The following is a 121896-nucleotide window of genomic DNA, read 5'->3' as shown; positions in this document are numbered from 1 at the left end:
AAATTAGCACCTGACTCTTTGGTGAGGAATTGAAAGTACATGTTTCAAACACATGCAGGTCCCAAAAATGCCGCGGCTCATATCCTTTCCTCTACACAGAAGCTGACATTCAGGTTTCATCTATACTGATAAATATAGGTTTGATCATTAGCACTCAAACTTGTTTAAGTTATTGAATTTTTAATATCATGGTGTTTACATAGGTTTACTATGAGAACTGTATTAGTACCGTGAGTCCTATATGCAATAGCTTATAAATCTGGCCAGTAGTACAGGGAGGTAACTATTTGAACTGAAAGTAATCTCTAAAGAGTGATACTCCCTGGTAAGTTCGTCCTTTAACGAAAGGTTACACGCATGATTACTGTAATATATTTCCGGTTATACCAATCTCTTTTGTATTCTTTGGTTGTAATTATTTGAGATACTTATAAAATAATTTTCTAAACAGAAAGAGCGATATGGCTACATATTATAAAAGTTGCATATTGTGAAATATGAATTTGGTCACCTGTTTTCGATGTGTACCAAAAGCAATCGGGGCTATAGTGACAAAAATACCTTAGATTACCCCCATGACCCGTTCTGATATAGCACCCTCTCTATCATACTATATAAGAGAGAAAACCTATTTTTGCATATACCACTGTTCTGTAATTAAAGAAGGGAGGTATCATAAAGTCGCAAACATGGTATATGTAGCTCTTTTCACCGTTTGTTACATGAGCGCGGCGTTGTCCCGGAAGGCAAACTTCGGGAAAATCGCATGTTTCGGAGCCCATAACTTCAGTTTTGTACAATGCAGAATAGTCAAGATGGCTTGATGAATAGAAAAATATCTCAGGAGCAAAACAAACCATAGAGTATGGTTGTGTGTCTTTAAAGACAGAAATATCAAAAGGAAATCGAGGGTGATGGTAGTCCTACAATCAAAGACATAGCACATATTGTTTTTGTTTTAGCGCTTGACACCCACAACATAAATATCAGCGTCGAGGTCTTACATGTAGGACTAGGGTGATGGGTGGAACCAAGTATTTGGAAGTTTTGTACCTTCTCTCTTATATAGTATGGTAGAAAGGGTTCTATGTCAGAACGGGTCATGGGGGTAATCTAAAGTTATTTTATCACTCCATAAGATTTTTTTTACTTCAGATTATTGTTTTTGTTCCCCACAACATCAAGCTTGCGTTGAGCACCTGTGTACTAGTATAGGTGTTTTATCAAGAACAAAAAATTGCAAGTGATGTAAGTATTGCGAAAAAATCGTGCTATAAGAGTGATTTTACATGTATTCCGAAATGGTAGGGTGAACAAATAATATTAAAAAAACATCAACCAAATTAACTGCTAAATAATAATAAGAAGAAGAATAAATAATAATTGTTTCAAGAGGGTAACACACAGCGTGATCGAAACACTAATTAAACACTATCACGTATCCTGCAAAATAAAAAAATAAAATAGAACAGACTTTTTATTAAAACTCATCCACATTCCATAAATTCATCAGTTGATTTTAATCTCTTCTCACCCAACCACTTCACCTCCATTTCTTTGTGTGTGATGCATTAAACTCATGCCTGTCAACTCTCGTGCGGGGAGAAAAAATCTCCAGAATTTTGGGCTCGTTCCACGCCTACCTCCCAGTCATATACAGTAATATCTCCCAATTTTTGGTAGAGAACTCTAGATGTATGCAATTCACAGAAGCTATGTTCTTTATATCACCTATGAATATTATTTAAATGAAATAATTAATATCACACTACAAATTTGTTTTTCTTCACCAAGTAGAATGTTAAGTTTAAACATTATTCATGTAAATTTCAGACATTTTTTAAACCCTACAACAATACCATAGTCAAAAAATAAACCACAACAATAAAATTGTCACCAATTAGTTTAAATCAGATGAATGGTCACTGTGAATGCTGTGTATTTTTCTCTACAATCAAAATAGTATTTCCATTCCAACCAAAGAAACAAAGAAACTTGTACCAGTCAATACCTGTTATACCTGTACATACATACATATATATATATATATATATATATATATATATATATATATATATATATATATATATATATAGGTATTTGGGTTACCATGGTTAAATTAAAAGGAATGAAAATAAATATACCACACACTATTTGTTTCCCAAAAGTACTAATTTAGATTAAATATTTTATTTAGTAAACAGTATTATATGCCTTATGAGTTGACCCTAAGAAAATAAGGTGGGATGTAAAATGTGGGAATAACAGTTGCCACATGTTCGGTAACTTGTGACTGCAGATTTGAACTGTTAAAAAATGAAGTCGTAGGCATTGCAAGTTACAACAAAATAGGGCATAATTTATTTACCAATCAATTTTGATGCATACATACACCCACATTGTAGAACATGGTTTCTCTGCAGTATGTTGGAGGGACAGTCCTTCTCACAAGATAAATGCAATAATAAGAATTAATTGTTAATTAGTCACACTGGCTTTATTGCCTGTGCACTTAAGTCTGACCTGCAGCTATTGTGCAGTTTAGCCACAGCTGACCATAATATGAAAACTGGGCACATCCTGGGGGAAAATAAGGCGCGTCACAAGGAGAAAGGTCCATGCCATTTCACCTTTAAACAGGATTAGGCCAACATCCTTAAAATTTAATGGCTGACTACTATATATTCCCCACCCCCCTGCCCCCTGGAAAAGTTTATGCAGGTGCCCCTGTTGCCTCATTAGAGAATTTCATGCATATTGTGTCTGGAAGATCAGTCAGTAATTATTGAAACTGGCACTTAAAAAATGCTACGTAAAGACCTCTCAATTTTAATTCCCAAATCCTTTTTTTATTCTGTCAACCGGGGCCCTGAGTGGCCGAGTGGTCTAAAGCGCTTTCCGTTACGGATCACTTTCATCTCACCTCTGGCTGCTTGGGTTCGAGTCACGGATTCGGACAATGTGGGTATGTGAGAAAGCTTGCCAGTAGCTTCTCATGGGTCGGTGGTTCTTTCCGGGGTTTTCCCGGGTTCTTCCTGCACCATTAATACTGGCCGCCATGTATAGCCTATCGCATGCTGAAAAATGGCATTAAACCCCACAACAACAACAACAACAACAATTCTGTCAACCTACTTGGCTTTTGAAAAGTTTACAGGTATGCACTAGACCAACAAGTAGATCTCTGCTTTTGTTTTAGGTTACTGGTAGCTACCAGTTATCTCGGGGGGGAAAAACCCGAAGATCTACTTGTTGGTCTAACGCAAACAGATGAACTTCGAACTGTTGTTCAAAAAGGAATTTTTTCAACCATCCTTAAGCTCTTCATTATTTCTTTAAAAAATTAGGCGAATTTCATAATAACACTCCTGGAAACTGGAGATTTTGTTTGAAAAGTCAAATTCTGGGTGAAAAGTATCATTAGTTGCCACTGAGCTTAAATTACAATAAAGGGAGTCCATAATCATTGTTAAGTTTATTCAGACATGATACAAGTTGTGTGTCGATTTGAACACATAAGTTTGTGGTAGGTGATTGATTTTTGGACACTGAACCAGTTTAATTCTTTAAACAGCTGTGGGAATGTTGCTGTTGTTGTTGTTTTAGGGTTTAATGCCATTTTTCAGCACAAGATAGGCTATACATGGCAGCCAGTATAACTGGTGGAGGAAGAACCCTGGAAAACCCAGGGAAGAACCACCAACCCACGAGAAGCTACTGGCAGGCTTTCCCAATTACCCATGCTAGCCGAGCCTTGGACTCAAACCCACGCAGACAGAGGTGAGATGGCAGTGATCCATAACTGTGAGTGCTTTAGACCACTCGGCCACTCGGGGCCCCGGGATGTTGCACTGGTAATCTAGAATCATACATTTGCAGTTTTTGTTATTGCCTGCATTGTCCCAAATAGTACATAAGCATAGTCACAGCTCCAGTGTCCTAGTGGTTAGGGCATCTGCTTCAGATTCATGAGGTTGTGGGTTTGAACCCTGGCCAAGTCATACCTGAGACTTATAAAAATGGTAATAGCAGCTGCCTCGCTAGGCACTCAGCATTAAGAAGTTAGCGTTAGGACTGCATGACCTGGTATCAGGATAATGTGACTGGGTGGAACATTATGCTACATGTCTGCATCATGATGCCCCAGTACTCGATATCACTATAAACTGCCACACTGCAGACATTGTAGCAATATGACTGAAAAATTGTTAAAGCTATGTTAAAAATCCAAATCACACATACACACATAAGTATAGTCATTAACCATGCATATCAGTTGTAGAATAATTATCATGCTTTTAGAGGAAGGTAGGCAAGACAGGATAAATACTACAACATACATTTTGCATATGAATGGACCAGAACAAAGGTTGATCCTCATTAAATCCTAAAATGTTTTTATTGCTTTCATAATCCTTATTAACCTAACTGTTAACTGACACCTTAAGTGTGTCAGCATTATTGATTTATTTCACTGAACCAATTAAAATTATTTTTGATTTATTCAGGTTGATTCTCATATACATTATACACCAATTATTCCTATTCCTCAAGTCATCTTTTAGAGTTGTATTGGTGTTCCTCCAACATACTTCAGAGAAGCCATGTTCTACAATGCATTGTGTAATCTGAATGCATATCAGTTGTGACGTTATTTATTATTTAACAATAACTCCAGAAGGCAATCAATACTATTTATTAATTACAAGACATCAATACAGATGTGAAGCAGAGACAAGACTGCCTCGAGAGTATTTTTCCCCTAGATATTCAACCCTAGTAAAGGCATAACATAAACCAGCTTTTATCATATGTCATTTAGTTTAGTCAGGGATGGACCTGTTTCATAGAAGGGGTTAATCCTGGCTACTTTCAGAATGTCACTGAAAATGTGTTTAGGCTACAGTTAGTTACATGAGTAAGATATTGTGTGATGACATAGCAATTCTTACACCATCAGGAGCAGTAGAGTGCATCCAATTAGATCATTTGGGATTTTATTGACAGTTTTGTAATGGAAACCAAGGAATAACCACCATGCAGTTTGTGTTCAAGCATATTAGACATTATTAAAATCCATAAGTTAGGAAAGTTTTTGTCAGAAGTTTACCAGCAACAGATGAAAAATGATCATTACAGTTGTCAGTGGTGTCATATAAATCAGTGAACTCTTAATCATTGACAAGTCTTGAGATTTTAATGTATAAGGATTTATACTTCTGAGATGATTCCACAGTTCTTAAGTCCTATTACTGTTTTAATGGCATTCATAAAAAATTCCTATTTTTATTTTTTCACTTAGGCTATTGACATAGTTTTTCCATTTCTTATAGTTATGTGATTTTTTTTTATGAATGGAATTCCTATTTTTAATGTTTAATTCCATTTTACATAACGATGCAAATTCAAGATGGTTGATGCTTCTTTTTGATGCATTTATTTATAATATGGACATGATTATTCAGAACCTTCAAAGAACACTTCATAGCATGAAGTGTTTTACTGGGATTATAATACTTGTATTATGCATCAACAAATTGTTCACAAAGTCTTGTTAATCGAAATACTTAGATTTAGACCATATGACACTAACTGAATAGTGATCACTTATTGCATGTGAAGGTACAACAGCTTCCATAAGAAATTCAGGGTAAGTAGTATATGCATGATCAGAAAGTGAGATACTGGAAGCTGCTACACATTTCAGCTGATGAACCATTTGAGGAAGACTACATGCAGTAATCAAGCCAACCACTTGCTTGGTAAACAGTTCAGGCTATCCAAGTAAAGATCACCCAATAACATTGTATCATTGTTATACATCATGGCATCATATATTTACCTGAAGCTATTTAACAAGACACACTATGCATAAAGGATGTTAGTTAATTGTTGTTATGGGTTTAATGCCATTTTTCAGCACATTATATGCTTTACATGGTGGCCAGTTACTTGGTGGAGGAAGAACCCAGAAAAGCCCTTTGGAGAACCATTGACCAATGGCAGCTACTGGCAAGTTTTCTCACATACCTATGTTGGATGGGTCCATGCAGACAGAGGTGAGATGTTGGCGATATGTAAAGGCAAGCACCTTGGAAGCACTTGGGCCCCCAGGGCCCCTAAAGGATATTAGATGAAGGGTTTTCACATGTTAAGGATGAATTGCAAGCCAGACAGATTAAACATTATTAGTCTCAAATTCATATTTTCTAACATAATGAACATTTTCTGATATGTAGGTAACCCATCCTCCACAACAGGTGTTTGGAAATCTAGCACAGATATAAGACTGCAAGTGTTATCACAGTATTTTGACTTGAGGAAGGTTTCACACAAGCTGATATCAGGTCTGTCTTTTTTTATATGGACTAAATTTTATTTCATTAGTTTTTGGAAGTAAATGCTGGATACAAAGATAATTTGTATTTATACCATATTTACCTATTGAATGACCATACATATTTATTATTTCTTCATCAGAATTGTTGTAAAATTCATGCACCCTCAGGATTAAAATCTATGTTGGGCACTTGAACATAGTATATTATCAGTAAGATTGTTAGAGATATCAGTAAGAAAGGATATATCAGTTACATGTAAATAGCTTTCAAACCTGAGATCAAATGATGGGCTTCGAAGGAAGATAATCCCATTACACTTTGTATTATCAACATTATCATGTGATAAACTATTTACATCACATGAGAATACAAACTTGTCATTTTCCCATGACCTAAATAGGAGAGTTCAGCACTTTATAATAATTGTGGGAAAATAAGCTGACACTTCTTCGCCTGACCATAAATAGTAATAATCCTGAGAATGGTATTCAGTTTCAGAGTTATCATGGATGATTTTTAAAGTCACATTGAGACACATTCTTGTGACCTAGATCACCACAAGATATTCTAGTCTAAACTCATGTCTACATCTGCACTAAGTACCATGGTTAGTCTCTCCACACCTGTAGCATGGGCCATATATAGAGTGAAACCTTCTGCAGCCGTCAGCTATGGTCCTTCAACAGCAGTTGTTGTTTGTGGCAGTACTATAGCCTGTATCCATTAAATTTTCGCTCAGAATGGTGTGGATTCACACCCTTGTTGGATGGGGAACTGGACAAAGCATTTTTGTTGACTGGTTGTCCTGTTGGATTGATCTCAAATTAGAATTGCTTCAACATTATTCCAGTTATTGTTGAAATTTGTGCCTTTCTTAATCAGTTCAGCAGTAACAATTATTATGAGTCAATCACAAAACTGATAACTTTTAAGCTTAAACATAAAGTAATTATAAGCATATTCAACACCTTTGTGATGATGGCAGATCCTTCTTTTCCATTGTAATGCTGTGTATTGAATTATTGATATGCTGCTGCATTGTAACATTATACGGACATTTATGCATCGATTCCTACCATATATACTCACCTATAAGTGAAGTCAAACTGCAAACAATAAATATCCTAATCTGCCGTAGCATAATGCGCCTGCAGATCAGGGTCTGTGTTGTTTGGTTTACTCATTATTCCTAACAAACTGCATGGACCCAGATCTGTAAGCACGTTATGTTATGGCAGATCTGGGTCTGTGCAGTTTGCATTTGGACTTGTCTTATAAGCGAGTACATATGGTAGTTTGGACTCGTTTTGTTTCCATCCTCCCTTTCTTTCTTTCTTTCTTTCTTTATTTCCTTCTTACTCATATTTATTTCCTCCATCTATTAATCATCTAAATGTTAACTTTTGATAGCTGTTTCTTACTGGACATTTCACTTTTATGACTGAGGAAGAAAGCTCTCAGAGAACAGAAATTTGTCCTGTATTTTGATTCACATCAGTGATTCATTTTGTTCAGAAATTTGTTGTTCCTGTGCATTTGAAATTAAACTTTAAGATTAATGATTAAAAGGAACTAAGATTAAGATTAATGGAATTAAGATTTAGATACCCAATATATTAATCTGAGGGTTCACACAATTCATTGTTGTGAGTAATGATAATTATTTCTTATTTTTAAAATATTTACCTTTAGAAACTTTTTCTTCTTAAAAAATATAATTGTAAATTTATGATTAAATCCATTGAAATTATACATATTCCTTATTTTTCCATTTTGGTACCATGGCTGTGGTGGATAATGGATTTCTATGCACGTATTTTCCCTGGTGCAACACTATTTCGTCTAAGAATCATACATTTGTGCTCTCTTTTTATTTCAGGTAGTCAGTCTAAATGCCAATATTATGATGGTTTTAGGGACCTGAGATAATGGCTGGTAGAAGTTACCAAATTTTGAGGTTATTCAATATTCCTGCATTCAAAGAAAATCAAGTTTTCCTTAGAAAACTTTCTCAAATAGGTAATATATACCTGCAAACATTTAAATATTTATTTATTACATCACTGAAAGAGGCTGGCACATATCTCATGATCTGGCTTATATAGATTATGATTTACTAACCAAGGACTTGCCAACCCAAATGGTTCGACTGCAAGTTTTACTAAAATTACCATTAAATTACAGGCTTGCAGATTAATAACAAAAATATGGAAATATTTAGGTTTATTTCTTCTTCGATGTATAAAGTTTTATACTCATAAGGGGTGGATTTATCAACTTCTCAGATAGAAGGAATTGTAACTCATTTTCCAAAAGGCATTATGGATAAATTATTACCTTAGAATTGGAGGCCTACGTCTTTGCTAGATACAACATGTACCTATAAACTTACCTCCACAACTATTGTGAGCAGATCTAAGAGATTCGTACCAAACCTGATACACCCAGGTCAGATGGGATTCATTTCTGGTTGTTGGAGAAAAGATAAGAATTATTTATGATATAATGCAATATGCAGAAGAGAAGAATATCTGTTCTCCTCCTTGTTGTTTTAAAAAGGCTTTCATGGAAATTTACAGATACATGGTTCTTAATTTTTTTAATTTGGCAAAGTGGTGAAAAAATTAATAGAAATGTTTAATGGGATATAAAATTTTATGTCAATGTGATCAGTCTCATTCACAGTGGTTTCGTATTGAATGTGGCTGCAGGCACAGTGATCCCAAATTGCCATATATTTTCATTTTATATGCCAAGATTCTAGGACATATGTTTATACTAAATCCCATGATCAAAATTATTTTAAAAAATTGATAATGTAGAATGTTTTATCTCAATATGCAGATGATGCCTCTGTTATTTTAGGCGCCATTGAAATGTCGTTGAGACTTGCTCTAGATTCTTCTACGTGTTATGCAAATACCTCTGGCCTTAGCGTTAACATTAAAAAGATTTGAGCTGTTTGGTTTGGAAAAAATAAAAATAAGCTTTGCCAAATTTTTTTATTTAATTGGGTAGCATGTTCACACTGCACAGCTCTAAATTCACATCCAGTTTAAGAGAAATTATAAATTTAATTTATCAAGACAAAATTGAATAAATAAATCTTTTTATTATCTCAGAATGCTCCAAGAGAATTTTGACACTTTTAGAAAAATTACTGTCACAAAAAGTCTTGCTGTGTCCAAGATGAATCACTTGATTTGCATTATGAACAAATGTAATCAAATATTTTTAAATTTCTTATGAGTCAGATTGAATGATAAGATAAAAAGACATGTCTGTACTAAAGATTATTCTGAATGAGGATTTAAAATGATTACAATTAAAATGGTGGCATAAACATTATAAACAACCTTGATGCATAGACTTATTTAGGGTAGAGCTAAGTGGAAAGACTTGTTAATTCAAACACCTCCAAAAATATTAGATATTTTTGTTTTCAGAATTTGCATACAAAAGATTTCTAGTGGTTTGAAGAATGATTTTTATAACGATGTTTTAATCAGTTGATTTAAGCTTAAAGAATTAAACAAGCCTGAAGCCAGGCAGTAGTTTCTAGCTGAGCCAGTATGATTCATTTCTAATACTAAAGTCCGAGATTATTTCATTTTCTTTAAACATCTGTATGGTTGTTAAGAATATATACTATGGTATTTCACATACAATATTGATTTTTATTTATTTTAATTCTTTTTTTAAACAATTTATCCATGTGGAATAAACTTTTTTTTTTGCAACATGAGGGTATTTTAGTGGCTGTCAAAGAATATTTGAGATTATGAGAATTAGAAGCTTAGTTATTTTCTTTGATGAACAATGTTCTTTCTGCTACCATTACTCAGCAAAAGAAAGATTGTCTTTATAAATTTGTATTAAAATAATATATATCCAAAGGCACAAGACAAATGTAGATGTGCTGTAGATGAGTATTTTGACTGAAAAATCAAGTATTTATTGGTACATAAATACACAAAAGATACTTGTTTGAAATGGTTTCAATAGAAATTCCATCTACAAATGTTCTGTTTCACAAAATGAGAATTAGACAAGACAGGTTGTGTTCTTTTTATAGAGGAAGAGAGGAATCATTGTTTTTTTTAAATTCTATGATTGTGCTATCGTTTCTTTTTTTATATAAAAAAATGGATATGATTATTCAGGTGGCTGAAAGACACTTTAATCTGCCAAAGTTTTTCATGCAAAAGGCCCGCATGATTAAGTGTTTATTTAGAAGTGTCATCTAACAAAAGAAAACATGCTGAGGGCAGATGGAATAATCAGCCTCTTACAACGTTTAAACAGCCAGTGCAGAAGTACAAAAAAGCAATATTCAGATTATTTGGGAAAAGCAGAAAAGGCAGCAGTGCATGTTTATTGGACATCATCTAGTAATTGAGTATTATGTCAACTTGAGAGATCTAGCAAGAAGCCATTGCCCTCCTTGGAATTTGTAACTGCAGTTTCTGCAACTGAACTGGAATTCACTATGGTCTATGCATACTTTACAATGTTTTTAATAAGACATTTTGTTGCCATCACTGCATCAGAGCACACTTCTGAACTACAATATATGATATTTTGTTATACAATAGTAGTACATGATATTTCATTATATAATAGTATTACATATTATTTCATTATACAATAGTAGTTCATGATGTTTTATTATACAACAGTAGTAACATTTATTTCATTATATAATAGTGTTACCTGATATTTCATTATACAATACTAGTTCATGATGTTTTATTATACAATAGTAATACATTTTATTTCATTATAAAGTAGTACATGATATTTTGTTATATGATTGTGTTACATGATATTTCATTATACAACAGTATTACATGTTATTTTGTTACACAACAGTATTACATTAATTTGTACATTTTATTTCATTATGTAGTAGTAGTACATGATATTTAGTTATACACCTTACTGAAAATTGGACTAACCTAACAGAGAAATATATAAACTCCCCTATTTTGAAGGTCTTTCTTTGAGGTGGCAGGTCTGTATAAAATATTTTCAGTAAAATACCAGTACAATGAGTGTGAATTTTTGCTCTTAGCTAGTCATTATACTCTCAATTTATTAAAAACAATTTTTCAGTCAAGGATGCAGTTAACACTGCTACAAGCAGTAAGTCAAATGAAGTAGAGACAGTGTACAAGTCCATCATGAGGATTGTACCCCAGCCTGGTAAATGCTATCTCTTTATCTCTGCCTTCCACCTACACATGCACATACTGTATGCATACACATATTGTACACATACACATATTGTATGCATACACATATTGTACACATACACATACTGTCTGCATACACATGCTATACTAATTTACATACTGTACATATACACATACATATAATGTACACATACACATGCTGTACACATACACAAACTGTACACATACATGTACTGTACACATACTTTACCTTTGTAGAGGGGGCCCGAGTGGGCAGAATAGTCTAAAGCACAGTGTGTTACAGATCACTGCCATCTCACCTCTGTCTCGGATTCGGCCATTGTGGGTATGTGAGAAAGCTTGCCAATAGCTTCTCAAGGGTCGGTGGTTCTTTCCGGGGATTTCCTGGGTTCTTCCTCCACCATTAATACTGGTTGCCATGTATAGCCTGTCATGTGCTGAAAAAAGGCGTTAGACCCTACAACAACAACAACAACAACAACCTTTGTAGAGTCATGTCTTGATACAGTTTAGACCTGGCATATCTTACGGTCTGGTAACAATTGTTACAATTATAAAAGTAGCATATAATAATATACAATCTAGTTGATTTAATTCAACCTCTGATGAACCTATTAAAAGTTTAAATGGTGAAATATTATGAAACTGCACTCTTATTTTATACTTGAAACTACAATTTAAATGGCAGTTTCCTGGTTTGACTCTGATGTCTTTGGAATCTTTGAAATATGCATGTATTAATTTATTAACCCTTTACTCCCCAGGTACACTTTTCTATGTCTTTACCTCCCCCCCCCCATCACGCATAGCTATGCTTTTAGCTCTGCCCCCCCCCCCCCCCCATCTACACATTTCTATGCTTGACAGTGCATACTATGAATAGGTAATATCTTCCAGTTAAATGTTGATTCACTGCATGATAACCAAACATAGGTCAAAGCTAATAAATCATCTTTACTAATATACTAATATCCGGTTTTAATGATGTATTTCCTAATATTCGACCATATAAATCTAAATTTAACCAACAAATTATGCTCAGAGTGGTTTTCCAAGGCCACATCTAAAATAGCAATGTTAGCCAATGGTAATTCTTCAGTTCCTTGGGACTATTATAGCCTTTTCACAGATGTAAGTTACTTATAAGTTTAATGTTTTCCTAATATGATGCTGAAGTTTACATTAATAGTATTAGTTCATAATGCCATTGTTATTTATGTTAAAAGTCACATTTTTAGAATGCACAGGAAATATGGCAAGTCTTCTTCCTTACATTGTTATATATAATGGAGTTTTGTGGTGTTTAAAACATGAAATCAGCCATAATTATAGGCATATAAAATAAAAATACCAGATTACGAATATGTGTTGTCAGTTTCTTCCATTTATTTCAATATGCAAAGATTCAATCAAAATCATATCACATATGATACTGGAAGTCACATTTTTTATTTACGAAGGGAATTCCCAAATTTCATCATGGTGATTTTGTCCTTGTCTGTTGATTACAGTGATTTGTCTGGAAGTGAAAATGATTTTTCTGGATTCAGTTCTGATGAAATACCAGATTTTATAGATAATGATGCCATTTAAGATGATGGATCTGAATTTTTTTGGGTCATATATCTGCATGGAATGTCATCAGACTCGAGAGACACTGACGATGATCAGCCAAATTAGTTTGCAGACGTGCAAGATAACAAGTCCGTTTACTCAGCAGTCATGACCATGACATAATTTACTTGAAACGGCTTTAGAACTGTACCATTTCCATTTATATTTTCCAGTTGGAAATTTTTTAAAGATCGTAACTGAGACAAATAAATTTTCAGCTGAGCAACAGGTGGATTGTGAAACCAGTGATCCAAACTGGACAGACACCAGTTTGCATGAGATGTCTGCCTTTCTAGACATGGTGATCTTTCAAATACTGTTTCATCAAATCATGTTCATTGTAGAGATGTAACAATAATGCACTCCAATACAATTATAGAAAGTTTTTGTTATTGTCATGTTTGGGTATTTTTCCTCAACACAAAAGTTGGAAAACAAGAGATTTCCTAAATAGTTGATATTTATATTTGAGATTGACTCTTCAATGAAATGAAATATCATTAGGCTTTTTTTCTTCTTATATACAAATGTATGACTAGATAGATTTATGTGAGTGTGTGTGATTTGGATTTTTAACATAGCTTTAACAATTTTTCAGTCATATCGCTATGATATCTGCATTGTGGCAGTTTATAGTGATGTCTAGCACTGGGGCATCATGCCGCAGACATGTAGCATGATGTCCCACCCAGTCACATTATCCTGACACGATGTCGACCAGTCCTAACACTAAACTCTTAATGCTGAGAGCCTAGCGAGGCAGCTGTTAATACCATTTTTTAAATAAGTCTTTGGTATAACTCTGCTGGGGTTCGAACCCGCGACCTCCTGCATCTGGATAGATTTATCTATCTGTAACTACTTCATTAATGACAAATGACAAGAACACACTTTAAATGGTTTGTAATAACCTTTAATATGCCCAAGTATGGAAAACAGGCCAAAGAAAAATGTTTTTGTGAAAGCGATTTAATTGCACATGAAGAATCTATAATTAATAACACATAAAGTATGAATATTTTCAGGCTCCAAATATATAGTAACCTCAAAACTTTGATGTTTAATTTAATTGTTGCCGACAAAACATTACTGTAGCTATTCTTTGACAATGAATTGAAGCATTACAGACCTTCCTTGAATGAAACAGGTCCCCATTTCCAATGAATCACACTTCAACCAAGAGTGAAATGGTGCCACGCATGCCATGTGAGTGCATCTATTTTTAGAAACAGGGATTTTTTAAAAATCCAACCATGCATGTTTTAATTTTGTTAAAAAAATGATTGCAAATTATAGGTTTTAGTAATTAGTATGTACTTGTGATGTTGTTGTTTATTGGTTAGAAATGATTTGCTTTATTTTGTTAATACAAAATAAGCGATGTAAGAAAACAACCTTGACCTTATATAGCACATTGAATTCTCCAGCTTTGCATTGTCCAGTATAATTTGGACCATAATTTTTTAAAATAGCTAAATTATCAATCACAGAAGGTTTATAATATGTTTCTTATATATTCAATATTATCCTTGGTGTATGTGCCCAATGAATTCTGAATATGGCCAATCTAATGAAGAGGTACTACCTAGATAACGTGATGTTCGCCATTATTACCTATCTGCTAGTTGACTGATTAGCTTTGGCTTCAGACTAATTTTACAAAGAATATAACACAAGCACAGCAGTGAAGATTTTCACTAAAATATTGTAAAGAATACTTTCACCAAGCATGCTCATTAAGTACATATTGGTACTTACATATTGATGGTTTAAGTTTTGAAGCACAAGTTGCTAGGTTTAAAACATAGCAACTTGTGCTTTGAAACCTATTTTCATCACATAATGTTGACAAATAATAACTTGTGGAAATCTAGCAATGAAAACAAATGCTAATTTGCTGTGGAAATTAATAGTTTTTATTTTGTGGCTCTTCCAGCAATGCAAGAATATAATTTCCTCAAAATGATGTTGCCTTACAGTTTATGTTTTCTTTTATGGGAAGCAAAGGGTTAATCCAATACTACTCTGAAATTATTGTAGAGAGAATCTTTGAGTTTTGAGGGAATATGGTTTGTATAAAAACTTATGGTCCTATGTTTTATGGATTTTACATGCATTGCCTTTATCTTTTATTATATACTTTTTGAAGAATTGTAACATATTTAACCTTTATATTCTCTCTTGTTGCACTTCATGTTTTTTGTTTATTTGGAAGATTTATCTTCCAAGAAGATTTGTATTTAATATCGATTTTTATCTTCCAAGAGTTTTAGTGGAATTATTATTGTAAAGGTATAATTAGTGTTACTCTAATCTTAACACTAATATTCATGGTTTTTATTGTGTCTCATGGTTGTACTAGTTACACATATGGTAAAAATGGATATTAAATACAAAGACTTTAAATGCAACTTATTTAAATTCAGCAGACATTGCTGATTGGTAACATGGATGGGTCAGCAGATTGATCCTGGTTGTCTATTACTGCCACTTAGAGATGAGCAAATTGGCTGATACAAATAAAAATACCAATACTTGAGGTTTAGGAACCACCTACAATACAATAAAACAATAACATTAAACCAGTCATATTTAGTTCAATTTTTTACCCAACATTTTTCTCAGGACATCACTAATAATTTGTTTCAGTTGTAGAATGTCATTATATTTACACTACTTTGTTTCAGTGGTTGTGGTTACAACAGGGTATTATGATGAGGACAGAAAAGTGTGGAACAAGAGAGGAATGACTTGTACATCATTCACCAATGTCTCCTTCCAGCCACCCATTGTTTCAATGTGCCTGAAAATACCAAGGTTAGATAACTCTTCCAAAAAGGTCATATGTAATGCTTCACATCAAGGCTGAATAAAAAACAGAAGTCAGGCAGGTACTACAAGTGATTGTCAGGGTACAATAGAATATTCATTATTCAAGCTCCTTATGCATGGTTTCAATAAAGTGGAGTTAGGGATATCTAGTCTGTATGCATATTTTGTAGGGAAAATGATGTGTTTTGTTGAGATTTTTTTGTTGTTGAATATATTAAGTTTCAGCTTGAGAAAAAGGAAGGAAAGAAAAAATATGAGTGTTCATTTGCTGCTGATATTTGATTTATATTACATATCCATATAAAGAGCCATCTTCTGCTTCTTACTACTATGTCAGTTCTGGAAGAAATTTTACAAGTAATTATAAATTGGTTTCCATCTTGCAGCCAAATGAATGACCTCCTGTCAAGGACACAGCATTTTGCAGTACATGTTCTAGCCAACCACCAGGTAGTATCATCCTTGTACTTTTAATTTAGTGCTCCTAAGAGCCATTCATCCATAGGTCATTTAAATAAAAAAAATTTAAACAATCATGTTCATTTTACTTTGTATCTATTGGAGTTGAGTTGGGGTATTGAAATTTAAATAATAAACTCCACATTACTTGAATTCTTCAGGAAAATTAATGTATTAGTTGATATCTAACTCAACATTGTGGTAACTACTTCAACCTGAGGTTTGACTTGTCTAAATTCCCTTTAAGTCAGAACGTTTTTTGACAGGGTCTGTTCTAGAACTGAAAAATATGGGGGGTTATATCCCTTCTCAGTTGGCAAAAAAGGGGAAATTTTCTGAATATTAGCAGGGATCAAAGGCCCCCAAAAATGTGTTTCCTATTGCACTGGCTTTAAAATTAGGGTAGGTAGGTAGGTTTTGTTTTACATTATATATATATTATAATGATCATTATATATAATGTACTTGATGCTTCAAGTACTTGTCTAAACCGGCTCAATTAGATGAGCAAATCAACTTTTGGGAATTTTTATTAAAAAATTTAAGCATCATATATGTTATAATGATTAGTATATATAATGTACTTAGCAGTTCAGGTACTTGATAAAACCAGTTCAGTTAGATGCAGAAATCAGTTTTTGAATTATTTTTTAAAAATTTAATTTTTAAAAAAAGATGCTAGGGTTTGCACGGTAAAACAGAGATGGTCAGCTGACTGGAAACACACATTATTTTTTTTGGGTGTAATATAGAAATAAAGGTAGGGGCTTGAAATAGTTGTATTAATCATCCCCCAGACCTGTATTGATATTACCAGTGTATTTTTACTGGTTGATTTATCAGACTGCTTTAGCATATAATTCTTGATTTGTGTGCATTCAGTGGGATTTTTTTTGTATGAAGCTTTAGAAATTAGTGTTAATTCCATAATTGCAAATTCAAAAATAGATCCTATTTTAAATATGTAAATATTGTAAAAATTCACTATTTATAACAAATAATAATTTAATGAAGTTTGTATTTTAATAGTAAAATCTATTACATCCTTTCAGAAATATACCACAGTTGTGAAGGGTCCACAATGAACTAATATTTTGGGGCAAAGTGACTTATCTCACCAACCAGAATGGTTCAGAGTGGTAGGAATATAGGGAGAAGTGTTTAGATAGGCCAGATTTAGAATGTTTAAAAAAAGAAGTTTCAAACAGAACTTTTGCTGATTCTTTGACAATATGTTATAAAATCAAAAGAAATTCTTATTGAAGTTTATGAAAATTTTAATATTTTCTTAGTTTGCTTGTGCAAAACTGGAGTATTACTCTTTTGGTCAGAGACATTTACTAAACAATAGTTTACTATCAGAAATGGTTTACAGATATCATGGTTCAAAGTCTTGAGAAGAAACATGAAATAAACTTATTTTCCTTTACTAGTAACCAGCCTATAAACCTCAACAAGTAATAACCTGCTGATGATTGAGCTTCACATGCAAGGAATTTCATTCTGTTTGTCATTGTCTACAAATTTTCAGCTGGCATCTTATAGTTTGAAACATAATTGCCGACATAATTACTACATAAATTGAATCACAAGGTGATCAAAATTCATGAAAAATACTGTTTACAGTGCTCTTTTGAAGTTGATGTTTTCAAATTGAAAAAGCTGTCATTCACAAAATAATAGGGGTGAGATGATGTCAGCTTGAGACATAGTAAAGTCTACTTCTCTTTCTCTGTGTATCAGGGTGAAAAGAGTCACTGAGGCAACTATTTCACCTGAATTCTGATTTCCCCACCCACCCACACTGACATGGACTCTTATTGTGACATCACAATTCTCCCAACATTATAATGCCACGGATAATTATATTCTGTATTTTTGACAAAATTTCCCTAGTGTTAGAATGGGGATAACAGTGAGAGGATATTAATCAAAATTTTACTGTTTGCAAGTGTCAGTTTTGCTGGTTTTTCTAACACATGACAGGTAAAATTCAATTTGTTACAGTAAAAATGCCATTAGTGACTTAAGATAAATTGTGATCACAAAAATATAGTCTGGAAGCAGATTTTAGACATGTTTAATTTTTTCAAATCAAATTATAGTTTAGAAGCAGTGTTTTAAAATGTTTAATTCTGTCTCAGAGTATTCTAAATCAGAATCAAAGTAAAATGTACAGCTTTTTTATATAATGCTTCTTACTGTTCTTGTTTGTTTATAACACAAGTGAAACAACAAACTGCACAGATCCAGATCTGCCATCTCATAATGTGCCATCGGATCTGGGCTTGTGCAGTTTGTTAGGAGTAATCAGTACAACAAACAACATAAAATCTGATCTTCTTTTGCGTGTGTGTAACATCCAGTCAGGGTCTGTGTTGTTTGAAGTTGACTTATATGTGAGTATATATGGTACTTTAAATTTTATTTCCAATCACATCAGTTACTGTAATTGCATCAACACCTTTTTCTCTGAAACGGTGAAATCCTTAAAAAATAAATCATCTGAATGAGATTTTTTACTTTGTAGGCTAGTTTTGGAATGACCTTTGCCCAACATCCATCCCATGAAGTATGCCCTTTTGAATCTATACCACATATAGAAGGAAAACAGGTATGAATACCATCTCTTTCATATGTAACAATGTAGTTTGTACTTGATACCTGAGTAACAACTTTGATTGCTATTATGACCAAGCTTGCTGTGTACACATTGAAAAGTCTGATCAATCATAGTGAGAATGTCTATATTTAGATTTCTGTGATTATATTTTGAAATAAAGCATTGTAGGTACAGTGGTCCCCCTCTTGAACAGCCCCCCTGACCAGCGGCCACCTGCTCCTTACGGCCAGAATCCGTTGGCACCGATGAGTTTGTGTTCAAAAGTACCCCTCGTGAAAGGCCATCCGGCTAACGCGACCAGTGGCCAGCATATTAGTGCAATAATATAAAATTTACCCCTCACAAGCAGCTGCATTTTATTTGAATATGTATCCAGAACCAGTATTTTATTCATAATGTGTGTTAAGTAATCTGATTTCTGTTTCCTGATGTCAGGTTTTCGTTACTGAAAGAAGTGTTGAGTAAAGTACATGTACCACTAAGGTTAATATTATATCATTTACGCCTCATGAGAAGCCAAATTTATTCCATAAAAACCGAGAAATACTCAAATTTTAATCCATACAAACAGGTAAGTACATGTAATCCAGTTAGCCTTACTGCTGTGTTATCATAAGATGTCCGGTTTAGTCACTCAGATAATTGTTAAGATTACGATTATTGAACAGTATTAACAGCTGAGAAGTGGCAGTATCGATGTACAATACCCAAGTCAGCAGGAAAATGGTTTGATAGCCTTTATGGCTTTCCTTAGTAAGATGTTGAGCTTGTTCACTTTGATAATTAGGGGCTATTACTACTGACAATAATTGTCAAAATTACGAATCCTAACGGCCACGAGGTCAATCTGCGTGATGTTAAGTAACGGATGGTTGCACAGATTTCAAGTGCGACACAATATTAAGTGTTCTGTCCTTAGTGGAGAATCAGCTGATGTTAACAATGAAGTGGTTGAAGATTGGAACATTTGTCATCCCAAATGTGAATAGTAAATACATATGAAGAAAGTCACAAATACATTTAATTCTAAAACATATAATATTTTCATTAAAAAATCACATGCATGTTGTGAAATAAATGTAAAACAAACTGTGTCATCATTTTCAAAAGAATGCTATGAATAACCATTGATATAGTTTTAAAACTGTCTTTATAATTATGTTACAGATGACATCATCTGTCACTTTGTTGGTAACAGTCTAAAACACAAACCAGTCTCTTCACAATTAAAAATATCCTTGCTGTCATATTCCCTGCATATATCGTTTAGTCTTTTGTTCTAATCTTCGACAACTTCATTATTAACATCTGCTGATTCTCCACTAAGGACAGAACACTTAATATTGTGTCGCACTTGAAATCTGTGCAACCATCCGTTACTTGCGGTAAAGTTGTCATATCCCAATTCAACTGACAAAATTTTTGCTTTTTCTTGTCATTCAAATCAGGATACAGACGTCTCCTAGCTCAAACAATCTTCCTTTCTCCGTCCATTTCACCTTCCCACTTCTGCAGAATTGTTTAATTATCTTTCACGATATTGTTCATCTGAGTCTTTTCGACATCAGTTTTCTGCAAGGATCCTTGACCCCCCCCCCTTTCAGTCAGGTGAATTAATTTCACTTTCTCTTCTAAACTGAGAATTTTTCTTTTCCTCGATGACATGTTGATCTTTTTGTAGTAAGTTATTCATGTTGCCAACTACAATACTGATAAAACAATTTTGTATGCATCTAAACAAATTGCCATGTGTTTTTAAAGGAAGTGATCTTGTTACGTGATTCGTTAGTTGCAGTCTGGTACCCTATTGTTTTTATACATTTCTTTACACTGAGTGAGAGAAGCCGAAACGGCTTCGATATGTACCCATTAACATCACGCAGATTTGACCTCGTGGCTGTTAGGATTCGTAATTTTGACAATTATTGTCAGTAGTAATAGCCACTAATTATCAAAGTGAACAAGCTCAGCATCTTACTAAGGGAAGCCATAAAGGCTATCAAACCATTTTCCTGCTGACTTGGGTATTGTACATTGATACTGCCACTTCTCAGCTGTTACTACTGTTCAATAATTGTAATCTTAACAATTATCAGAGTGATTAAACCGGACATCTTATGATAACACAGCAGTGAGGCTAATTGGATTACATGTACTTACCTGTTTGTATGGATTAAAATTTGAGTCTTTCTTGGTTTTTATGGAATAAATTTGGCTTCTCGTGAGGCGTAAATGATATAATATTAACCTTAGTGGTACATGTACTTAAATCAACACTTCTTTCAGTAACAAAAACCTGACATCGGGAAACAGAAATCAGATTACTTAACACACGTTATGAGTAAAATACTGGTTCTGGATACATATTCAAATAAAATGCGGCTGCTTATGAGGGGTAAATTTTATATTATTGCACTAATATGCTGGCTGCTGGTTGCATTAGCCGGGTGGCCTTTCGCGAGGGGTACTTTTGAACACAAACTTGTCGGTGCCAACGGATTCTGGCCGTAAGGAGCAGGTGGCCACTGGTCAGGGGGGCCCGTTCAAGAGGGGGACCATTGTATGTGATGTAAATGCTCCCACACAGGAGGGTTATTCTTTTGAGATTAGGGGTGTCTCTTGTCCCTACCTTCCCTCGCTGAAATCTCCAGCATACCCAAAATTATTATTGAACAGATTTTTTCCATTATTTTTTCTTTACATTTTTTGTTTCAGTTTAGTATATTTACGGTAATACTGACTGTGAACTGACTTAAGCAAGGCAAGACAATGTAGTTTTTAATTTCACCTATTAAACATGAAAGCTGTGTCAACTGGCTTCATTGTTTTAAGTTTGTCATGGTGGATTTTAAGTTTGTCATGGTGGATTATACTATGAATTACTGAAGAACTCACTCAGCATAAAACAATAAACATTACTTTGATTCTCGTCACAGGGTGTTATTTTGCTTTGGTTCTTAAAGGCGTCTCTACCATGAATGATCAAAAGTAATTTGAACAAGATTATCTGCCATTGCCAAAGCACCAAAATCCAAGCAGCTCAGTTATGTCACATATAACTGAATGATAGATGGAAATGGGAATTGTCATGGTGGCAGTCAAGTTCAGGGGAAATGAATATGTATTCTGCTCTTCTGTAAAGCTGATTTTAAAATCTTTTATGGTGTCAAAAATGACATCATGTGGAAATTCTACCTCATAAAAGCAAATTAATGACAACAACAAATGTCATCACTGAAATCCATGTTCTTGGATTTTGAATCAGATGTAGATTAAGTTGCGAAGACACTATTTCCCAGCTTTTTAGCCAGACATAATCTCATGTTTCCGATTGTTTTTAAGATCTTGTCAAAATAATGTTCATGGACTTGGAAATCAAGCAAAAGTTCTCATACAAGTGGACAAAAACTAAAATATATAGTGACTGTTTAAAAAAAATCATTATGATAGTTGTGTAATAATATGGTAATGATAAAGATGATGATGATGATGATTATGAATAATATATAAAGTCAGTGCCATGAGTGGTGATATGCCAAACTGGTCACCATGATGTTTGGGCAAAATAGTTGTTTGATACTATAGTGTGACCCCGCTATAACATGGTAGTTGGGAGCCATAAAATCCGATCACGTTATATACCGAACCATGTTATATGCAACCAAGTCAGTTAGCTGAAGAAAATGTACCCTCCCAAAAAACATTGTGTGTGGGTGGGTGGGGGTCATAAATGCGGATGGTAAAATACATGCTTCGTTGGCACAGTTACCATCTTAAATTGATGCATATTAAATCAGAAATACACCTGTAGTGAAAACAGAGAAAACATAATATAATAGTTTACTTTATTTAGAGAACCATGAATTGGTACAGATACGTAAATCCTGTTTATATATAAATGTCTAATGTATAGCATGACTAGAGTATCAACACCATGCACTCACCTGCGAACCTCATCATATACATTGAATCCACAATACAAGTGATTGCACTGAAAATGTGCACACACACAGCTTTAAAATATTCATTAATTTTGTAACAGGTCATATTGGTCTGAATTCAGCGGGAAAACATAACACAATCACGTAACGAATGACAAAACACATTTACTTTAAAGTACGTTCCAAGTTGGTAAAAGTTAGTTTGCATTTTAAGCCGCCGTTGGTAGTGTTCGTGAACATAAACTTTTCCCTACAAAAAGGAAACTTTCAAAGCACAGTTAATGTGTTTCAGTCACGTTGGAAAATGCAAAAATCCATCAGATTCCATCACTTTTATTTAAGTTTGGTACTGACTTTCTTTGAAGAAAAGTTCTTTGCTGTTGTTGAAAGATTGTAGTCGGCTTTCTTTGATAAAGGGTGCATGCGATATTGAAGTCACCGCTAAAGGACAGCTTTGGAGAACCAAACGAATGCCCATTTCTTATTGTGGCGGCAACATCAAATAATTATATTGCATGATTGAGACTGGTATTTTTTTCCATTTGCAGAGCACGTTTTCATAACAGTCGGTGCTTCAAAGGTAGTCTGTTTCCTTTGAAATTTCAGCAAACTATTTGATCTGGGTACATTTTTAAACAGGAATTGGCCGTCGTTTAGACTATTCTAGTTACTGTCCCTCCATGCCTACTGAATAAACCAATAAGGAAGTTGTATTTTTTTTTTTTACATTTGTGGTAGCAGCGTGATGCTGCCTTCCCTGCATGCGTCTGAAAATTAACAAAGGGTCAACAGATGATAGAGACACAGGTGTTCTGATGACAGGGAATATTACAGAAAACGTGAGTTTTCTGAAGATTTAATTCTGAGTGAAAAGAAGAAGAATTTTACTTACCATCCATATACAAATGTCAGTCTTTGTAAATATATTAATTACTAGTGAGCGGTCGAAAATCCAATGGAAGATAGATTACGAGACAATGCCTCATCTGGTTGATCTCCATTACCAGAAATGTCAACAACAAAAATGTGGATCTTTCAGAACATATAGAACTCATGCTAGATGTCAAGATAAGCGGATTATGATATAACAATGCACTGTTTAGATGGTTTGTCAGTATGGACAAAGAATGTGTTTATGTGACAATAGATAAATTTCAGTGCATTTTATATCCAGTTTGCGGCTTCCTTTCATGGGGCCTCTGAATTTCTGCACTCCAAACCAATGGTTGCATAAAAAATTTAAACAGCCAACAATGTCGCCAATAAATAAAAAAGCCACATCGTATGTTTTGCAGCCAGTAAGGAAAAACAATCCAAGTTTGCGACATTGGCGAAGACCTACACGATCCCAGAATAAATTTTGTATGCGGTTTTTTTCTTCTTCTTACTTTTAAGAAGAAAAAAATACTTTTTCGTGTACAAGAAAAATGCATATAAAATTTCATGAGCCAAGCCATGATTGTATTGTATTATTCATATGCGATCTCTTCCCCAAAATGATAAGCAACTTTTTATGTTTTTTTTCGTACTTATTAAAAAAAATTTTTGTGCACAAGAAAAATACATGTATATGAAATTTTGGGAGCCATGCCACGACCGCGTTATATCCAAATTCCCATTCTAATGGAGTGCACTATAGTGGGGTCACACTGTATTATGAATGACTGAATCACAAAAACTGATAAAAATGCCACTGATTTAATTCTAACTCGGCTAAAGTACATGTCACCAACTGTCATTGTAATATGTAATGTCTAGCATGAATGAGGTCATTGTCTTCATCTATAATACTAGCAAATGACAATCATTTTTGGGATTTGATTATCATCATTAAAGAATGTTGATCATGTTGATAATTATGACAACAATGGTGTGTACAGATTAGGCTTAAAGTCACAAGGGTTTGATAGTTTAATGTACGAGTTTGTGGAGAGTCTTAACTGCATTGAAATAACATTAGTCCCAGATCGTACCAATCTTGAGCAAAATAAAGAGCTCGCTTTCACATGTATAGACCATTGTGGGCAAGCGAGTTTCAGAGAATTCTTGAACTGGAACTTAGAGATAGTCTCACGGATGATAAGAAGTTTCAGTATTAATTCCAATGAAATCACTACATCAATATTGTACTAATTGAGTAATACAGAAATTGATTTTCAACGTAGAAGATTGTCTCACGAAATAAATGTTGCATGTTTTTGAAGAAAAGGTATCTTGTTTCTTGGTTTAGCAACAGTTAGTCTAGTTCCCTGCTCTGCTGAGTCACGATTTGGCAGGATAATATTAAAAACCAGTACGAGAACCAGACTCATAAAGAAAACAAAAAGCAGTGATGTATTACACAGATTTTTTCGTGTACATGTGATGGTTGTTGAAACCAGTTGGAACGATTTTTCATTTGTTGGAATTTTAAAAATAAATGTTATTTGAACAGAATAACAATCAACTTCATTAGAAAAAGCGCGTTATTAAAAATTATTATCGACATGATTGTAAAATGAGGAGTCAGTCAATAAACAGGCCAGTTCCCTAATGCCACCCCACCCCCACCCCACGGTTTTATTGATGTCCAAGCCATTTTTAATTTTTTTTTGAGGTACCTTGGTAACTTGCGCCTCGCTTATAGTGCAGTCTATGTTTATGGACCCCGTTGTGCATGAGTTATCGAGGGAGAGGTGTATGAGAGAACATCTGCATAAAGACTCATTAAAATGGTACTAGCAGCTGCCGAAGTCCCAAGTGGTCTAAAGCGCTCTCCGTTATGGATCACTGCCATCTCACCTCTGTTTGCATGGGTTCAAGTCTTGGATTCAGCCAATGTGGGTATGTGAGAAATCTTGCCAGTCGTTTCTCATGGGTTGGTGGTTCTTTCTGGGGTTTTCCTGGGTTCTTCTCCACCATTAATACTGGCCGCCATGGATAGTCTATCATGTGCTGAAAAATGGCATTAAACCACACAACACAAAACACAAAAACAAAACTAGCAGCTGCCTCACTTGGTGCTCAGCATTAAAAGGTTAGTGTTAGGACTGGTCTACCCGGTGTCAGGATTATGTGACTGGGTGGGTCATCATGTCACATGTCTGTGGCATGATGCCCCAGTGCTGGACTATAAACTGCAAACATCATTGTGATATGACTCAAATAGTTAAAGCTACATTAAAAATCCAGATCACACACACACACACAATGGTTCAAACTCATAATTCATAAAGTTCCTATGATAAATTCCATCACTAACACAAGATGGGCATATAATATACCACTGATGGTACTGTTGTTACAAATGAATTCTATGTGATGATACCTTTTTCAAGAAAAATTAAATGACTGAAATATATTGATTTGCCATCAAACACAAGCAACCAGTCAGGGATAGCCTTTATTTTTACTTTTTTGTGTATTTGTTATAGAAGATGCGCACAAAGTCTATTTTGATTAGACATTCATTTAAACTGCTTGATAAATACTTCCCTTTGCAATACTTATATAGGGTGTGCCTGTAATCCTAGGATCCTGTGCAGTGCTCCAATGTAAGGCCCACTCCATGCACACTGTGGGAGACCATAATGTCTGGTATGGCTTTATTGAGGAAGCTGAAATGTCTTACACTGTCAAGAATCCCCTGCTATACTACACAAGGTAACTTTATCAGCAATTTTAATTTTTTTAACCTTTGTAATCACAGGTACATGTTTCCCTGAAAACAATGGATGCTGCAATCAACTTTGCCTAATTATAAAACTTACATATACCTGACCTATATTTGTTGAGAAATGCAAGTTTGTTTGAACATGGGTATTGATTAGTACTATATGCTATGATGAAAAATATAGGTTAGTGTGACTATTATTCCTCACTTGTGGGTCAACAACTTAGTTTTTCTTCTTTGAATACATTACATTGCAATGGCTGTTTGTTAAGCTCTTTCCATCATTTCTCCACAAGAGAAATAGAGTCAAGTACAGTAGAAATTGCCAGTAGCATTGGGTCTGGAGAAGGTGACTTGGGTGACGGGGCAGTGTTCTGATCTTGTTGTTTTCCGGTGTTTTGTGGCTAAATGAAGAGAAGTTGAGTTGTCCCCCTTTTCCTCCAAACATTCCTGTACGTATGAAAGGTATGTTTGTAGACTGATGATGTCATCATCTTTTGAATTCTGTGCTTTGCCCATAATTCAAACCTGTAAGTGTAACAACCAGTAAAAATAAACATGGGGGGCCTGGCCCCGTCACCTTGTAGGTACTAACAGTGCGAGCTAAAGCTTGGCATTGGCCCAGTAACAGGCAGTCTAATGTCAGTGAACTGTATAGAGAGTATAATGCTAAAAAATATACCACAATATGCCTGCACCTGTCTTGTTTGGCTATCGATATGGCGCAGAGCTGATCAAAAGAAAATTACCTGGAAAAATATGTGCTAGCAGACGAATTTGAGCCAAAACTACCTGTCAGAGGTCGACATCATGGTCAGGTATAATCATTGAAGCATGATAGCTGGACACATTGGCTGCTAAGGTTAAAGCAGACAAATCAATAAAGGTTCTATATATATATCAAAGTATAAATAATTACAATATATAGATAATACTATTTGTTGGGAGGCTCGGAGTCAGCCTATACAAGTGCAAGTATACAACTAGCTCATGGAAGCATGGTGCCAGCATGCTAAAAATGCAGTGCAAAGAACGCCCATCTGTTTGTACCAGAAAAAAAGGTTTTAAACAGACAAAAATCCTGGTTCGGAAAGTATCAGAGACTTGCACACCTAATTAATGCAGCCCAGACCTATCCAGTGGGGATATAATGGCCGCCTGTGCAAGTGATGAACAGCTCTAAAATAAAAATATATATACATATGCCAGATATGAGCAAATGTCAGTGAAAGTGAGAGAGAAAAGTTGGAAATAGAGATGGAGTATACTTTCATTGAAGTGAAAAGACTTTTCCAATTGAAATAGGTATGCTTCCAGTATGAAAATGGATGGTGAGGTCTCTTGTGAAAAGAGCGTGCTGTGTTGCACTAGCGGAAGTAATAACTGGTATATCCTTACTCCTTGCCACCAAGTCTTATAGGATAGGTATGGGGAGATCACTCTGCTCAACCACCACATGGTCTGACAGACAACGTTTAGCTCCGTTTAGCTGAAAGTAGTGTCTTGGAGGGCTGGATTTGCGTGGTAGGTGTAGTACTCAGAAAGTATTATGATTGGGTTAGTATTTTTGAAGAAACATAAGTTACTTGAAAAAATTGGTTGGAAGAGTGGTTGCAACTTTAATTACAATCAAAGTACAATAGATTTATTAACAAAATTAATAGCTGTCAATGTTAGTGATGCAAGCTACCATATATGCTCACATTTAAATTTGATTCAACTACAAACTGCTCAGTCTCAGATCTGCTGTTTCATAATACATCAGCAGATAAGGGTCTATGCAATTTGTTAGGATTAATAGGTAGAACAAATAACATAGACCCTGATTTGCAGTGCCATTATTTGACAGCAGGTCAGATCTATATTGTTTGCTATTGAACTTAAATTATTGGATAATATTTATACTTTTTTTAATATACATTCTACCCAGTCGATGTAAAAATAAAAATTAATGTATATGTCAGCAGAAGCCCTATATCCAAACTTTATTTTTTAATCAACAAACTGCCATTTTTGATCCCTTCTTTTTTCTTCGTCTATTTGATGTTGTTGCCAGGCTTTATTATTGCCATCACATAAGTAAACAGGTATTTGTTTAGTCCTCCAGTGTTGGCCTCTATATGGCAACTTAAAATATTGCATGCACCCTTCATCAAAGCAAGCAGGCTACAATCTTCAATTAAAGCAATGTACCCATCATTGAAGAAAGTCTTTATTCTGGAATGTTTGAGTGTTTCACAAGTTCTGCTTGTGCTTAATTTATATTTATTTTAAAAATGTAATTAAATGTTTTACGATCATTTGTGATTAATATTTTTACTACTGTTTTAAGATAATCCATTACTTGTTGACAGGCTTTCATTTTCTTATGAATAGCCTCATCTCCTATGTTGTTGTTGTTGATGTAGGGTTTAACACCATTTTTCAGCACAAGATAGGCTATACATGGTGGCCAGTATTAATGGTGGAGGAAGAACCCTGGAAAACCCCGGAAACAACCACCAACCCACGAGAAGCTACTGGCAAGCTTTCTCACATATGCACATTAGCCGAATCCGAGACTCGACATCTCCTATGTAGACTCAGTAATATGATTGTTGGTTACCTCAGTATGACTAAGTTCGAGGCCAATAATTCACATACAAATAACGACTATACAGCCTCAGGCTACTGGCAACAATATCGTCATGAATTGCTTAGTCACATATGTTGGTTGACAGTATGATGTAGATGAAATAAGGACTTCCATTTTTATACATTTGTGAGAAATACATTAATTTTCTAATATGTGGCATATTCTCAAATTCATGGATTTTTCATGTACTTAACACATTATGGATTTTATTTAAAAAAAGGTAACACTATGTTACAGCTTGGTCTTATGGTCAGGGAAGCTAAAATACACTACATAATTTTGCACAAAGCTGGATTCATAATACAAAAGAAGCTGTGCAAAATTATGTAGTGTATTTTAGCTCACCAGCCCTTAAGACTAACTTGTGTAAAATTATGTAATGTATTTTAGCTTACCTCACCATAAGTCTAATGTGAGGTGTGGCCCTGTGTCTGCTGGTTATCATCCTTCATCTGTTGTGCATCCATCAACATTTGCTGGTTTCAACCTCTTCACAAAAACCTACTTAAGCAATATTTTGAGTATTTTGGCATGATAATCTTTCATTTTGTATGTGAATGGAGACTCTTTTATTTTGTATATGAATGGAGAATCTTTCATTTTGTATATGGAGAATCATTCATTTTGTATATGGAGAATCTTTCATTTTGTATATGGATGGAGAACCTTTCATTTTGTAATATGGATGTAGAATCTCTCATTTTGTATATGGAGAATCATTCATTTTGTATATGGAGAATCATTCATTTTGAATGTGAATGGAGAATCTTTCATTTTGTATATGAATGGAGAATCTTTCATTTTGTATATAGAGAATCATCCATTTTGTATATGGAGAATCTTTCATTTTGTATATGGATGGAGAACCTTTCATTTTGTAATATGGATGGAGAATCTCTCATTTTGTACATGGATGGAGAACCTTTCATTTTGTAATTTGGAGAATCTTTCATTTTGTATATGGATGCAGAACCTTTCATTTTGTAATATCGATGGAGAATCTTTCATTTTGTATATGAATGGAGAATGTTTCATTTTGTATATGGATGATGCCAGTTCATTATTCAATAATGCTGTTGTTACTAAAAGTACAAAAAATAAAAATGACATCTTAAAAAGTATTAAAATAATTTGACCTAATTTGACAAAAAGCATCCAGGCATGAGGGCCTTTCAGATTAAAAAATTATTCCAAGTTCCTATAAAATAAAACCACCTTTACTATTAGTGAAAAAAAACATTAAACAAATTACATCTTAAAAATCACTAAAGAGAATATGACCAGATTTTACAGTAAGCATCCTGACATTAAGTCCTTTGAATTTATACATCTCACCTCTGTCTGCGTGAGTTTGAGTCTCAGGCTCAACTAACGTTGGTACATGAGAAAGCCTGCCAGTAGCTTCTCGTGGGTCGGTGGTTCTTCCCGGGGTTTTCCTGGGTTCTTCCTCCACCAATTATACTGGCCGCCATGTATAGCCTATCTTGTGCTGAAAAATGGCGTTAAACCCAACAACAACAACAACAACAACTTTGAATTTATACAAACGATATCACTATACTATCAAATATGGCTACTATTACTAATAATGTACAAAACATTCATAAGTTTCTTAACAAAATGACCAGAAGAAAATTTTATCAACATAACAGAAAGCATCCCAGATTGAAGGACTCTGAAATTTATATGATGATGCCCATTTGCCATATTTCACTATTATTGCAAGTGGATAAAACGTTAACTTTTTTAAAAACTCGCTGAATTATTTGTGAACAGATTTGTCAGAAAACATCCTGACAGCCTTTACATTGTGCACAGATGCTGTCAATATGCTATCCAATATAGCCACTCTTACTTAAGTAGAAAAAAACAACTCTAAATGACTTTTCCCCCTCAAAAAAACACCCAAACATTATACCAGAGTTTGATTAAATTTACATGAAGGCAACCTGTTGAGAAGGTTTTTCAAGATTATATAAATAATTCTAATCTGCTATCACATCCATTAAAAAGTTAAATTTCTTTTTTTTTCTCAAACACTACCAAACAGAATTTTAACAAGTTTGACAGAAAATAAATGTTTCATACAAATTATGCTGATCCACTTTTCAATATGGCCTTGCTTACTAAAAATAGAAAATCATTTACTTGCATATTTTAAAACAAAAATCAAAAGAAGTTGACATAATTTGAAGTTTGCACAATTTATGCAAATTCAACATCCAGTATGGTTGCTATTTCTAAACAATTGAAGAATAACATTTGAAATCTCAGAAAGCATCATACCAAATGAGATTTCATGATCAACTATCTTTGCCTTTTAGGAAGATATCAACCAGGTGAGGAATCTCAGCTTCACTTGGACTTCTTGTAAATGTCATACCTAATGAATACTCAGACAGGATCCTTTTTTGATTTAACTTCATGATTATAGATCTTTCCGGTCAGTGGGAGATGAAATTTTCCTGCAGGCTTTTGAAGATGCCACACTTCCCTTTGAGGACTGGACCCATAAATCTCACCTGAGAATGGCCTGGAATTATATACATGAACTGGGCTTGGAAGCAGCAGAGCCTAGAATAAAGTATGATTCTGTTTAAACAGCCTCTCTAGATTCACTTTCATCTCTCTTACCTGCAATAGACTTTTATCTCAGAATTTTATCCTTGGGTTGATTAACATCACTTTGATTGTGTCTGTGTGGATATAGGTCTGGACATGCAGGGAGGGTTATTTTTCTAATATATTTCCAATTACAGCTTTATGTTTGACTATAGGAGGAAAAGTAACCATTGATGGGTCTTTTGGTTCATAGATAAGAAGAGCTTATTAGGGAAAACCACTTGCACTATTCACTGTCAGGGAGTAAATATTCCTTGCATAGTAAACTTAACATCTGGCACAAGCCAGTCCTGAACATCTTGTTGAAGCATTAAGCCAAGGGGTTTGAAGTTGTTTTTTTATTTGATTATCATTTATAAATCTTTTTTTTAAATAAAATATAATCATCAATAGCCAATAACTTCCATTAGGTGGCACTAATTGGAATTACTGTTGACTCTGCTAAGTAGTTATTAGATCACCTGGCACTAACATATTCCGGCAGATTTGTAGACAGCTCATATAATTGATGTTGCATCATAGTAATTAACTTAGAGCTGTTCCATTTAAATATACATGATACCCAGGGAAGGCAGTTTAAAAAAACATGTATGCCAGGTTACTTTGATTTCACACTATTCATATTAAAATGATAAGAAAATTCTAAATTACATCTATGGGTGAGTACCCCACTTTAAAAGTTCCTTTTCTGGGTCCCATGTATGTTTTAATGGAACAGCTCTTTTCATAAACTATAGTCATCAAACTTGGGTAAACTGACTGAGCTGTAACTTTGGAACACTGTTTTTTTTTGTACCAAAACTTAGTTATCATAGGCTACTAGTCGGTGGATTTTTCAACCCCTGCCATAGTACTGAGAGTACCTGCAGCAGACAAAGTGTCACATTGTAATGATTTTGGCATGACTTAATTAACCAGTTAAAAATTTTTTTATCAATTAGGGTTCAAATTTTTACTATAATTTATACACATGTACATAGGATACAATTATGCTGTTTAATTGTGCTGATCAGAAACTAAAGTATTTACTCAATCTTCACATTGTGCTGACATATGACAGCTAATTATATGTAATTTACTCAGTCTTCACATTGTGCTGACATATGACAGCTAATTATATGTAATTTACTCAGTCTTCACATTGTGCTGACATATGACAGCTAATTATATGTAATTTACTCAGTCTTCACATTGTGCTGACATATGACAGCTAATTATATGTAATTTACTCAATCTTCACATTGTGCTGACATGTGATGGCTAATTACACTGGTCAACAGTGAAATCATTACTGACTTGAAAAGGCCCTAATCTGTAGTATTTTGGTGTGCCGAACACGAATATAACCGTGAAAAATTTGTATTGGCTCTCGTTTTGAAGATATTCATATACCTCATTTTCTATGTTTCACTGTGTAAATTTCTCCAGTAGGACTGCAGCAACATCCGGAATAATGATGTAACATTGCATAATACCATCATGCTCACATCATCCACAGTTGATTGCATCATTTTCTGATGCAATGCAATACTAATGCCATGCGGCTGCTGAAGTAAGTTGACGTCAGCAGTGTACTATACATGTGTAGGCCTATTATACTAATGCCAGGCGGCTGCTGAAGCTGACGTAAGCAGTGTACTATATAAAGCCCAATCAGATAGGTTCAGCATTTAAAATATTTTAGACGTTGTGCGAGACAGTTCAAGCTACTGTTACATAAAACTTATTATTTTATCCATTTACGTACAATAAAGAACAGTAATGCCTCGAAAGTGTGTTAATACCGCGGACAATTTTTGCTATATTTGTGGGGAAGTGACATTTGCCAACCAGAAGAAAAGTATCAATTCTCAAGTGAAGAAGGCATATCATCTTTACTTCGGATGCAAGGTTGGTGACCAAGACAAGCCTTGGGCTCCGCATATATGCTGTGCTACATGTACAACACAACTTTCACAGTGGTTGAATTGCAAAAGGTCATCAATGCCGTTTGCAGTCCCAATGGTGTGGAGAGAGCCAAGCAACCACCTAAATGACTGTTACTTCTGCTTGGTTCCTCCTCTTTCCGGCGGAATAACGAAGCGAAAGAAGTCGAGAATAGTCTACCCAAACATTCCGTCTGCATTGAGACCAGTTCCACATGGTGAGGGACTTCCTATTCCAGAACCTCCAGCAGAATATTCTCTTGATTCATCTGACGAAGACAAAGGTGAGTCGACCTGTTCTTCTCCTGGTCCATCAGCATGCAGTGATCCAGATTTTCACTGTGGTGCATCATCAACCCCACACAGAATAACACAGGAAGAACTAAATGACCTGATTCGTGATTTGGACTTATCAAAGAACAAGGCAGAATTGCTAGGATCAAGACTCCAACAATGGAATCTTCTAGAAGAAGATGTCACAATTACTGCATATCGAAAGCGCCACCAGCAATTGGAGCCTTTCTTCAGAAAGGAAAGTAATCTGATATTCTGTTCCGATATTGAGGGCCTCATGAATGCTTTAAAAATCACTCATGACCCACAAGAATGGAGACTATTTGTGGACTCTTCGAAACTGAGTCTCAAGGCTGTGCTTTTGCACAATGGAAACATTCTTCCATCTATTCCAGTAGCGTATGCTGTCCACATGAAAGAGACATACGATAACTTAAGGCAGCTACTGAATTCCATTGAGTATAACAAGTACAGCTGGCACCTCTGTGGTGATTTGAAGGTAGTTGCCCTTTTAATGGGACTGCAGTAAGGATATACAAAATACATGTGTTTCTTATGCGAGTGGGATAGCCGAGCAAGGGAAATGCACTACATGAGGAAGGAATGGACTCACAGGCAGAATGTAGCCATTGGAGAGAAGAACATCCAACACCCAGCTCTGGTTGAGGCTCAGAAAATCTTGCTACCACCCCTTCACATCAAACTAGGTTTGATGAAGAACTTCGTGAAAGCCATTGACCGGACTTTGCCAGCATTCCGATACCTGCATGAAAAATTCCCTCGACTCAGCGAAGCAAAGATTAAAGAGGGAGTTTTTGTGGGTCCTCAGATTCGAGAGCTTTTCAAAGATGACCGGTTCAACAACTTGCTGGAAGGTGACGCGAAACAAGCATGGAATGCTTTTCGCCTAGTTTCTACAAACTTCCTCGGAAATGTTAGGGCAGAAAACTATAAGGAACTAGTAGAAGACATGTTGATGAAGTATAAGAAACTTGGCTGCAATATGTCTCTAAAGATTCACTTCCTTCATTCCCATTTGGATTTCTTTCCTAGCAACTGTGGTATTGTTAGTGATGAACACGGCGAACGTTTTCATCAAGATATCGCAACAATGGAACAAAGATACCAGGGAAAATGGTCCACTACAATGCTGGCTGACTACTGCTGGACACTCCTCAGAGATGCTCCCGAACAGCTGTACAAGAGACAGGCGAAGAAATCTAAGATGTAGTCAATGACTTGATTTTTTATAGGTAGGCTATTACAGTTGACCTTTTACTATTGGAATGCATTTCGTTATGTAAACATTAATTTCTTGCAGATTACAAAAAAACTAGAGCCAATTTTGCAATTTGACTGTCATATTCGTGTTCAGCACATAAAAATTGATAAGAATTGACTAATTTTATTTCAGTAACATGACTTTTGTAAAAATTTGTTGTCCAGTGTTATATGTAATTTACTCAATCTTCACATTGTGCTGACATATGACAGCTAATTATATGTAATTTACTCAGTCTTCACATTGTGCTGACATATGACAGCTAATTATATGTAATTTACTCAATCTTCACATTGTGCTGACATGTGATGGCTAATTATATGTAATTTACTCAATCTTCACATTGTGCTGACATATGACAGCTAATTATATGTAATTTACTCAGTCTTCACATTGTGCTGACATATGACAGCTAATTATATGTAATTTACTCAATCTTCACATTGTGATGACATGTGATGGCTAATTATATGTAAGTCATTGATATATAGTTTGGTCTCATCTTTGTCCAGGTGGAAAAAAGTTCTTGTGGTGAAGAGTTAAGAAAATCCATTAGTATTATTTGGAATCGCGAAGGCTTTTTAAAGCTTCTTGGAGTTACACTGTGCCTTAGTTCACTTTGATAAATGACATAAATTAATAGCAATTAGAAAACTGAGCAAATTGGTCATTTATAATAGGGATAAAATCTTCAGCTTTGCCCATGCTTCTTTATTGTTTCACAGTAATATCTGACCTTCCCAATAATCTGATTCATTACTTTGAGGGTATTCTTCTTAGTTTTCCTTTGGAGTGGAAAGGGTGGTAAAGTGAAGTAATACATTCTTGTAAATGGTTATCATATGTGGGTTAAAATAACATATTTCTCTCTAGTACTCAAATTCTCATGGATTACAGATTGACTGACCCTCTCAATTATACTCTCTGGAAATCTCATATTCCCTGTTTGTGTATTGTATAAGTTATCCACCATTTTTAGCAAGGGATTACCTCCCCATGGTAGATATTTTACTGTACAGTATATTGCTGAATGAGCACTTTTATGAATTTAAAGTGACTAAAGAAATAATTTTCAATGAATTCATTTAAAATCACGTCTTTATACAAAATAGAAACATAAAGTGCTTTTTTTTTTCCTCAAAATTTACTAACATAACTATTATCAGCTAAAGTTAACAATAATGTGTTATGTTTTTATTATGCATAATTATCAAATGCACCACTCCCTCTATAACTCGCGCCATGATAACTTGCAACCCGCTTATAACCTGGGGTCAGACATGGATCCCATTTTTTTAAACCAGAAAATACCAACAAAATTTATCCCTACTTGTTGAAGTTGAAGAAAATCGTGATCAAAATCGGTAATGGAAACTTTGATATATCACTTGTTTTATCATCAAAAACGGTAGAAAGGACCTTGACCTTTGTATGAACATTATGAAATATCAACTTTTAATAAGAAGTCATATGATTTGTAACATTTTCTTTCCAAATGACATTCTTAGTTCACTGTAATTAATGATATTCAAGGAAATTTTGATCAATGAAAATGTCATTTACACCTAGTGGAAGCAGAACTTTAATAAATATATACCAATTAAATATTTTTTTTTATCAATTAAAATTTGTTTTATTGTTCTATATTTTAGTTCTGTTTAAGTGTAATTATCATAAATGCAATGTGTCCTCCTTTAATTAAACGTAAGATGTGTCAATCTACTGTAACAGCTATGTCTGCGAGCATTTCTCAGAGAACCTAATTGAGTGCCGACCGTATTTTGATATTGGACTAGTGGAAGCATTTGTTGTATTGTTGCACTAAATAAAAGCTGGCTTCGTTTTCTATTATCATGTTTATTACGTTTTTTGAATCAAATAAAGGAGGTTGAATTATAAAATGTTACCTCATTTCAGCTGATCAATTGAACCCTGTTATAAATGTTATTGTGTACATAATCTAATTAAACTACCTTAAAATAACCGACTCATTTGTAATTGTGATCAAAGAAAGCAAGGCAACCAAGCAAAATGAGAACTTTGTAAAAATAAAGAACTTTGTTTCAAATAAGGACCATTGTGGGAAAAACGAGTTTCAGATAAGGATGATAAGAAGTTTCACTATTACTTGCATTGAAATCACGACATCATATTTTAGTAATTGAACAATACAAAAATTGAGTTTCGATATATATGATTGTCTCACAAAATAAATGTTGCGTGTTTTTGATAAAAAGGAATCTTGTTTGGTAGTGTATCAACAGTTAGTTTGGTTCCCTGCTTAGTAGACTCCTTGTTTTGCAAGAATAAATTACACACCACTCTGGGACCCAGACTATTGAACAAAGCAAAAAGCCTTGATGTAATACACTTTATTGGAAATTATTTTCTATGCGATAATAAAACAAGGATTCAGTCATTGAACAGCCCAACCCCCCTCTTCGTCAACCGCTTAGTTCTCTGGATGTCTAGCAGATTTTTTGGGAGGGGGGTCCTTGGTAACTTGCGCCCTTGCTTATAGTGCGGTCTATGTTTTTGGACCCTGATGTACGCGAGTTATCGAGGGAGAGGTGTACCTACTAGGAGGGTAACTCCTTGAAAGGGAAACAACCAGTCTGATGCTAAAAGAGCCAGTTATCTTCTTTCTAAAGAAACAAGTAGTATCCCATGAATTTACAGTGTTTTGGCAGAAATGTTTCCTATTACATGGTCTGAACCCCAGAAAACAGCTTATCCATGCAATAGTGGTACAACATGTATTATTACAAGGAAAAGTGCAAATGTATTTTGTAAAAATTGATGTAGTATCATAGTTAGTGCCAATGGTTACTTTGTCAGTTATGGTATGTTTTTATCTTTTATGAAATGCTACGGCATTCTTGATGCTATATGATGGACTTTTACCCATTTGCTCGTACACGAGTGAAATAACCAGTGAAAAATAATGTTTCTAACACAACTAGGCATTATGCTAATTGGAAATTTCTTGGAAGTCGATGTATTATGATGTATTCAGAAATAGCCTCCAAAATGTGTTACCTACTCGCATTTCAGGCAAAAATGACAAAAACCTACAGGGGTTAATGAGTTAACTTGTTGTTTCTGCAGGTGAACACAAATATGCACCTGTTTTTGGAAGACTGTGAATGAAGTTTTAAGTTTACTTGCTAAATAAACTTTGAATCCTTTCTTTGCTATTTTTATACAAGTAAAACTTTTAAGTTAACATATTCTTCATCTGAAATTAATTTGTTTTTTTTTATTTGTCTTTTCATTACAGATCAGGAATAAAGAAATATAACCAGCAAAACAAAGATAAGGTATGCTGTAGGTGATTCTAATAATTTTCCCACCATGTTGTATAACTTTAGAAAAGTGCTCTGAAGATTCTTTATCATACAGTTTCAAGAAAGATGTTTGAAGTTCCGCACTAAGGAAAACAAGACATACACTATAGAGAAAAACTATGCATTGAGGTAAAAAAGGTGTATACTATACAGAAAACAATATACACTAAGGTAAACAAGGTGTACCATAATGACTATAAGTCTTGGAACACCCATAATTATTTTCAGAAGTAATTTTTTTATGACTTATCAATGTTGGGACACAAAATTATGACAATTTATTATGTAGTTTAAATCTTGAGATACCTTCGACATTTTTTCTACTAATCAATTGATGTGTTTTATCGATTGTAATAACACCAAAAGAAAAGTCTTCTTGCTTGTTAAGGGACTTTTATCATGACTTATTACATTGAAACGTTTCAAAGTTAATATGATTTGTTTGAAAAGTCAATTTATTTAATTTCCTCAATTTTCTTATTTCCATCTAATTCAGATATGTATAATTTGATCAGACAATGGGAAGAATTGGGCATTAGCAGGTGTCTGTATGCACTAATAACAGTAACATCTCCCTTTTGACTGGTTTATTATTGCTTGTTTATGCATTATTATATTAAAATTTGTTATCAATACATGTTATTACATTTTTATATTGGTTAGGTGTAAACATCAAACTAATTAAATGTGATCCCAGCATGATAACAATGAAAAACAATAATGTTTGGTTCAACACTTGCATTTAGTTAGCATATTTATATAATGTCATTGCCACATCTACACTGAAGGTTTTAACTTTCACTGAATTAAGTCAATCTGCAGCATTTGAATCATAGACACCACTACACTAAATGTAAATAATATCTTCAAAAATACGATAATGAAATTTCAGAAATAATGCTAGGAAAATAATTGGAATACAATAAAAACTACATTGTAGTTTGCTTTGATGTGAGCGTCCTTAAATAAGTACACATTTACACAGATACAGTAATTGATGCAAGTTGAAACCATATGAGAGTATTTTTCCTTTCCTTGACAGAAGATCAGTTTCTGGCTTATAATATGCTGTTGGTGGCACTCTACAGTTTCTTATTTGGCGTAGGGTTAGATTTTAAAGATAACAGAATTTCCCAGGTTTTCCACACTGGTTATACTGGTTATAAAAAAACAGACCTTATATATCTTAGGTATTGTTCAAAGACCTTTTAATTCCTGTTATTTTGGTTTATAGTTGATGTGTGTAATAAGGGTTATGGAATATACAGCTTGGCCTTACTTAAGATATGCACTTTTTTTTAAAATGGCTAGCTCCACTTGGTCATTTTCACTTCCTGGACTTCAGAGGTAAATTGTATAAAAAAAAGGAGCCTATAACCTTTTGTCGCATTTTATATATTTGGTAATTCATTCATTGCACTTTAAGAAGCTGGTATTTTCTAGTCTGGCAAAATTTGATTCCCTATTTTAATAAGTGTCCCTAATTTTTCAACAGAATCATAAATTTTTTTCCCTCTTTTCCCTCATTGGCAATTGGCATCTCTTCATATGATACAGAAAAACAATTTGCAATAAGGTAAACAAGGTGTATACTATACAGAAAAACAATTTGCAATAAGGTAAACAAGGTGTATACTATACAGAAAAACAATATGCATTAAAGTAAACAAGCTTTCTACAATACAGTATGCATTAAGGTAAACAAGCTTTCTACAATACAGTATGCATTAAGGTAAACAAGCTTTCTACAATACAGTATGCATTAAGGTAAACAATGTGTATACTATACAGAAAAACAATATGCATTAAGGTAAACAAGCTTTCTACAATACAGTATGCATTAAGGTAAACAAGCTTTCTACAATTCAGTATGCATTAAGGTAAACAAGGTGTATTCTATACAGAAAAACAGTATGCATTAAGGTAAACAAGGTGTATTCTATACAGAAAAACAATATACATTTAAGTAAAATTTGGCAATGGTTAGTTTTTAATAAATACTGGTAACCTATTGATAGTGTTGCTATAGCCATTAACTCAAAATCCCTAAATTAGGCTGTCTCTTGTCATTCATATTTGTGCACATTAATCATAGTGGCAGCTGATCATTCCGAGGTCCTTACATTTATTCATTGACCTATCTGAGAAAGTGTAGTTACTCAATGCGTGATGTTTTGGACTTGAAAGTATTGATTTTTAGCACTGTTGGCCATAGATCAGAACTTATGGGATTGTTTGTTTACATTGCCCATTGTCTACCCTTCATTTTTTTTTCATCATCCGTTGTCAGTCTGTCAGCACAAGTTCAATATCACTACTCCTAAACTACTGGGATGATTACAATAAAACTTTTAACACACATTCTTCCCCTGTCGAGTTGGTATTAAATGAAAATGGTGCATCGGGAACAATATGACCACCACAATAGCAATGTTTATCAGTACTCCTTCTGACTAGATGGTCACATCATCACTGGGTTTTCACCTTGTTGGTCCCAATTAAAAATGAAAATTTTGTTATTGCTACTCTTTCTGAGTGGAAAGTTATATTGAGATGTTGTTTTCACCTGGAGACTTCTTATCATGTCTAGTTGTGCCTAAATGAAAATAGTACCAGTCTGATATCCATTATGGCCATCACAGCAGGCATTTAAGAAATCTTGTTATTGCTACTTCATCTGAATGGAATGTCACATTGACATTGGGTTTCACCAGAAGACTTCTTATAATGTCCAGTTGATCCTAAATGAACATGCTGATCTAATGGCCAATATGGCCACCATAGTGCCCATTTTGAAAGTCTCATTATCACTAATCCTCTTAAATAGATGGTCACGTGAACATGGGTGTTCACTAAATGACTTCTTCTGTCTAAGTTGTTGTAATTGAAAACTGTGCCACTGTTGTCCAGTACAGCCACAACAGTCACCATCTTGACAATTTTGTTATAGGTAATCCTAAAAATCGTGTTACTATCATTACTTCTTCTGAACAAAGTATAATATTGACGTGGGGTTTTCACCAAGAGATTTCTTACGATATCTAGTTGGACCCAAATGATGTCCAATATGGCTGTCGCAGTGACCATCTTGTAAATTTTGTTGTTTGCTAATCTTGGAAATCTTGTTAATGCTACTCCTCCTGAATGGATGGCTTCATCAACATGGAATTTTCACACACAGAAGAACCTTCTTATGATGTCTAGTATGTTCTAAATATGAATGGTGCCAGTGGTGTATCCAATACGACCACTACAGTGGCCATCTTGAAAATATTGTTATCACTACTCCTGAATGGATGGTCATATCAACATGGGGTTTTCACCAAAAAAATACTTCATATGATGTCTAGTTGGTTATAAATAAAATGGTGCCAGTGGTATGTCCAATATGACCACAACAGTGGATGGTCGTATCAACATGGGGGTTTGTACTTAAACAACTTCTTGTGATCTTCAGGTGGTCCTAATGGTGCAGTTCAGATATTCAACATGACTGCTAGTGTCCATATTAAGAATCTTGTGACATTTCTCCTAAATGAATGGCCATATCAGCACAGGCTTTTCACTGACAACTTCTCATGATGTCTAGTTTGTAAATATGAAAATGGTTCTGATCCAGCTTCTTATATGACTGTCACAATGGCCATCTTGAAAATCTTGATGTCACTATTTCTCATATATTGCTGGTAATGTCAACATTGCACTTTCACTTAAAGCCTTCTTATGATGTCTAGTTGGTTCTAAATAGAAATGGTGCCAATCTGATATTGAACATGCCCACAATTCCATCCATCTTGAAAAGCTTGTTATCATTGATCCTCCAAAATGGAAAGTCATATCAACATTAGATTTCCACCAGAAGATTTTTTAAGATGCCTTGGTTGTCCAAAAGTAAAATGGTACCAAGTTGACATTCAGTACAGCTATTAATTGAAATCTAGTTATTACTGAAGAATATCAAAGATAATTTCAACACTCTGCATTTAAAAGGAAGAAAATGGTTTTATCTTGAATTCAGCTAGTAGAGCATCAGTCCCTTCTAGGGACTCTTGTTATTGAGTGTAAACAGGCTCTCTTGCATCATATACATATTTATATTATTGTCTCTGTTTACATTGATCAAGTCTGGAAGAATAAACAAGAGCAGTGTTTTTACTAACTTCTTTCAAAATCTTTTTTTGTTCAAGAAAATGTTTATTGTATTCAGTTCCAAAAGTAAAACATTTAGTTTTTCATGGCTAACTTTTGTTTCAGGTGCAGAAGAAATACCATGAGACAATAACGATGTTTTACATCTTGATAGTGTCTGATGCCATCAACAAGATGCCGCAAAAGGATCATGCTTTTGAGGACTTCCTGCATCATAATGGTCATCTACTTGACAGATCCTTAATGTTTCAGTACTATAGCCAAGACATAATATTTACAGAAGAAGCTAAACACAGGTACAGTAACTAATGTATATACTTATCAATCAGGTCCAACTTCAAACAACATATACCCTGATTTGATGTCACATGTGTTGACAGATAAGGATCTATGTTTATTGCACTGATTAGTTCCAACAAATTGTATAGACCCAGTTTTGCCAGTGCTTTGTGTGATGGCAGATCAAGGTTTCTGCAGTTTGCAGTTAGATCCATCTCAAAAGTGAGTATATGTTGTATTTATCCCATGTTAAATTGAGATGGCCAGGTTTGTAAATTGTGACAGAATTAGGGGTGGACCTAAAAACAAGTTTTTTGATACAATTATTTGCCACAAATTTGGATGGACCTGTCATCAAGCATGGATGTTTAATAAAAGAATCATGGTAGTTTATTTTTGGACCCAGTTAGGTCTATTACAGAAGTATGAAGTAATTCTTTTCAGAATAGTACACCATTACTGACCTAAATAACCTGACATTGAACAGTAATTACTTTTCTCTTTGTTGTGACAATTCATGTACTGATAAAAAGCTCACTTTTTGATTGTTATTTTATCCAAAAAATATCATTATGTATATCTGGTCTTTGTTTCTTGTAAAACAATGTTAGTCTCTTTGACAATGTACATGTACTGCCATCGGTGTGAACTGGACCAAAGTGCTATAACTACCATACTTTCATTTCTGTAAACTATGGGCAAGTTCACAAACCATGGAAGATATCATGTTGCTTAACCTTTATGAGTTGAGTCGTAACTGAATAAATTAATTAAAGTCCACCAAGTCTTAATGACCATTAGAAACGGGTCTATGATCCTGACCCAGATTATGATAATGAACATGCACTGCTGATTGGAGCAACTTCAAATATCAATATTGTTTGATAACATGAAGATTATTTTGGACAACAGAATTTATCACCAGAATTCATATTTTATCTCAGAAAATCTGAAAGATCCATATTTGCCTTCAAAAATGCTTGAAGCATTCCCATCACTACAATTCCGTATAGTGCGATTATTGCCCTAAATATGTGAATCACTTAGATTGGTTTTGGAATTTAACTACTGAAAACTATTATTTGTATTTATATGCTTGGTAGAAAGACAGAACCTACTATATCCAAATTGAGGTTATCATGGTAAATAGAATAAAACAACAAAAATTGTGAAACTTGTTTGTCAGAGATGTTAGCCACTTGATCATAAATGTCAACCCATTTGAAAAGGGACAATAAAGGTAATAATCCACATACATATTTAAACACTTTGACAGAAGTTATTCTACTTTACAGAAAATGTTAGTTATCTATATTAAGTCCTGTGGTATAATCACAAATTGTGAAGCATGCACATTTTTATTGCTGCCTATTGGCAGAACCATCACTTAATCCATACATTAATATTAGAAATCAGAGCAGCTTCACAGTATGATGGTTGTCTGTTGAAACATTAGGTTTTTTTTGTACAGATAAAACATTGCTTAAGTTTCCATTGCAACTTGAATGTTTTATTTTTTGAAAAGGTACTTGGTGTCTCGTTGTTGTTGTAGGGTTTAACGCCATTTTTCAGCACACGATAGGCTATACATGGCGACGAGTATTAATGGTGGAGGAAGAACCTGGGAAAACCCCAGAAAGAACCACTGACCCACGAGAAGCTACTGGCAAGCTTTTCTCACATACCCACATTGGCTGAATTGGAGACTTGAACCCACGCAGACAGAGGTGAGATGGCAATGATCCGTAACGGAGAGCGCTTTAGACCACTTGGCCACTCAGGGCCCCCTTGGTGTCTTGACATTATTTGTACCAATGAAAATTATTCCTCATTGCAACAAGAAAATTAAATATGGTGTCCAGGAAATTGGAGGAATCATATACATGTATCGAGTTTCATTATGTTATTCAGTTTAATTGTCCAATTACTCAGCTTTTCAAGAAGAGGATAGTGTACGATAATTTAAAATATTTCTTAAATTTATTTAAAACTTACTAGGTAACAAACTTTCATTGAGATCTCATCTTTCCCAAAATTAGAAGGGTATTGTAAGAGTATATTATTTTCTATATTTGTTGTCTCACTGGTGTAGCCATGGTGAGGCATAGGTATTACTTTTTCAATGCCAACAAGTTATGACATTAAGATTCTATGCTTACATTTTGTATGTCACATATGGAGTGAGGGATGCATCATTGCCTGTGTGATTGGTGAGATTTTCATCTTTTGTTAGTCATGGGTGAGACCGTTCTGTAGAGCCTTTGTTTGGTTTGATGTCGTCTATTAGTCATGGATGTGACACTATGTTCTTGCAAAACACTTCTTTGATATGATTGTCGTCTGTTTGGAAAAAATACTTATGATAATGGTATAGATTTTGTTTTAAATGATAGAGATAGAAAACCAAACTGGAGGTATAATGGGGAAATTTCACCCAAGTTGATAAGATTTGGGCCAAGGATGAAACTTGCAGAGGTTGATGCTCCCTATCACGTCTATACATGTGTGGAAGATTTTTTTTCTTATCCACAACATGCATTATATTTGGCAGAAAGATTGTAGATCTTGAACATGTCTGTACCATTTGTATGATGACATTACATAGGTCGGGCATTAACTTATCTACCCCTAGGGCAAGATATACATGTCTTTTCAATGAGAAAATTGTGATCCTTGATTTTCTTAAGTCAGCTATCTTGGGCACATGTCTCATTTTCATTAGAAGCACATGCATATGAATTTCAGCATTTTGTATTTGTGTAACCAACTGTTTGCATCAAATATTTATGAAGGATTGCAAATTCCTGTCTTCCTTTTGGGGCCAAAAAGGAGTTACTGAGTATATAGGAAGAAGAGATGAACGTTAAGATTAAACACCCAATAATGAAATCACCACATTGATGTGAGTTAGGGTGTTCTCTGGCCCTTTTATGCGGCTTCTAACCAACTGTCCAAATTAAGTTTTACAGTAAGAAGAAGTCTTAGACACTGGTGGGGCATTTGAGTTCCATGAACATATTTTTGCTTGTAAGCATGGCTTGCAATAATGAGGAGGAGGAAGAGGGAATATTTTATCCTTGGCTTTCTTAGTATCATGAATATAGTTAAAAAAAGGTAACTATTTTCATTGTAAGTTGAAATGTGCTTAAATATTTTAGTGTTTTTATTTCAGCTTTGTTCCACCAGACAAGAAGGAGCTACCAGGACTGCCCTTCCTTTCAACCAGATAATCAATACTTTCCAGTAGTCATGGAGTAGTCCTTTCTCTTACCATTACCTCACAGTAACAATATATCAGATGTTTTTTTAATCTATATTAGAAGAGATAGTCTGCCAGTAATGTATGCTCTAGATTAGTATTCTGTTTGTATGTTACAAATACATGAAACAGCCTTCAGGGATAATTTGCTTTTTTGCTTATTTCTGAGAGATTTTCCAACCAGTGTTTGCAAAATTTAGCACATTATTGAATAACATAAAGGAAATTTTTTTTCTTTCTGTTTTTATGTATCCATATGCAATTTATTCCCTACGGCAGTATGCTGCAGAAGATAAAAGGCTAAGTTAAACGGGGGCTATAACACCATAAAATATTACCAAACATAGTATAAGTCAACCAAGGTTGTCCTCATATAGGGTTACATAACAAAGTTGTAGTCAAACAGGGGACATAACTGCATGTTATTTTTCTTCTGAAAAGGGGTATGTGTGTGTGTGTGATTTGGATTTTTAACATAGCTTTAACAATGTTTCAGTCATATCACTACAATGTCTGCAGTGTGAGAGTTTATAACGATGGTACGCACTGGGGCATCATGCCGCAGACATGTAGCCTGATGTCCCACCCAGTCACATTATTTTGACACCAGGCCAACCAGTCCTAACACTAACCTCTTAATGCTGAGCGCCAAGCGAGGCAGCTGTTAGTACCATTTTTGTAAGTCTTTGATATGACTCAGCGGGGGATTGAACCAACGACCTACCGCATCCTGAAAAGGGGTAAAAATCAAACATAACATTGGTCATCTTAATGTACGGCCCAAATTCCATTCCAGTTCCTGAATCCCTTCAAAAGCCAATGCCTGGAAATGAAATTGAAGGGCAAAGTTTCTAGTCAGACTGAGATCATAACTATGAACTTAACCTGTGTATTTTTAATGTTAAATATGATAGCAGATTGGTTTTTTACTCGATGAAGACTGTCTAAAGTTAATGAGCAGAAACAAAAATTAAAAAAGTTGTAAGTCAAAAGGGAGGACAGAACTCCATAAACTTTGATGGAAAACTGAAAATCAAACATAATTTAGAACTTTGTAACATATAACCCATGCCAAATTTGAATTAAATCCATGAAAGTCTTCACAAGTTATTGTCAGGAGACAAGTACAATTTTTATTTGATTCAGGTTTTCTTAATCTTAAGCCCCATACCAAATTTCTTTTGAATCCATAAGTTACTTCGGAAGCTGTTGAGCAGAAGCAATAATGAAAAGCAAAGTTCAAGGTCAAATAGGGGTGAGTGATTTATAAAAGATCTGCTGGTGCATTATGCGACAGCTGATCTGGGTCTGTGCAGTTTGACTCAAAAGTTAGTATATATGGTACATAACTAGTATTTTCTTCTTTTCAACATTTGATTTTCTCTTGGATATTTTGTACATTCTTTTAGCATTATAGCACTAAGAGTGTATTGTACATGAGAAGACAGAGAGATCCTTTATTTGGACAGCCATGAGATTACATGTTACAGCTCAGGGAAAATGTAATTAGCAATATAGCTTATCATTTTGTCTATCACTAGATACATTAATGTGTGTGCAATGTCATAAATGCTTAAGTCTACCTCTAGAAAATCTGAGTGGGCTATGCTTGTAGAGAAGAGCTTCTGACTGTTTGCTTACCTGTCCACAAGGCCAAGAGAGCTTATTATATGGCCCTATTTTTGTACATCAGTTTTATTGTAAACTTCTCAAAAACGGCTGGATCAGTTTTGATTAGCAGAAAGTAGTCCGATAAATCAACCCCCTAAATCTGTGTTGATACTGATAGACGACATGTGGGTCTAATGTCACCTGTTCATTAAAATGTGCAATTTTGCTGCATGCAAATCTTTCTGGAACAAACCTGCACACACTTTAGACAAATACTGGCAATTGGTAATAGCCATATCTAGTGCAAAGTTCAGAATGTCCACAGGACAGATGGTTGCACTATTCCATGTGGATTTACAAGTCACCAAAGATAGGATTTGCTCCAGAAATACAATGTACATGTCACCAAAAGAAACCTTCAGCTGACAGTAGCTACAGAGCTGTGAGAAATAAGTATTAGTGTATAAAATATATAATGTGTTTAGCCAAAAGTGGCTGCAGAATTTTGCAACTTTTAAAGAAGAGGCGATATCAGCCCCTAAACCGAAAATCAATATCATCACGGGTAAAGTGCTGATTTATCGGCCTAGACAGAAAGCAGCCTGGTATGAAGGGCTTTCAAAATTTGTACAAATGATGCTGATTCACCTTTAGTTATGGCCACTATTATTAAACAAAAACAAAAAAATTTAACTTCTCAAAAAATGTTCAGCCTAATTTGAATAAATTTTTTCAGTTTTCTGGTACAGAGGACTTTCAGATTTCTACAGATGATGCCAGTCCACCATAAAATATGGCTGCCATAACTAAAACATTTCTTTTTAGAAATCTCTCAACAGAATAGGATGATATTTGATAAAAGGCACAAAAAATTCAAGAAAGGCTCTTAAGTTTGTACAAAAGATGTCATGACCAACTTAATAAATTAGGAACACCTTGAAACAACTTCTTTTCAAAAACTAATCCACAGAATGTGACCAAATTTTGAAGAAGAAAAAAGCATTCAGGCATTAAGGGTTTTCAGATTTGCATCAGTTACGCCAGTCTACAATGAAGTATGGTAGTCATTACTAAGAAGAGAAAAACTAATAAAAATCTTGGGAAAACCCAATAAAAATCTTGTATACCACACCACAAAATTTGACCACATTTTAAAGAATCATCAAGAAAAATGTTTTTTTAAAGTTTATTAATTCAGATAACTATTGATTACTAAAAATAGCATTCTATGACATCCTTTGAACAATTTAAAAAATGTTCAGCATACACGTAATTTGTATCAAATTTGACATCGTTGCATAAAAGACTTTCAATTTCATACAAACGATGCTGATCCATAATATAATCTTGGAACTGTTACTAAAAAGAGAAAACATTAAAATGACTTCATCTAAAAAACCAGTCAACAAAATTTGTCCAAGTTGTATTGATAGAAACCATTCCTGGCAAAGCCACTTTCAGTATTTGACAAAGAATGGATGAATGCACAGAATAAAGAAAAACAATTGTCTTCATCACAATCGACAGAATAGGAAGAAATTTCTACAGAAAGCACCATATGGACCCAGATTTCTTGGCCAGCTGCTCTGAAATTTGATTGTTATGCAGATGTCAACTCGGTGAGCAAAATCAGGTCCACTTAGGTCTGTTTCTTTTACTGAATTATAAAATCTTTTTACAAAGTTGCAAAGTGATTAATTTATTAGACATTATTCCATTTTTATTTGTGGGATATTCATTTTTAAAACATGTTGTAAACAGTATATATTACAGCTCAGTATTTTATCTGAGCCATAATTGTTAAGATTAGATGCTTGAAAAAATATTTTACAATATTGTCATACTTGATGCAGATGTAATCTACCCTGCAATATTGCATTTATTTTCTCTTGTCATTTAATTCAAAGGAATGTGGTGTTTTTTATACAAATTTTGTATCAGAAGTTAATAAATAAAGTAACTCTCAAAACGTTAACTATTTTCTATATGATAAGACTGAATTTACGTGAGCATATTTAGTTGATGTATCATTCTAATTATGTGTGCAAATGTTTATATGTGAACTTTCTGGATGTAATCCAAGATGAGGATGTTTCCAGTCCCTGAATGAGAGTTCCCACAAAATTATTATTGAAAATATCTTTCTTCCACACCAAAAACAGTAGTATAATTATAATAATTCTGTCTGTCTTCACATGACTGTTAAATGGCATAAGCTAGGCAGAATGATTTAGCTGCTAATTTCAAGCCGCATAAAACAGTCAACACCCATTTGATTTTGTCAGCATGGTTGGCTGGCTTTGGTGTTTGAGGTTTGTTGACATGGATTATACTGTATATGCCCAGAAGTAATTCCCCAAAGATTAAAGAGATTAATTGATTTTGGTAGGATTAATAAAGAACTCAATCAGCATAAAAGGGGTAGGTTTGGCTTTGGTCTTTAAAGTTGATTGAGATGCCTGAACATGCATTATCTCAAAATGCAATAACTCCAAGATCAAAGCAACCAAAACATCAAACGAAATTCACTTATCAATAGAAACATGAATTTCACTGATTGGAATCAAGTTCAATGGACATAAATATGCATTTTACTCTTTACATAAAGCTGATGTTAATATTGGCTACTGTGGCAATAATGACATTACTCATCTTGCAGCATATTAAATGCAACAACAAATATGCCCTACTTAAATCTATTTTGGAATTGGTATCAAATATGGATAAAAATATAAGGACCAAGACACAGTTTGCCCACTTTAGAACTAAACATAATCTAATGTGGACTGTACTTCTTCTTGTAGGGTTTAACGCCATTTTTCAGCACACGATAGGCTATACATGGCGGCCAATATTAATGGTGGAGGAAGAACCCGGGAAAACCCCGGAAAGGACCACCAACCCACGAGAAGCTACTGGCAAGCTTTCTCACATACCCACATTAGCCGAATCCGAGACTCAAACCCACGCAGACAGAGGTGAGATGGCAGTGATCCGTAACGGAGAGCACTTTAGACCACTCGGCCACTCGGGGGCCCTGTGGACTGTACTCTTCAACAGATAATAGCAAAAAGCAACACATTTTGTAAAATTCAACGAGTAATTTATCTCCCCAGAATACAAAGTGAAACTTTAAAAAGAACTTACAGTATTATGAATTAAATCAGAAATTGGCTATGGTGGCAAGAATGATGTTACATGTCTTGCAGCATATTCAAGCATTTTAAATATGACAACAAATACACCATCACTGAAATCTATTTTTGGAATCTGTATTAAATGTGGATAAAAATAAAAGGGCCAAGACACTGCCATCTTTAGAGCCAGAGATAGTCTAATGTGAATGTAGCTATGTGCTTTTGCATGAATATTAATATGGGTATAGCTATGTGCTAATACAGAGTACTGGGTCTTTCATGTGAATGGTGTTAATATGGATATAGCTATGTGCTAATACAGAGTACTGGGTCTTTTATGTGAATGGTGTTAATATGGATATAGCTGTGTGCTAATACAGAGTACTGGGTCTTTCATGTGAATGGTGTTAATATGGGTATAGCTATGTGCTAATACAGAGTACTGGGTCTTTCATGCAAATGGTGTTAATATGGGTATAGCTATGTGCCAATGTAGAGTACTGGGTCTTTCATGCAAATTGTGTTAATATGGATATAGCTGTGTGCTAATACAGAGTACTGGGTCTTTCATGTGAATGGTGTTAATATGGGTATAGCTATGTGCTAATACAGAGTACTGGGTCTTTCATGCAAATGGTGTTAATATGGGTATAGCTATGTGCCAATGTAGAGTACTGGGTCTTTCATGCAAATTGTGTTACTGTGGATGTAACTATCTGCTAAGGCAGAGTACTGAGTATTTCATGCGAATTGTATTCATGTGGATGTAGCTATGTGCTAATGCATTGTGAAGTACTCCAAGTATATTAGGGTATACAACTTTAGAAATTCCGCATTACAATAGAAAAGTTTCAGTTCAATGTGGAGACTCATTTTCTTGTAGATGTAATGTGACTACCTTAACTTTAAGGATGATAGCTTGTGCAATGCTGGAGTATTTCACTTTTTGAAAAAATATTTTCCAAGGGTCAAAGCAATCCAAAATGACATTAAAATGTATAGGCTGGTCTGAATTTTCTTGCACTACTCTAGCTGAACATCTACTCCAAATAATGATCACTATACAGAAAAGTATGGGAAAAAGTACCCTACCACTTATCCATAACCTAATGGCTGAACGAGTATTTAACAGTAAAATCAAATTTAGACAGGTAGAGGATCATAGATTCTTATCAAATACACAAAGAAAAGTGTACTTTGAAAAGGAGGATAAAATTATTGAGATCACATGTTTTCTGCAACAAAAGTTTGCACAGCTGATTACAGTCAAAATCATTAAAGATTCCCAAAGGTTTCATACTTTTCATCACTTTCATCATTTTCTTGCAGATGACTATTATTGCAATTAGTAAAATTGTAAAAAGCATTTTTCTTGTCATAACCAGATCACTTTTATGTTCAGTCATTCGCATAGTTGACAGTCCTATGAAAGATTATGGAAGCAAGTAACCTCACATTGGTGACATCATAATGTAATGGTCACATCATTTGTATAACTTGTACAGCTGGCATTTGATTTTACAAAAGCGAACATCCTTAATACTAAATCTTGACTTTGTTGACATGCCATTGCCATCAAAAAGGCAAATACACATGTCTAGCCATTCACAGATGAACTTATAAAATCAGCATTATCTTCTGTGTGCAATTACATTATGCATGAACCCATTCAAATCTTAGAAGCTGTTAAATGGTGCAATATAAGTGCAAGTCTTTGAAGAGAATTGCCATTACATTGTATCATGCATGGTCCACAACCAACCCAACACCCCACCCCAAAAACCCCATCCATCAAGAATTATCAGACAACATTTGTTCAGCTAAAGAACACTTTTCTATGTTGAATATCAGGAAATAATTGCAAAATAATATTTAATTAGACGCATACAAGGTCATACAGAATAAATCACAATTAATATTACATTTACAAAAACATTTACATTAACATAGCAACAGTAATAACAGAAATAATATGATATAAATTTATATGATTTATATAAATTGTTTTCCATGAAATAATTTAAATTTACTTAAATAAATTACATTTACATAAATGATCATTTTTGTCTATAATAAACATATTCAATCATATGATAAACATTTTTATAAACAGATAAATAAAGATCACCATTCTTGACAAGATTTTAACCCCTGAAAGAAGGAATTCTAATATCAGAATACTATCTATATACATCATGATATGTTCTACTGTTAACTATTTATTAAGAGCACATGTACTTGTGCAAGTTTAGAATCCTAATTTTCATCATCAGGTGTCCTCTATATTTTAGTTTTGACCTTTTAACTTTACCCATGCATGCTGGCTGTCATATTTTATTATGATACAGTTATGCATTGAACAGACTGAACCTAAATACACTACAATGAGCTGTTCAAGCAATCTGATGAATCTATATGGCTCTAGAAGCAAACCTTTTCGACCACTTTATACTGCTATACCAAATTACCACTTGTAAATACACATCTGTAAAAAAAAACAAGTGGATACAATTTGACTGGAGAAATGAGATTGTTCACTCCAGTAGTAAACACTAGACTTTGCTGGATATTAGTGGTTTTTATTTGCATAATCTGTCATATGCTGCAACACTGGTAATATGTACATGGCATTACAAGCCAAAAGACCTATTTATTCACAAAATAATTGTATATCTTGGCAGATTGATCAGATATTTCAGTGCTTTAGGTCTGTGAATTTCACTGGCAAGCCACTGCATCCAATCAAAATGAACTTGCTCAAATTTGAACATTCCTACATGATTGAGAGGAGGGGAGCACACAATTAGAATGGACTCATAAGGAAACAATTTCCAACTGCCAGTCCATGTTGTATCTTTTTCCTCCAATACATCTGTAATGGCTTCTCTCTGGTACATAGTCATACTTTCAATGTTACACTTACAAAGTATCCTTTTTAAGTCTATTGCCTCTACTGTTTTTGACTGATATACAATGCAGCACTGTTACATGCTATTGGATGGTTGGCATTACATACTAAGGGTTGCAGCTATGAAATCCAATAGATGTTGCTAGGACAAAGCAGTGAAATATCTGGTTGATCTGCCAAGGTGTAGATGATAGGGTTAACATATCAGAACCTTGGCTAGTGAAGATGCCCAGAGATGTTACAAAGGAAGTGTGATCTTGTATGGTTTTACATGTGGAATCAAGAGAAAAGGCATGAAGGGATGTAGCAGCTGGTATTTTTTGACCATGAGATCAATGGATGATGAGGCCTCAAGTGACTTGGAAGGCTGAGGCTGGTAGATGCAAAAAAATTCATCAATTGATTCTTGGAAGGCTGATTCTTTTCTGAACATCTCCAGATCAATAAAGGAAGACAATGTATCCCTTAAAGAGCAGGACTGGTACTGCAAATGTGACACAAAAGACAGGCCAGGTTGGAACAGATCAGAAGATTTCTAAAATTTGATCAGGAGTTTTGACTGCAAAAGAGTGAGGGTTGTTTATCGAGATGATTTTTAGTATGCACATGGACAAAAATGTCTTTAGATTGTTGGCTGGACAATAAAATTCCAGCCAGGTTCCGGAAAACAAGCCCTAGGAATACTTCGTGTCAGAGTTTTGCAGCAAAACGACATTAGGATGCCTATCAAGATCAAGGTCTATAAAGCTGTTATCCTCACCTCCCTGCTCTATGACTATGAAACCTGAACAGTATACCACAGGCTTGTGAAGCAGCTCATGCAATTACATGTGCGCTTACTACGGTCAATCATGCACATCCAATGGCAAGACAGGGTGTCCAACTTATAAGTCCACAAAAGGGCCAGTGTTATTAGCAATGAGGCACTACTGCTGAAAGCCCAGCTCAGATAATATGGTCACATCGTTTGGATGGAGGAGACCAGAATACTGAGACATATCTTCTATGGTGAGCTCAAGCAGGCAAAGTGGAAATGATGGCAGCACAGAAAAAAGAACAAGGATAACCTTAAGCGTAGCAAGAAACGATGCAGAGTCCAACCCAGTGAGCAGGATGTCTTAGCCATGGACCAGTATAAATGGTGCATGCTCATAGCAAAGGCTGTTGAACTAGTGGAGGATGACTGCCACCAATGCCTCACAGCCACAAGATAAAAACAGCATATCACTGCATCCCAGACTATCACATCTGCAGACTTCCTATTCTGTGGCAATGGGGCAGTTTTTAAATGTAACTAAAAGGTCATACTGGTATAAGTGTTTTTCAACCAATTTGTGATATCCTTCTAGAAATGGTGAACAAATAAACTTCCAATCATACAGGCATTCAAGGTTAAATAAAACAATAATAATACATGAAATAGTACAGTTTTAAGTGACCTGGACGATTGGGGAGGGATTCTAGAACAAATGTAGCAAGAGCAAAATTCTATCTAGTTGGTGGACCGAGTGCTAAAGATGAAAAATCCTGAATGAATTTAAAAAAATATGATCTGCAGCATAACAATTTCATTTTAAGAAAGAAATAGTCCCAAAGACCAATGTCTGAATCACACACTACTCAGAAGTAATGAAAAGAACAAAGATAGTACATTTATTTTTCCTTTCGCAGTCATTTTGTGGATTAGGGAGAAAATTAAAACATGCAATTAGAAGATGATTAATGTGGAATATTAAATGTTGTGTGTACTGGGAATCATTAAACATTTTATTTTGAGAAATAATAAAAAGGATGAATATCATTATTGACACATGGAATAAACATCATTAAACAACTTAATCACAAGGATCATTAGGGGTATGATACCTTTGATGAAAATTGGCCGACCATTGGCAGAAGCAAGATAAGATGGAGAGACTGACCATAATAAATGGTTTTGGCAGACACAATAGAGTATTCTGATTTTTTTTGTCATGTTTAATTGTTACTGTATTGTTCAAGATGTTTTAATAGGAACTATTTAAGGGCTTCTCTTACATTTTTTTGTTCAATTCAAAGCAAAATGACTAAATGTATATTTTGTCCTAACGTTAAGAAAGCACACTGAAAAGTATTACAAGTTCAACAATGCTTGGATATCAGAGTTCAAGGTTCTGCAGGCAAGAAGGAAAGGTCCTAACTTTGCACTTTGTTTCAAAGTTATGCATCTTTTGTATTTCATAACTTATTTGAAGTTTTCATGAACATAAATTTAGTTAAATCCCATGATAAATTATATTAGTTAATATATTACAAGATAATTAATTTTAAAGTCGGGATAAATTATTCATAAAAGCATACATACATCATGTACTTTTTCACTGTTTATTTAAAGTATAAATCATTCTTTATTTTTTTTAACAGGGGTGAAACCTGTCAACAGATTTCTGGATCTCAGTCATGAAGAGAAAGAAGCACTTAAGACTTGGGAATATATCTTGGGCTGAATTCAGGAACTTCCTCGTGGAGTAAACATATCTTGGAGAGCACTCAGCAACCTTACAAACCCAGCACCATGGAAACCAAAGCTAGAATGTCTTTGCAGGCTGGTCATAGTTGTCATGTTATTACAACATTTTAATGCTGACACAGATGACATTCTCCATTATTTGCAAAATACACAGTGTTTTGGGGGAAAATCTGGACCAGAGAACTATTGACAGCCTGTTAAGTGTGAGGCTTAATTGTCACGGTGAATATCGTCAGCGGTCACCAGATAGTCATCTTTCGAAGGAAGCTAAAAATCCTACTTAATTTTATTGTTAAAAATCTTTTAAGTGACTTTAAGATTAACAATTATTTCTTTTTCATTAATTGCCAAGATATTGAGTCATTTTAATTATTATTTTAATATTACCATCTGAATCTGAAACTTGCTGTTTTGCTACATTATGAAAAGAATACATATTATACAAAAAATGCATTTATTTTATTTTCAATCCCCTTGAAGAATGCAAAATTCATGCCAGTAAAAAAAAATCTACTGGTTTTAAAAACCAATCTACTGATCAAAATTTGAAAATCTAATGGTTTGAGATACTGGTTCTGTCACATGAATGCAATTAACTGGGTTTGTTTCAAGAATGGCATATTCCTGTATATATTATAAAAAAATCTTTCAACAGTAATATTCAATTTTCAAATGACTTCACAGCTCAACCATGGAATGCAAAGCACAAGTTTACACATGGCAGACATACTGTTACATAGAACTATGCCGATGTTTTAATCAATTAAACTAATGGTTTGCTTCATATTTATTTATGTTCTAGAGTGATTCTCTCAGTCATATAAATGATAGTGATGGATAAATATGACTTAATTTTGGTTGTTGTTGTTGTTGTTGTAGGGTTTAATGCCATTTTTCAGCACAAGATAGGCTATACATGGTGGCCAGTATAACTGGTGTAGGAAGAACCCTGGAAAACCCCAGGAAGAACAAAAGACCCACGAGAAGCTACTGGCAAGTTTTCTCACATACCAATGTTAGCTGAGCCTGGGGTTCAAAACCCACACAGGCAGAGGTGAGATGGCAGTGATCCGGAATGGTGAGCACATTAGACCATTCTGCCACTCGGTACCCCCTTAATTATGGTAGTATTGGATATCTTATGTGCATCTGTCAAGAACCATGTAATTGTGCAGTAAATGGGTTAATGCCTGATGGCTGGCAGACTGAATAAGTGCTTTCACCTTTCTTCATAGTTCTGGAATAATCCATATTTTAGCAATATAATGCTTTATTTACAGGCTTAGAACAGATTCTGGAATAATCTTAAGGTAGAGTTGAATTCACTGTAATATCAAAGATGTTGTCACAGATGGTCTGTTATGAATAATATCATATCAGGTCACTGTGTTAATCAGGCTTGTATATTCTGAATAGTAACTTCATGATGTGTTTGAAATAGCTGCAAGTCCGTGTTTTTAGTTTTAATGAAAAAATTGTATTAAGTATTATGACTATGATACATGGTGTTAGTAATGCAAGAAATGAATATTGGGATTGGACACTGTACCATTAATTGTCAGCAGAATGTTTCACCAGTAATTCATTTCATTGGATAATCATGTGGTTTACGATAATACTATGCCATTGTGTTACCTATGTACCTACCATAAATATTTGCTTATTAGTCAAGTCCAACTGCAAAGAACACTGATCCTACTCTGCCATCACCTAGTAAACAGGCAGATCAGGGTCAATGTTGTTTGGTTTAATGATTACTCTTAACAATCTGATTAGACCCAGATTTGACACTGCATTATGTGATGGCAGATCTGGGTTTATGCAGTTTGCAGATGGACTTATAAGCACATTTACATGGTACATAACAATATCCCTTATCAAAAACACAGTCACGCACAGTCTATATATATATATCTTTCATTACAACAATACTGTGAAACACTTTATTTTCATGGGTTTAAAATTTCATGGTTTGGGTAAAGAGTGCATATTTGTGGGTCCCTAATTTTGTAGATCTATCATATACACAAAAAAATATGTACATGTCTTTGTAAACATTTATATTAATATTCATTTCCATGCATTTGCGAGCAAACATATGTAAACAGTACTGCAGCTATTAAGTTGATTAAGTTATGTAATCTGTACTGCAGCTATTAAGTTGATTAACTAAGTTATTAATTGATAATATATGGCAAAAATTCTGAGATCTTAAAGATAATGCCTACTTTTCGATACATATCTGAGTTAAGACATTTAATATCATTATTGTAATCTGAAGTTATTAGGCTGTCAAATGTTCTTGAAGACTACTATCAAAGCATAATTTTCTCATCAATTAGGGATTAGGTGCCTGACAATGCCAGTAAACATTTTTTGGTTTCATATAATCCTGCCAAAACTGCCCCGTGGGAACCCATTGTTGCTGGATGACCTTTTCTTAGTGGTACAAAATTGGATCTGTAAAGTTCCAATAAATGACAGTGTTAATAATTCCCATATTGTGACGGATGGTGCTGAAGGAATTGTTACAAACCACGCAAAACACGAACTTCAAAGATATGGACAGTGGATATGTACACTGAGATCAGTTGACCTGAAAACATCTATCCTTATGCCAGTTCATGCTAAGTGGTTTATTTACACACATGACAAAGAAGCACTCTGAGGAGACCTGACTAAAATGGGCTTTAAGAAAGTGAGACTAATCTGTGAATTGTTTATGTAACTGTTTGCCTGAAATGTGCAAAGATGTATATATATATATAAATGGGAATGATATGTGCTTTGGGAAATAGAGGATCTGGAAAGTGAGCCATTAATGCAGCACATAGAGTTTTTACAACCATCCATGAGTTTTTTTGCTCATGAAATTTTGCATTTGAACTGAATTGTAACCAATTAGTTCCAGTTGTCCTCGTCATTGATGTACTTACCCTGAGGTATGTCATATTCTCAGTATAATAAGTAGCCATAAAAACAAAGAAAATGCAGGTGATGCCTTTCCAATGGATGTGATTGGGAGTGGGGTGTGGAAGTTAATGTTGCCATGGCAGATATTTCATTGCGAGTTTAAATTCACGGCCTAGCTCATCCATAAAAATTGGAACCCAATGAATTTAAAGTGTTTCACACTACTGATATTGCAACAGAATAATTTATACATGATAGGAACTGAGGTAATTGTTTTTCATTTAAATCTGTTAATTTATAACATGTCACAGCAAGGGATATCTGTAATCTGAATACATTTTTTCAGTGTTTATTCAAGTACAATGTTCTTTTCTTCTACTCATCATACCCAGCAGGTCTTCCAAACCCTATCATCCTGTTAACCCTACCTAAACGTGTCCTACCCTCCTGTAGGATTTTTGTCATTATGCCTTGTTAACATTTCTGATCAATATTGATGGTTTTACACTTTTTATACACAAAATCAACCTGGACTTCTCTTTCTTAGGATGAACACTAGAATGGTCAAGAAGTCCAAATGATGATGTAGTGAACTTTTCAAATTATCCAGTTGCAATTTACATCATTTGAGCAGCTACTAAACTCAGCAACTAGACTTTCAAACCATATCTCCCAGTTGTTTCTGTTACACATTTCCACTCCATCTTATGGGTGAGAGTTCTGATTTTGTTTTACTATTGCTTATGAGTCCTACTCCCTCTAAATCACAAAAATCAACCTGAACTTTCCTCTCTCTGTGTTAGGTAGAGCTCTGGAATGGCCAAGAAGTCCAAACAATGATGTAGTGGAACATTTCAAACCATCCAGTTGCAATTTACATCATTTGAGCAGCTACTAAACTCAGCATCCAGGTCTTTCAAATCACATCTCCCAGTTGTCGTGTTACACGTTTCTACTCCATCTTATGGGTGAGAGTTCTGTTGTTTTTGTAACCATTGCTGATGAGTCCTATTTTCTCTAAATCATACCCATATTTGTATGCAGTCCAACATGGCATCTGTCCCAGTCATCACTTAGTTACAGTAATGTCCAGCAGATGGAAGTGACGCAAATGTTACCTGTCTTCTTTCGAGGTACTAGGCTGTGGTTCTTTATCTGAAAATATTAGTCATTGGATAAATATTCATATAAAGAAGTTCCTTGTTTCAAAGAAGAAGGACTATTTAAGCCTGATAATTACCATTTATAAGTGAGAAAAGTAAAACTGCAAAGTGTACTGGCAGAGATATTGCATCACATAATGTGCTAGCAGATCTGGGACTATTTAGTTTGTTAGGAGTTCTCAGTAGAATAAACAAAACTGACCCTATTTCAAGCACATCTGTGTTATTTTCAGTTAGACAAATACAAGCATGTATTGATACACAACTTCAAACATAAGAAGCTGCAGCTTACACTGGGACTTAACACGGATTGGTGCTTAAAATGAAACTATCTAAATCATTATTTATGACTGAAAAGATCAGCATACAGTGTCTCCACCTGCCACCTCACCCCCCCCCCCAGCTAGTTTTCAGGTTAACAGAATATGCACATATTTTAGTAGTTCAGTAAGAATAAGATTTCAATCATAGTCCTTCATTCTGCTTGAGAATTCTAAGCAGAATAAAAAAATAATTATGCATTATGACAAGCTTCATGCTATGACTGAACCGCCAAAAGTTGACATCTGTAATTAAGTTAATAGATTTACTGTTACTGTATTTTAGTTCAAATCATAACATTATAAACCATGTAACACTGATGGTGACGTACCTTTATATATCTTCCTCTTGTTTGATTTCAAGAACGGCTCATGAAATACATCAAAGAGCCTTTGTGCCTGGCAAGTAATGAAAAACAGAAATAACTATGTGAATATTCATTAGCATATGACTTTTGAAGACTGATTAAGCATTCTATTACGATATTCCACAATCTGCTGTAAACAGTTACATTCTCTTCTTGGGAAATGGAAAAAAATTTAGTATTTTATAGTTGTTGATAACCAGCTGAAACTGATTGAAGCATCTGAAACACAACCTGATAATTCAATAGCTAGAAGAAGAAAAAAATTAAATTATAAACAATGTTAATAAAATTATTTGCATATTAAGGTTTCTCCATTTTATTTGTCATGTCATCAAACTACAAAATATGACAGGACCCAATGTCTCTTGCATAAATGAATCAAGCAAAAAAGAATGCATTCTGACTTTTCATTTCCAGCATGTGTATATATGAATATAGGATGAGGATCAAGTTGTGACAGATGGGGCCACACATGCTCATAGGGCATTACCCAGATAGATATCTAACTTACATCTCTTGCCAGGTATTATGGGTATGACTGTTATTAGATAATCATTTGAAAAATAGAATTCACTGCTTGGGGTGGGGAGGGGGGAAATTAGTATAAGCATAAAAATATACCACAGCAAACTACAATGCCTTGCAGAAAATTACCAACATTGACTTGAGAAAATGTCTGATATGTACAGGAACTTTCACTTCTATTTTTGTGTTCTATCAATTAAACGTCTGAAATTTAACAGCTCAGAATAAATTAATACTGAGCTGTCATGGTTTAAAGTTAACATTTCAAACTGGTGAAGTATTTTTGCAGAAATCTGGAAGGGTATATCTACAATACTATAACAGTAGACTTCCATGAAACTTAGTGTGACAAGATCAGTTTTTTAAAAGGTCTTTTATATGAAAAGTCATTAAATTTTTGTTTTCAAAGTTTTAGGTGGAATAACAACTTAATGGAGCAAGAACACATAAAGAGCATTCAACTAACCTGACTCTTTTAATCGTGATACTACCCCTTCAGAATAAAATCTCAACTACAGTATCATATAGATACTCACTTATAGGCTGGATCCATTTGCAGACTGCTGAAAGAGACCTAGATCTACCATCACATAATGCCAGCAGATCTGAATCTATGCAGTTTGCAATTGGAAATGACTTTTAGGAGGGTATATCTGGTACATGCATTTTACTGTGTCTCAACCCACATAGGTATTCCTTAATCTCAATTTGAACCCACTGTAAGTAATTTAATTGTGTATAATACAGATTGCAATACATGTATAAATCTCAACTGACTACCTATCACTGACCCCTCTGACAGTGCTATTGGGGCAGTCTGAATCAATAGATAGATGTATAGATAAATAAATGGAGAAAAATGAATTTTACAATTCTTTTTACTTCAATTACATATAAAACCTTTTCATGTGTATGTCAAATATTTAGTCTAATTTTCATACATATAGGTGCTTGTATATATATGCATTTGCTCAGAAATTGACAAGTCTGCTTTGATCATTTTTTTCCCATTTGGATTGGAGTAGAATCCAAAAGCTTGTGTCAAGCAACAAAATAATGTTAATGCCTGATGATGTGTCTTTACCCAGTCTCCACCTTCAGTATTCTTCTTACTTTCCTAGTTTTGTTGTTATACTTACAAGTGAGTTGGGTGTTCATTCTGTGTATAAAAAGGCATATTTATGCAGCCAGAAACAAATGAGACTGAAAAGTCATAAAATCATTGGAGATGCAGGTGGCAGTAAAATGTCTGGTAGAGGTTCAGAACACTTAGGAATCCCTGACACAAACACACAGGGACACATGCCCAACACAGACATTCATGCAAATTAAATGGGCAATCAAAGGATGTGAAAAATAAAATTTAGGTCAGACATTACTGCTTGGGACAATAAATAGGGGGTCTGCTGAAATTTACCTGGATGGTTATCAAGGGGTTGTATAACAAAATAATAAGGTCCAATTAGTTGTGCCTGGGAAATCCTCTGGGTCTATATGGGCATTTAGTTCCATAGCAATCTTCCCAGTAATTCTGGAGCAGTAACAATAACAAACTTTTACTAACAGACAATGGATGGATAACAGGACATTATATATGCTCTTCTGCTAAATGACCAATGGAGCTAAAAACTGAACACATAAAAATCTTGATCATAAAGATGGACAGACATACAGTTGGATATGCATATGGCTGCCAAAGTAATTACTACACAATGCATTTGCTAAGGCAGGCTTGACAACTCGACATTTTTTTCTCAGGGAGATTATTTAATACTATTCATACTTTTTGTGGTCCAAATCCTGGGCACAAAGACAGATCTTCCTTGCTTGCTGCCACCATGCCTTCAACACTCTATGAAAGAAATATTCAACAAGTAAAGATCATTTCCATAAGAAGGGATACTGATTTATTCCATGTACTTTATAAACCAATAAAATATCTGAACAGTTCAATTTCAAAAAGTATACATTTCCTTTGAAACACATAAAGGTAAAAATAGATGCTACACACTACCTGTACAATGAAACTCCATGGCAATATCTAACAGTGGCAAAGAAAAAGAAACATAAGATAATGATTGGCATAGTTTTCTTTTTATATCACAAAAATATAGCAAAAACATTCAAACATAGTTTTTTAAATTTGTTTTTTCCCTTTAGTTCTCTGTTTTGCTAAGTCCAACAAGACACCGCTTAAGTTAATGTATGCAGCTACAAGGAAATGTACTTTATTAACAACACAGAACTACTGATATGTGATCCTGGTCTTGCTTTTTCATACAATGATAAAAAAACATGTGCTTATAAAAAACTGCATTTACATATTTTTAAACAATGATAATACTTCTGATGGAAGAAAAACTTTCACCCATACACTTTGAAAAGAACAAGAAGATATGAAACAATATGATCAGTAATTGGATGAAAGATCACACCAATATTATTCAAACAAGATATTAATAGCATAAACCTTTTTTCTCCAAGTTTGATCAATTCCTGTTGAAAGAACAGTCTCTAGAGTCCTACAAAAATCTTGGTGACAAATGCAAGATCACATAAATATGCACAGATCTTGTTTATGCTAAAAATCCTCCAAAATCTTCAGGATATTAGCCTAATAACCAAGTCTGCTTAAAAGCAGTCAGTCTCTCAAGTGATATAATCCTCAATCAATCAAGTGCAAGATCAACTCATTAATATGCATAAATCTTACTGATAGTACTGTTGTGTATATCTAATTTGTATTATCTGTTGGCTTTTCTTAATGATTACACATCATATATATCTGTATGTTGTACCTGACCTTGTCCAAAAGCAAGTTCATGGCGTACCTGACCCGTAATAGTTATTGTGTGTGAGTGTTTGTGTTTGTTTGGACTTTTAACAAGGCAGCTGCCACAGTGCCAATACAATTTTTATAGGTCTTTGGTATGACTTGGCAGGGATTCAAACCCATGACCTCCCACATCTGAGGCAGATGCTCTAACCACACAGGCCAATGGAGCAGAGTTTTTTTGTAAACAACATAATACATAGTTCAATATTTATCATTATTAATGGTAAACATATTTATAGTCTTGATTCTGGCCTCAGACTCTTCTAGAATGGAAAATGGCATTAAGTTGACAGATTGTTTCCAGAAAATGATAATTGCGACCTAGGTAAAGTAGAGTGGTATATAATCTTGTTTGTTGGAAAAATTACCCATTCTTGCCTTAACCCTTTACCTCGAAGAGTGTATGGCTTTGTAGGCAGTTGATACACATGTACCAAAGTTACACAGTGCAGTGTGCTATAAACAGAACACCTGTCACCTATCTGACTCCATATGCATAGGCCTGCCTGTTAGCTCATAGCAGTGTAGTTAGTATATGTTACATTCAACATCAATTTTATTCAATTTACATTTTTGGTACACATCTATTATGTATCAAAAGATTTAAAAGTAAAATTTGATTGTTATAGTTGTTTCATTATTTTTCACAAAAGAATTTGTTATATGCTTTAAAATCTTGAGAGAATTCATTCACCATCAAACCAGCGAAGCTGTGTGATCGAACATGGCTGCCATTTCTCATACCTGAAATTTACCAGTTCTTTGTCTATGTCTACGTAACTAAATGATCTGAATTTGATAAATTATAAAAACTCAGTGTCACCTACATCAACATCAGAGCCTTTACCTAAGTTACTGAAGCTTTCTTAGTTGTGATTCTAATCATTCAGACACCAGAAAATACTGAACTAAATCCGCAGCCTCCATTTCTCCATTTTGGAGAGTGGAAGATTCTTATGCAGTTACTTTTGATAGCAGATTACGACCAGAGCCTAAACAGTAACCACCAGATTTGATGTAATGGTCATTCACATCAATTAATGTAGTATCTAATATTGGGTTTTCCCTGAAGGTGGCACTAGAAAAACCAACTGAAAATAGCTGATGTTTACAGCAGGTGTCCAAAGGCACTTCCTTGAGAATGGGGTATAGATGTCCAAAGGGGCTTCCACGAGGCAAAGGGTTAACAACTTAGGCAGAATCATTCTTCTTGCTTTATTCAGTTTTTGATTTGGGTGAATTTATTTATTCAAATTATTATTCATTAGGAATTACAAAGTGCTCAATAACATTCTTGGACTGGAACGTTAATTTGAAATTAAAGTGAAATCAAATAAGGACATTTTGAATTATATAACTGTGATACATAAAAAGACTTAGCACATTATCACACTCAAGGCCAATGGCATATTAAAGACTAGAGACACATCAACACATTCAATATTGGAATGTTTTTGGAATGACAATGAAATTCAATTGGAACTTCATACAGTTTGACTTGTGATAGAACTTCTAGGACTATTTGGGATTTAATTCACAATAATGCAAGTTCGATTTAAATTTTCACTTTGTATTTTAGTGAAATAATCTATTTGCTGAATTTTACAAAACTTGTAGTTTTATGCTCTTTTCTTTTACTTAGTTTAAGACCATAGAGTTGTAACTATACAAAAATATTATCTTGATGGCATAAGTCTACTTGCCAAGTATAATAAAATATATGATTTGAAATAGAGTCACTTAAGTGGTGAAAAGCTTAACCAACCAGATGCAAAATCACCTCAATAATATATGTAGTTCTTCATCATAATTGAACACATCCAAACTGGATCAGGAATACAAAATTTCTAGCATGGTAACAAGCTCTGTCAATCACAACCAAGATCATCTCATTAATTTTGCATGGATCTTGTGCATTATCAAACCCAACTGAAATCTTAAACATATAAGCATATATTTGACGTTTGATAAAAATTGTTTCAAAAATATGTTTCGAAGAGTATTAACAAGCTCAACCAATCTGATGCAAGACAACCACATTAAGATCCAAAGATCGTGCTCATTATGACATCGTCTAAGATCTTTATGACGTTAAGCCCATGTTCCAATTGAGATCAAAACTGGATTAGAATTAGGGCTTCCCAGAATGGTAATCAGTTGAGGAAATCAGATGCAAGATAACCTTATTAATATGCATAGATCTCACTCACTATCAAAACTGTCAAAGGTCTTGATTATGTAAACATATATTCCAGGTCTGATCAAAATCAGATTACCATATGGCCTCCAAGGTGGTAACAAGGTTAGGCTGGCAGATGCAAGATCACCTCATTAATATGCAGGAATCATGCTGTTGAAAGATAGATAGGTGAGCTAATAACAGCAAATAACCCACAAGAAATAGGTCTATATAACAGATGCCCTCACCAATATGATGATACTGAAGATTGGTTTTAATATACATTGGACAAAGTTGTAAGTTAAACAGGTCAAAATTCAGTCTACCAGAAATATATCTTCATATTATAAAATGTTTTATTAAATCTGGTTTAAATCCAGTAAGTGCTTCTGAGGATATTATACATCTGTGAATTTGTTACAGACAGGATAGGACAGGACAGATGGACATTGGTAATACTATATACTACCTCCACAGAAAAATGTTGGGAAAATTAACACAAAACAACACAAAAACTTACTCCAAAAGTGGAAAGCAGAGTCATGCAGTCTGTCTTATTTACAGATTTGACAGTAGTAAGGCTATCTATCAACTGAAAAACAAAAAACACTATCAAGCATACAATGCAATTTTTTCCATGAATGATATTTTTCTTAATTCAGTGTCCTTGCCCAATTTGCCCACAAAATATGTTCATTAAAATTTACATAATCTAAATTTAAAATATACTTGAACTTTCTTATTCAAAGACAAACTCACAGGACCAAGATTGATGAATATCTCATTAAATATATCTATTCTGTGGAATTTTACTATTTTTTAAATACATTTTAACGCAGTTTTCAACAAAATGATATAACAAAATCATCCAATTTCTCTGTATGCATTATTTTCAAAGAAAACTAATATTGTGCAGAAAATGCTATGCTATTAAATAGATAACAAGGTTTCTTCAACGGCAATAGATGAATTTAGACTGCACTGCTGATAATGGTTCTATCAAGATTTGGCAAAATGGAGTACTATTAACTCCCATCATCTTCTACAATCATGATAAAGTGTACTAAGATTTCTACCTTTGATATATAATCACTATCAGTTTTCTCCATGATAGCCTCTGCAGGTTTATTCTCATATACTTTGTAGGTTTCCAAGTATCGGCCAGCTTCTTCAGTGCTAAGGATAATACAAGGAAAGGATTTAGCTCTTTAAGAAAATAAGTGTTAGTACACTATGATTCATCCTTCAGTCACTGCAGAATATAAAGTAATAGTGCTTATACATGTAATAAGGTAAAATTGACAATCTCCTTCTCAAACCTACAATTTCTGATGTTACCCTTCATTGAAAAATAAAAAGTCAAGAAAGGAAGGAAGAATTAAACTGAATAGAAAAGGCAAAAAGAATACACTAAGATTGAATCCAAGCTGAAAAGTGAAGCTTCCATATTTTCCCTCATTATATTATCACAACTTACAAGTAACTGTACCTAAGCTAGCTTTTTGATTTTATATATATTAGCCTATCTCATTAAGTCAAGCTGAAAAAACCAAATGTGTAAACAGTTACAAAAACATAAACGTCGCGACAAGTGCTACAATACTTCTACCATTTCTACAACCACTTTTAGGGTTAATGGCGGAATAAAGTTTTATACAGTGGTGAGTACATTTTCATGCATGTGACTTGAAACTAATTTGGATGAGTTTCTTGCACATCACCATTTCTCAGTGCACAAATTCATACAAATTCTGGGTAGATTGCTCACTCTGGGAGCACCTCTAGTATGCGCTAAGTTTCAAAGCAATCTACTAAAAATGGCAAGAGTTGCATCAACATTGAGGCAGGGATATAAGAACAACAGAAGCAGTCATTGCCTCCACTACATCAATATGTATCTAGAATTGCCAAAAGCTCTAAACATTATGGACAGCAGAGATAGTAATTAACTATATCACCCACCCTGACAAATTTTTATTAATATTCCTAAGAGAAAATTCCTGGTCAATATTAAAAACATAGATTAGGATATCTATTGTTGTCTCATGGTGTACAAAAGCCCCCATCAGAATGAACAGCAAATTAAGTGGTCTTCAAGGATGTACAACCAGAGTTACATGAAGAAGGATTCTGGTTGGCAATTTTAACAAGCAAATAATTTAATGGAATTCATCATTTTAACTTGTATCAATACAATGGTTTATTTTACATATTTCTCCTTTTTTTACAGTCAATTATTGTTAATCACCTGAAAGCTAGCATCAGTGTGAAGTCTGCCAAAATACAAATTCTGGCAAGTTCCTTTAAAAGATGATGTGGATCTTTCTGAAACCAAGGAAACAAAGGATATTATCAAATGTATTATGTTTATGAACAGTGTATCCAATATCAGATACTTAACATTAATTTATACAGCATACACATGCAATATGAAGTTAGTGTGGTATATGTTTGGGCTTTAAAACAAAAATGTAAAACTGCATCATATGTTAACTATAGCTAATAGTAACGGGTGTACTGCCAATGACCCTGCTTTCTACAATCTTCTATGTAGGGCTTTACACAGAAGAACTTTTGTTGAAAAAGACAAGTATGGGTCAACATGGGCATTCAGGTGCCATAATGTTTCCAAATGATCATAATTCCAAATCAATCAAGGTCTCAATGGTTTTCAGTCCATGCACAAAATGGAAGGTTTTAACATTCCCAAGTCCATGATTCTTGGTTGACAGAATGGGCTCCAGTGTAAAAGGACCAATATGTGTCTATATGTAGCCAAGTTAAAGTTTGATTGGAGTCCTTGTTCACATAAAAAGGGCCTGTTAACACTTGGGTTTTGAAGATGCATGTTGAAGCAGTGCAAGATATAAGCAACTTGACTAGATTGTAAAAGCCATTTCAAAGAATGCTGGTCTTTTTATGTATGCAGAGTTGCCTACCCCTTCCAATGAAAAATAGTAAGATTGGACAAGAAATATAGTAAGGTAGCTGCTGTAAACAATTTCTCTTTATATGCAAAAAAAAACCTCCTTCAAGGGGACACAACAGTCCAAAAGAAGATTCAAACACCTGTGTAGTGATAAAAAAGAAGTACATGCATGTTTAAACATTTTTCAGTTTTCTTTGCTATGAAATTCTTGACGCAATATTAGGGAATCTTTCCTAATGGAAGTTTTTTGTTAAGTAATGAAAAATGACAAAAAGAAGATCCTCCACCTTGGCATTAAGTTTGGCAGAAACCTTTACTGCTGCAAGGTGAAACAAATTAACATGGGCATGCGAGCAATAACATTTTGGCTGTTTATGTAAAAAATATCCAAAATACTCCTTTGTTTCTACCAACCATCACATTAGCATTATCACATACAAGTGAAATTATATTATTATGTAGAAAAGACATTTTCATTTCAGTATCAATTAATTTAAATATATTCTCTCCAGTGGCCTTCTTTTTTACAAATAGGCATAGACAATGTCCTAGAAATAACTTGTTCTTCCTTATTGTCAAAATACCTTACCATAACTGGATATTGCTGTAAGCCCAAGTCACTACTTCCTTCTGTGGCAACAGAAAAGGCTTTGCATTTTATATTGCAACCAATGTTTTCCTTTTTTATTAAATAAAGTTCATTTACAATGTTAAGTTTTACTCCTAGCACAGCTGTATTTGGAACTTACTGTAGAGTCAAGGAAACATTTGACGAACAACTTGCTCGCAAAACCTGGCATAATTATTTGTAGATTATGCCCCTTGGCAAATTCACTAAAACAAGTTTCTGCACTAATAATGGCAACATCTTAACAGGAGATTTGTTTTTGGACTGAAAGAACAATTACAGTTTCTTTGACGAACTTTGCAAGGCAGCTAAATCCTTGCGTTTTCTGGAAGAAACGTTTTTTACAATCATCCTTCCCTCTGTGTGCTGTGCTGAAAAGCTGACTACATGTCTTACAAATGGCAAAGGTTTCAATTTTTGGCAATCTCTGGGTAACAGGGAAAAGTTGCACTTATTCTGATTTGAAATTTTGTGCTCATAGGTTTCATTTAATCTTTCTTGGTGGCTCATAATTGGAGTCAGTTTTATGAGCATATTTTTTCTTTGTTGCAATATTTGGTTACACTAATATCAGCAGTCAGAGAAATCCTGTGCTTTTTCCATCAGTCAATAAACAAACACTGCTACTGTCAAGTCGAGAAATGAGGCAAATCACCAAACACAAACAAATTTCAGAACATCAAGAAAGTGGATGAGTGATGTTCAAATAGTAATACCAAATCTGAATGAAAACAACTGACTCCAGAACAGAATTTATGATTTTAACTGAAATTCATATGGGAAAGGAAAAACGTAATGGCATAAGTTATACCTGAAAATAATGAGGCTTATGCCAATATTGTAAGGGTAGGCAACTCTGAATATATAAGAGATGGATGGCTGTTTGAATTCTGTAAAAGGCTATTGGCAGAGCAGGAGGAAATTGAGGTCAGAAGACTATTCAATCAATGCACAAAAGGTCAGGTTTTCCATGGATAATACCAGATCTAAAAAGATGGTAGTGCTGGTGATTATGTATATTTGAACTCATAAGAAAGTGAAGATAGCAACAACTGAGCTGGAAAAGCAGGGTATCTGGGATGGAGAATAAAACTGGGAGTCTACCCTGGAGATTTCCAGGTATTCACTGGAGTGCCACCAAAAATCCAAGCTGAGTACCAAGTTCCCAGAAACGGGGAGTTGCTGTTACAGGCAACAGGTCACAATGGAACCGGGCTGGTGATGGATCCAATGCTGGTCCACAATGATTTAAAAGCTCCAGTTACTGTACTAGATATTGTGAGATAATGACTCACCAAACTAGTGACAGTCATGCTGGCATTTGCGACAAAAATCAGGGTTGGACCTGATGAGACTGAGTCCTGGACCTAATCTATGTGTTTGTATTGGGATTTAGTATACCAAGAGTGATCACAGTAACCAGTTCCAGTGTTAGATTCTGAAGGTCAAGGCTGTTCTGGAGCTGGAGGCATGATTTGGGGCAGACTCACTTCTGGTGCCTAAGTCACCTACTGACCATTGAGTAAATGATTACCATAGGCAGTGACAGTGTCTATATGAAGTGATGGAATGTCCATGACTGGTTCACACAAGCGGCTATACCATGTCAGTGTTGATCCATTAGCCTGTGCTGTGATTTAATGCTCTAGTTATTGCACTGTGGAATGGATATACTGGGATCAGTGTACCAAGTCTTATAATTCAAACAGTAGGTTGAAGCACATGATGGCAAAGATTGACAGATTTTCTCTGGATGGAAGAGCTTATTAAGTCATCTGAAAATTTGCAGCAGAGGCAGCAACAGTAGTAATACTGATCGCCTCTGTATCCTTTTACACATTTCTTGGCTCTCATTTACCCAGATCTATTAAATGACTATTCCTGCTAATTTCTTCCTCAGTCCAATGTCAACATATGTCACATGCATGATTTTAACAGCACCCCAAACAACAAATACTGTATGATAAAGACAAATGTCCTAGGTAAGCAGATAATTTTTAGCTAGTTTGCTAAAACAATTTAATATGGGATGGTTAAATTTGTGAGGTAGTAGTAGTTATCCTAAGATATTATGATCAGGTAACATATTTGAAAAAGAAACAAGTGTTCTGTAGAACCCTGTATCTCATCTACATCTGCATGCTTGTAAGTATAATCCTGTATCTTTTATAAACTTTCACACAAAATTTAAATACCAGTGACTATGATACAAAAAAGATTCTGAGTATAGGCAAGAGAAGAACTAGAGGAACTAATTGCATGTTGGCAACAAGCTTTAGATGTATAGCATAATCATCTCAAAGTTTCAGTTGAATATAGCAACTGATGCAGATGATCAAAATTTTAACATTGTTAATAACAATGACACATGTTTGCCACTTAAAGAGGTGAGACAGACATAACAGGACATATTAGTATATTAACTTTAAACTTATTGTACTAATATACCAAAGTTCAGATGAATGCAGCAACAAATGCAGACAATTAGTGCCTTTAAAAAAATGTTAACAAAACACTTGAACATTCTTCACCAAGATAAAACAAGCATTCTGCCTGCACAGGTGAAACAGGCAAGGGCTTTTAACTACGAGGATATCACAGCATAAACTTTGGACTATAAGGCTATTATCAATGAGTTTCACTTAAATGCAGCATCTGATGCAAAAGGTTTCTGACTTCAACAACAATACAGAACTTTAATATGGATCATGCCACCATCAACACGGGAAAAGTGACTACTCAATTATTTGCACATATGAACAAAATGTAAATTCATAGTAGACGAGGAGAGAAAGAGACATTAAAATCTTACAATGTCCACCTGCACCAGTAAAACCCGTAGGTCATAGGCCCTTCCCAGCTCTTTCATACGATTATGAATATAGGTTGGATTTAGTTGGTGATACCTCAAACTGAAATCAGAATGTTTACACAACTTGAATATAAAGAAAACCAGTTAAGCAACGGAATTTTGATGTTTTAATTACTAAGATCAAATTCTTCATAAACAATTTGGCCTAATCAACTGAAATAATTTATGAAAAATTTCATCTGAGATAAAATATACAGTAATCACTTGGTAGTTAGATGAAAAAAGTTAAAGAGACAAAACAATGTATCATACAAATAAATTTAAAAAATGCATGCAAACATTAAAAAGGCATTTCTCTTAATTATGTTTCAGGATGTCTTTATGTTTGCATTTTTGTAATATCATAACAAAGGGTTTCTCTCAAAACATTTGACAAAATATACATTAATGAAAACCTGTCTAGCTTTTGTCAACAGCTGTGACTGAATCCCCAAACTGTAAAGAAATAAGTATAAGATGTGGAATCTCAATTTGATGAAAATATTTAAAGAAATATATTTAATCTTGGCTGTGTACCTGAGATAGAGTGCACAGTTTGATATACCCATCACATAGTCTGGTACAATGCTGCCATACTCCCAGGGGACATTACGAACATGCTTCAGTATTGGATTTCCTCTCTGTGGTAAATAAATATTTACATAAGTACATAATGTTCAGTTAGTTTATGTAAATAAACTTAGTTACCTCCAAAAAATGGTTCCAAGAACATACAACATGCAATTATACAATACTGATCACATATGCTTTACATATTCAGTAATAATAACAGGTATCATTTATAAGTTGAGATAATTTTGTTCACTTTAAATTTACAATTCTATCTGTATAAATTGTTAAAAATACAGATATAAATAAATATATACAAAATAAGCTTGGCAGAATGTTACTGATGCATGAGGATACTGAAAATTTAATTTAAACTGAAGTTTCTAAAATAAATTTTAAACTGTAAATTTCAACATTTTTACAATGTTAAAGTGTTATTACGTCAAATTTTAAATATTTATAGAAATAGCATTTTTGAAAACAAGTTTTTCAAACACTTTGTTTCGCTTTTCAGCATATAACAGAAAGAAAAAAACAATGTAGTCATCATTATGGAAAACATCAACAACAACTTTTGTTCTTGACCTTAATTCAGTATATGAATCCAAGTTCTTTCAAATTATTCTTTATTAATCATTATAATGTTTACAAGCATCAATGATGCCAAGGATGACAGGATTCTGCAATGACATGGGACCCTAATTCACTATATGAATCCAAGTCTGCAATGACATGGGACCCTAATTCACTATATGAATCCAAGTTTTTACAAATTATTCTTTATTAATCATTATAATGTTTATAAGCATCAACGATGCCAACGATGACAGGATTCTGCAATGACATAAGACCCTAATTCAGTTGTAGGCAGAATTTTACTAGTTGTTTTAGTTCTTTCTATAAGTCTGTAACTATTTAACCAAGTACTGATCTTTCTTCATAACTGCTAGTTTCGTGCACAGTATTTGAGTGAATACTGAAAAATTTTGTGACGGATTTATGCTATAGTGTGACATAACAAAACTATCTTTTAAATTTGGGAGAAAACATCAATATTTCTCAGTAGGCTATATGCTAAAGCATCTGATGCATGATGATTGATATCAAATCAATACCAGCTTATCTTCTGAAATAGAGCTGACAAAACTTCAATACCTTCTATCTGCAAAAAGCAGATATGTTCCTAAAATTTCACAAATATGTTCCATTTTCTTTTGTACTTTCCATAAAATTTTGATTCATATTCTCATAAAATGTATTCCTCAATATCTGACTTGTGTGGTAAAATTTTCAACTTGTCCAAATCACTGAACAACTGAATTTATAACTGGTAAGGATCTTCACACACCTGTCTGGGATTTACAATGATGCAATTGGTCTTTCCAGCTCTTAAAGCAGCAGCTTCAAGCCTGAAATGTCAAAGAATGGGAGATGAGTAGATATCACAGCGCTGGACTTGTATGCAACAACAGCAGGAGTCCCTCAAAGAGACTGAGACTCAAGTTTTCAACAATTCAAGATGAGACCATTTCTTGAAACTATCTCTGATATTCTTGAGCAACAAGGTTTTGAAATTAACCACTGTGTCAGCCATGTCAGACGTAAGATTGGGAACATTATTATTTAGAACACACTAGTCACCATTAAAAGATTTTTGGTAAAATCTACATGTTGATATGACAATACATTAAGGAAAATCAGTAACAACATTTTTAATATGCTCATCGTTGCGACCATATTTGATGTTAGATTGACACCATTTTCATTCAAGACCAACCAGGTATCATAATTTGACTTCAGATGAAAACCTCATGTCTATATGATTTTCCACGCAGGAGAAATAGCAACAACAAAATTTTCAAAATGGCTGCCATTCTGACCCAATAGGTGTCAAAACAGCATCATTTGTATTTAGTACCAATTAAACATAAGTCTGCTGCCGACAAGTCAATATTTATATGACAAGGTTTTCAAGACCATCACTGTGGCTGCTATATTAGATATTAGATTTATATTTAAAACCTACTATAAAAAGTCCTTCTAGTGAACCCAATGCTGATTTGACTTTCCTTTCAGATGGAGCATCAATAACAAGATTTTCAAGCTGGCTGCTGTAGTAGCCATGTCAGGTCTGCACCATTTTCATTTAGGACAAACCAAACATCATTAAAATAATTTAGTGAATAACCAATGCCAATATCACCATCCATTCAGGTAGAGTGGCAATAACAATATTTTTGATATGGCAGCCACAGCAGACATTGTATCAACACCATTTTCTCTGAGGACCAACTTGATGTCATAAGAAGTCTTTTAGTGAAATCCTCATGTTGATATAGCTATCCATTTCAAAGAAGTACAATAATAATATGGCTTCTGGGTGGCCATACTGGATTTCTGAGCAGCAGCATTTTTTCATTCAGCACTAACTAGACTTTGGAATGATTGTGTGCGTAATGTTTCACGGCAAACCTTAAAGTAGTTTTGGAGAAGCAGCAATAACAGAGTGCTAATGAATGGATGAACGGATGACAGATAACAAGACATCCCATTAATTCTTCTGGTCTATGACTAGCAAAGCTAAAATCATAGCAAAACATAATTATATTAATAGGAATTGAAATATTAAATATTTGACAGAAATATGTTCTTATTTAAAGACAAACATGTGCTGTAATTTTAGTTTAATGCCAGAAGTTGGTTCATTTGGGAAAACTTACTATTGCAGTGAGCTAATATTCAATGATGGATAAAATGCAAGGAAGCCAATCACAAAGTGCGCAAGCGCACACACAAACACACACATTCTCAAACACCTTCTCATCCAGGAATTAGTTTAGTTGATTGATTGATTAACTGGCACTGATGGTGCATCAGCACATGAAAGACTATTGTGCTTAGACAATGGGTGTAGAAACACACTACAGCAGCCAATCTGGGATCTAGACAGATTTGAACCACAACCCACTGATTGGTACTCTGGCTAATCACTGAGTCACAGAAGTGTCACACTATACCACAAAAATACTTTGGAGGAAAGAAAAGTGTATATAACGACAAAAACAAAGCTTTGTCATGCATTTCCATGCAAAAAAGGAAAAACATACTCATCATGTGTTGGAAGATTATCCTTTTCTTTTGATGACGGGGATGATGGTATTTTCGTCCCTACAATCGGTTGTCAAAAATAAAAAGAACCATGAATTGCATTGTTAGAAAAAACAAAACAGAAACAAACCAAACTAATCAAAAGCAAAACAAAAACATAAGATACTTCATTTTTCCTAAAAGTACAATATCTATCTCAATAAAATATGAATTTTAATCCTCTTGCTTTAACATTGGAGATAAAAGTATTTTAATACCCATAATCTGTCCATCCATCTGGATGTCCGTCCTTATCATACCTCCTTACAAACTGCTGAGCAACAATACACCAAGCTTCAAAGTTTTCTTGTCCACATGGGAATCTCATGCAAAAGGGGTAATATGCTTTGCTTCTTCCTCTGATTTCTTTCGAGGTGGGGGGGGGGGGGGGGGGTCAGGTCAACTGCACCCAAATTTCCATTACAGTGATTTTAAATGTTTCTGTCACACTATCACGTTTTATATATGTAATACCAAAATGGCACATCACATAAAATATACCTGTAACAGATTTCAGCTTATGACCTTGATTCCCCTCTGAGCAAACCCTGTCCATAATAAGTTTACTATATGTGCCAGTAATTGACATCTGTAACTGACATTTGCTAGACTTCTGCTTACAACTTATTGGCCAATTATATAGCACCTATGTAAAATCAATATCAACTGGGAGGCACTAACAAGTCAATGATGTCACACTTTGGTGTACATAACTAAATCAAGAATAGACGGCTTTGAGATTTGTCTTTGATGTTCATGATAATTAGAGGATAAGGGAATCAATTATGACTTTATTGGAATAACTTTTGATAAAATATAGGCATTAGTTTGATTCAATTTCATTCATGGCAGGTAACAATGTCATTTCATGGCAGGTAACAATTCATTCATCGCGGGTAACAATGTCATTTCAAGGCAGGTAACAATGTCTTTTCAATGTCATTTCACAGCAGGTAACAATTCATTTCATTCATGGCAGGTAACAATGTCATCTGTGCTATTAAAGACCAAAGTTAGGACATGTCTAAAACAATCAGTTTACACTATGCAATTCCAGATTCTATGCTATCTGCTGATAAGTAAACATTATATATGCACAAATGAGTCTTACTATATAACAAAGAGAAGATAGCGCTACCTGAATTAATGGATTCTGGCTTCAATGCTTCAGTTCTGTAATTTCCGACTTTTGCTTGAGGTGCTTTTAAATCTTGAGTTATCAATTTTGGTCCCTTGCCTTTCTCTGTTGGCTTCTGGGGAAATTCCTTTCTTGAATCAGCCCTTTTTTTTCTGTCTCCTTTAACTTCTGCTTCTGATTTTTGGTCCGGCTCATTTGGCTTTCCATTACTTATCACTGAATCAACCACATCAGCAGCAGACCCTTTGGTTTTCAAGTCCTTGTAAGTCTTGAATAGTGTCATAGGCTTAACCGAAAAGAATTTGTGAAAAATATATCAAATATTTTCATCCAGTACAATTTAGAGAATCACCTATTTCCAAGGATCTACCTTTCATATGCAAGTTAAAACCAACCAAAAGTTGTATAATTTAGAATTTTATATACAGGAACTTTAGCCAATGCTTTTTCAATAAACATACTTCCACAATGACATAAGGAAAGTGCAAATAATTAAATCTTAATGTATCCTACATTTGAAGAAATTGTATTGCCATTCTGCATATGCCTCATTCAATTGCTGAATACTCACAGACGGTTGAAACCCAAAGGTTTTATTCAAAAACTTAAATACAATGTCAAATACATGTAAAAACTAATGTGACATGAATATGGTTTTTCACAAGGATTCTTGAAACAAATTTCCAAAAATATAGAACTTGTATCCTAACAAAATAGCTGTGGAAGACCATTTTTGGATTAGCTGCATCAAAATATTAAGAAAAAAAAATCTCTCATAAGAAGTATGCGCATAAAAATTTTAAGGTTTGTGCACCCATCTTGGTCATTACACCCTTTAATTTAGCCAGATGAGTACCAGTATTACATTGTTGTAATTACAAATAGGTGTGGTGTCCTGGGTGACCGAGTGGTCTAAAGGGCTCACTTTTACCGATCATTGCCATCTCATTTCTGTTCATGTGGGTTCTAGTCTCGGGCTCAACCATTTTGGGCATGTGAGAAAGCTTACCAGTAGCTACCCGTGGGTCAATGAAGCATTCCTGTGGCTTTTCAGGGCTCTTCCTCCACCAGTTATACTGGCCAACATGTATAGCCTATTGTGTGCTGAAAATGACATTAAAACCAAAGCAACAACAAGAAGTAGCAAATAGGAATAATTAGTTAAACAAATACTACTAGAACAAGCAATTTAATTTTTGAGGGTTCTAAAAACTTCACCAAAAATGAACAAGTCCAAAAGATCCAGATTTTGGTTTGAATTACACACACACCCCCATCCCACCAAAAAATGTAGTTGTAAAGTTGAGGTTACTGGTCCATAACACTAGTGACCCCCATGTCTGAAAGGATGAACACTATGGCATGAAGACATCTGTGTATGTGCTCTAAGGAACATCTAAAGGGGCTGATTCAAAATAATTCTGAAATATTATCAACTCTGTCATTTTCTGGTAAAGTTTCAGCAATGAAAAAACATTAAACTGCTTGTTTAAGTGGCAGCTGAATATGTATTTTGGTAATTACAATACTGTAATCTAGGTACTCCTATCAGTTAAATTTAATTACACTGTACAGTTTCTGCTGTACTCACTGTTAGTCACATGGTCAAAATAAAGACTAGGAAGGTACATAAACCATAACAACAAGTATCCTACATTGCTGCAATAAATGGTGAGCTATTTTAGGAAAAGTAAGATGTGGGGTGTTACTCCTTAACAGGCTGTGATCTAAGCAACACAATAAAAAAATTATGTTCTGAACAGAAATTGGCATAAAATATTAAGTAAATCTCTGAACATAAATTCCCATAAATGCCTACAAACGTATGTTGTAAATTTATGAGAACATCAGCTCATATTCAAGATTTGCAGAAACATTCGACATAGTTTGCAACAAATGGTAAAACACACCATTCGAGGTCATTAACTACATTCTTTGGATTACTCTGAGAAATATTTAAATAGATTACACATCTGGACTGACCTTTATGGATCTAAAGGTACACCTATACTTTACAATGCTGATTTCCGTACACTGCTGCATCAAACAATTCACTGCTTTTGTAATCCCATGGTACAGACAATACTGTTACACTGGTGATGTGAATACCATCCTGCTCTTATGCAGACAATTTTCAAGGTTTTTGTTTAATAAAAAAATGAATTTAGTGTGTCATTATGATCAACTCCACATAATCCACTACTGAACTTACAGCATCATATTTCATCTACCAACAGCTATTTAACTTTTGTTAAGTACAAATTGTCTATGCTTTACAAATTGTCATCATTCAATTAACTACAAAGGGATATGCATACGCATACACACAAAGACATGCAGGATGGACAAATCCACTTGCCCCATGCTGAGGTTAAGCTCAAATCTGGCTGTGTTGAGCTCAAGTGTTTGAAATGTGATTGCCTTGCAGATAAGTCCAAACACTCATGACAGATAGAGATAGGTCATTTTCAGTTCATAATACATATGTTCTACAAGTTTTATACTCTAAGCTCCTGGAAGCATATATATCTTTATTTAAGGAGACACTATGAAAGTTCTGTCACTTTCATCATGTTACCTACCATATGTCCTCACTCATAAGTTGAATCAAACTCCAAACAACAAAGATCCTGATCTGTCGTAGCAAAATGTGCCTGCTGATTGGGGTCTATGTTGTTTGTTCTAGCGAATACTCCTAACAAACTGCACAGACCCAGATCTGCCAGCGCATTGATTATGCAATGGCAGATCTGGGTCTGTGCATTTTGTTGATGGACTTGTAAGCAAGTATATATGGTATGTAAAAATGTATGGTCAGTCTTGCATTTTCTCAAGCAAACACGCTGATGTGAATGCTTATTGTCTGAAGCAAGTTTTGATAAACTGCGAATAAACATTTATATTTTAACCTGACATCTGTTATACATTTTATTGTAAAATTTGTATATATATGGCATATCTTGAATTTTCAAGTCCAATCATAGGCACAGGTAGTGGATGAGATCATCCCCAATCATTATGCTGGTAAATGAAACTGCCTGGGCACCTGTCTGATCCAAAATTCAAATGAAATATATTTATTCAATGCATAGGCAACATTAAATTATAAATGTTTTTGAAAATGAAGATATATTTTTAAAAAAAGATAAGCATGTATGTAACTGAGAACATTTCCTTTCATCATATAATGAAATAACTGATATTTACATCCCATAATAGTTTGTGTGGCAGGCGATCGGGTATCTCGTTTAAAGGTAGTTTTTTTTACAGCTGTTTTTGTTTTGTTTTCCCATTGGGGAGGTAATCAAGATAGTAAAGAATAAAATGAAATGTAAATATTATTTCCCTTTAGGTAGAAATATACTATGACAACAGCTACCAATAATGACTTATATAATATGATCAGGAATGCTGATAAGCACCTTTTCTATGTTTTAAACTTTTAAGCACATGTTTCTGCTCATCTGGAACATCATGTTTATGCGACACTGTGAACAATTATCTGCAATGCATTATGTGAATTCCGAATAACTTGTATTATCTGCAATGTATTATGGCAATAGCTTGTATTAGTTTCTTGCTGGCAGAATAGTTCACTGATATAAAGGACAAAGCAATTCAAATATAATGTCACAGGTTCCAGTTACCCATACCGCCTTGCAGAAAATGATCCATCATGGTGTGCAACAATGGATGATTTGTACAGAATTTCCATACTTGCAATCATCTCCTAAAATAAAATCTTGAACTGAAATTGAAATTCATTTATGGCTCAAAATCACTGTAACTCTCAGGATGCTATAAGTTATCATTTTTAGTTTGTGGAGTATTTTTTATCAGAAAAATGGTAGGATAAATCTAGGATGTTGATCTAGACTTAAAATTGCCAGCAAATACTTTTTTAATATATTTTGTCTTGTTGGCTTACAACTTCTCATTTTCTGTTATTTTTTCCCATTTCTTATCTGACCTGTCAATTTAAAAATACCTTAATTAATCTGCACTCTGTAACCAAACACTTTTCATAAACTTTGTTAGGATAATAAGTATAACTGGAAAATTCTCCAAGGTAGCAATTATTTAATTTCCAACAGAATTTTATTTATTAATCAATATATAAATAAAATCACAAATCAAAATTCTGAACCTAGGTTTATTTTATAAAAAGATGCAAATCAGAATAAGGTTTCAGACACACTAAATATAGTTCTAACATGATCATGAGACTGCATAACCAGTCACACATGTTCAAAATGTTCAGACTATGTACAGTTGTGACATGATTGCATGATTGTGAAACTGCATAACCAGTCACACATGTTCAAAATATTTGCAGTTCAGTGTCATTTTCATTGTTATATTGATTTAATTTGGGATTTAGCTGCTATAAAAGTAAGCACAACTGTGAAAACAAAGATTATCTGAAAAAAATACGTCATCCAATAATAACTTGTGTTTACTGATGCCGCCTTTCATACCAGCATTAAGATGAACAGTTCTCCTGAATACCCTATTTAGAGCCTGCAATGGGATTTCAATGAAGGTGAACAATAAAAAATCCAGTAAAACAATAACCCCATTAAATCCTTCATCCAATCAAGGATGCTGACTCAGGGTTATTTGTTTATCAGATTTTTAATATTCGACACTCAGTATCTTTACAATGTCATACCTTATATATTACATGTAAGTGTTAGATTTTTAATATTTGACACTCAGTATCTTTACAATGTCATACCTTATATACTACATGTAAGCTTTAGATTTTTAATATTCGACACTCAGTATCTTTACAATGTCATACCTTATATACTACATGTAAGCTTTAGATTTTTAATATTCGACACTCAGTATCTTTACAATGTCATACCTTATATACTACATGTAAGTTTTAGATTTTTAATATTCGACACTCAGTATCTTTACAATGTCATACCTTACATACTACATGTAAGCTTTAGATTTTTAATATTCGACACTCAGTATCTTTACAATGTCATACCTTATATACTACATGTAAGTTTTAGATTTTTAATATTCGACACTCAGTATCTTTACAATGTCATACCTTACATACTACATGTAAGCTTTAGATTTTTAATATTCGACACTCAGTATCTTTACAATGTCATACCTTATATACTACATGTAAGCTTTAGATTTTTAATATTCAACACTCAGTATCTTTACAATGTCATACCTTATATACTACATGTAAGTTTTAGATTTTTAATATTCGACACTCAGTATCTTTACAATGTCATACCTTATATATTACATGTAAGCTTTAGATTTTTGATATTCAACACTCAGTATCTTTACAATGTCATACCTTAAGTTATATACTACATGTAAGCTTTACATGATCATGTAACCAGCTTTGCCTGTGTTCAAAATACTGGAAGTTCAGAATTTTTTTTATTACAATGTTTTTTCTAGCTGGGATATAACTAAGTAAGCACAAATTTGAAAACTGAAAGAATTTGTGATTTTGACATGGGTAAACAACAAAATTCCAAGTAAAAAATAAGCCAAGGTTAATAAATCCTGATGGGATCACCCTGCCAGGTTAGAAATAGGGGCTCCTTTGGAACTCACCAATTATAAAGTACAGGTCTTTTGCCATTAAACAAGCCACAAAATGAAAACCTAGGAGAACTGCAGGTACAAAAAAGGACTGATGTTGTTCATGCCAGGCTCCAAGTCAACTGGTGCATGCTTGATACAGAGTGGCTCTAATCCCTTCTGGGATTGTGTCCCTAAAATTTAATTAATTTAAAAAAAAATCCCTTTACAAGTTCGAAAAGGGTATTCTGCAAAATTCTAAAAGCTTGGACAGGATCTAAAAGGGTATTCTGAAAAACTCTGAAAGCCTGGACTGGTTCTAAGAGTATTCTGAAAAAAAATCTAAAAGCCTGAAATGGTTAGCATTTGAGCTCATTTCAACACAGGTATGAAAGTCAGCATTAGAAAACTTAAAAGTTATCATCAGATGAGACATTTATCCCACATATTCTTTCAATTTTAAAAGCTGCGTTAACTCTTACAGCAAGTAAATTTAAAACTGAAACAGCACCCATTTGAAAATTAAACAGAGCTGTTAAAATGTTTTGAAAACAACTAAGAAAGACTAGAAACATGACCAGGCGACCCTGTAAACTAGGTATAGATTGTATTACAATTTTAAGATAAGGAGTCCTCTTGTGCAAACTTCTGCAAAAATAACAATTTGCACTGCCAAGAAAATTTAACTCTGTGTGTGTGTGTGTCTGTATGTGTGTGTGTGTGAGATTTGGATTTTTAACATAGCTTTAAAAATGTTTCAGTCATATCGCTATGATGTCTGCAGTGTGGCAGTTTATAGTGACGTCTAGCACTGGGGCATCATGCTGCAGACATGTAGCATCATGTCCCAAACAGTCATATTATCCTGACACTGGGTCGACAAGTCCTAACACTACTCTCTTAATGCTGAACACCTAGTGAGGCAGCTGTTAGTAACATTTTTAAAAGTCTTTGATATGACTTGGCAGGGTTTCAAGCACATGACCTCCCATATCTGAAGACGCTTTAACCACTAGGCCACTGAAGCAGTTGAGAATTTAACTATTATCTAATATATCAATGAATTCAAAAATCAAACTTCTAAAAGCAGCCTCTTATTAAATTGCTAATTTTTTCAGCCAATGAGATGAAGTCGTATATCTTCATGCTTGGGTGACTCAGCAATATGACTTAGAAGCATCAACATGTGTTGAACTATTTAATTCACTTTCAAATTTCGGAAATTTGCATATCCATTGGCTAATTCAATTGTCACCGGAACATGATCCCTAAGCAATCGATGTCAGATCTTCAGGCAAGACAGTGGAGATCTAATTTTAATCAGAATGCATCTTATATGACTATGCAATTCAGTATAAGTTTCAAATTTACTATAGGCTAGGCTAGCATGGGTACGTGGGAAAGCCTGCCAGTAGCTTCTTGTGGGTCGGTGGGTTTTCCCTGGGTTTTCCAGGGTTCTTCCTCCACCAGTTATACTGGCCACCATGTATAGCCTATCTAGTGCTGAAAAATGGCGTTAAACCCTAGAACAACAACAAATTTACTATATCCATTTTGTGACAAGACCATGTGACTGCCTGCCCAAATAGACTGCAATGTAAATGGCTTACTGCCTGTAAAAATTTACAAAATTAGTGTGCAAATGATCATGCCAATGACTGCTTATTCCAATTACATGATGTATTTCCACATACCTAATTTAAGGATTTTTTTTGTAAGATTTTTCTGTAAATTTGTTTCTTAAAGTATTCATGATTTTCACCCTTAAATAATCAGATATATTCAACAAAGACATGCACATGACTTACAAATTGCATCCGGTTATATTAGAGGACAATTGTACAGCAAATTAAGTAACCTGAGTCAAGCCATGTAAGGCTTCTTGTTGTTGTTGTTACAGGGTTTAATGCCATTTTTCAGAACAAGATAGGCTATACATGGTGGCCAGTGCAACTGGTGGAGGAAGAACCCTGGAAAACCCAGGGAAAAACCAATGACCCATAAGAAGCTACTGGCAAGCTTTCTCACATACCATCGTTAGCCGGGGCAATGTAAGGCCATAAACACTTTCAATGTCTTGCACATAAACAGCTGTCTCAGCTGTAAGCCTAACACAGAGATCAGGGTAAATGATGAGTTTTAAATAAGTCTGATTAATCAGTATAATGTTTTGGTTGTTGTATACGACTGTACACATTTACGAATTTCAACCATGCAGGCTTAATGACCAGAACTGCATCCTTTCAAATGTCAGCAATTTGGTGCAGTTTCTTTGAGTCTTGTTCAAAGGTTTAAATTCTGCTAGAAAGAAAGATGGCAAGCTTTGAAAATTTACAGAATTTAGAGAAAAATGTCCCCTTTAACTGAACTTTTGCTTTAGTGATGCAGACTTTAGAACCAGCAAACTAGTTTTATTTGAGAAAAGTGAACAAAATTAAAATTTAAAACATTAACCATCGAGTTGATCCCATAAAAAGCAATCATACTGAAAACTTGAAGTCTTCTGAGTCAGACTACATGGGAAAAATGGGAGTCTTCTGGAACAGGCAAGACTGAACTTTACGAAAAACAAAAGTCGGGGCTTTTACAGTGGCAGGTACTCTTACAGTCTTATCTACCGAGTCTTGTTGTTATATGTAGAAAGTGGAACACTAATGATTACGCCCTCCCCTATCCCTGAGTTTTATCATTAGTTTTCCCCTTTTTTACTGATGGAGACAAAAATCTGTTGTCAAATATAGCAGCCCCCTCCCAAATAAAACAGTTGTACAGTACAGATGCCATCAAGAAAGTCTCCGCCATCGGTATAACTAAGGTTTAATTAAGCACAGGAATAAGGTCATCAGCTTATCTATACTCTAATATTCTAATAGTTTTCAGTAAGCAGAGCTATAATTACCCGACACGAGATATTTACTTCTGTATTATCTAGTTCTTCTACGCTAGGGACGTGAAATCTACCTTTTCCTGCCATTTTATTAACGGATGGAAAAAAAAGGAGGCAATCCAAATATGTAAAAAAAATCTGGAAATATTGTATATGCAACCTTGCATGAACACAGATACCACGTCTCTGTGGCGCAATCGGTTAGCGCGTTCGGCTGTTAACCGAAAGGTTGGTGGTTCGAGCCCACCCAGGGACGTAGTGAATTTTCTTTTTTTTTTTTTTTAATATACTTATGATAGATTCCTTAATTTTATTTCATCCACCCACCCCAGAAAAGAAAAGCAAATTACATTGCAAAGAAATCAACCAACATCAATTACGACCGACACGTGTAACGAAATATATTATGCACCGGTGAATATAGTTCGATCCTTTGCTTCATTACATTAAACTGTCCATATCTCCTTATTTTCATATGTATCACATTTCCGCAAACATAAACTTTTCAGTAATTGAGTTGATCAAAATAATTCGCAAATTTTCGCGAATATCATTAATTTATGCTCATCGGCGATTAACAAATCACGATTAAGGTGATTTAAATTAAATCTCGAACTAGGGCGAAATTATTAGTGATCGCCGTGGGACCATTGTCTGGCTCTGCTGTGCAGGATGTTTACTTGCAAGTATCACGGTACCATTTGTTTTTCGATAGACCTTAATGCTAATGTTTGGAGTAATAAATATATTTTCTATCCTACTTTAGCGTACATATCACACACTTTTCTAGAGAGCAGTATTAAATTGTCAATTTGACAAGGACAAAACCAGGTACTCCATTGCATTTAAGAGAGATAACTCTGCTGGAACTAGACAGGGGTAAGAGTTATCTAGTCACAACAGACAGTTTCAGACATGTGTACCACATTTTAAAAAAAAATCATAAAAAATACAAAATATCACCTAGATAGGAATTAACATAATCTCACATGTTGCCAGGAGGCACAACTTTTTTTAAGCCTAACAGAAAGTTCAACTCTTACATAATGCACCAATCACAGCTAGTTTTGTTGTTTGTTTCGAAATACAATGTTCCCTACACCTTAAGCCCGCCCACCTGGACCTGCGCTATTGGTAGCGTAATACCTGCAAAAGGCCTTTCCTACACTATTCTGCCCACAGCAGCACTTTTATGCAGGGCCCCCTGTTTTCACAGAGCCTGTTGTGTTGCGCGACCGAGTGCCATGCGATATAACTGGGTGGGCAGACTGGGTTCGTTAGCCTTAGCAGGCAGCCAGTCTAAGAGAAGGAAAACTCTGACTCAAAACCCGGGCAGATGGAGCTTGTTAGACCTGTCAGGCAGTTCGTATAGGAGAAGGAAACTCTGATACCAAACTTACTAAGTCTCAGCCATTGGATGATGGCCCCTCTGCCTTCTGGATATTTTCGGGAGAAGGAAAGGCTAGGGGAGTAAACCCAGACATAAAATCAGGAGTGGAGCCCCTAAGACGGCTGGGTCTCAACTACGACTTCCTTCTGGCAGCTCCTGCATCCAAACTGGTGCCAAATGGCATGCTCTGCATTCCTTTGGACCTCACCAACAAGGAAGAGAGGGGGATAACGATGTCTGGGCAGACCAGAATCTCCGTACTCCACGTCCAGGTTTGCTCACTGGACAGGCCACTCCAGCCTCATTCCTGAGTGAGGAAACAACACGGAAGAAGTCAGTCTACTGGTTATAAGTCCCACCCGATTGGCGTAGGGAAGGGTTGCCACGGGTCAGCTTTGGCGGTGGGAGAGACATCGCGTCCAACTGGCCAGCTACCTTCCGCCTCAAGCCGGGCAGCCTCCGGTGAGTAAGGTGTTGGCCCGCCAACGTCTGCCTGTTCCAGTGGGTGCCTAGAGCTCAGTGTTTACTCAGCATGAAAAGTAGATGGAATTACCGCACCATGACAAAAGAAACAAGAAACCAACAAAGAAGACTCCAGCTCTTCGATTCGCAAGCTGAAACGTATGCAACATGTGCACAGGCATCTCTGACGACCTTAGGGAGGTGGACGACACCAGGAAGACGGCCATCATCGACAGAGAGCTGACCAGACTAAATGTTAGCATAGCTGCCCTCCAGGAACCCAGGCCCGCCTAAAGCGGCTCCCTCAGAGAGGAAAACTACGCATTCTTCTGGAAGGGACGAGAACCTGAGGAGACCCGCCAGTACGGAGTGGGCTTCGCCATAAAAAAAAAAACACACCCTCCTGGCGTCACTTGAGCCTCCCTCAGGGGGCACTGGGCGTCTCTTGGCTATCCACCTTGCCACTACTGCAGGTCCTGTCAACATCATTAGTGTGTACACCCCCACCGTTACGTCTTCAGAAGACATAAAGTATTAATTCTATGGTCAGCTGGACGAACAGATCAAAGGATGTCCTAAAGATGAGCCACTATTCTTCCTCGGCGACTTTAATGCCAGAGTAGGTATGGACAACGAGCCATGGCTTACCTGCCTCGGACATCATGGCACTGGAAAGACCAACGAAAATGGTCAGAGACTGCTGAAGCTGTGCACCTACCATGACCTGTGCGTTACAAACACCTAGTTCTAGTGTAATCCACAGCATTGGTCATCACCAGTAGCTCTGCCCTGAACAGCGTTTTCTCCACCAGAAGTTAACACTGTGCAGACTGCGACTCTGACCACGCCCTCGTGATCAGCAGGGTGCGCATACAGCAACACACACTACACCGCTCAAAGACAAAATGTCTCCCTCGCATCAACACTGCGCAGATGTCGGTCCCCGCCAAAGTGGAGGAGTATGTGTCCGCCCTGGAATAGACTTTCCAGGACCCGCCAAAGCACGATGCCACGGCCAAGTGGAACGCTATAAAGTGTGCCATCTACAGCACAGCCATGTCCACGTTTGGCAAGAAGGAACGGCCAAGTCAGGACTGGTCCAACGCACACCTTTTAAGAATGGAACCAATAATCGAAGACAAACGAAAAGACTTCATAGCTTACAAAAAATGCCCCAATGAAAGCACGCTTGCTGACTTCAGAAGTGCCCGAAGCATCACCCACTGGATCGCTAGACAGTGCCAGAACGAGTACTGCAGCAACTGTGTTAAGGAACCCAGCGCAGTGCTGAGTCTGGGAACATCCAATGTATGTATACTGGCATCAAGAAGGCGCTTGGCCCTACAGGGAAAGGGTCGCTCCCCTGAAATCTCTGACAAAAGAGAGGATCACATACCGTGATCAACACTTAACCAGATGGGTGGATCACTTCTCAGAGCTATACTCTCGAGAAACGTCAGTCACCGTTACGGCCCTTAGCAACATACAGAAACTGCCCACCATGGTTGAGCTCGACAAAGTGTCCACCTTAGAGGAGCTCAACAAAGCCATCGACTCCACCCAAACGACAAAGCACCAGGTAGCGACAGCATTCCGCCTGAAGCTATCAAACTTGGGAAACCGACATACGCGACACCACCATTATGACCCTTTACAAAAACAAGGGCGACCGCAGTGAATGTAACAATTACAGAGGGATTTCGCTAATGAGCACCGTTGGCAAAATGTACGCCCGAATCATCCTAATCATCCTAAACAGGCTGCAGCTGCTGAAGGACCTTGTGTACCCGGAATCTCAGTGCGGCTTCAGAGCAGGCAGGTCGACATCATACAAGATCTTCTCCCTCCGACAACCCCAAGAGAAAATCAGAGAGCAAGATCAGCCACTCTACATGATGTTCATCGACCTCACTAAGGCCTTCGACCTGTTCAGCAGGAAGGACCTATTTGAAATTCTCAGTAAAATCGGCTGCACTCCAAACTCAGCAGAGTGATAATCTCTTTGCCGATATGAAGGGAACAGTCCTGTTCGATGGATCCTCCTTAGAACTCCTTCTCCATCAACAGTGTCGTGAAGCAGGTCTGATTGTTGACACCGACCCTTTTCGGGATCTTCTTCTCCCTGATCCTTTCCTACGCCTTCGACTCGTCCACTGATCGCGTATATCTGCACGCCAGGTCCGACGAGAGGCTGTTCAACCTGGCACGGCTGCGTTCGAAGACCAAAGTAGGTCAATGCTCATCAGGAAGATGCTCTTTTGCGGATGACGCAGCTCTTGTGACCCACACCGAGGATGTTCTCCAGAGACTGGGAGACCGTGTCGCTAATACCTGCAAGCATTTCGGACTCACCATCAGTCTGAACAACACAAACGTCAGTGTGCAAGATATCACCACTGCCCCTTCCATCAAAATCGACGTTGTCACCCTGGAAGCAGTCAACGACTTTACTTACCTGGGACCAACCATCAGCAACACTCTCTGGCTCGATGTGGAGCTGGACAGAAGGCTTGGAAAGGCAAACACCATCATGGCACGACTAACAAAGAGGGTGTGGGAAAACAATGCGCTGACACACCAAGATTCAAGTCTAGCAGGCTTGCGTTCTAAGCACCGTCCTATATGGAAGTGAGACCTGGAGCACCTATATGAAGCAAGAGCGTCCGCTCACCTCCTTCCATATACGGTGCCTAAAACGCATCCTGAAAATCAGCTGGCAATACCACGTCCAACACAGCGAGATCCTGTAGCGTGCAAGTATCCCCAGCATGTACTCCCTGCTGTGTGAACACCGCCTTCGATGGCTGAGACAAACGGTCCGTAAGGGCATAGCAGTCGCTGGTGTGAGGAGAGGTCAGCTAGCGGCAGAGAAACGTGAGAGAATGAAGAGCGTGGAAGTACCCACTTGAGCTTAGAATTCCCAGTACGTCTGCACCAACTGCAACAGGGACTGTCACAGAAGTGCAGTCTTGGAGAAAAAAGTGTAGGAGGAGGAGAAAGAGTCGAGATGAAGTCGATGAGTAGAAGGAGAATGAATTTGGAGAAAGGTCGGAGAGGAAGAGGAGAAGGAATTGGGAGAAATAGGAGAGAGAAATGATACAACAAATGAGTAGAAAAACAAGGACGGGTAGAAATCAATCTCACACTGCTAATCAAGTGATGCAATATGCTTCGTAAAGGGTCGAGCGGAAGGAGTGAAATTGGAAATTTGAGTCATTTGATTATTGAATCGTCATTAAATTATTCATTGAATTTCAACCATTTTTTCGAATATTTAACCATCTAACCCTCGGTATTGTTGACTGGGGGCTCAGAGCGTTACATCTATCTTTCACTAAATTTAACTTCCAACAAAATAGAGCCTGGGTGGGACTTCTATAATAGTTTAAATAAAATACTGGTATCACCCCACCCCAACCATATACTTCGTCACAGATATTATCAGCGGTGATTGTATAGCTTATGGGTCTTACGCAGGAGCGGTGTATTCGGGTCCGTTTTGTCGTGTGTTGAGCCTATTTTATTATTATTTATCTTTAGGTTGTTGTGCTATTTTAATTTTTAGGTTTTAGGATGTTGCTATATATCTCATCGATATTTTAGCTCCTGTCTGAAGGCATGCTGGGGTTGGTAATGTGGTTTTGAGATTTTTCTGTATTTCTTGGAATTTTCTCCTTTGTGCGCTATACTCGATGGGAGCGGAATCCGTCAAAGAGGAGACGGGATGAAATTCCACCCATTGGGATTCTTGCATGGTCATCATGGTGGGGGGCATGGCAAACAGATCCAGTTCCGACTTGGAACAGGCGCAAGACTCTCGGTGCATCATTTTTTTTTTCTCTTTCTCAATAATCGAAAACGCCTAAGCCTCGAACGGTTCTTCTTTTCTTTGCCTTTCTAGCTTTAGACATGTGAAGTCTGGTGAAAGGGTGTTTTCTTCGTCGTCTCTTTCTGCCTTGTCCTTGCTGAATGCTTGACTCGGTAGCGTGCAGGGCATTTATAGGTGTGTCTCGTCGGCCCAAAAGGTCTTTGCCCGTTTGCAGCAAGACATTTTTGCCTGCCCTCATGAAGGCTTCTTTAGGATTTTGTTTGTCGATGATGACATTTTGGAGAAATTCTTTGCCTTGTGTCAGTGCCGCATCTTTCAAGGCGTGCAATCCGCGTGTCACCATCGGTTTCAACACCGAGTGGAGTTTGAGTGGCATCTTCGTACGCCTGAGTCAGCCAAGGCGTTCCTAACTGTTTGGCTAAGACTTGCACTTGCGATTTATCTCGAGGGCTTTTAAACAAGACCACTTAATGCGCATTGAGACTGATGGTACGATGGGCTTTACTTTGTTGAAACAAATTTTGGGTGATGTAAACGACACTGGCATTACGGTGATGCCCTTTGCGCGTGAACCACAGTTTAATTTCTTCTTCGTCTTCTCCTAACATGTCATCAAAAATGACCAAATGGGTTTGACGGGAGTCAGAGACGATGCCGTCGTCTTCTTTAGGAATGCCTTCCACAAACACGATGGAATCGCCTTGACTTTCTCGCAAGAGGCTGTACGCCGATTGCCACTCTTTGTAACACCACACGATGCGCTGAGGTGGTCGATCGATCAAATGATGTTTATGTTCGATCAAGCGTTTGACGAATTCGGTTTTGCCTGAACCTCTAGGTCCAGCAATGAGCATGTTAAAGGGATGGCGAAGATACAAAGCCTCCCAGCTGGCACGATCTAAGTGTTCGTCGATGACTTTGACAGTAGAGGAGGAGGGAGCAGAGACAGCAGAGGTAGCCATAGTGTTAGGAATGTCACTTGTGACACGAAAACAGACAAGACAAGAGTTTATATACTTTTTTCAGAACACGTTTATTGAATGTTTTAAACATGAACACGAAAGACAAAAATACATAAAAGTCAAGGGCTTAAGTATAACGATAAAAGGCACATGATAACCATTAACGTGGAATAAACACAAGTGTCTGTACAACATGTTTTGGGTAATGTTCTGACCAGTTCTATAGAGGGTAAGGTCACACAAGTGTCCTCCCGAAAGGGTCTTTCAGGCCTGTCCACGACAGTCCTGTCCTGGGTGACGGGTTCTTCTGGCACTGTCACTAACACAGGTTGAAAAGTAACTTTTTCTTTGAACAACTCTCGTGCATACTGGGCCACTTCTTGGGTCCAAGCCTCAAAACCCCCTTTTTTCCAGTCACGGACATCTGTCCAATGGGGGTGTAAGTCACAAGCTACACACACATCGTCATACACGTCTTCGGTAGCTAAAAGTTGACGAATCTTTTTTTCCCGTAGAGGTCGAGAAGTATCCAGATGAAAACGCAAGGCTTTGAGCAAAAGGAGTCTTTCGTGACCATTTAAGGCCATTGGGGTGGTAAGTACTGTTCGTAAAGAGTCCACAAGGAATCGGCTGGTAAACGAAATCCCAGAAAACAAGTCACTAAGACACACACCACTTGTCGACCCAAATTGAATGGATACAGTTCTTGTAATAATCGATGGTAATGATCCACGGTTTGAATATGGTCATTGAGTTCCTTCCATGGAATCTGTTCAATTACATGTGACATAAGTCGTGGCATGGCAGCCTGTTTTTATAGTCTCTTTGTTTCGGAAACAATACACGTACTTTCTAGCCAGAGATCTTCGATCTCCAGTAGGGAATCTAAATCTTGCATACTATAACCGAAACGTCAGAGTTTGTTTAGAAGTTTCCTCTTCCGCTAAGTAGATTCCACGTAAAATATGCTGGTAATCCTTTAACTTGTCTTCCTCAATGCGTTGCACTAGGTGAATCTCGAAGAAACCAAAATGATCAACACGTGGATCATCGGGGCCCTGGAAGTATTGAACAAGGTCTGACCACTAAAACAATTTCTGACGAATCAGTTCCCTTATACCATTCAGGTACCAGTGGTTAAAGATCTGGTGACGTAACGGATGCAATTGTTCTTTACGTTTCACTTGTATTTTGACCAGCTCTCGGTAAATGCGTTCTCTCAACTCCACAGGCAAAGCACGAATGTTCTCTTGTAAAGTATCCATGAATAGGTCATACTAAATCCTCTTTTGTCTGACACAAGAAATGTGCCGTTTGCACAGACATGGTTTTAATTCGTTGTCGAATCTAAATCGTTTCATCAGTAATCTACACATTAAAATTCGTTCAGAAGTTTCCTCTTTCACTAAGTTGACATTGCGTAAAAGATGTTGGTAATTCGTTAACTCTTCCTCTGGAATTGGATCCAGTACGTTTACAATGTAGTAGATAGAATCATCCATACCAAACCAATTCTTTTTATAACCAGGGGGTCGTTGATCAATGTCTGTCCAATGGAACACTTTCAACTCAATCAGTCCTTGTATAGCATTCAGGTACCAGTGGTTCAAACACCGGTGACGTAACGGATGCAACTGTTCTTTACGTTTGACTTGTATTTTGACCAACCAGCTCTCGGTAAATGCGTTCTCTCAACTCCATAGGCAAAGCACGAATGTTCTCTTGTAAAGTATCCATAAACAGATTATGGTAAGTTACTTCAATGTCTCGGTCCCACTAAGGGTAAGTAATGACAATTCGGTGACCATCGAGCATGTTCTACGTAGGCCGAATCTTGCGGTTCCCAGTGATGAAGTGACACACCGCAACTGAAGCACTTGACTTTATCTCCTTCGCCCAAGTAGAAAAATCCGGCTCTGGCTAATTCTTCGGGGGTCGGTCCTCCCAGATACTTAGGCCATTTTCCTTTGAACGATTGAAGACGATTTTCAAAGTCGCAGTATTCCGACAAACTCACAGGAAACGAATATTCGTCTTTCACAGGTTCGTTTCGATGAGGGTTGGGTGACATGGACAGGAGTTTGCTCAGGGCTGGATGATATCAGTAGGGGGGTAGACGTAAAGGTGAACATCCACCTTTAAAATGAAACCCAGTAAAGTGTCCAAGAGGACGAGCGGCATCACTTTCGCATCCATCAGGTTTGGCACGCACAGCATCACTTTCCATGATAGGGGTAGTGAGAACAAAGTTCCCATGATGCTTTACGGCATCGCTAAGGTCACAGCGTACAGCATCGTTCCCATCGCAAAGCTCACAATCGCATTCCACTTCCGAAGCCCCACACTTGAATTGTGCCTTTCTAAACTTGTTTTGTGTTTCTCTGAAAGTATTCATCTTGTTCACTTGGTCTTGGTAGTCACAATGAACTATCGATCTTGCCTAGGGTTCCTTTTTATATACAGACCAATACTGGCGTGTCCATACGGCAAGGTGAAATGATTGGGAAGTCGCACTCGCTTCTGGTACACGATTTGATAGTCTTTTTCCAAGGGTCGACTGACGATGTGGTGAGTGGGTAAACGTACAATATTGTTCGGTTGATAGGTGGTCACTTTAAAGTGTTCATCCTCTCCAGATTGCAAGGCATCTTTCAATACGCCAAAGTTGACCACACGACTGGTACGATAATTCAGAGTCAATCCTTTCACTTTACACGTCGTGTGCACTTCTCCTTGTGGGTCCCGGTATTCGTAACCGTAATTTTTGGGACCGCCACTGACGAAACTTAGAATCTTGTCGTCGGGATGCTCGTCTGTCCAGGCTCCTAAACGGTCTCCTTGGATGTCAGGGTGCTGTTGACTCGGGTGATGGATGTAAATGCAACTGTCCGTGTCAAAGTACAGGACGCGTTCCCCTAACAGTTCTAAAGCTTCGTACAATTTTAAGCGAGCATGAGCTGTCACGTAAGCCGCAATGATGACATTTCCAAAAGGGTCGTCTTGTACAAAGTCCAGATCTTCTTCGTAATTGACCAAGATCAAATCCTCGCGAACGACGTCCACGTGTTTCATGAATTTGGTTTTGTCGTGAATCATCTGAAAGTAGCGGGAAGGTTCTGTCAAATACTCCGTCTTGGGTAAACACGGACGTTGTGCCATTTTACCCCACAAGCAATTTAACATCACTTTGGCAAACGCTCGCCTGCCCTAGTTTTTCTCGATGTGATCTAAAGTAATGCCTTCTTGTGCCCAGTATTTCTCTTTGAATGTCTTTTCGTCTTCGGGAGTGTGACACCAGGAAGGATAGCCGCTGGCTTCTTGTTTCAGTTTCAAAAAGGCATCCACGTAGTCGGCGAAAATGCCTTTCTGCGTGGGGTCACCTTTGTGGTATTGTTGTGTCTTGGGAAAGTGGCAAATTTCGTACACTTCTAACAGTTGGTATCCCATGTCCAGAGCTTTGAACAATTCCACGCTAACCCACGTCCCCGTCAAGGCCCGTTCTTCCTGGCTGTGCTGACAAGGTTGGTCTTGGTTGCACGTTTCGGCACAAGTACGGCACAAAGGAAACATCAGTTTGCCTTGGCAATGGTGAGGTAAGACGGGATGGTACAAGTCCGTGGGAGGCAAAACTTTACACTTGATCAGACCTTCGTATTGTCGAATGTTTTTCAGGTCGATGTGTTCCGTCAACAATTGTGGGTGCCCTACAGGAAAGCGACAATATTTGCACACGTAGGGAGACAGCGAACACACGTCCAAGTATTTCATTTCTTCTCCTTTCTCTTCGTCGGCTTGTTACAGCAAACAGGTGGCATTGGTCCTTCCTCCGTACAAACTATCCCTCGGGTTCAGGGGGTCCATGAACTGGTAACTTTCTACGAGGCGTTTAAACTCGGGATCGGTTTTCAAACGGTGATCGTACTCGTGTTCCCACATTTCCACCACTTGGTATCCTTCCTGTTCTAACTTTAGGCGTCGCTGACAAGTGGCCTGGTACAAGTCTTCCATGGTTCGTTGTAAAAACTGATTTTTAGTGTCGCGGTCAGGGTAACAGACGGGACATCTGAGAAATAAGCAACCGTTAAACTCGTACACGATCTTGGGGTTTTCTAAGTCCCAGCCATCGACCGAATGCGTTCCGATGGTCTTTTCACCTCCTCCGTTGCGGGCATGCTGAATCCATTTGTCTTCCTTGTCGCACAAGTAATGTAACCAGCGTAGGGCTTTGACCGAGTATTGACATTTGACATAGTGGGTCGTTTGAGGACTGATGACAGCCACGGTGTTTTCAGGCATGAATCGTTGCCGGTACACTAAGGAACACGCTTTGGCAATGGTGCAAGCTTCTTTCAAAGGATCGACCCCTCCGTGTTCCATGAACAGTTCTCGAAATTTTCCACAGCAACGCCGTAAAATGTCCACGTCGGAACGACAATACTTTAGCATTTCTTCCTGAAAGTCGAAAGGGTCCGAGACGTGAGCCTGGTACCAAGCGTAGAAAGCGTCTCGTTGTTCGGTACGCATGTTGTCAGGGTCGTAATAGTGAGCCTCAGGCAAATGGGTAGAACGGCATGTTGATTGGCTTCGGTATTGAAAAAGTGAGGAAAGTACCCTTTAGCCATTTCTGTCATTCCAAACGTTTTAGGCACTCGACTCAAAGGCATGGCCAAGTAACTCGTCGAATCTTTAAACTGTACTTGTCCCACTTGCATGAAAATGATTTTGGCTCCGTTCAAAGTCACTTTAGGACGTTCGGTGCCATGTTCTGTATAGTACCTCAAAAGAAACTGTCCATCGTATCCGGAGAAATTGTGAGCCATCACCGTGGCATGGCAATGACAATCTCCGTAACGTTCGATGTCCTCTTGGCTCCACGTCTTGTCGATGGGGTCTAAGACCCATTGTGCGAAATCGGCTAGCGTGTTCGGTCCTCGAAAGATTTTTTCACGCCCTCCAGGAATCTTACTGCAGTAAGGGCAATGACTCACGATAGGTTCTTTAATGCACTTCTCGCACGCTCGATGAGCCACGCAGAAATTAGGAATGGGAATGTCAGTCTCTTGCATGCATTCGAAATCGAAAAAGATGACATTGCCTTTCTTCTTCTTGTGACCATCTTCTTTCTCTGGTGGGGGTTGGTATTTTTGCACGTAGCATTGGTGTTCCAAGTCCACGATGTGGTGACAAATGTGACATTTTTTCTTTCCTGAACATACGTGTGCCTTGGTATTGTTGGTACGTATGCCTTGTCCACACGCGGGGCACAATCTCAGGAGTTGACAAGCGCATTTCTTCTGTGAACCTTGTGTTTTCAGATGTTGTTGGTAACAGGCAGGGCTGACAAACCTGCGCAGACAAGCAGGACAATGCACTGGTTCTTGTCCTTCCCTCAGACAGGGTGGAGAGGCCAAACATCCTGGGCATTTCGATCCACAATGCTTGTGTTGCTCTCGATTGTTATAGCCATAGTCACATTTCTCACAATAATAACCGTATCCCAGGAATCCGGTGATAGTGGTAATGGTATCGAAATGGTCATCGTGATGATAGACGTGAATGTATTTTCCGTCCTTAAAGTCTTTCCCTCGAAACAACAGAGGTCTGCCCATTTCTTGAGGGTACACTTTCAAGATGTAGCGTGGAGCTAGGACATCTTGCAATTTTTGCATCTCAGGAATGCCACAGGGTGTGTCTTTGGACAGTCCGGCTTGTTGTAACAGGAGTTCTGCTTCATTTCGTTGTTTGGCTCGGTCTGATTGTTGAGTAGTTTTCCAGGTTCTTTTCCATTCTACCGTGTCGTTCTTGTTCGCATAGGTTCGTCCCACCACGATAGCTCTGGCTAAACACATTTGGTCTTGAGAATTGTGAATTTGGACGAGGCTACGCTTAATGCTGCGAAGCTCGTTCACCAATAACATCTTTTTGCGTCCAGTCCCTTGAGGAGGAGAGACGTGGGTCATGTCCAGTGTGGCTTTTCCATCGGTGATGTCAAACTGGTCATTGGATTGTTGTACGTGTTGAATTTTGTCCATGACTTTGGAAGCAGTCAATTCTGCAGGGGTGCTAAACTCGATCCAAACAGGGGATTTGAAACCGTCGTGTTGTATGGAAAGTCTCAAACGATCGTCTTCTTTAGGTTGACATTGTCGCTTGAGTGTGGTAAGTAAAGAATCCCACACCCCGGTGATGAACCCTTCTGCTTTCTCCAACGGTACTTCGGACTTGAAATTTTTAAACTTCACCTTGTATTTGTAAGCCGTGGTTCTAAATTTTCTAGGGGAGCGCTTTTCTGTCTCTCGAATGTCATAGTACTTTTCAGGGTTAACTAAGGGTGGTGAACTTTGTTTAGAGGGTTCGGATTCTGGTTCACTCATGTCCTCTTCAAAATCACTGGCATGAATTTGTGCCAAGACTTCAGCCCTGGTACGAGGCGATAGATCACGTTTCTGCCTCTTACTTTCTTCTTCTTTCTTCTCAAATGAATTGGATCTTTTCATCTTGATTGAAAAACGTCAAATGACTAAAATTTAAACAGCATGGACTAATTTATAGTCCTGGCAGACCAGCGTATATAAAAGGGTGTGTGCCTTGTCCTTTCACTATTCATTTCACTCTCTAACCGAGCACAACGATGGAAGAGACTTGTCAAATCGAACGTTTCATCAGAGCTTTGCTAGGGGTCATTAGAAAATTTTCTTCAGACCAGCCTTCGGACTACTCTCCTTCTTTTCGAGATAAAAGTGAAGATACTTGCTATATCTGTCAGAAGAAAGGGCATTGGTCTTCAGAGTGTCCAGACCGTCAAAAAAGAAAAACAGGGGTTAAAAGAGACAAAAGTCAAGATACCTGTTATTATTGTCAAGAAAAAGGACATTGGTCTCCAGATTGCCCAAAAAAGAAACAAGAGGAATCAGAAGAAGAGAGGGATTCTTCAGAGGAAGAAGAAGAGGAGGAAGATAGCAGACAGGTGAAGAAAAAGACACAGGAGAAGAAAAGAAGAAGGGAGGAAAGTGAGGAGGAAGAGGAGGAAAAGACTGTGACGGTGAAGAAATTTAAAAAACAGAGAGACTAAACAATGAGACAGAAGAAGTGTATGAACTTTTTAAAGTGCTCTGTTGTGAATTGTGAATTGGATTGTAACTATTGATAAAAGAATACATTAATTATATAAGGTAAGTATTTTTTTTTTTTTGCGTTATTGGCAATTGAAAGTCTATCTCTTTTCGAGAGACGTGGGTGGCCCTGAAAAGGGCCTTTTTTCTTGGTGTAGAGGTGAGTTTAAGCAATCAACTTTAACTGTCGTAAGCCTTTGCCACGGCCAAGGCCTACTTCTGGACTGCATACTGTTGATGATGATTTGGTTGAAATCACTAAGGGTGGTACGGTAGGCTTGTAACACGGTTGGAGTGTTTAGCTCGGGAAGGTCGTATTCTCTTCGGTCGTAATAAAGAAGTCTGATACATTTGTTTCAGACTTCTTAACTCCGCTAAAATGTCTAACAATACCGTGACCGTTTGATTTTCACCCTCTTGTTTCTTTGCTGCTACTTCTTGTTGTTGTTGTTTTTTCTTACCTCTTCTTATTGCTGTTGTTGCTGTAGAAGAAAAGCTTGTTCCGCTTCCTTTTGTCGTTGTATAAATTTCTCCAATTCTTCTTTCTGTCTCTGTCTAAAATTCTTCACGTGCGGTAATGAAGAAGGTGACGAAGGTTCCGGAACAAATTCTTGCGAGGTAAGAAAATCCACAAAATCCCAATTTACCTCTTCTGAAAGTAAGTCCGGGTTCCCTTGGGTGGTCTCCACTACTGGTGCACCCCAGTGGATCGTTTTCTGAGTTTCCGTCATGTTGAATAACTGTCGCATGGATTGACAGCGCACAGGCGCTAGCGAATCTATATAGACCACGTGACGTCACAGACTGTTCTCTTCGGATTGGATGCGGGCTGACTGAATTTTGTAACGCGTGTTTGGATTGGTCAATGAACTCAATCCGTTTCAACCCTTCCTCTACCTATAAATAAGCGCAGTTCACAGCATTGATTCACCTGTTCTCGTCGCCTCACGATGTGGACCACAGTCGAATCATCAACCCTTGTTTCTTCAATGATGTTCAGGACGGACATGCTAAGGTATGTCCGATCCAAGTGGACAGTTGTCCACAGGTCAGACACCAGTCTGTGGATACGAAGAGTGTACGTGTAGAGACAAGGTTGCCTCAAGAGGACTCTAATTTATGGCCCTGCAGTAAGACGCAGCTTGAGGACAAGAAGATGCCGCAGATGCCCTTTATGATAAGGGCATATTAACATAAATCCAAAGGCCCTTTTCAGGGCCACTCCAATCTCTCGAAAAGAGATCGACTTTCAATTGCCTACCCCTGTTCCATTTCCATAGACCCATCAGGTCGGGACCGTATTAAAATAGGGTCCCGACCCTGTTCCATTTCCCCTTGACGCTCAACAGTCCCATATTCCCATGTTCAATTCCCCTTGACGCTATATTGTCCCAGGGTTTTTCGTCCATGTTAAATTTACATAGACGCTATATTGTCCCAGGGTGGTTAATGTTAAATTTCCATAGACGCTATATTGTCCCAGGGGTGTTTTTAATGGTAAGTCCCATTGACGCTATGGTATCCCACTTAACTACTTCCAGTGTATTCAAATTCTCATGAAAGAAATGGACCTGTTTCCAATTTTTATTGGCCAACGTTTCAGTTTCAGTTGGCTGGAAAGCGACGAAAGCCGGGAGTGCCAAAAACGGGTTAAGTTGAAATATTATTCTTTAACGAAATGAATAAAAAAAAATAGTATGCCTATTGCAACTGTAAGCAACGTTTCGTTTCGTTCAAGAAACATATCCCCTGCATGAACCTACTTGAAGATACTTCGGCGCACCTCGACTTCCGTCGCATTGTTATATGTAAACGGAACATGGAAATACGTCCATTTGCTATTGTCATATTTTGATTCCACCAGGATAAAGACAGCACAGTAAGTATATTAATTACACATAAATTAGTGAAAGAGCGTCGATATAGGCTGCCAAGTGTGTGAGATATTCCTGAAACTTTGACTATTCGTTCCGATGTCAACCGATATCGGAACACGCTATACAAGGCCTATTTGGGACTACTGTTTGTTAATTTCTTTCTTTCTGTAATATTTGCTTTTTCGTTCATTTGTTTTTTTCATGATGCATTCAAGTTTGTTAATTCAAACGACTTGCTTCCTAAGCCATTTTGGGTTTGTCGCCGAGATTGGCATAGTGTTGGGCGCTATATAGAGAGGATCTTCACGTTGACAAAAGTTTGCTGGTCTTAGCTTAGAATAGGAGAGTGTACCGGCCTGAGCGCGGGCTGCAGCCTTGCCCTCATCTCTCACCTCACGGTACCAACATCCAAAATATAATAACCTAACTAACATCAAATTAACTTGGTAACTGAGAATACTAAATTTACTAATAAAATACAAGCTTTTATTCTCCTTTCTTGCTTCCTTTTTCCCCTAATCTTTCTCTTCTCTTTCATTTTAAAGTTTCTGAGGGACACAGGGAACCTGCATGTGAGCGAAATATGATGCACAGACGTCGCAAGGCTATGTCACAAGGCGCTACGCGAAGTGAACAGGCCTGCAAAAGAGCGTCAAAAAAAACACACATGCCGGACATGGACAAACAGAACACAATCACGGGGACTAACTAAAGGATAAACATAAGAATAAGGAGTTACCCATATTAAATTTAAGGAACTAACCTTCATTTTTAAACCCTTTCGGAATTTTTTACTTTATGAAAAATGAGAAGGCTAGTACCTTCAATTAAGAGAAGCATGAATAAACAAAGAAAAGGTGTCTCCTTACTCAGGCATGGCCTTTCTCAAACTCGTAACATATCAAGATAGAACGAAAAACGACACATGATGAACACACATATAAAACACTAGGAATTTCAAATACAATAAATAATCCCAGTAATCCATCTTGGACATTTCATAACGTCCAAAAATGTTCCAATGACAAGACACTTGGGGATATGCCTGGGTTGAGAGTGCCGACTTACATACAAATCTATAGCACACAACCACTATAGCAAAGACACATATAACATACATAGGGCATAGGATATCTCTGGCAAAGATCACTCAGCAAACAAGGGGAGGGATCCCGATACTGGAGATCATATCCACAATCGGATAGTAGTGAATGGGGACACCCTAGGGACAAGGGGACTTTAATGTTAAATAGGGGTATATCCACTCTGGGGACAATGGAAATTAACATGGGGAAAAAAAGACATCCACTCTGGGGACAAGGGAATTTAACATGGGAGAAAGGAAATATCCACTCTAGGGACAAATGCATTGGAACAATGGGAGAAAAAAAATATCCATTCTAGGGACAAAGGCAATTGAACATAGGATTTTTTTTATTTTTTTTAAAATTAAAAAATAAAAAATTAAAAAAAAGGGGTAGGCAATGGAAAGGCTATCTCTTTTCGAGAAATATGGCTGGCCCTGAAAAGGGCCTTTGGGTTTATGTTAATGTATCCATTAACATAAAGGGCACCGCATTGGTCCTCTTCTTGTCCTTAGGCTGCGTCTCACTGTAGGACCGTAAATCAGGACCCTTTTGAGGCATCATTGTCTTTCTACGTAGATCCTACGTATCCACAGACTGGTGTCTGTCCTGTGGACAACTGTCCACTTGGATCGGACATACATGGGTATGTCCGTCCGGAACATCATTGAAGACACAAGCGTAGAAGATTGCACATCGGTCCACATCTTGAGGCACCGAGAACAGGTGAATCAATGCAGTGAACTGCACTTATTTATAGGTAGACGTAGGATTGAAACGGATTGAGTTTGTTGACCAATCCAAACACGCGTTACAAAATTCAGTCAGCCCGCATCCAATCCGAAGAGAGCAGTATGTGACGTCACGTGGTCTATATAGATTCGCTAGCGCCTGTGCGCAGTCAATTCATGCGACAGTGATTCAACATGACGGAAACTCAGAAAACGATCCATTGGGGTGCACCAGTAGTGGAGACCACCCAAGGGAACCCGGACTTACTTTCAGAAGAGGTAAATTGGGATTTTGTGGATTTTCTTACCTCGCAAGAATTTGTTCCGGAACCTTCGTCACCTTCATTACCGCAATTGGAGGATTTTAGACAGAGACAGAAAGAAGAATTGGAGAAATTTATACAACGACAAAAGGAAGCGGAACAAGCTTTTCTTCTACAGCAACAACAGCAAGAAGAAGAGGTAAGAAAAAAACAACAACAACAAGAAGTAGCAGCAAAGAAACAAGAGGGTGAAAATCAAACGGTCACGGTACTGTTGGACATTTTAGCGGAGTTAAGAAGTCTGAAACAAATGTATCAGACTTCTTTATTACGACCGAAGAGAATACGACCTTCCCGAGCTAAACACGTCAACCCTGTGACTAAGCCTACCGTATCACCCTTAGTGATTTCAACCCAATCATCATCATCAACAGTACGCAGTCCAGAAGTAGGCCTTGGCCGTGGCAAAGGCTTACGACAGTTAAAGTTGATTGCTTAAACTCACCTCTACACCAAAAAACCAAAGGCCCTTTTCAGGGCCACCCACTTCTCTCGAAAAGAGATAGACTTTCAATTGCCAATAACTCAAAAAACCAAAAAAAAAAAAACATTTTACCCCTATAGTACGTGCGTATGAATGGGTGAGTGTACGTTCTTATTTTAAAATCAAAACCCAAATACACTTATCTTTTTATAGCTAATGTATTCTTTTATCAATAGTTACAATCCAATTCACAATTCACAACAGAGCACTTTAAAAAGTTCATAGACTTCTTCTGTCTCACTCTTTAGTCTCTCTGTTTTTTCAATTTCTTCACCGTCACAATCTTTTCATCCTCTTCCTCACTTTCTTCCCTTCTTCTTTTCTTCTCCTTTTTCTTTGCCTCTTGTAAATAGAATTGTCTTCTTTCTTCCTCTTCTTCCTCTGAAGAATCCCTCTCTTCATCTGAAGAATTCCTCTTTTCTTCTGACTCCTCTTGTTTCTTTTTTGGGCAATCTGGAGACCAATGTCCTTTTTCTTAACAATAATAACAGGTATCTTGACTTTTGTCTTTTCTAGCCCCTGTCTTTTTTTCTTTTTTGACGGTCTGGACACTCTGAAGACCAAAGCCCTTTCTTTTGACAGATATAGCAAGTATCTTGACTTTTATCTCGAAAGGAAGGAGAGTAGTCCGTCGGCTGGTCTGAAGAGAATTTTCTAATGACCCCTCGCAAAGCTCTGATGAAACGTTCGATTTGGCTAGTCTCTTCCATTGTTGTGCTCGGTTAGAGAGTGAAATGAATAGTGAAAGGACAAGACACATACCCATTTATATACGCTGGTTTGCCAGGACTATAAATTAGTCTATGGTGTTTAAACTTGAGTCATTTGACGTTTTGCACTTAAGATGAAACGATCCTATTCATTCGAGAAGAAAGAAGAAGAAAGTAAGAGGCAGAAACGTGATCTATCGCCTCGTACCAGGGCTGAAGTCTTGGCACAAATTCATGCCAGTGATTTTGAAGAGGACATGAGTGAACCAGAATCCGAACCATCTAAACAAAGTTCACGACCCTTAGTCAACCCTGAAAAGTACTATGACATTCGAGAGACGGAAAAGCGCTCCTCTAGAAAATTCAGAACCACGGCTTACACCTACACGGTGAAGTTTAAAGATTTCAAGTCCGACGTACCATTGGAGAAAGCAGAAGGGTTTATCACCGAGATGTGGGATTCTTTGCTCACCGCACTCAAGCGACAATGTCAACCCAAAGAAGACGATCGCTTGACACTATCCATAGATCACGACAGCTTGAAATCCCCTGTTTGGATCGAGTTTAGCAGACCCACAGAACTAACCCCTTCCAAAGTCATGGACAAGATTCAACACGTACAACAATCCAATGACCAGTTTGACATCACCGATGGAAAAGCCACACTGAAAATGGCCCACGTCTCTCTTCCTCAAGGGACTGGACGCAAAAAGGTCTTATTGGTGGACGACCTTCGCAACACCAAAACAAGTCTCGCCCGAATTAACAACCCTCAAGACCAGATGTGTTTAGCCCGTGCCATCGTGGTGGGACGAACCTATGCCAACAAAAACGACACGGTAGAATGGAAAAGAGTCTGGGAGACTATTCGAAAATCGGACCGAGCCAAACAACGAAGTGAAGCAGAACTCCTGTTACGACAAGCCGACTTGCCCAAAGACAAACCCTGTGGCATTCCTGAGATGCAAAAATTGCAAGATGCCCTAGCTCCACGATACACCTTGAAAGTGTACCCTCAAGAAGTGCGCGGGCCTCTGTTGTTTCGAGGGAAAGACTTTAAGGACGGAAAATACATTCATCTTTATCATCACGATGACCATTTCGATACCATTACCAGTATCACTGGATTCCTGGGATACAAATATTACTGTGAGAAATGTGACCGTGGTTATAATAATCGAGAGCAACACAAGCATTGTGGATCGAAATGCCCAGGATGTTTGGCCTCTCCACCCTGTCTGAGCGAAGGACAAGAAAGAGTACATTGTCCTGCTTGTCTGCGTACGTTTGTCAGCCCTGCCTGTACCAACAACATCTGAAGACGCAAGGTTCACAGCAGAAATGTGCTTGTCAACTCCTGAGATTGTGCCCTACGTGTGGACACGGCCTACGTACCAATAGTGCCAAGGCACACGTATGTTCAGGAAAGAAAAAATGTCAAATTTGTCACCACATCGTGGACTTGAACACCAATGCTACGTGCAAAAATACCAATCCCCACAAGAGAAAGAGGACGGCCACAAGAAGAAAGGCTATTTCATCTTTTTCGATTTCGAATGCATGCAAGAGACCGGCATTCACATTCCTAATTTCTGCGTGGCTCATCGAGCGTGCGAGAAGTGTATTCAAGAACCTATCTTCAGTCATTGCCCTCACTGCAGCAAGATTCCTGGTGGACGTGAAAAAATCTTTCGAGGACCGAACACGCTAGCCGATTTTGCTCAATGGGTCTTAGACCCCATCGACGAGACATGGAACCAAGAGGACATCGAACGTTACGGAGATTGTCATCGCCATGCCACGGTGATGGCTCACAATTTCTCCGGATACGATGGACAGTTTATTCTCAGATACTATACGGAGCATGGTACCGAGCGTCCTAAAGTGACTTTGAACGGAGCCAAAATCATTTTCATGCAAGTGGGACAAGTACAGTTTAAAGATTCGATGAGTTATTTGGCCATGCCTTTGAGTCGAATGCCTAAAACGTTTGGAATGGCAGAAATGGCTAAAGGGTACTTTCCACACTGTTTCAATACCGAAGCCAATCAACATGCCGTTCTACCCCATTTACCTGAGGCTCACTATTACGACCCCGACAACATGCGTACCGAACAACGAGAAGCTTTCTACGCTTGGTACCAGGCTCATGCCTCCGACCCTTTCGACTTTCAGGAAGAAATGCTAAAGTATTGTCGTTCCGACGTGGACATTTTACGGCGTTGCTGTGGAAAATTTCGAGAACTGTTCATGGAACACGGAGGGGTCGATCCTTTGAAAGAAGCTTGCACCATTGCCAAAGCGTGTTCCTTAGTGTATCGAGAACGATTCATGCCTGAAAACACCGTGGCTGTCATCAGTCCTCAAACGACCCACTATGTCAAACGTCAATACTCGGTCAAAGCCCTACGCGGGTTACATTACTTGTGCGACAAGGAAGACAAATGGATTCAGCATGCCCGCAACGGAGGAGGCGAGAAGACCATCGGAACGCATTCGGTCGATGGCTGGGACTTAGAAAACCCCAAGATCGTGTACGAGTTTAACGGTTGCTTATTTCACGGATGTCCCGTCTGTTACCCTGATCGTGACACTAAAAATCAGTTTTTGCAACGAACCATGGAAGACTTGTACCAGGCCACTTGTCAGCGACGCCTAAAGTTAGAACAGGAAGGATACCAAGTGGTGGAAATGTGGGAACACGAGTACGATCACCGTTTGAAAACCGATCCCGAGTTTAAACGCCTCGTGGAAAGTTACCAGTTCATGGACCCGCTGAACCCGAGGGATAGTTTGTACGGAGGAAGGACCAATGCCACCTGTTTGCTGTACCAAGCCGACGAAGAGAAAGGAGAAGAAATCAAATACTTGGACGTGTGTTCGCTGTATCCCTACGTGTGCAAATATTGTCGCTTTCCTGTAGGGCACCCGCAATTGTTGACGGAACACATCGACCTGAAAAACATTCGACAATACGAAGGCTTGATCAAGTACAAAGTCTTGCCTCCCACAGACTTGTACCATCCCGTCTTACCTCACCATTGCCAAGGCAAACTGATGTTTCCTTTGTGCCGTACTTGTGCCGAAACGTGCAACCAAGATCAGCCTTGTCAGCACAGCCAGGAAGAACGGGCCTTGACGGGGACGTGGGTTAGCGTGGAATTGTTCAAAGCTCTGGACATGGGATACCAACTGTTAGAAGTGTACGAAATTTGCCACTTTCCCAAGACACAACAATACCACAAGGGTGACCCCACGCAGAAAGGCATTTTCGCCGACTACGTGGATGCCTTTTTGAAACTGAAGCAAGAAGCCAGTGGCTATCCTTCCTGGTGTCACACTCCCGAAGGCCAAAAGACATTCAAAGAGAAATACTATGAACAAGAAGGCATCACTTTAGATCACATCGAGAAAAACTAAAGCAGGCGAGCGTTTGCCAAAGTGATGTTAAATTGCTTGTGGGGTAAAATGGCACAACGACCGTGTTTACCCAAGACGGAGTATTTGACAGAACCTTCCCGCTACTTCCAGATGATTCAAGACAAAACCAAATATATGAAACACGTGGACGTCGTTCGCGAGGATTTGATCTTGGTCAATTACGAAGAAGATCTGGACTTTGTACAAGACGACCCTTTTGGAAATGTCATCATTGCGGCTTACGTGACAGCTCATGCTCGCTTAAAATTGTACGAAGCTTTAGAACTGTTAGGGGAACGCGTCCTGTACTTTGACACGGACAGTTGCATTTACATCCATCACCCGAGTCAACAGCACCCTGACATCCAAGGAGACCGTTTAGGAGCCTGGACAGACGAGCATCCCGACGACAAGATTCTAAGTTTCGTCAGTGGCGGTCCCAAAAATTACGGTTACGAATACCGGGACAAACAAGGAGAAGTGCACACGCAGTGCAAAGTGAAAGCATTGACTCTGAATTATCGTACCAGTTGAGTGGTCAACTTTGGGGTACTGAAAGAAGCCTTGCATTCTGGAAAAGATCAACACTTTAAAGTGACCACCTATCAACCGAACAAGATTGTACGTTTACCCACTCACCACATCGTCAGTCGACCCTTGGAAAAAGTCTATCAAATCGTGTACCAGAAGCGAGTGCGACTTCCCAATCATTTCACCTTACCGTATGGACACGTTGGTATTGGTCTGTATATAAAAAGGAACCCTAGGCAAGATCGATAGTTCATTGGGACTACCAAGACCGAGCGAACAAGATGAATGCTTTCAGAGAAACACAAAACAAGTTTAGACAGGCTCAATTCAAGTGTGGGGCTTCGGAAGTGGAATGAGATTGTGAGCTTTGCGATGGGTACGATGCTGTACGTTGTGACCTTAGCGATGCCGTAAAGCATCATGGGAACTTTGTTCTCACTACCCCTATCATGGAAAGTGATGCTGTGCGTGTATAACCTGAGGGATGCGAAAGCGATGCCGCTCGTCCTCTTGGACATTTTACTGGGTTTCGTTTTAAAGGGGGATGTTCACCTTTACGTCTACCCCCCTACGGATGTCATCCAGCCCTGAGCAAACTCCTGTCCATGTCACCCAACCCTCATCGAAACGAATCTGTGAAAGACGAATATTCGTTTCCTGTGCGTTTGTCGGAATACTGCGACTTTGAAAATCGTCTTCAATCTTTCAAAGGAAAATGGCCTAAGTATCTGGGAGGACCGACCCCCGAAGAATTAGCCAGAGCCGGATTTTTCTACTTGGGCGAAGGAGATAAAGTCAAGTGCTTCAGTTGCGGTGTGTCACTTCACCACTGGGAACCGCAAGATTCGGCCTACGTAGAACATGCTCGATGGTCACCGAATTGTCATTACTTACCCTTAGTGGTACCGAGACATTAAAGTAACTTACCATGTCGTTGACGAAGAAGAAACCAGTTTGGCTAGGAGTCAAATGTTCGACATCACCGAGACCAGTATTTAAACTTCATTTCAAAAACGATATTGAATCATTACCTAAAGAACTGCAAGAGAAGATTTACAAGGAAGTTTGGCAGGGACATGTTAGATTTCTTTGGGTCAAGTGTGCATTCATCCTATTGTATTACTCTAGACCGTTTATATCAAAAGAGTTCATTGACATTCATGGACGTTACCCTGAATGGCAGTGGTCAGAAATTACTCACTATGTGGATTACTTTTGCTCTAGGAGAAGATTGTGAATTGTACGGACTGACTTATTCATGGATACTTTACAAGAGAACATTCGTGCTTTGCCTGTGGAATTGAGAGAAAGGATTTACCGAGAGCTGGTCAAAATACAAGTGAAACGTAAAGAACAATTGCATCCGTTACGTCACCAGATCTTTAACCACTGGTACCTGAATGGTATAAGGGAACTGATTCGTCAGAAATTGTTTCAGTGGTCAGACCTTGTTCAATACTTCCATGACCCCGATGATCCACGTGTTGATTATTTTGGTTACTTCGAGATTCACCTACAGCAATACATTGAGGAAGACAAGGTAAAGGATTACCGACATATTTTACGTGGAATCTACTTAGCGGAAGAGGAAACTTCTAAACGATCTCTGACGTTTCGGTTACAGTATGCAACATTTAAATTCCCCACTGGAAAACGAAGATCTCTGGCTAGAAAGTACGTGTATTGTTTCCGAAACAAAGAGACTATAAAAACAGGCTGCCATGCCACGACTTTTATCACATGTAATCCAACAGATTCCATGGAAGGAACTCAATGACCATATTCAAACCGTGGATCATTACCATCAATTATTACAAGAACTGTATACATTCAATTTGGGTCGACAAGTGGTGTGTGACTTAGTGACTTGTTTTCTGCGATTTCGTTTACCAGCCGATTCCTTGTGGACTCTTTACGAACAGTATTTACCACCCCATTCAACATGAAAGTGGTGCCTTTAAATGTTCACGAGAGACTCCTTTTGCTCAAAGCCTTGCGTTTTCATCTGGATACTTCTCGACCTCTACGGGAAAAAAAGATTCGTCAACTTTTAGCTACCGAAGACGTGTATGACGATGTGTGTGTAGCTTGTGACTTACACCCCCATTGGACAGATGTCCGTGACTGGAAAAAGAGGGGTTTTGAGGCTTGGACCCAAGAAGTGGCCCAAGTATGCACGAGAGGTGTGATCCTTCCTTTCAACATCCAAAGAAAAAAGTTACTTTTCAACCTGTGTTAGTGACGGCGCCAGAAGAACCCGTCACCCAGGACAGGACTGTCGTGGACAGGCCTGAAAGACCCTTTCGGGAGGACACTTGTGTGACCTTACCCCCTATAGAACTGGTCAGAACTTTACCCAAAACATGTTGTACAGACACTTGTTTTTATTCCACGTTAATGGTTATCATGTGCCTTTTATCGTTGTACTTAAGCCTTTGGCTTTTATGTATTTTTGTCTTTCGTGTTCATGTTTAAAACATTCAATAAACGTGTTCTGAAAAAAAGTATATAAACTCTCGTCTTGTTTGTTTTCGTGTCACAAGTGACATTCCTCACACTATGGCTACCTCTGCTGTCTCTGCTCCCTCTTCCTCCACTGTCAAAGTCATCGACGAACACTTAGATCGTGCCAGTTGGGAGGCTTTGTATCTTCGCCATCCCTTTAACATGCTCATTGCTGGACCTAGCGGTTCAGGCAAAACCGAATTCGTCAAACGTTTGATCGAACATAAACATCATTTGATCGATCGGCCACCTCAGCGGATCGTGTGGTGTTACAAAGAGTGGCAATCGGCGTACAGCCTCTTGCGAGAAAGTCAAGGCGATTCCATCGTGTTTGTGGAAGGCATTCCTAAAGAAGACGACGGCATCGTCTCTGACTCCCGTCAAACCCATTTGGTCATTTTTGACGACATGTTAGGAGAAGACGAAGAAGAAATTAAACTGTGGTTCACGCGCAAAGGGCATCACCGTAATGCCAGTGTCGTTTACATCACCCAAAATTTGTTTCAACAAAGTAAAGCCCATCGCACCATCAGTCTCAATGCGCATTACGTGGTCTTGTTTAAAAGCCCTCGAGATAAATCGCAAGTGCAAGTCTTAGCCAAACAGTTAGGAACGCCTTGGCTGACTCAGGCGTACGAAGATGCCACTCAAACTCCACACGCCTATTTGCTCGTCGATTTGAAACCTACGACCCCCGATGATTTGCGATTTCGTACCCACTTGTTTCACCACTGGTGCCAAGACGGAGGGCCTGTCCTGTACACGTCTCCGTCCTTGACTTAATTTCACTCCACAAAAAAATCTATAAAAACCTCAGACCCTTTTCGTCTGTCTCACACACATTTTGAACATGACGTCCCTTCAGTCGCATCTTCCCGTCAAATTGATTCGTGCCTTGTATGGCATCAGTCGAGAAAAAAATCCACAAATACGAGCTCGTGTCTTAGAAGCTAGTCTCAAATAAGTCTTACGATGGTTCACGGTGACGGCACGTCAATTACTCCAAGGAATCATTCAGATTCCTCATCAAACCAAACGCTTTTTTGATCAAAACAAAGTCGCTTTGACCGAACTGGCCGATCCCCGCATCGACACTCAAACCAGAAAACAAATCATTTTGAAACCTGGAGGGAGCGGTACTCTAGGAGGGGTCATCATTCGCTCTCTCTCTTAAGATGGGATCCTAATGCCCCCAAACTTCTCCCCAAGAAAAAAGTCAAACGAAGCCCCAAGAAGAAGAAAAAGACCAGGTCCCCATGGAGAACTTCTCCAGTGGCGGGACCCTCCTCTTACCAGACACCACCCCGGAAAAAGAAAAGAAGCCTCCAGAAAAAGAAACAGAGAAAAAGTCCCCAGAAAAAGAAAAGTCCACAGAAGAAAACTAGTCGCAAGAGAGGCACTTCGGCCAGGACGCAACTTTACACTCGCAAACCACGACCTGCCACGGCGGTGACTGCGTCTCCGGCAGCCTCACGTTCATCCACTTCTCCGTTGATGACACCAAGAACTGAAGAGTACTTGGAGACGTTGATCACACCAAGAACATCTCCGTTGATGACCCCAAGAACTTCCCCAGTGGCAGGTCCCTCCAATTTAGCGGCAGTGGCCGCTGCTTACAAAGTACCTTCTCCCAAAATCAAAGTCCAAGAGAGATCGGGCATGTTACAAAGTTTACTGGATTTGTCCAAGCAAGAACTGGCTCGATTTAGTCCGTTGCGTACCTCTGCACGACGTGTCATGCCTGTCCTCAAATTGATACGACGTAAAGACAATCAGTGGCGACGAGTTCCAGTATAAAAAAAGGTGTGTGACCAAGTAGGGTATCAGTGTTTTGGTGCTCCTGAAGATGTCACCCTCCAGAAAACATCCTCTTCTAAACAACCCCAAGGAAAGAAAAGAAAAGGACTGCCTCCTCGTTTAGTCAACCATGGGGACATGTTATCTGTCATGTCCAACGCTTCTCCACCCCTACGAAAAAAACTCATTCATTCAGCCTCCAAAGAGGTCATCGATACCGTGTGCGAATGCTGTTTGAACGTCTTGAAAGGTACGATCCCTTTGTCCAAACACCAGAAACAATGCTTAGGCAAACATCGTCACGTTCTGCACCAAATGGTTCAAAAGAAAATACCCATTCGTCAAAAGAAGAAGATGTTGGTCCAACGTGGAGGCATTTTACCCCTCTTGTTAGGTCCCTTACTGAAAGGGGTCTTGGGAACCATGTTGGGAGGACTGGTGGGAGCAAGATAAAAAGGCCCTCGGAAGTCCCAAGATCTCAGAATCCACCCCTGACAACCCCATGGAAGGAAGAAAACTAGCTTTAGTACCTTACAAACGATGGATGGAATACCATCGTTGGCAAGAACAACGCACCCCGCATTTACCTCCCAATCCCAATTTGAGCGAGATGTCCCAGTTACAACACGAATTGCAGTCCTTGATGGATCGCCAAGATTTGTCCGAAACAGAAAAATCGCAAAAGTACGGTCAACTCTTGCAACGACTGGAACTCTTTCACCAGAAAGCTTTAGACGAAACAGCTCTACCCACTCTGAAAGATTTTAAGACCTTGATGAAAAGTCCAGCACCATCATCACTACCACCACCACCACCACTACTACCATCCCCAGGGGTCACCAGAGATGCTACCCCACGAAGACCTGAGGAAGAAGAGATGCGAGAAGTGTTTCAAACACCGTCAGCAGCTTCCATTTCGAGTAAGATTGCAGCATCCTTGTTGACCCCGTCCTCCACACCCCAACGAGAAGAAATGAAAGCTTGGGTTAAAAAGATGATGTCCACTCCTCCTTCGAAAGAAGTGAAAAAGAAAGAAGGGAGACCAGAAGTGAAAAACGAAAAGAAGACCAAAGCCATTCCATTGCCACCTCCACCACCACTACCTTCGACTTCTACTCCCGTAGCCCATCGGACACGTAAATCCGTTTCTAAACCACCCTTTCGTCCCACCCAAAGTAGCATCACCGAAGAGTGGGTGACTTATTAACACACAAACAAACACAAAAAATGGAAAAAGTCTTAGCCAGCGTTTACTACGATCCCTCCCATCCTGCAGGTTACGCAGGAGTTCAAAAATTGTATCGTGCTGCCAAAATGCGACTGAAAAGTCTCCGTTTACCTCAAGTGCAACGATGGTTACAAGAACAAGCTACCTACACTTTACACAAACCCATTCGACGCAAGTTTGCCAGAAGTCGCACCCAAGTGGAAGGCATTGATCATCAATGACAAGCCGATTTAGCCGATGTCTCTCATTTGGCTAGCTACAATCGTGGCTACAAATATTTGTTTTGTGTCATCGACGTCTTTTCCAAATTTGCCTGGGTCGTGCCCTTGACTTCCAAATCGAGCAGCGAGTTAGTGCGAGCCCTGCAACGGGTGTTGAAACAAAGCGGTCGTCCCCCTCTTCGATGGCAAACGGACAAAGGTACCGAATTTCTGAACCAAGCTTTCCAAAAAGAATTAAAGAAACGTGACATTCATTTTTTTATCACCGAGAATCCCGAAACCAAAGCCAGCATCGTGGAACGTTTTCAACGCACTTTGAAAGAACGCATGTGGAAATATTTTACGCATCACCACACTTTGAAGTACATCGACATCTTACCGCACCTGGTGTAAGCGTACAACCAATCTTACCATCGAAGCATCGGACGTGCCCCGCAAGAAGTGACTCCCGACAACGAAGTGCTGGTGTTTGAGCGCCTGTTTGGTACGTCCCCGACGAGGACTGTCGCCAAGAAAAGTGGAGTGTTGGCCGTAGGAGATTGGGTACGCATTGGCAAAACCAAACGCACTTTCGACAAAGGTTACTTACCTAACTGGACGACCGAATTGTTTCGTGTCACTGGACGAGTGCATGGCCGTCATCCTGCCGTCTATAAATTGGAAGACATGAACGGAGAAGTGCTCAAAGGAACGTTTTATTTGCCCGAGTTACAACGTGTCACCAAAAAGAAGACGACGTGTACGACATCGAAAGCATTCTCGAACGCAGAACCCGTAAAGTGGGCAAACGACGTGTCAAAGAAGTCAAAGTACGTTGGAAAGGATATCCACCCAGTTTTGATTCTTGGATCGACGCTTCGCAAGTCATCGACTATAAAAAGAAGTGACCATCATGCCCTTTCACACAGACGCAGCTGCGTCGACCACTCCTTCACCCAGTTCTTCTGTGCAAGATTTACAAAAACAACCCTTGTGGGTGTGGTGTGGAGAACGTGTGCCTAAAACGCAAATCGTCTTTTTCTGCCAAATCTTCGTGGTGTATTGTGTCATCGGGGCAGCCATTGCCAATTTGAGTTTGCAACAAGGAGACAAACAATTGTGGACCATTTTATTGAGCAGTTGCATCGGTTACCTGCTTCCCAATCCATCCCTGAAATTCTCCTCGAACGGGAACCGCGGGAACCTTGTGTCCAGTGCCAGTGCCAGTCACCACTCGAATAACAACAACAACCCCATTTTGGGCGGAGACACGCCTCTGACGTCCAGTAACCCCTCGGACAGCCACAGAACTCTGGAATTATGAGTCACCAAAACCAATTTTACTTAACCTTACCCAGTGACAGTTCCATGGAGGTGTTTCCCAACAACAAGTTGTGCTGTTACACGGCCAAATTACCTCAGGCCATCCCATTAGATCACGAAGCCCATTGGGAAGTGCCTTTAGTGGAAATTATTCACCCGACCCAAGTCCTCAATGTCCTTCCCAATCAAAATTTTTTTACGGTGGAAGTTCATGACGAGTCAATGCAAAAGTACTTGAATACCCATGTCAAATATGACAATAAAACCTATGATGACAAAACTCAAAAGTGGTCCTACCACTTGTTGATTTCCCCAGGCTACTATTTTAGTGGTCAACATTTGGTCAGCACCATTACCTCCAGATTTAATGTCGTGTTTCTGAAAGCTTTGGAAAGTGTCAAAAAATGTCACCATAGAGCACCACAAAGCAGCTCGTCGCTTCATGATGAAATCTGACGGGAGTAAAATCCTGTCCATTTTATTTTGTCCTGAATTGTTTGACATGTTGGGCGGAGACATGGACATGAGAATGACCATGCTCAGGAAAAACGAATTACGAATCGTTTACGACAACGAGTCTTTTAGCAAGTTATTTCGTGCCCCGGTAGAACTGAACCAAGGACTGAATTTGATGTTTGTGTACTCCGATGTGGTGGAGTATAACGTGGTGGGACACACCTCTGTGCCGTTACTGCGTGTCATTCCTTTCAAAGTGGATTCTGCCACGATCGCTGACGAGGAAGGTGGAAGCACTTACCATGTTCACCGCGAATTTGTACATCCTCACTATTTGCCTGTCAGCAAGTCGTATTTGGACACGGTCAACATTGCTATAAAAGGAGATCTGGGACAAAACATTCCATTCACCAAAGGAAAAGTCACGGTGAAACTCCATTTTCGAAAACGGTTCTCTCACGACTCGTAAGTCATGTATCCAGTGTACCGAGGGGTTGCTCGACAGCGAGGACACGGTTTAGGAGATATGTTAAAATCGGCTTTTCGTTCGGTGGCTCCGGTGTTGAAACCGATGGTGACACGCGGATTGCACGCCTTGAAAGATGCGGCACTGACGCAAGGCAAAGAATTTCTCCAAAATGTCATCATCGACAAACAAAACCCCAAAGAAGCTTTCATGAGGGCAGGCAAAAATGTCTTGCTGCAAACGGGTAAAGACCTTTTGGGCCAACGAGACACACCTATAAATACCCTGCACGCTACCGAGTCAGGCATTCAGCAAGGACAAGGCAGAAAGAGACGACGAAGAAAATACCCTTTCACCAGACTTCACACGTCTAAAGCTAGAAAGACAAAGAAAAGAAGAACCGTTCGAGACTTAGACGTTTTCGATGATTGAGAAAGAACAAAAAAATGATGCACCGAGAGTCTTGCGCCTGTTCCAAGTCGGAACTGGATCTGTTTGCCATGCCCCCCACCATGATGACCATGCAAGAATCCCAATGGGTGGAATTTCACCCGGTCTCCTCTTTGACAGATTCTGCTCCCATCGAGTTTGACATCAAAGGTCAGCCCGAAGATTACATCGATCTGAATAGCAGTTACCTGTATTTGAAAGTCAAAGTGATCAAAACGGACAACACCAATCCTGGAGCCAATGATAGGGTAGCGCCCATCAACAATTTCATGCATTCCTTGTTCAGCGAAGTGGACTTGTACTTGAATATCAAACTGGTCAGCAGCAGCATGGATACTTACCCGTATCGTGCCTACCTGGAAAATCTCTTGACGTACGGAAAAGAAGCTAAGAATACTCATCTGGATGCTTGCGTGCTATGGAAACCTGACACGACAGGCACGTTTAACGACACAGCCCTGACAGAAGTTGAAAATCCTCACAATGTGGGGTTTAACACACGTAGAGATAAAATTCTGCAAGGGCGAAGTTTAGAACTGATGGATCGTTTGCATTTGGACATGTGGTTACAAGAAAAGTATTTGCTAAACGGAGTGGATGTCCGCCTGAAACTGAATCGTAGCACTGCTGCTTTCCATTTGATGGCCCATGCCAACGAATACAAAACTATCATCCAAGAAGCCAGGCTCTACGTGCGTCGTGTGGAAGTGTTACCCAAAGTGGGAAACGACGTCAGTCAGACGTTGAGCAGAACCACCGCCAAGTATCCAATCCGACGCGTGGAAGTGAAAACGTTTACGATTCCGACTGGACAGCGATCCATGATCGAAGATCATCTGTTCCAAGGACAGTTACCCAAACGTTTGATCGTTGGTATCGTCAGGAATTCATCTTTCAATGGAGTCCACAACGAAAATCCTTTGGAGTTTCAACACTTTGGCGTGTCCAAGATTGAAGTCAGTCGCGATGGCAAGGCCTTGTGTACCCGACCCTTTGAGCCTAACTTTACCCAGAACAATTACTTGAGGTCGTACTTGTCCCTGTACGAAGCCACGGGACAGTTAGGAACCAACACCAGTCACGGTATTTCGTACGACGATTATGCAGGAGGCTATGCTTTGTGGGGTTTTGATTTCACTCCAGACCAAGGCAGCGACGAGGGACATTTCCACCCTATAAAATCCGGACAGATTCGTGTGGAACTTCAGTTTGCAATCCGAGACCCTGTTAATCCTACGTTGAACGTCCTCCTGTATGCAGAATTCGACAATACGATAGAAATCAACAGTTTGAGAGAAGACATTCTAGATTATTAGAAGCCATGGAAGACTGTTATCCCTCTTTACCTAGTGGAGAAACTTTGGAGATGGAATGTGAGGAGACCCTGGAAAAAGAAGAAGTTATCATGATGAAGTCAAGATGGCCAGAACAAGAAGCCCATTTAGTCTCCTGTTTGCTACATTCCTGACAGATGTAATGAAAGAATTGATCAAGGAAGAGTGCTATGGATGTCACAACAATCATCCCAGCCAAATTCAACACGACAAATGTCTGATGTTGAGCCAAGAAGAAAAATTGGATGAATATCTGGACAAAGCTTGGGTCATCGAGATAGAATTCGTGTTGAACGAGTGGTATAAAGGCTTGGATAAACATTCTTCTCCTCCATTAACGTCTCTGGAGCGCCGTCGCATCGAATCTCTCTTTGACCAGAATAAGAAGTCGGAGCCAAACGCCTTTTACTTGTCAGACATTTTCAAGCAAAAGGTCAGGATCGAATTGATGACTTATCATTACCTGTGAAGAAGAAAAAAACATGGATACCTGGGAACTTTATTACCTTTTGAACCACAGTTCGTATACGGCTTCTTGGAATCCCGTCGTCTGTGCTAAAGATGAACTCCCTCATCGCAAACCTCAAGACCATCTAGCTTATGTGATCAACACGGACGACAGTCATCTCCCAGGAACCCACTGGGTAGCCGTCTACTTTCCTCAAGAAGGATGTGTGGAATATTTTGATTCGTATGGATTGCCCTCTTTGGAAGACGATATCATTGACTTTATGAGAAGAAATGCTCAGACCACCCGATTCAATAATGTGAAATTACAAGGCACAGATTCCTTGGTGTGTGGACAATATTGTGTGTATTTTCTGCATCATCGCAGCCTGGGCTATTCCTTAGAACATTTAGTGACTCATTTTGATCCTCGTTCTTCTTCTAGAAACGATGTGAAAGTAGATCGATGGTTTTGTGACCATTATGCTTATCTTTTGTCTCAAGCTAGGAAACGTAGTGTCCATCAATGGCCTAATGACTTCCAACAATGGAAATCACAATTTCATTCACAACGTTGTCAGCCCTGTTTAAAGTAGAGTGGGAATTGAAAAAAAATGTTTGTCATTTGAAAAAATGTTTGATGTTATATTGTTGGATTATTGTTAAAAATGTTAGAGTTGTTTGTTAGTGTTAAGTGATTTTGAATAAAAAATGTTGTGTTTTGAAAAAAATGCCTTTGTCTTTTGTTTGGCTATAAGAATGTTGATTCATGCTCTTTCACTTCTCTCTATCTCTCTCATGACACTCATTGAACGTTGCGGCTCGAAAACCGTAGAGGGATGTTTTCCTTCACGTCCGCGCTTTGACTTTAAGAACCGGGGTAGTTTCCAGTCTAACCATCCATTGTCGACTCATCTTCCTACGAAGATGTGCTCCAAACTAGCTAAGCTAAACGAAGCCTACATGAATTTGCATAGGGTCAGACACAGTCTGATACCGAAGCCAGAAGAGATAGAGAACGTGAGAATGTTAAAAGTCACTGAAGACCTGATAGAAGAGCTCTTCAGAGAAGAAGTGAACAGGGAGAAAGAAGAATGGACAGAGAAGTACAGACTTCTGAGACAGCAGCAACAACAACAACAACAGCAGCAGCAGCAACAGCAGCAGCAGCAACCTGAACCTGACAGAGGCTTTGTCGATTGTCGTATCGACACCAAAGAGTTCTTCTTCTCTTTCCGAAGTAGCAGACCTATCGTCAGAAAGTCTATCCTCAGAGGACGTCGCATTCTTAGAAACTAAAAGATTGCCATAGCAAACAAATAAAACAGCCCTTTTCAAGGCTACCCCAATACTCTAGAAAAGAAATAACAATCGATTTGCCAATGTGTGTAGGTAGAGTAGTGTGAATATAAACACTAACTCTTTTTTTATAGTGTGAGGGTATGTGTTTGTGTATAAGATTGTGTGTTTGTAAGTGCTCACGTGCGTTGGTGTGGATAGTAGATTAAGATCATGTCTTTTTTTTTTGCTGTTAGAGGTGTGGGGAGAGTATATTTGGGGTTTGATTGCTTTGCGTATGTGCATAGTATATTGAAGTGATTAATGAAAATTTTTTAGAATAGTAATGGGTAGTATAAAAAAAAGTGAGTGAGTGTTTCTTTTAGGTCCGCGCGTTGTTTGGTGATGATCTAGGTAAGATCAATTTTATGTTTTTAGGGGGATGTTTTCCATCACGTCCGCGCTTTTACTATAAATTGAAATTCGTTCAGCAGTCTAGCTGCCCTTGTTGATTAATCAACACCACCAGAATGAACACCAGAATTGTGAAACTGCTAGAACTCCAGATGCACCTGGAATATGCCAGGCGCCTGTTAAATGAACTGGCCGCGGAGGCCGAAGAGGGAAGGATGAGAGAGGAGGAGGAAAGAAGAAAAAAAGAAGAGGAGGAAAAGGAGAGAAGAAATTTCAGAATCCCAGAGACAGAAAATTGGGATTCTGAAGCCACTTATCCCGCCTCTGCACTCCCAAGAAAAAAGGTAAAAGGAGACTGGGGAAAAAGATGTGTGTGTGGCGCCAGACCAGGAAGGTGCCAGCATTAGATAGGTGCATCTGAAGTTAAA

At 37.3% G+C, this 121896-nt stretch overlaps 2 protein-coding genes and 1 non-coding gene across 4 annotated transcripts; 2 read left to right on the top strand and 1 right to left on the bottom strand.

The window, feature by feature from the left end:
- Window positions 1-362: 362 nt before the first annotated feature.
- LOC149803043 (uncharacterized) lies at window positions 363-57048 on the top strand. 2 transcript variants are annotated; one of them, XR_016420122.1, is made up of 13 exons: window positions 363-1248; window positions 6240-6347; window positions 8221-8360; window positions 11457-11546; window positions 15859-15988; window positions 16390-16453; window positions 18993-19076; window positions 26520-26668; window positions 31748-31897; window positions 38717-38756; window positions 43038-43228; window positions 46384-46494; window positions 56530-57048. XR_016420122.1 is itself a non-coding variant. In XM_089952595.1 (12 exons), the coding sequence occupies exons 3-12, from the start codon at window positions 8270-8272 to the stop codon at window positions 46439-46441; spliced, it is 1047 nt and encodes a 348-aa protein (XP_089808721.1). In that variant the 5' UTR covers window positions 363-1248; window positions 6240-6347; window positions 8221-8269; the 3' UTR covers window positions 46442-50056. The 2 variants fall into 2 exon arrangements, 1 of the variants encoding a protein (XP_089808721.1); XM_089952595.1 differs by lacking the exon at window positions 56530-57048 and having other exon boundaries at window positions 46384-50056.
- Window positions 57049-57065: 17 nt separating this feature from the next.
- Window positions 57066-86738, bottom strand: LOC149803042 (DNA excision repair protein ERCC-1-like). The gene is made up of 12 exons (XM_089952596.1): window positions 86667-86738; window positions 78203-78488; window positions 77025-77085; window positions 75266-75326; window positions 73885-73988; window positions 73309-73408; window positions 69188-69264; window positions 68016-68115; window positions 67460-67531; window positions 63708-63776; window positions 61364-61430; window positions 57066-60703 (listed from the first exon to the last, which is right to left on the bottom strand). Exons 2-12 carry the CDS (start codon window positions 78483-78485, stop codon window positions 60663-60665), a joined length of 1035 nt encoding a protein of 344 aa, XP_089808722.1. The 5' UTR covers window positions 78486-78488; window positions 86667-86738; the 3' UTR covers window positions 57066-60662.
- A 98-nt stretch (window positions 86739-86836) lies between these two features.
- On the top strand, window positions 86837-86910 carry Trnan-guu (transfer RNA asparagine (anticodon GUU)). Its single transcript has one exon. It is a non-coding gene; the product is annotated as a tRNA-Asn (tRNA).
- The last annotated feature ends 34986 nt before the right edge of the window (window positions 86911-121896 follow it).

The sequence above is a fragment of the Sinohyriopsis cumingii genome, chromosome 3 (assembly GCF_028554795.1).
Source record: "Sinohyriopsis cumingii isolate HCF-2022 chromosome 3, ASM2855479v2, whole genome shotgun sequence".
NCBI lineage: Eukaryota > Metazoa > Mollusca > Bivalvia > Unionida > Unionidae > Sinohyriopsis > Sinohyriopsis cumingii.
Note: the sequence above shows the minus strand (reverse complement) of the source record. Positions and strands in the feature narration are given on the sequence as shown.

Bases quoted from the DNA above. Each gene is read 5' to 3' on its own strand.
- LOC149803043 (XM_089952595.1), top strand. From the start codon at position 8,270: ATGGCTGGTAGAAGTTACCAAATTTTGAGGTTATTCAATATTCCTGCA. The intron at 15,989-16,389 runs GTTAGATAACTC...TCCATCTTGCAG, and splicing joins ATGTGCCTGAAAATACCAAG to CCAAATGAATGACCTCCTGT. The intron at 38,757-43,037 runs GTATGCTGTAGG...CTTTTGTTTCAG, and splicing joins ACCAGCAAAACAAAGATAAG to GTGCAGAAGAAATACCATGA.
- LOC149803042 (XM_089952596.1), bottom strand. From the start codon at position 78,485: ATGACACTATTCAAGACTTACAAGGACTTGAAAACCAAAGGGTCTGCT. The intron at 61,431-63,707 runs GTATGAATAGTA...ATTACTTGCCAG, and splicing joins CAGGATTTGGACCACAAAAA to GCACAAAGGCTCTTTGATGT. The intron at 60,704-61,363 runs GTACGTCACCAT...TAATATTTTCAG, and splicing joins CAAGAGGAAGATATATAAAG to ATAAAGAACCACAGCCTAGT.